This window comes from Onychostoma macrolepis, chromosome 07 (genome assembly GCF_012432095.1).
Source record: "Onychostoma macrolepis isolate SWU-2019 chromosome 07, ASM1243209v1, whole genome shotgun sequence".
NCBI classification, from domain to species: domain Eukaryota; kingdom Metazoa; phylum Chordata; class Actinopteri; order Cypriniformes; family Cyprinidae; genus Onychostoma; species Onychostoma macrolepis.
In genome coordinates this window covers 36585169-36691852 of record NC_081161.1, presented here as the reverse complement: position 1 = coordinate 36691852, position 106684 = coordinate 36585169, and the positions used below count along the sequence as shown (strand labels likewise).

The following is a 106684-nucleotide window of genomic DNA, read 5'->3' as shown; positions in this document are numbered from 1 at the left end:
TGGTGGTTTTAGCAGCATGTGTTTATCTGCAAAATATACTTTACCCACTGCTGCATGAATTAGCCTACAGAACAAAGGACTACAACCATATTTACAGTATTTCACTATTTGGATAATAATAATGATAATAATAAAAGGAATATTGAATTAGCATGTTGTGAGTTCGGCAATTAAACTTGATCAGTTCAGAGACAACAAACCAACCAATGAGAGAAGAAAAAATACCAGAAAAATGTCTGAATAATGACCGAAATCATAGATCTACACATATGGTAGTCATTGCTGTTGTCATAAACTGTTAAGAAGGAGGAAAAGAAGAACACAGTTTAAATATATATTTGCAGTGTTGGATTACAAATTTATAAAATGTTAAATCTAGGTTCCAATATAAACTGAAAAAGTTAGGTACATTGTATTTAGCATCTATGAAGATGATGACATCAGATGAACGATTCTGTTAAACAAAGTTTGTAGCAAGAGGTTCCTGCCAGTTCCTGTTCTCTTATTGTAAATCCAATGAGCCATTCTCGGAGACTCTCACCTTTTGTTTATAATGGCTCTTGGTACCCCTGCCCCAATCTTTGGGCAGTTATGCTGATTGGATTAGGAGTGGTTAAATGGGGCAGGTTGCTATACCTGAATACTTCATTTGCATGCTTTGTTTAAGGTCGTCACCCAGGTGCTTTGTCTCCATTCCTAAGAACTGCCCCCTGAATGAATATAAACTACAATGTATCACTGCTTTAGTTAGACTTGGATGATTGCAGCGACACACAGCGAGTTCTCAATAAAGAGTAACTTCTGTATGAAAGATATCCCAACGTCTCCTGGTCTCTGCTTCGATGAGGAAAAAGTTTCCTACAGCAGGCTATGATATTTGATGGCTTATATAAAATACACAGTAGAAAGCTGGAATAAAATCACTGTGAAACAAGTAAAGGAACAGCAATGTTAATATGTGCTAACCAAGCCATTCTGTCTGGATCAAATTGTTGCATTTTAAACATAGATTCATACATACATACATACATAATACTAATTTTCTTCTAATCATTCATTTCTTTCAGTCTTTAAGTTATTCACTCATTTTAGCCATTCATTTTTATTTGGTAGTTTGAGATAGAGCCTTTCCAGCTGTGCAATAAATCATTCATTTCAAATTAATTTAATAAATCTGACTAAAGGATTATTGAACCAATGTAATGGTGTATCTGTCCACAAGGTGGGAGCAAAGATATATAAAACTGCGCCAGGATACATTTGCGTTAGCGTCAACTGCTGAAATTACAGAATTTGACAATCCTAAAAGAAATATAGAGAGTGCCAAATGATTGATGTACTAAGCATGTAACATATGGAGACATGATACCAATAAATAAAAGCTAAATAGAGGCGTTGCTTGTACATGTTGTCATAATTACTTGCAATATATTTAATTAGGCTAACTGTAAAATGTCACAGAAACACTATAACATTTTTATTTCTTGCCACTGACTCAATAATAAAAAGACAGTAACAAGGTTGAACCATATAAAAATCCAAATGTAATTGAATTTGCATTACATCCAGGCCTGAGAGTGTGTGACTGTCACATATTCAGTGTCATCATGATAGGCTCACAGGAAATGCACCCAGCATGACAGACCTGCTCTGTGTGATCAGTCACATTTCTTTACTTTTCCCCTTCCATAAAGGGGAATAACAGAAATCACTAAGACAAGTCTTACATGATGACAATAAGGGGGTTTTAAGTGAGTTTCAGTTTTCGATCTATAAAAACAATGAAAGAGAGCTTGAGAATCGTACTGGCAGATTTCTATACAACAAATTCTATCCTAAAGTTCAAATGAGCTGCAAACCTGTGTTTTCCAAAAGGGGTGCTGACATCTGTTAAGTCTTTTCCTCCCATTTGATTCTTATTCTGCACTCAGCATGGCCTTCAGCACCAATCCACATATCACCATCCAAAAGATGAGAGGTGGAAAGGAAACAGAATAAAGAGAGAGAGAAATAAAATAAAATGGACCAAAACAATTCACTCAAGGACTGAACAGAAAGCATAAAGACAGCAGTGTTCAATATAATCAAATCTTTTGGCCTGAAACAAATGAATGAACTGACACAACCTGCACCACAGTCTTTAAAAGTGTTTAAAAAGCACAGTGTAGCTTTATACAGGAAGAGAACATAATGCTGTCTGCTAAACTGTCAGATAGGAAGTGAGGTCAGTTTTGAAATGTAACCATCTGATAACATACCACTTAAATGAACAGATGTAACACTATAAAACTGAGTAATTTCATTTTAGAATTTCATAGTTGAAACTATAAAACTAAAATATCAGAACCAAAGCTTTTGGTATCCATTTTAAAAACACAATTTTTATTTGAAACTATAAAAGTAGCATTTAGGAATGATGGTCCCCTTGTGAGAAAGAGGAAGAAACTATCACAAACTATAATGAGAAACAGTGATCTCATATCAAACTTATTTATTATATTCTGAGAAGTGACTAAAAGTGAAACAGTGACATCAGTACGTTGGTACAGCATTTGGTTTTACAGCAAAACAATTAATAAGATGACCGATTAAAACAGAAAGTACATAATGTGTTCTGGCCCAGAGTGTTTTTGCAGCTAGTAGACAATACACATTCCACTGGATCTCTTCTGGCAGTATATGGCTGCTATTGTGTTCACTTCCTGTTGTGGGCAACAGGGTGGTGTGACATAATTTTGCTTGATTTATGCAGTGAGTCATTTCTCTGTCTACTGCTGATTTCTTGTCAACTCGGAATTCACCAGCTACAGATTGTGTCCTTTTTGTGAAGCTGAATTTTATAGTAGGCCTATGTGTGATTGATTCATGTGCTATTGACCTTTTATGGTTATCATATGAAACCCTTAAAGAATATGAAACATAGAAATGTAGCCTACTGATGTGCAAGGCACCAATTTGTTGCACAGGCAGCATTAAAAGTGGGAGACAGATGATTATTTGAAATGAGAAAACTTTGAAGTCTGGTTTGATGGTTTTAGAATGGTTTCGGGGCACTTGTTAGCTGGCCAGGCTGGGAGACCACCAGACCAAACATCTAAACCCCAGCCTATAACCCCGTCTAAGACATCCAACCACACTTTCATAAGCATAATTTTGCATCATTTCTTCATTTAATCAGTTAACTTTGGTTACATAAGTGATGATCTGGCACTGTGGCTAAATGCAAATAATAACCTTGTTGCTAAATTACAGTGCCTGACAACATCGCTATTATATTTAGCAACATGAACACTGAATAATTCTTAGCTGCATGAATACAAAATGGCAGTGTATCATTTGGCTAGTTACAGATTTTGCCTCCTGGTCATAGCTCATAATTGATTAGATTTGATTCCTCAAATTTATCCTGTGATGTTGTGTTAACTGGTACTCTCCAAAAATACATCAAAGTATTATACACACAGGTGTTATGTGATATTTTTTCGTTTTTCGTTTAGAGCACAACACGCAGATGATCCCTTGTGCGCGACAGAAGCATCTGCACAATGATCAGCGCGAGAAATACCAAATAAGACCTCAAATCCGAAGCACCTAAAACCGAGGAGGAAAAACATTAGGATAAGAGACTATTGCATGTATTATTAATTTACCAAAAAAATTATACAATGCATTGCAGAGGGAAGACAAAGAAATGGATGTGGAAATAGGCGTGACAGTGTGCTTGCATTAATTTGCTCAATGTAAATGCACCTCATTTACAGCAAATTGGGTCGAGTGTCCATCAGTGTACGTGTAACCATGAGTTCTGGTGTAAGTATATGAAATGTCTTTTGATTGCATGCTTATTTATGCGCTTATGCCCAAATTTCCAGTTATTTCGGTAACTAATCGGTTAGATTTTGTTTGACAGCCATAAACGGTGTTGCAGAGGTCGTATCATGATGATGTGCTTGATGAAAACATTGATTGTAAATTCGCATATTAAATGCAAAGGCTTTTATTTTCTCAATACATCGCAGGCGATTACAGGCTTGGTTGCCGTTGCCTAGTAACGAAGCGACGAGCCCTTAGTAGTTGTGGGCTTCATCAAATCCTGTTCATTCAACATTAAAAGCAGTTGTTATATAAGTGTGTATTGAGTACATTATAAGAGCAACTAATTATATAAACTGTTTTGGCTTTGTGATATATGCAGGACCATGAACACAGGGCGAAACTTCAGCACTTCCTGTCGGAGCTTGCAATACTGGGTTCTTTACAGGTGGGCTTTTCCTGAAGCAATACTTTCATATTTAATTAAAACTGCACGACTTTCTGAAGTAATTAGAGCTTATGCCGCTGTTTTCACTATCTTTTATGTCTGTCTGTAGGGCTTCCATTATTTTCAGCCGTGGCTAAGAGGGAGAGAGGAACTTCTGCTGACTGTGGTCAATGATGACTTGGTGGGGTCTTTGTTTCTCTGTTTATCCCTTTTTATTTTCTCTCTCAGACTTTTCTATATATTCAATTTGTGTCTGAGAAGATGTTTGGAGATGCTAAATCATAAAGTGCAGCTTCAAACATCTTTAAACATACTAGTATGTGTCTGGAAACATTAAACTTGGTTAATCTCAAGCTCAAGTGCTGCTGCATCCAGTAGCCCCAAAGATCCAGGGGGCGGGGTTGGATCCACATCTAGGGGGTGGAGATGGGTAAGTTTAGGGCTGGGGATGGGTGGGTTTAGGGATCAGGGGGTGGAGACGGGTAGGTTTAGGTAAATGTAAGGTGGGAGGAGTTGGATCTAGATCCAGCCACACCCCCTGGATCTTGTGTTCTGCATCAGTGTCAGTTATAACTTATATTATTATATAACACGTGACTCTTTGCTCACAGAGATGGCGCTCTCCTGGGTTCGTCGTGTCTGTGGCCTCCACCTTTACCAGCTCAACCTGCAGTAGCAGTTACAGTCTGGACAGCGACTACGCCAGCTCGCCTTTAGCAGGAGAAGGGCCACTTCCACAGTACAAACCAGAGACACCAGACGCCACACAGCAACAAACTCCCAGCAGGTGGAGGAAAATATATCCTTGGACTGTAGCAATTATAAACTAAGTGCTGTTTATCAATTATTTTCATTACTCACTCACAGGAATGTTGATTCTCATCTTCTCCCAGCCTCACCCAGTGAGAGAGAGATCGCTGTTCCTGTGAGTGTTATTGCCAATGTCATGTCAACAGTAGTGCACATATCAATTAATGTGATTTAAGATTAAATACAATATAAGTTGCATAATGCACTCTTGCTATATAATAGAATGTCATATTTACAATTGTTTTCCTTTAACTTTGAGGTTTTCTGTAAGTTATCAAGACGAAATTTCTGATTGTCTTGCAGTGGTCAAGGTTCTCAAAATATTTTTTTTCATTGCAGGAAATGAACTGCACCCTGTTCCTGTTAGCCGGCTATGCCAAGTATGGGCAACCTTATGCATGGATTCGATCCAATCATGAGCGCCTAGTAAACGTCGGAGGAACTGATACGCTAGTCAAAGATACACCGATGAAGCTGAAGTCCATCACAGACTGGGTTTCAACATCCCAAGGTTTTAAGATCTTTAAATTTCTTTATTTCACCATCTTCATCTTTTATTGGCCATATTTTCACAATTTTATTATGTACAATATTTCTTTATGTTCCTGGATCAAAGTTTGGAAACTTTTACAATTTTTTAAAACAAGGTTAAAGATTATGAATACATACAACTTACTTTAGTGGCTTTTGGTGGTTGTATATCCATATGTGACCCTGGACCACAAAACCAGTCTTAAGTCGCTGGGGTATATTTGTAGTAATAGCCAAAAATACATTGTATGGGTCAAAATTATCTTATTAATTTATCTTATAAATTAATTTATTATTATACATTTTTCTTTTATGCCAAAAATCATTAGGATATTAAATAGAGATCATGTTCCATGAAGATATTTTGTCAATTTCTTACCATAAATATATCAAAACTTCATTTTTAATTAGTTATATGCATTGCTAAGAACTTCATTTGGACAACTTTAAAGGTGATTTTCTCAATATTTAGATTTTTTTGCACCCTCAGATTCCTGATTTTCAAATAGTTGTATCTCAGCCAAATATTGTCCTATCCTACGAAACCATACATCAATGGAAAGGTTATTTATTCAGCTTATAAAATCTCATATAAATCTCTGTATAAATCTCAATTTTGAAAAATTGACACTTAAGACTGGTTTTGTGGTCCAGGGTCACATATATTGCTGTATTACCATAAAGCATATCAACATCCAAGTGCAACAGAAGGATAGCAATCAAACATCTGTACTTTTCATTTTACAAGGGTCTTACGTAACACACAAACCTTTCATCTGCCCTGTAGAAACTCATGTATGGGATGTAGTGAGTGAGTTGGTGGGACTGTGCACCATGCCACCTCCTGACAACCCCTTCTCTTTGGACATGCGCTACCTCCAAACCCTGTCCCTCCCAGAGCGCTTCCTGGTCACTGGGGCCCTCCTGAATTTCCTGGAGATGATTGTGGTTCAGGGAAGCCGTGAGGAACCGTTCTATGATCTGGGTGAGCACAGAGCTCGAGTTACTTTGAAAGATAGGAGTCCGGGAAATCTAGGATCCAAATATTTGGAACGTTCTTTTGTCATTGTGCTCATACGGTAAGGGGTGTGAGCAAGAAAAACAATACAAAAATCTAAACATAGCGAAGTCTTAGACCAGTTTCATACATCCTGTGTCTGTTGCATATATTCATTTCGCTGTGGCACAAAAGCACTTATTTTTCTGCATAGAGCCGCAGTGGTTAGCGGTTTGTGTGAAACAGGCCTTTGGCTAGATTTTACCATCTTCCTCTAATACACGTTTCCTCTACCTTATTTCTTAGTTGTGGAAGAGTTGAAGCCACTGAGACGACTTCATTTCCAAAGCCTCTCTGAGGTCCAAAGGTTTCAAGGCAGTGACAGGACTCAAAGTCCTTTACCCACCAAATGAAGATGCATACTTTGAAAAACATAACATCCAAGGGTATTAAGCTCCAAAGGATCACCGTTTTTACTATTTGGCCTAAAACTCCTAGAATCTAAAGTTGTAACAATCTGAACCATGAACTAACATGTTTTGTTATTTATTTTTGATATCAAGGACCATTAATTTATGTACAAACAAAGAGGTTTAATAATGACAGCTTTAGCTCGGTGACTGTAAGCTTCTAAATGTAAGCCATGGCATGTTTTTGTGAACCACGTATGTCTTTGAAAAGTTACTAAATCAGACTAGGGTATTTTAATCCCTCGCATATTAAAGATTTGCGCCCCATGACTTAAACAGAAACTTCTCCCTCTTTAAAAACCTAATCTGTCCTGAAATTCAAGTAACAACTGGCTTTTTAAAAGTTCTTGGTGGTCTTTTGTGTGTTTAATAAATCAATAGAATACAAGACAAGTGTTTCATGTATAAAAAGTTTAATATTCCATAAAATACATTTAATATTTAAATAGGTCCACAAAAATAGGTTAAAAATAAGGTACAAGAACATTCACAGAACATTAAACACCTCATGAAGCAGACAGAACAGATCCAACAACAGATCTGAGGTCGTTGTAATGCGAGATACGGTTTAATACGACTTTAAATAAAATCCATAAGGATAAAATGAAAAAAGAAAACCTTTGATGTAATTGGCCTAACACATGAGGCAGAATTTCTAATACCGCGAGGCACCGACTGTATACTACTGTGATATAGGATGCCATTCTTAGTGAGCATATGTAACAGTGTTAGGGAAATAGCTACTTATGGTGCTGGACAATCTTTTGTACTAAGAAATGTTGATTGTTCCAGTCATGCGAAGCAGGGTGTCCTCCTTTAAAATACTTGGTTTATGCAACCAGACCACTTAAAAATGCTTCCTTGCGATTTATAACTACATATAACTGCAGTGCAAAGATGCTGCTTTTTCCAAGGACATGACTCTCTATGCAAGCATACCTTTGAATCAGTCAGCATTCTGGTGTCATAAGCTGTTGCCTGGAGACAGTGACTTATTGGGCTTTTTTCTTCTCAAAGAAAAATGGGCTGATGTAGTAAAACAACTAGCATTTACATAAAAAATGGGGAGGGGGGTGCATGAACCATTATGGCCTCAACAACTGCTGGAATGCAGGTGCACAGAAAGAATACTCTCATTTTAAGAGTGCACAGCAATACTGCCAACTCTATTCTTCATTATCTGTTTGGAATTAGAACCTACGCTTTAAGTTCAAAGCTGAATAAAAATGGCAAACTTGAGGTAGACCCAGGCAAAGCAGGATATGGCTATAGACTATAGACAACCAGAAACAAGAAAAGTACAAGAAGACATCTCAGTACCAAATGCCAAATTACAACCAGCCCTGATTGTCAAGCCAGTATACAATTATGCAGTACACAATACACCATGAATGATGGTCACATTGATGGTGTAATAATAATTCAATCATTGGTAATAATGTGTGGAGGTTTTGGCCATAAAAAAAAAAAAAAAAAAAAAAAAGAGCATGTTAAAGCATACAGTAGTTTAGAATAAAACGCCCATTTACAGCATAAAAAGCATTGCTTCCTTTGTGCATTTGGGATAGAAACACTTTTCCAAAGCGCTTACTTTTAGGTCCTGGTCCTGCAACTGTTTACCATGCATCCACCCACTTCCCACACAGATCCTCACCTGACACCTCTAACACAAACAAAGCCTGTCTGACTGCTCATCAGTCACATTAACAGACTGACTAGAAAAACTCAACTCTGTGATATATACATGGCTTTAAAACTAGATACCAGTTCAGCTCAGGTTAGCAGTTTTGGTTGTGTCTCATAGTCCTTAAGCAAACTGAGATGAAATTTAAACCTGCATGACTGAACCCATCAATTTCTTAAACCAAAAAAGTGATCTCTGGAAACCTACATTTTATCACTTTGGTAAATCCGTAAACTCAAATGCAGTGGCTGTTTAGAATACAGACTCTGAAATTGAGTTGCAAACGCAAAGCTCAATAGTTCCACCAGTTGTAGGTGTGGTGTCCGTTTCCTCACATTCCATGCTGGAAAATCCCAAGCATCACAAAATTAACATGGTCAATGTTCAGGGTGGGACGGGGACCATCAATGCCAGTTGTCACTGGCAGAACCTCTTCTGGAAATGGCACGGAGAGGACTGCGGGACACCGACCCCCTCTTCTTCCAACGGACTGTAACACAAAATCCAAAACAAGAGTTACAACTTTGAAACAGAAAAATATAACACTGAGCAAATGCAATTTTTTGGTTGCATTTATCACACTCTTGACATTAATGCATTTGGCAGATGCTTTTATCCAAAGTGACTTGCATTACATTCCAGCTACACATTTTCTCAGTTCATGCATTCCTTGGAAATCCAAAAAGTGTCTTTTGTTTAAGCTACAAGAGTACAGTTGCCATCTGTCTCCACTTTGTCCTGCTTTAACTCACCTTTTCCCAAACTAGCTGGCAACGTTGACCCTTTGGGTGCAGTGGGCGTACCAGAAATCTCTGGCTCTTTAGTGATCCCTTCGCCTTGCGGCAACGTGGCGCATCCACCTTGCCAGTCATTTAGCGCTCTCTGAAACGACATTGCCAAGCAGGCTGTCATGTCCTTTGCCCTTTCTGCCCGACTGCACCAGAACACTCTGCATTGCAGCTGCTGACCTGGCTGCCTGCAGATGTACAGAAACACATTGGGTCTGGCCGTGTGTGAGGCGCAGTACGCGATATCCTGCAAGTAGGTCTTGGTGAGCTGCCTTCCGGTGCTCAGTTCTTTAACTTCGACATATCGGGGTCGCACTACTAGGGCATGATCTTTAGAAAGCTTCCCAGGGGCTCCATCCAGGAGTCGATCGATGGCATCCTCCGCCTGCTCCAAGTCCAGGGAGAAGATTTTCTTGGTGCCGAGGTAGTGCACCTTGAAGAGGGGATCGCCGTGAGACAGGCTCTCCGTTCGGTCGCGACGGAATCGTCGACGCAGAGCCGCCGGAGAGTTCTTTAGAGTTTGCATCAGATGGAAGGAGGACAGGGCCATCGTGGGAGACGATAGAAGCGGAGACACTTTTTTGGAGTCACAGGGATGCTTCTCCTGCTTATCCAGTAAGCCTCCCAGTATGGCGCAACGCAGTATAGCCTTGAGATCTGAAACAAAGAACAAAGAGAAAGATGTTTTCATGCTCATGAGGTGAAAATCTCAACACAACATGCTATTTAGCCCAAAGAGATATTTACGCATGTGGTCAAGTGTTACTTTTCTTAACCTCATGTATTTGGCCACACGCACTACCTTAATGTTTAAGCATAAAATGACCCAGAACATTATGTTCTTATGTGGCAATCCAACTGCAACTGTCTGTCAGCTCTTCATGCAAAAATGGCTACAAATAAACCCACACCAAAGATCTCAGGATAGGATCGGTTTCAGTCAAGCATTAACACACGCTTATGCATTGTGTCCTCCTGCGTGCAGCACAGGAGCTTCAAATATTAAACAGGCCACATTTGCGTCTAGCAAGAGTGGAAGAACGTCTGTCTTCTGTGAGTCATCTGAGACACTGTTGGAAAAAGGACGATAACAAATGTGTGTGTGTGTACACTGCTAATTTGAAGTGGAAAAATTACTTCTCAATGTTTAACTTTACACCATTTTGAAGGCACTTATTCAGAAGACTTTGTTCATGTTTAAAAAAGGGATGGACTGACAAAAATGAGCATGCACAATATTCAATACTGATACTGAAAAATAAATATCTGATAATATCTGATATCGGCTATAAAGTATCTAAGTCAGTATGGTACTAATGTATCATGTATCCTGAGTTTCAAGCAACTGACCAAGAAACCGATGATCCTCATCTATAGCACATGACCTTGCCAAAAGTTCCTTTCTTACCCTGCTTCTCACAGCCCAGTTCAAGCATTTCCCTTAATTATATACTTAGTGTGTTGAAACATGCACATCACCCATTTCAAACATGCATTTGAACCAACCCGTGTTGACATGCCCTTGAGGGCCTCATTAGGTCAAGTCTAAATGCACAGAGGGGTGGTGTTGTAGTTCTGCCTTACAGAAGTTATGTAACACTGGCAGCTGGTTTTTCTTTTGTCTCGTGTTCCCAAAAACATCTCACTTTTATTCTCACATTGTGCTAGCCATGTGGCTGATACCATTGTGAGGCATTTTATTTTTTCCGCTCTCTTTTTTTCTGGCCCATTATTTCAGCATCCTCAGATGCTTCTGATGTTGGTCACCACTCAGACCTCCAACTGTTTTCAGCCCCAATGCCTATTGTTGAGGAGAAACTTTCTACAGGAAACAGCTTTAGACGACATCCCGCTACCTTCAAAATATTTCTTGTCCCAAAGACAATGGTGTGTAATAGCGGGTGTCATGTGAGAAATGCAAACATGAAATAACACAGACTAATTTGATCTACTGGCAACAAGTAGACACACATACACAAGCACATCTGTAAGGAAATGATCGTTCCTTTAGAATACCTTTGTGAACATCTGAACCACAATGTGCTTTGTGAACTATCTCAGAAGTGGCAATTTTTTTTAAACAGATAAACCCAAAATTTGTCCAATGTGTTTTATGTTGCCTCATTTGCTGTAGAAAGAGACACTTAGATATACTCACGACAAGAACATTGACATTCATAGTCAAATACAGCTGCGTAAATGTAAAGTAGGCTAATCCTGATGGTTATTTTTTAATGTTGGTTAATGTTTTTAATGTCGCAGTCAACAAAGCAAAAAACACCGCTTTAACCGAAAGTTCTTTACCTTTACTCAGAGGTCCTTACATGGTCATCCACAACTCTTCAAGAGTTAATTATTACAAACCAGTGCAATTACTTCATAGTGCTTGCTGATATTGCTTTTTGAGTAACTGATGCCAATATCATTACTGATTACTCAAATCAGTCTAAAACAAGCTTAAATCAGCCTAAAATTACCTGCTTTTCTTCTACCTTGGTTTTACTGGGGCTCTATAGTCAGGTAAAATTGTTAAATACAAATAGCAGTAAATGACATTAACATGAAATAAACACTTATTTTACACAATATTTCTTCAATTGACTAATGAACCTGGCAGGCATCCATAGCTCACAGTCCATTAAGAAAGTCATATACACATCTATAAAATATTCCAGCAAAAAATAAAAATAGGCTGAGACCAGTAGCCACTTTTCAGTTAGTCAGGCTGAAAGACAATCTTAAACTTGTACAACTTTAATTAAGAAGCACGACAGAACAAACAAATATTTTCGCGACTACTTCCATTCCAATTCCAAGATTTGTCAGTGAAAATCTCTCACCTTTCATGCAATCTTCGCTTTTGGTCCGGCACAGGTAAATCATGCGTTTTCCACAAACAGCTGAAGGGAAAGTAGACGTCCAAACCGTCGTAGCTTTTGTCACCTCCTAGAACTTTTCCCACCTAACTCCTAAAACTTTTCTCACCTAAATCGGCAACGGCGCTTCACGATACACTGAGACGAACGCGCTGTTTCTCAATGTGGGCAGTGGATATGGTTGGAGTCGATCGCATGTTCTCCTCAGCGTGGGTAGCGCGGCTCTGCTTACCTCACTGTACGCTCTGACAAACCCAATGAGTCAGGCGCGCGTCTGCAGAGCTGTATTTGAGCGGCAAGGGCACGCCTCCGCGGGGAGATGCGAGACAACCATGAGGACACGGCGTTAACGAGTGCTGGAAGTGTATGAGGAGGGTGTGGGCAAGGTTCAGCCCTCAAGAAAGCGTCAGTGATGTACCCAAAATAAGATTCACCAGGGACAAAGACAATGTATCTTTGAGCACGGTCGGCGGAGAGAGAAAGTAAATGGCACTGGTTGTCAAGTGGATATGTAAATGCACAAGTACAGATAACATCAAATGATGACGAGCTTGATGTAGGTACAGACTGATAAGGAAACAAAACACCTGCATGTGTTTGTTACTATATTTAGTATATATATATATATATATTTTTTTTTTGCACGTTCACTATGACTGATGCATGCTTACCTGCATGTACATTGGTATTATCAGTACAAGTTCTGTTGTTAATTAAATGTATAACATTAACACAAGCTTTTCATCCCCTATGTTTAAAAAAACATTAGATGTAGGCTATCATGGACCACTAACACTTTCTACTTCTACTGGACTTACAAAGATCGCACAAAATGTGACGGTATAAACAAATGATGCAACTGTGAGAGTGACTAACATGGGTTTATTAAATTAATTTAGCAAATTAACACCAATGCATAGTAAACAACCTTCAAAGAGTTAGTGGAGTGAGCAAACTAATGGTTAATGATCTGGGCTATTAATGCCAAAGTTGCTTGTTGACTCTCATATGGAGGTGATGCATCACTTTGAGAATTGAATACGGCATCCTATCTATTGCCATTGCCATAGCACTTAACCTCAGTAAGGGCTGAAGAGACCATCTGTTTCTTAATGAACTATACAGTATGTCCCGCATCTTTCCAGTTGCTGATGCCCCCTCAAACTGCTACTCACTAGTTATGATTTTTATTTTTATTTTTTTCTGCACACTCTTTCTATTCCACTACACATTGATAAGCACCATTTCCACCAGTCTGGTTTTGTGGCATTTTGTCAACTAAATAGTGAATCTCCGGTTTTTTGAAACTAGAGTCTCTAAAGGAAGAATATGGGATGTCTTTCTTATATTTTTGATGATTTTAACATTTTGATGTTTTGGTTTTCCTGGTTTTTCAGTAGAGGTAAAAGTGAGCTGAGTTAATTCATACCATGTGTGTGGACTGAGGAAGGAACACTGAGCCCCTGTGTAATCAGCAAATGGGAGGTTTGGGAGACACACCCACCAAGTTGCTCTGGTAGCACAGCAGTGCTATTATACAACTGCCAGTGACGCCACCAACCAAACCCCCCCCCCCAACAACACACACTCTCTAAATACATAATGAGTCCAATATATTCAGTACAAACACACTGTCTTTCACGTAAACCCAATATGAAACACACAGTGTGCCAGGTTCATTGCACAGTGCCAGCTTAGGAATAACTGAACAATTGTCACGGGCAAAGCATTTGACGTAAACCACTTCATGTTTTTGCCAGTAGGATGGCAATGAGCAAGTAAGGCATCGTGTGCAAAAATGATTAATTTAACACCAACTGCTGTATAAAAATAAATACAACCATTTCTGGATAAAACTTTTGTCGTATCTGTGATCTTTTTGGTGATACCTCTGATCTTAATCTAGTGGCCATTAAGGTTTGTTGTTGTTTTTAGGGGCGGGGTCGCTATTTGTGGAGCCTGAGAACTTCAGGGAAGCAAAGCATAAAAAGTGCTTTCTGCTCTCTTTCTTTAAATCAACATCTTAGTAATCAGAGTAACCACCCACTTCTCTCTAAAAGCCTCCATATCTTATCTCACAGGCCTAAACTAAAACTTTCCAACAAAAACAAGAAAAACCCAAAAAGCAGACAGTGCCAACTCTAAATAGGAGTTATTTTTAATGGACCAAAATGTGACTGACGTACCTGCATGGACATTTTCTTCAGTATGCAAGTAGCCATTTAAGTAGATGTTTGATCCAAAGTGCCACATATTATAAGGACAATCCTCTTGGAGCAACCTGACCGATGTTGCCTAAGGGTGTTATGATACTTCAGTTTGGTCTGCTTGAGTGAAAGTGGTCTAACTTGCTTTACACGAGCGTCTGTGTGAAACTTTGAGTTTCACAGTGAATATTCATTAACATGCACAAATACATTCTTCTAGTGCTAAGTCATCATGCTTAATTATAATGAGACCAATAACTAATATGATTAAAATGTAAGAGTGAGAGGTGCACAGTATGTCATTCACAAGTATATGGCATGTTTTACACTTGTGGTATTCGATTTGGAGAAGCTCCAAATTCTAACAGTTAATGCACATCATTTTAAAGTGATAATACATAATAACTATACTGTCTATTTAATAAACTTTACTTCTTCAAAGGGCAAAATAGTACAAGAAGACGGAGGGCCATTATAGGAGATTTTGTGATATAAATATATTTCTGTTTTAATTTGGAACAATAAGACATTTATTAGTACTGGACTTTGTCTGCTGTAGCAGATTCAAAGACAGCTGCGTGCTGGAATATTTATGTGTGACCTCTGACAAAGCACTGCTTCTAAATTTAGTAACAGGTGAGCGAGCCATAAACAGCAATATTAGATTACAAGTGATCATTTATGCAGCATATCCCACGTAATGTGCTTGGAGTTCACAACCTTACAGTAACCTGCAGGCATGGAGTATTATGATTAGGATAACTTCAATCTAATTAATTAGATGAGCTTCTATTAACTGGGTTGAAGTACTAGGTAGTAATCATCTATTGTTTTAGAACAGATACAATATATCTTCTTTTTAATCAAACAAGACAAATGGCATGATAGATTTAGCTGATAAAACAACACTTAACATGCAGAAACATAATTTTCTAAGCATCAGCTTCCTGTTTATCTTTTTTTAGATATTGGGATTGTGTATGCTTTATCAAACTTACTGTGTTTTATACTTACAATTTTTTTTTAAACCCATGCTTAGAAAACAATAACACAAGTTAAATTAATTTTAAGATTACAATGCCATGTTTTCCTGTAAGATGAATGTTTTGTTAAATGTTTATGTAACATAAAGTGTAACCTACAAATAGATTACTCAAAAACACGTTTGTAATAATGCCAAAAATAATGCCAGCACCAATGAATATAACAATCTGGGTCATTTTTAGTCATTCTGTTAAAATGTGGTCATTCCATCAAAAGACACTTCTTAAATTACAATGTGAAACAATCGGGCAAATAATAGACCTCAATTTTGTTCTTCTTTTTTCTTTTTCTTTTTTCATTAGAAGTTCTTAATTTACATAGCTAGCAATTTTAACACTACTACAGCACTCTCATTATCTAAAATAAATCCCTCAATGCTCTTTCTTGTTGGCATGAGTAAGTGTGTGCACACTATGTCCATGAGTGCCTCTACTCACGTTTGTCTGGATGTGTAAATGTACTAGAAATGTACTTGTTTGTTTTGGCTGCTAACACATCCTGAAGGGCAGTGATCATTTCTGGAGGTCAGTGTAATGTGGACAAGAGTTGTCCAGGTCCATAGGTTTTACCTATATGTACTAAATACAAATAGCAGATGTAGTTTAGGTCAGGAAAACTGAATTTCTTAATGGCGCACTCACTGACTGAAACACTTAATGTCTAACAAAATATTAAGTCTCATACTGGAAAGCCACAGCTTGACCAGCTCAATGCACTGTTAATGTCACATGACTAATGCTAACTGCGTCTGGACGCTGACGGCCAACATGTGCTCAGTCTATTTCCTCACTCAGATACGGCAATGATGACAAACAGTTATTCTTCTCCTAATATGGGAAAGAGGGACGTTAGTCCTGTACTGAATAAGAGATTTTTTTTTTCTTTTCCTCACTCTTGAATTTCTTGCGGCTCAGTTGCATCAGCTACATTATGAGCTCATTTCTTTTTTTATCTGAGCTATATATACAGTAAATATATGTAAAGCAGACAACAAACTGTCAGATAAGTTAATTAATTGAGCTTATTTGACAAAAAAATGTGATTCAACTGTAATACTGTCCAGATAATAGTGATTTTACACAAATGTGACCCTGGACCACAAAACCAGTCTTAAGTGTCAATTTTACGAAATTGAGATTTATGCATCATCTGAAAGTTGAATAAATAAGCTTTCCATTGATGCATGGTTTGTTAGGATCGGGTAATATTTGGCCGAGATACAACTATTTGAAAATCTGGAATCTGAGGGTGCAAAAAAATCTAAATATTGAGAAAATCGCCTTTAAATTTGTCCAAATGAATTCTTAGCAATACATATTACTAATCAAAAATGACGTTTTGATATATTTACAGTAGTAAATTTACAAAATATCTTCATGGAATATGATCTTTACTTAATATACTAATGATTTTTGGCATAAAAAAAAAATCTATAATTTTGACAGTGTATTTTTGGCTATTGCTACAAATATACCCCAGCGACTTAAGACTGGTTTTGTGGTCCAGGGTCACAAATGTCCTTATCCAAATCAGAACAGACTTTTTAAAAATTTGCTTTTCAGTTTCCACTATGATCACAACATTTTTAGGCTTTTCTTTTCTTTTCTTTTCTTTTTGTGTTAAGGGATATCTACATTAAAACCTTTATTCAGTTGGCTGAAGTTTCTTCATGTCAAATTTAAACTGATGAAAGCACCCCCAAAAAAGATACTATAGTAGCAGAAAAAGAATGTCACTACGTCATAGACTAAACAGGAAAGGAAGACGTTTCCTGCCCTGTACAAGATCAAGAGGAGAATGCATTATATAGTATGTAGGCTACGAGTGGACCTTCGGGTGATGTTATTTTGGGTGTAGACGTGTTATTTGTGCACTGTTTACATTTACAATTAGCATACATTTACGTTGTTTAACATTGACAGTTAAATACATGCTAAGAATGCTTATTTTTCACAAATATTTGGATCAATCAAATTCTGCATAAAGGGTCTATCAAAGGCTCTCGCATCCCATGTGCAGAGTGACTGTGCCTCTGTTCTTCCATCTGTTCTTTACGAGGTGTGTATAAAAGGGTCTTAGGCTACTGGTTGTGACGTCAGGGCCGCTATTTTTCCATGAATGCATGAGTTTTCTAAGCGCTGTAGTTAGAAGTGTTAATGTCAGTTATATAATGGTTCTTGGCACTGTCCTGGTACTAATGAGCCTATACCGGGGCACCATGTAGCGTAAAGAAAAAACTCCATTCCCTCCTTTCATGTTGCCACAGCTTCAACATTTTCATAAAATTGTTGATCACTCACAGGTCCTCTTTTGCGTCAGTGATGTGCTTGACATTTCAGGCACAAATACAGCTGTTTAGTTTGTAGTCCTAGAACCCAGAAGAGTATTAACGTTTTCCAGTCATGGGTTTGATTCTAAACCTAACTGTCTGAAATGTCAGCTTTGGATTTATGAGTAAATTCAACTTTGTCGTTAACATTACTTTAAGAGAGTTTTATCTTTTGTTTGTTAATTTCATATGCTTGTCCAAATTTTGAAACTGTTGTTTTTTTCACATTGGCCTACTTTTTCTTTTTACACAAGTTCAACAAGTACCACAAGAATGTGAGTTGACCAATCAGACAACAATTGTAGTCCTTGCAAAGCAAATAGCAAAGAAAAAATACCATGCCAGCATCTACAACTGAATTATAATTGTGTGCAGTTCAAACTGAAATACAGTGGTGAAGAAATAGCCTTCCGGGGTTGGTCTACAAATTGACGGCTCTGATAAAGGATTAGCGTAATGTAGTAATTGACCCTTTGCAAAGACCCGCCCCCTTTCGTTACTGTTGCTACGTCTGACAAGCAATGGCGCTCTCACACCGCACATAAAAGAAGTCTAAAACAAAGTCTCAGCTTTAAAATTTTATTTTTTTAAGAAATTTCAACAATAAATACAGTTTTGTGGCTCTTTGATGTGTCACTTTAGCGCCTCAGTTAAAAGCGCCAAGTGAATTGATCATCTCTTCCTCTTTACTAGTTATAGCATGAAATAAACATTAAAACATCTGGTTCAACCACGGAAAGACAATAAGATACACAACTTTTTTCACGTTCAAGTCCACTGATGTAAATCTATTCTTCTGTCTGTTTTTTTTGTTTGACAAAAATGGCAGATTCAGCGTTATGATTGGTCAGATTGCGTGTCAATCAAACTCCCTGTGAAGGGTCAATTGAGCCGCGCAGCTAGTGTTGTTAAACTCATCGCGGCGTTGAGCACAAAACTGGCCACTTCAAAGGGCCCTTCGGAATGAAGGATTTTGAAGGGTACAACTGATGGACACTTCGGCCCCCCATGATTCTTTGCGCTGATTCTTTTCATGATGACAACGCCTCCATATGGGCACGGGATGATGACGATGCAGAAGGCCACTTCAAGGTAAACCCTTTGAAGGGATTAGGGCACAGGGATGAGCCCTTCCGAATGGAACGCAGGGACTCTTTCATGAGATCTGAATTCTCCGCTGTAATACAACCTCATGCATAATACAGCACAGTGATTGGATCATCATTCTCATGAATAATACTGAGAAAAGCTCAGAAAACTGATCCATATACGTCACTTTTCATGATGTTGGTTCAACTTTGCTTTTTGAAACGGAAGAACGAAATAGATCCAAAAAATGAAAAAAATAATGAGTGCTATTATTGTTTTCACTGATGTGCAACCTGTACATATGTTAACGTCTCAAAAAATGTGTTTTAGGGTTTCATGACCTTATTAAGGTATTTTGTCTGAAGATGTAGTCTGAAGTTGCTATTGTATGGTCTTTCAAGATTTTCTCACACTCACATCTTTATTCAGCCTACTCAAGGCTATAGAACACAATTAGCTGTTTCTGTCTGAAACCCACCCGCGCTCATCCTGCTGAATGGACAGAAGCACGCTCGCTCACAGGCACTGTTTCACTACTTGCGGCTGGACCTTTTACACAGGGCCTACGTCATCTGAAGTTCATGCGTAGCTGATGGAAAACGGCAGCATTTTCCCCCTCGCTTACGTTAGTCAGTCTCAGACAACAGTTCAGTCAGCAGCGCCCGTTACTTCAACACTGGACCTATTTTGAGTGGCACGAGGCCAGTTTCTGAGAGCCAAATCTGAATATAACTGTTCAAATGAAAGCATCCCCACCCTGTCCGTCTAACTAGTGCCTGAGCCCACAAGTCTATATTTAGAAGCATACAAACTCTGAAAATACAGTTTACACCCCTGAGTTGAACAGCGACTTTGTGGTGTGGAATGTATGGCCCTTAAATTTAATGAGCTAATGTCATACTGACAAGTGAAGCTATAGGATCATATTATGAGCCGGTTACATATGCAGTCTAAACACTGAATTTAGATAAAAAAGAATAGGCACTGTATACATGTGTAAAACGCAATGATTCTAGATGTTTAAACACTTTTGGATTTATGATGTATCTAAACATGTTTATATCGTTACATAAAAACACCTCTTGTTCAACCATAATTCTTTAACCTGAGAATAAAAGGCCTTAGAGTTTACTGTATCATCAAATTTTAAAGGAACAGTATTATAGGCTACCAAATGGTTTAAAAGGTTAGTTCACCCAAAAATGAAAATCCTGTCATGAGAATTACCAACATTATTTAATACCTATTTTTTTCTCTCTCCCATATTATGGAAGTCAACAAATATTTGGTTACCAGCACTCTTCAAAATATATTTTGTGCTTAATCAAAAGAAACTCATACAAGTTGAATACTTGAATAAATAGTTGAATAAACGATGACAGAAGCTTCATTTTGGGTGAACTTCTTAAAGTTAATGTAAACTTCAAAATAATCAACTTATCTTAATAAATGTTGGCCAGCTGACCTCCATTTGTAAGACTTGAACTCTATAAAAACATGTTGTTTGTTCAAGGTTATTCAGCTTTTATATTAATAATAGTCAAATAGGCCTACGTCATTTTTGAATGATTCAGGAAAGAAGCCACAGAATGTGTGAGGGAGAAATAGTTTAGTCACTTGATCAACAAGTTAATATTAAACACCATAATGAATGTCATGTTACAAGTAATAATGAAAGTAACTGTAAAACCAGTGGTCATGAGTCAACCTTTGAATATCCCTGCTAAAAAAACCCAATAGAAGCCCAATAGAAACCATCAAAGAAATTCCAATGATTTCCATTAAAATACCATTATAAACCATTAGCTTTTTCCAGTAAACCATTACAAAATTACTTTTAGTAGTGTGTTTTGGGCATTTTTCCAATAGGATTTAACATCCCACCAAGAATCCATCACATACCAGTAGACACCATTATAGTTTCCATTAAAACCAATTCAATTCCCATTATAACCATTACATGTTCTACTGTGTTTTGGGCAGGGTTCTATTGTTTTTTCAGCAGGGATATGTTTCTGAAAAATAATAATTCAAACGATGACTTGCGTATACCCAGATATGGATATACATAATAACAAGCGTCTAACATTAAACACATTTTAATCTACTGTTTTAAAATGAAAGGTTAATATACAAAGGTTTCTTTACCATATACTTGTATAGATGTCTAGTGGTGATGACGGAACTGTGTTATCACACCACAACCTGCAGATGGCGCTGTTTTAGCAGTTTCTAAGTGCCGCGTGAGAGTCAGCGCAACATAAACACATCTCTTCTGTATTTTCGTTTAATAATATTCCACGTTGACAAACACTCCGATTTTGTTGCTCAGCTTGTTATTACTGTTGAACACAGGATGGATTTCACAATCCGGGCCGCCACGCTCGAGGACTGTAAGGACATCTCGCGCATGATACTGGTGAGTGGACGTGCCCGCGTGCGTCCATTTCTGAGCATTTTAGAATCTTATGAAAAATTGAAACACAGACAGCATGCGCAAGCTTTCATTATCTTCCAAATACTGCTGTTGTTTTAACGCGTAACGTACGTAATTGCATCAGTGTCGTTGATGGCAGAGTTACAGTAAACCGTATTCATTTGGCACACTGTAATCTGACACTTTCCTGTCATTGAGCCTAGTGGACGGCGTTTGGAATGCTGGGAAATGTGCAGCAGCCTTCACCTGTCAGCCGCGACTTCATTGCGCTTTGAATCGTGGATGCGCAATGATAATGAAGATAAAAGGATCAGAAAACCAGAGCTAGATTACGCAGGCCATTGTCACGTAATGAATTAGATGTACCTAATTACTAAAACCTTGTTGGTTATGGTGCGTGCGACAATGCAAAGAAATTAAACACTTTAATGATGACAGAACAGTGAAAACAAACATTTATGAATCAAATATATTGTATTTGTATGCAAATGTAATATTTGCTATTGTGCCTGCTTGAATTGCATCGATGCTTTCCTCTGTGCAGTAAATATTTTATACGACTTCATATGTACAATAGGTGGAAAATGTTTTTCTAGGAAAAGTTATCTCGAGCCAAAATGTGCTTCGTCCACGTGGTGCAATGCGAGTTCAAGATCAAATGACTGTCTTGATGTAGTGAGGATTAGAAACTTTTTATTGGCTTATTAGTCATTCTTTCACTTTTAACCATATTAATGTCATCATGTATGCATCACGTGCTTGCAAAGTGAAGAAAACTGGCTTGTCACTGAAACTATTTCTACTGTCAAATCATTCATACTAGGAACTGGCAGAGTATGAGAAAGTTCCTGACCAGGTCAAGATTACTCAAAGAGGTAGGCTTGATTGTCTCATCTCTCCTATACAAGTACAATGATTTGCTTGGAATAATTAATTCTGTGGATTGCTTTGGTAAGAATTTTAAACTGATACCAATCATGCTTCTCTACTGTAGATCTGGAGCAGGATGGATTCTCCAAAAACCCTTTTTTTCATGGAATTATTGCTGAAGTGCCAGAGCATCATAAGTCTAGAGAGGGTGAGAAAAAATACTAGTATTTATTAGTATAAATATTAGTATTTATCTTGGATCAACAATCCTATTACAACATCAAATCAAATCTGCTGTTCTTCTGCGTTGCCCTGCAGTAGGATACAAATTCATTATCTAATCTGGGCATGTGTGTCATGTCTAGCCTGAGTGCATAGTTGTTACATAAGCTTGTTTGCCCTTTTTTCCTCTTTGAATGTACTTCCTCACAGTTACATATATACATTTTCTACACCATTTTAAAGCAACATTGCCACAGCGTACATATATTGTTGTGGCATTTATCCATGCCTGACTAGTTTACCCAAAAAAGGAAAGATTTGACAATTTACTCACCCTGCAGGCCATCTAAGATGTAGATGAGTTTGTTTCTTCATCAGAGGAGATTTGGAGAAATTTAGCATTACATCGCTTGCTCACCAATGGATCCTCTCCAGTGAATGAATGGGTGCCATCAGAATGAGAGTCCAAACAGCTGATAAAAAACATCACAATAATCCACAAGTAATCCACTCCAATCCATCAATTAAAGTATTACGATGTGAAAAGCTGCATGTTTGTAAGAAACAAATCCAATAAGACTTTTTATCTTGAAACTGGCTTCCGGCCAAATAAAAGTCCATAATGCTTCCTCCAGTGGAAAAGTCCATCCCCTGTCCTCTCAAAGTAAAATCCACCAACATATTTATTTAGAACTGTTTTGGGCTGGTTTTGCTTGTGAACAGTGCTTGATCTGTGCATATTTTTCTCCTGATTCAGATTCAGAGATGTCTTTTTCACAGGAGAAAGCTAAATTATGGATAGAGGACATTAATTGATGGACTGGAGTCTTGTGGGTTACTTGTGTATTGTTGTGATGTTTTTATCAGCTGTTTGGACTCTCAGTCTTACGGCACCCATTCACTGCAGAGGATCCATTGAGCAAGAGATGCAATGCTACATTTCTCCAAGAAATAAACTCATCTCAATCTTGGATGGCCTGAGTGTAAAATTAATTTTTTTAGTGAACAATTCTTTTTAAGTGCCTGGCTAAATGTGCTAACTGTGGTAACTGTATGTTTGACAACTTGATATTGTTTGTCTGGAGTATGTTTGAGTTTTGTGTTTACCTTGGTGTTAACATTAATGTTATTTTTTTTATTTTAGCCATCAAGCTGACAGAGATGATTCATGTATGTATATCTCTTTACAGGTCATACCAAGGTTGGTTACTCTCTGTACTTCTACACATACAGTTCATGGAAGGGTCGGGCGGTGTACATGGAGGATCTGTATGTGATGCCAGAGTTCAGAGGTAAGGAAACCACACTGTGTGCTTTTGTTTATTTGAATTGAAAATAAATTGTAAGCCCTTTGACTGATTAATGATTTTCTGTGAGTATTTCCAGGGAAAGGCATTGGCAAGGCTCTGATGTCCAAAGTTTCCCAGGTGAGCGGTGTTTATTTATACTAGATAATAGCTGCATATGGCACATGATCATAATACATTAACAAGGAATCCGTTGTTAACAAATTGAAAATTCGATTATTGTTGATTGTGTATGATTTTACATGTTTGTGATTATGATCACCCTCAGCTTGGTCTGGCTGCTGGTTGCACCCAGCTGAATTTCACTGTGCTGGACTGGAACAAATCATCTCTTGACTTCTACCTAAAGCAGGGCTGCTGGGATGTGACCTCCGACCTCGGCTATCACTGCATGCGCTGTGAGGGCGATGCCCTTGAACACTTGGCCCAGGGGGACCTTTAAAATTTGAAGCACATAGATAACCCCTGTCAACCCCTGACCAGAGCCACAAGTAACAAGTTTGTTTGATAAGCACAGGAAGACAGTAAACTGCCAGTTAAAATGGGAAAAATGGAATAAGTACCATGCTCATATCCTACATACATTTTCTGCAACTTTATGAGGCTATATAAACGAGCGTTATTGCAGAGAACAACAGACAGAAGATGCTGCTTATTTATGTTGCCTCAAAAAGTGCATTACATATTCAATTGTGAAGTCTGGCCTAACCAAAGATTCAGAAGTGCACTGTTGTGGAAGTGAAATTGTTACAGTTGGTGTTGTTACAATTATTTGTATTTAGAACTCTTGTTCTTAGATATTCTATTTAAACAGCCATTTTAGTATTCAGCCATATATTATGCGTCATTTTATTTGTACATTTGAACATCTGTTTGATCACATCTAGTGGGTCTCGCTAACAAAACCACTTGATCAAAAATTATACACAAGTAGTGTTCCAAAACTGTTGTAATATATGAAGAACTGCTTGGTACACAAGAGTCATAGCCACCTAGAAGATGAAGATGTGTCTGTTTATGCTGTACGTGCACAGATATGAGCCACATACTTTTCTCAACTGACTTTTGGTAATTGTTACCAATCATAACAGAGAATAATCTCACTAAAAGTAGAAAAATGTACTACAATTGTAAATTAGCTAAATCCTCTCCTATGTGTTATTGGTTAGTGAAACCATGCTTGGAGTTTGCTTTTCTGAATTGTTTACTTTGCCTTGTAGATTATTTGTGTGCAATTTTTAGTAACCAGATATTTTATGTTTATTGCCAAAAGGTCTTTGGCAAGAAACTCTTGTGCTGTTACTGAATACATCATAAACGTGAACAACATACAACCCGTAAGTACCTCAGTCTCTAAATTTAGTTAGTAATTAGTAACATTTTATGACCCGTTAGGATGGAACTGTTATTTTGTAGCACTTTAGAGAAGGTCTGTGTAGCCTCATTGTAAAGATGATGGCAAAAAAGGATACATTGTTACTAGCTGCTGTATCCAATGTACTGTGGAGTCTGTTGTTCTATCGGCCATTGATAAAAGTACATTTGTCCATGGTTTCGCTACATGTGTTTTTACTCGACTAAAAGCTTTTTAAACATTGTGATCTAGATTAGTTTTTAACAAAACTATGCACAAGTAATCATAAAATAAACACAGTAAATGCCATCAAAGCTCACTTCTGAATCAATGACCATAAGATTAATCGTAACTGGAAGCAGGATTCACATTTGGCCTGCAGATCACCACATTTCCAAACTGCTGATGCGCCAAACATGTTGTACTTACCAAACCTTAGGCAACAGCGACATCAAGAGGTCACCCGGAGAAGAGATTAACGATATACCACATTTAGGACTTTTTCCAGCGCACTTCACTGAGGAATTTAAGTAGTATTTCAATGTTAAAAATAACAGTTGCGGGGTGCATATGTTGTTTCATTTAATCCTGTAAATGCTCAACCGATTGACAGGTCAACGTTTCGTAAAAAAAAAAACGCTGTGAATCAGACCCAGGCTCATTTTCTGACTCATAATAATCAAACTCACTGCCAGGAAACCATCCAGTTGTTTGGGATTTTTGGAAGGGAAAAGGCAGAGCAAAATTAGACACATCTTCACAATATTGACATTTATGTTAGGAAATGATTAAGCAATGATTAGACTGCGCTGTTTGTCATTTTAGAAACCATAGAGGAGATTTTAAAAAAAGACACCAGGAAAAAGCTTATACAAAATATTACATTAAGATTCAAAGATAAAAGCATGTCATTTGAAGGTAGTACAGGTTAATATTTGAATAATCCCTGCTAATAGCAGGCACATAAAGTGTATTTATAGGCCTACTATATAAAATAAGCACATGGTTTCATTCATTTTACAAAAAGAATATAAATGTGTATTGCTGTTTTTTTTGTTGTTGTTGTTGTTGTTGTTGTTGTTATGAAATAGTGCATGTGGTTGATTGCACTAGTGTTAAACTAGTGTTAGAAGTTAGTCATTTAATTTTTTCAAGACTGGTCATAAGTCTTAATAACTGGTCATTAAGTTGGTTACATAAAAACGTAGATTGGTCTAATTTGAATCGAAAAAGAGACTAATGGCTTCATGCAGCTATTTTGTTTCTTTCTTATAATACATTTTCTCTTAGCATTTCGGTGCGGTGATAATTTAATCAGCACCCTTTACTCTATTAATCTATGGTCAAACTTTGTAAAACCTTAGAGAACAACCAGTTCAACCAGCCTCCTAGAAAAAGACACGCGGACAAGCGCACTTGTTGATTTGAGGCAGGACAGAGCTAAATAGTATTTCGCTACAGAATAAGAATACTTGGCACCGCACGAGGGGGGAAGGAAATCTGTTTTCCACTGGTGTGCAGGACTCACTTCCCTGCAGTGCATACTTGAGCACATGGACGCAGAAGTGCTTTGAAATGACACCTCTTATGGACTAGACCATGGTCTATTTGTCTAAGAGAACACGAGGAAGTCATGTCACAGAATCAGGTCTCCGTGAGATGCGAGTAAAATCCAAACCCCACAGTGTTGCTGCGCTACTGTCAACTCTCTGCACAGGAATGAGAGGAATATTGCTATTCCATTCGGGCCAGTTCATGCAATAAACGCAGACAGTTCTCCATATACCAAAGCATTGCCAGCGGCGACTGATTTGCTGGATCAATCTCTCGCAACGATTTCAACCAGGTTTGCCTTGACCGCGCTGCAATAGCTGCATTTGCGCTCTGAGTTGGAGCAGTTCTCGCGCATGGGACCTACCAGAGAGGCTCAGAGATGTTCTCGTGGAATATGGACAGAATGATTGATGTGGAAGCTCCAGAACGGTAAACGACCCGTGTGCGCAACAATGCAGCGAATTCTTCAGAGGAGACGGATCCGCACACTGCGCTTGGTTTGGTCGCTCATGGCCGTGCTCGCGCTGTCCCTGGCTGTGTGCAGTGCCATATTTACAGTGTGGACAATGCGACAAACGCGGGACCTGTCGAGGTCTTTCCAAACTCTGCAGGAGCGCTTAGAGCAGGTAAACGCAATGTCTTTTAAGTGCACGTCAGATGCATGCATGCATTCCCAAGCACATTTGTCAAAACAGTTCTCACTAATCACGCAGTGATTTTGCAATTATGCCTTTTCTTTCTTTTAATCACAAGGTAGGTTATTGTGGTCCTGAGCTTGAAAGCCCTTTGCAAGTCCTTTTTGGGGAGGTATAGGCTATCATGAAGAATGTAATCGTATAATTTCGAGGCACTTGATTATACAAACATACAGCTGCGGCACCGCTGGGGGTCTGCGGGACGCGTTTTTATGACCCTTCCAGACTTTGCGCGCGGGGTGCTGTGAGTTATGGCCTATTTAGTTTCTAAAGTCGCTGCCAAGTGTGATGGTTCTGTTGCCAATTTTGCTCCATGTTTAGGGTAATTTACTGGAAATCTTAGACTACTTGGCACGAAGGCGTTTCGAAGCCAATTGACATTGCCTTTTAAGCATCGCGTCTCGTAAAAGCGTTTGTGTAATTATGGTTAAATGATTTGCAACTCGTAAGCTACCATTTAGAGTCTCAGCTTGCCCTCAGATACAGATGGGTAACTTTGTCATGAGTATGTTGTTGTCATTATGAGCATTGTTTTAATTACTGGAACAGGATTATTGTTAACGTTCGGTTCTGTTGAGTGCACTCGAACGTCAGTTCTTCCGATAATGTGGACGGAACAAACACCGTATTAACGTGTTCTGAGAGGGGTTCCTGCACAGCTGTCCAAGCGCTCTGCACCGCTACTGAATACAGCACAGCACCAAACATACAGCGAGCGACCAGTCTGCGAATCCAGAACGAATGACTCTTATGATCCGGTTCTTTTTAGGGAATCAAACTATTCAGCGTGACCGGTGTAGCGCGGTTGCCGAACGAATGACTCGTAAGATCCGGTTCTTTTTAGGGAATCAGATTATACAGCGTGACTCTTGTGAGTCGGTTATCTTTAGCTTGGTTGCACTGCACTGAGGGTCCTGTAAAAAGACCATTATAAAAAATTATTAAATGACTATAAAATCCATATATTCAACAAAATGCATATTTCTGAAGTTTTGATACTTTTTCAATTGTTTTAACAATATTTTATGTAAAAAAATAAAGAAAACATCAGAATATATATATATATATATATATATATATATATAGCCTATATATATATATATATATATATATATATATATATATATATATATATTTATTTTTTTACAGTGAATGTATTAGCAGCAAATCAGTATTTTTGGTAGATTTAATAAATGTAATAATCACCCCACTGTTTACCTTCAATTTCAGCATGAGCAATGTACAAAAAGTAAAAAAAATAAAAAAATAAAAAAAGTTTTCAAGTCCACCAGCAACTCCATGCACAAATTCAACGGCTGCACATCATGCTTCAAAAGATGTGCCAAATGCATTTCAAGCTGTCAGTTAAGAAAATAATTCTATTTAAACTTAATCAAGCTAACAACAAATTAATATTACACCATAAATTTACATAAATCCTAATTAAACATTGATGTCAATGTGATGTCAATATGACATCAATTGGACGTTTAAAACTTGATGCTGATTTTAAATAAACTTAACGTCAAACATATAGGCCTATATTAAAACAATTTCAGTGTGGGGTAACTTCCTATTTTTACCCAATTAACCACCATAAGAAATTACAGTCCAAGCTGAATTTAAAATGATGCTATACAGCATCTTGATCAGACCTTGACTAATATTTGACATCAAATGGACATCAAGGTGCCCACTGGGTAGTGATTCCAAAACAATTATGAATCGGTCTTACTTAACTTGTAGCTAACGAATCAAAATACTTAAGACTCCAGACACTTAAAAAGTGTAGTAACAGCTTGTTTGCGTGACAGCATGTAAGAACGAATGAAATATTTTTTAATGTAGGCTAATATATATGAGTGTTATTTTTTCCATCTGAAAGCGATTCGCTCAAAAGATTCGTTCACAAACTATACATAACTAGCAGGACAAATTTAAAAAAACAAGCCGAAATTGGAAAGGTGAAACAAAAACATTGGCACGTGTAGATTTACAAGTATGCTAATTTTCCTACCTTACTTAAAGACGAAATTTATTCTCCAATACTTCTTTGTGAATTGCTTAACCAGCGACATGGAACTAACGTTAGCTAGGTTGCTAGCATCTTTGTTGCCAAATAATAGCTACAATATGGTTAGGTATGTTAAAAATGTAGGGAAATGTTTTCCGTGGATTTTCAGAAACTGTTTTGTTTGAGAAAATCTTGGAAATATACAGTTATGGTTTGGCAACAGCTGCATTATGCGATATTCTGCAGTCAATATCTGGCAAGAGTTCACACATCTGGCAATATTTCACCCTTAAAAGGCACAAAAAAGTGATTACAACTCTGCATATTACTCTTTGTTTTTTTGCAACATAGTACAGTTTTTGCACACGCCACAACTGTATATGGTGAGTGTAGATCCAAATGCACTTTGCATGGAGTAGACTGAAAGTCCAGATGGACAGGTATTCACTTCACTTATAGGCACAACCACGGTTTCTGTTGCCAGACATATGTTAAACTGCTGACAAAGCTTGTCACATTGTTTGTCAGCTTTTTCTTTTCCACTTAAAGTTTCCTTTTAACAGAGAAGCATTCCCGGAATGTATTGCATTAAGGAGAAAAAAACAAAAACAAAAACGTACAAGGTGTTGTTACCGGTTTTCATTTAGGGGAAGTGGTTGACCTATTAAAATCTGAGTGTCAGTGCTTGCCAGTCTTCTGGTGACTGTTTGTTTGTGTCTTGCTCAGGAACGCCTCCAGCTTGGGTTTGATTATTTCAAAAGCTATGACTACTGCATGGGTTACCCGCAAAACGCCAGTTAATAGAAGCCAGCAGTGTTTCTCCCCAGTGGTCTGCTCATACTAACTTGACACACATATTTAGGTTTCATTCCTGGCCCAGTCACGCTGGTCGCGTCTGTCTCCCATATCTGTCTGCAAAAGCTGTTGAGCGCGATGAAAAATGTTATTCTCTTTTCTTCTCTCACTCGTTATTACTCTCTCTTGCAGGTGAATATGCAGCGCAAGGCCATCTTCCAGCTCATCCTGGAAAAACGCGAACTGCTGGAGAGTCAGAGGTTCCGCAGAGATGGTACTGAAGGACATCATATGTCATAATGTCAGGCATGAAGCCAGTTATTGAAAACCATTCAAAGCACTTGACTAGTAAACACTGCACAAATGATTTGTGACAGCTTCAAATGCAGACTATCCATTATAGCAATCACACGTTACTCTTTCAAGGAAATTGAATAAAACCATAGAGATTACAAAAATGCAGAAGATATATAAAAACACTATTAAACACATAGCTGTAAAACTGACACACAACAGCTGTTGTCAGAAAGCCTTGGATCACCTGCAGTCTTTGCAGCTGCAGAAGGATGATCTTTGGTCGTCGCACGCAATATTTACAGAGACCAAACCGTTTTGGACACCACAGCACCTTGGGTAAACCATTGGGCATATGTTTCCAAAAGCTGCAACAGGAAACAGTAGGCAGCAGGCTGAATGACAGCAGAAATTACAGGTTTGAGCTGGATGGACACACACCCGGCAAAAACCAACTGGCACAAGGACCGCAAGGGCATAGTGGTTTTAGCAACCTTCTAAAACAAGTGACCCCTTGCACTGAAGCCTGCAATAGCTTTAATTAGCAATAGACTTACTTTAGTTCTGCCTTGAATTCTCTTGCAATTATGCGATAAGGCATCTCGAGGTTGGTTGGTCTCCTGAGTATATGGTGGGGAAAAAAGTGCCAACAGGGTAAAATCAACAAAAGGTAAGAAACTACGACCAAAAAGATCAACAAAATAAACATTAGTGTAGAAACAGTTGGACCTTCAGAAGTCTAATGAGCAGCCGCAAGTCTTCAGCTGACACCTGACGGCTGTCTGATTTCAGAGCCAAAATGCTTATCCACAATCATTCCTCAAAATATATTGTTTTTCTAGCCCAGAATAGTGCCCCTTAGGGACAGTCACGGCTTCAAGTTGAAACGGTCAGCCAGGAATAACAGTCGCTTTAACCATTTCTATGAAGTTCCTTTTGAAGTCTGAGACTTAGGTGATCATTCAATGCACATTTTGATGGACTAGCGGGAGTTCAGGCAGCTCCCCTGAGGCGAGATTCGAGAGCCTCTGGAGAGGGGCAAAGAAAAAAAACAAAAAAAAAACATTTCTCAAGGTGGTTTGTTTAAATTATTGCATTAAGTTGTACGGTAGCCATAGCTGTTAATCTATCTCATTTCATAGGAAAATTATTTTCTGCATGAGAAAGGTTAAGAAAGAGCCAAAAAATTCATTTTTCTTGCTGTGTCTACTTTTTTTCTCCTAAGTTTTGCCTCTTTGTTGACTGGAACCAGCTGGTGGAGTGAAAGTAGAAAATACTGTGCATGGTGCCTGTTACTGAAAACAAAGGCTAGGAGAAGTGTAGAACAGAGCTGAAAGGAAATATTTCACCATCTGCTTTGACAATCAGGACTTCAGCTGGTGTATAAATTATTCTAGATTAATCCATGATGTTTGCATCTGCACAGCTGTTTAATGCTGGAAGTTGCAGGAGCTCCACATGGATGACTCTTATCTGCATCCCAGAGAGTTTTGTCTCTTTTTCCAAAACATGCCTTTCTTTTGTCTTTATCTTCCAAGCGGGTGGGAGGAAAGGAAATGGACGAAAAGTGGCCTCTCATTTTGAGAGTAAGTGGACAGTATTGCAAATAATTTTTTTAACAATAAAAAACCCAACTGCTGTTTTGTCCCCCAGACTAATATATATATCTCATTTTTAACAGTAACCAGCGATTCCTTCCAAAAAGGTGAGTTGTTTGGGAGTATATATATATATATATATATGTGGAATATTCTCTAACTGTATGTGTCTTCTGGAATATTATCTAATAACGTATGCGTCCTAGTGGGGAATGAGGGAGTCATTAAAGGATGGACTGAGGAGCAGCTGAATATGAGCAGGGCAGTGCATTATAATCCAGAGACTGGCACCTTCAAAGTAGAGCGCAGCGGTGTCTACTTCCTGTACTGTCAAGTGAGTTAAACCAGTTTTCTGCAAACTTTCCAGGCACAATGCCAGCAGTGTGAATGTGTGTGTGTTTATATATATATATATATATATATATATATATAAATCTAAAGTTAAATTACTGTACTTAAACAGAATTTGAATTGAGGTAGCAAACTGGAATTGCAATTTGAATTTGAATATAAATATATAAAACATATAGATATATATAATATATTTCAAAGCCTTCATGTTTGAATATAGATAGACAGACAGATAGATAGAAATTTTAAAATGCCACCTATGGAAAACTTTCAAATCAAATTCCAATTCAACTTTCTGTGGTTAAATCTAATCAAAAGGCTTCTGGTTTAGTCATAACTTTTTCTTTTTTTTTTTGTTCCCTGCTGAAAGCCTTTTACTACGTCCCCTGCTCTGAATTGGTCTCTCATAACATTCCTGATTCACTTGTTCTCTTTCTCCTGCCGTTTGGCACATCTGCATTTCCACCCCCCAGGTACATTTCAACGAGAACCAGAGTCAGTACGTGAAGCTCGAGGTGTCCGTTCCTAAGGGCCCTTTGCTCCAGTGCATCGAGGGGTACGGAACCACACCAGCGTCTGGCTCCCACAGGTTTCACTTCCTAAAGCCTTGCCAGGTCTCTGGCCTCCTACGCCTTAACAAGGGCGCCGAGCTGAAGGCCGTCACCGGAGGTTCCTTCAGTCTGCAGATGTCGGGCAAACACTACTTTGGCCTCTTCAAAGTCAACTAGAGGCACAGACGGTTTTCCAGACACCTCAGCTGTATGGACAAAATAGTTTTATAGTTTTCCACAGATCACTGGCCCAAAAGTACCTAACCTAAACCTGTCTCTTTGAACCTGGCGTTGCCTTAAAAGAGGAAATTTTGACTCAGCGAGGAACGTTTCTATAACCAGCTGACTGTGGTCACGGATGACCCCTTTATGAACGCAAGTGCCCTTCCATGGAGATGTCATCGGGATGTTAATGACTGCACATCTTGCCTTGCTGGACCAATTTATGGAGAATCATTTGGTACTCTGTCGGTTTGGCTGCAAATGCCTTATTAAACGCAAACCAGCACAATTTCTACTATATAAATATAGCATTTAATTACAGCATACCAGAGACATTGCTCCAGCAGCGTGGTTGGCTTATATACTGGCATAACCAGTTTGACCAGAAGGACGATGAATTTTCAGCAGCGTTGCAGGCCACTACAAGCATGAGAGGTTTCACCACTGGTTACTTGGCTGGACCAAAACAGAGTTGCCCTAGTTCCTGAACTGCCTTACCACTGGATGGGTTCAGCGCAGAAAAATGAAGGTTTTGGTTGGTCGTTATGAAAACTCAGAGTGACTAAATATTCATCAGATAACACAAGAAACTTTACTTTTGTTGTTGCATCGATTTGAAACAACAAGCCACATGTTTCTTTCCAAATACACTGTCACTGTGACATATGAAACATATATTAATATTTATCAATGAAAAGGCCGTGACTTCAAAGCAGATGATGTATCTTGTGTACTGTACTGTGTCACTGAAAGTGGACTATGTGTACATATGGCATGAAGGTTGATGGCATGGACGGCACAGACCTTTAAAAAAAGTCACAGTATGCCTTTAGTTTTTATATAATGTGCAATTTCATGTTATATTTTTTTAAAAGGTAAAGTTACAGATTTTTACACCATCGTAATTTCATTTAATCTCACTAATTAGAAATGTATGAAACCACTGGTGACTCGAATCTGTCAATGTCTACCTACCGCTCCTGAAGCCTTTCGTAAATCTTGTCAATACTGTCAATTAAATCTGAAATGGAAATTACAACCATGCACTTTGCTCCAAATGGGTTTCCTAATAATGCAGCTAGCTTCCTCTTTGTAGTTCCTGAACCCTCGTGTGGACCCCTGCAAACCTTCTCATTTCCACTTGCTTCTGGACTCTCACTTCCTGTATCTCAATCTGCAGCAAATAGTTGAAAACCTTTGAGGAAAAACATGTGCTTATTCCCCCCTGATCTCTAGCCTCATTCCTTCCCCCCTTGTCTACTCAAGATTTTTTTTTTTCATGTGTTTGGGTTCACTCCTCGCATAAAATCCACATTTGGCTAACGGCACCGTTTCTGCTTTTAAAACATCCAAGATAAACCTAACTGGGTCGAGATGAAGTACTGTCAGATTATGTGTGACTTTAAGGTGATGGAATCAGTTTCGATTGGAAAATATGCACAGGTGTTTCTTTTTAGATCACCTGAAAAATGTATTTTACCTGTAAATTGGGTTGTTGAAGATATGAGGTTCCTGCATTTATGGGTATTGAGAAGGTATCAAGAAATGTGATCTCTGTAGGTTTTCAAAGCCAAAAGACCTGTAAAACTGATAAGGAATTCACATCACAAGTCTGCAAAATGCAATTCAGCTGCCATAAATTGTAATATTAAATAATCGTAGTCAAATAGGACAAAATATTAAGACTTTAAAAGACGTTTGAACATTTGCTTGGCATGTTTTATTTAAACATTCAAGCCTAAATGTACCAAATCAAGAAGATTATTAACATTTTCTTTTCGGTGTACCGAAATGCACTTTTTTTGACCATACAAGGCTCCAGACAAAAACACGAACCTGAAGTAATCATCACAGTAATGCTTCCTGGACTCGTGGATTTGTGACTCGGGAATCATTCAGTTGTGAATTCATTAACGATCCTAAATGATTCACTGACTGAATGATTCAAACCTCTAGCGAGTTCGAGCAAAGACGTCGCACTCCTTATAAATGGGAGAAAGTGTAACGGCGGGCAATATGGCGGAATAGTCCCGCCTTCTCATTAAAACAGCCAATCGCCAATTGGTAAATTCATCGCGTTACCGTAGCTGCCGTCAGAAGCTCCGGTTTGCAGCAAATACATTCCTTGAAAGGGAGGTTGGTTGCAGTCAACGTTTTGACAAGAATTGGCTGCTCTAGCCTGAAAAGGTTTCCGGGGGGGCGCTACTGTAAAAATAACGTGGGTAAAACTTCCGGTGAGGCGGCGGAAGTAGTATACCAATGGTATTTTGCGTGGAAGAGGCTAAGCCTGCATCCCAGTGTGCATACTATCCATCCTAAATTCTATGTGACATTAGTAATTTTCAATACTATTTAGGGCAGATAGGGTGGATAGTATGCACATTGGGACGCAGGGTAAGTTTTTTTCAGGTCTTTTCCACTATAGGAGCCAGTGCTTTAAAAGGGCCGGGCGGGGCTAATAACCTCAGACCTGTTTTACAATAATAAGTGCTACATTGACTAATTAGTTTGCGTCAGGATTGATAACTAGTCACACAGAAATAAAGTGGTATTTACTGTTATTTCACAAAAGAAAGACACACACAGCCTATTATTCAGTCGCGTCTGTTTCTGTTTATTGTAGTCAAGACAGTTTAGGTCTACATCACATTTAGAAAGAATGATAATTTCTTATCATTTTCCATTAAAAATACGACCATGAATAGCTTTAGCACTCTCTCCAGTCTCAATACATTGTCATATTTTCAGTCAAAAAAACAGGGAGCTCCCGAACAAAAATTAGGTTAATGATTTATGACATACGCGGAGCTATATATGAACATCAGGTATAAAGAGAGGAGACTTATTGACAGATAAAATATGTAAATAAAGAAATACATCACTTGTCTGATTTTTCAGGCGGTCGTATTTACTGTGTTTACCATACTAATGCGTGCATAATCTTTTGCATCGCATATTTCTGCTTTGTTGATAATCTACAATGGATTTCAAACACTCGCTGCAGTCTGAAAGTGTGTTTTCAGCTAAAATTATTTTACAAGTCTTTAATGTTTATGTTAGCTGGTAACTATATAAAATGATCCGCGGCGCTGACGCTCTCCAGACACAGAGAAACTCAGACAGTCCCGCTTGTTTACTTCGAACCGGAAGACACGCCCACTTTTGACGCAAGGCCTCATGGGGCGTAGGAAACTTGTGGATACAAAACTAAAATTTTAACGCTATTTCAGCATAAGAAATAACTTTTCTTAGACAGTTGTTATTCTATAGTCTTTGGTAGAAGACACCTTAACATTTCTGACGAAACCAAAATGGACGCTCACAAAACATTCAATAGTGAATAGATTTTAAATGACTGTTGCAAATGTAATTTTGTTTATGTTTTTTTGTTTAGTAACAGTCTGGAGCCCTGCAATATTACATTCCAATGATTCTTCCAACCCTTTTTACTTCATAACAAGAACAGCAAAACAGAAATTGTTCATTTGAATTTTTATTTTATTACAAACAAAACAAAACAAAAGAGAGAAAGATGCATTATTAACATGTTCCGTTCGGTGAGCCGAATGTCGATCACAACAATGTCACTGACTGTCTGGAATCACAACGTACACAGTGACGCTTAGCAGGAAACAAACAAAACGACAACAAAAAATATTAAAAGACAGAATGAAAAATGGACAGAAAGTGCTTGATTTGACACGACTCTCCCAAATAATACCAAGCACTGAAACTAACGATATTTCAGTTTCAACAAAGGATCTATACTGGGGACCAGGGCAAATAAATTAACATTTCAACTCTGATCTGTCTGAGTTGAGGCCTAGCTAGGAATAGTACAACTGCAGCCATATACAAGAGTTCACATCTGCTGATTAACCCTTTACAGTTGTATTACCATTTAAGGCAATTACATTACAAGGCTTGTATTCGTAGGAGCCAAAGATCATAAAGAAACACTGCGGAAGGAATTTCATTTGCTGATTTGAATATATGCATTCATATGTTTTCAATTTCATGGTTACACGTGATCCACTGCATACAAGTTATTCGTTTGCAAGGCCCAAATCTAGATATAAGCGATGTCCGTTAGATAGCAATGATATCAATCATTCCGAAGTCCTTTTGACTTCTTTGTGGAATATTATTACAAGAGGTCCGGTATAGAGAAATGTCATGGACCAAACATATAATGCATCAATGTTTCGACTGTTTTTTTATTATTATTATTATTATTATTATTATTTTCATTTGGTAGAAGCTTCGCAATCGTAACATCAAGGACAACATCAAGAGCAACAACAATAATCTTAGTTGTAATAACAAGGATTAAAAACAGGAGAACACAATGAAACCGAGTTTAAATATGCAAACAATATCAAAGAGCTCGTAAAAACAAGTAGAAATGTGAAGAAAGGATAGGACTGAGATGTGAGCGATTTGTTTGAATGAAAGAATGTGAGGGTGAAGAGATGGGGGGATGACAGAGAAAGAGCAGTTTGGAAAGTGTAGGATTGCCAAACATGCTTCAGTAACAATCTTGAACACTATTAGGGAGGTTTGAAGATGCTTTTGAACCCTCTTCACCTCACCGTAACACAAGATTAAGGGTCAATACTTAAAAAGGCAGGGAACTCTACATATCAATGCTTGATGTCCCAATATAAGGCTAAATAAACTTCATAACAAACTTGTCTTTTTATCCCAAGACAATACTGCAGCCAATACTGTTTTAATCGAACATAATACATTACTTCCTTACTGTCGTGGTAGGATATAAACTTTACCTCGTGCTTTTTTTTTCTGAAAGATGAAGAAAATAGATCAGGGTACTGTTAATCATCTCCCTCTTTTTTACGTAAATATATGTGTACATGCTCCCAAACCAACCAAATCATCTTAAAGGGATAGTTCACTCCAAAATGAAATATCTGCCATCATTTACTCTCCCAAACCTGTTTGACCTTCTTTCTTCTATTCTGAAAAATGTGTTTTCTGACCATGCAATGAAACTCAAAGTGGTCCAGTGTTGTTTTGGACCCCATTGAGTTTCATTGTATGGACAAAAAAAAACAAAAAAACAGTTCTTCAAAATACCTTTTATGTTTCACGGAAGAAAGTACTTTGGAACGTAAATGTTGACAGGATTTTCAATCCCTTTAAAGCATTAAGATTAAAGATTGCTTTAATATTGAAGCTTGTTGATGGTACATGGCAGCTCCAAAACAGTCACGCTAGCTTACGATGAGGGTTTGCTTGAGAGATTGCACTATGCTTGAGTTGGCACAGCTCAATGCATGGATGTCTGTCTTGACTAAACCGTGGACTGTCAGGTGCATGCTGTCGGAAAACAAATCACTGCGGGTGATATGAAGCTATTCCACATACATGCAGCTTCATGTCTGTGTCGAGGGGTGCTAGCGAGAGGATGAACGTGAGCGTGTGGATTGGTCTGAAATGCGAGGCTGATTTGGAACAGATAGTTATGAAAGGAAAGGAAATAAAATATTTGTGTGTGTGTATATGCGCACATACGGTATGTGTACGGGAGGAAATAACCAAAGGCGAGCCTAAGCTCTGCTGAATTCTGAGTAGCTGTAACTCGAGGTGTTGTGAAAGTGCTGCCGTGATACTGAGGGTAGTCTGTTCATTCGTCAACTGCAGGTGCATGTGTGCGTGTGTGTGTTGAGGAGTAGTTGTGTTTACGTTTGCATGCAGATGTCCTTCGACTGAGTCAGCGTGTGTGTGTGGGGGTGTCAGGAGGAGCTGAATTCAGTCGTCGATGCAGATCACCTCCCCGCTGCGCTGTTCCCTCCGTGCCATAAGAAGCTCAACCTCCCTCTCTTTCTTTACCGACATGGGGGGTCCGTTCAACACTGTAGGGAAACACAAAGAAAGGGAAGTTAATGATCTGTACACTAATTATAATTAGCATTTTTTTGTTTATATCAAAACAGCAAAACAGTTGAAAGTTGAATCTGACCTTCTAATCTTTATTGTATCACATTTTCCATTTCTCACTGGCTGACTTCTCCTTCCTCTTTTCCCTTTCTGTCTCATTAGGTTTCATTCGCTAACCGTGAATATGCACATATTTGTGCGGAAAAAACCATGTGTGAATGTTTTCACACAGAAATCATGATTCATCCATAAGCTCTAATATTAGGATGAAGTTGTTCCTCAATTTTAAATTTGGTAAAAAATCATCATGATGATCAATGCTGTCATTGCAGGAAATTCTTCCCCATCATGTCTATTATATCAAGCATACACTATTCAGGGGCAAATATGTTTGTACATTATGTACCTGAAGACTAACATTGTTTAGAATTGTTTAGAAACAGTCATTTAGCTTCAATCCAAAGCGATATGATCAAGAGCACAATGGAGATGGCTCACTGATTACCAGACAGGATTGGAATAAGAAACCTTCCGGATTTCAGTCATTTAAAATGTTGTGAGTTTAAGGATCAACATTATAAATGAAATCGTTTTGAGATAAATATGATCTCAATTTGGCATGAAATGAAAATCATCCTATCAATTTTGTATATACATATTACTGATCTTATCTTGAACCATTCATCTATCAGCAACTAATGGAAAGAACCAAGTCCCATCCTACATTTTCTTAACTTTTTCAAAAAAAACAAATTCCCTTGGATGCAAGTAACAATATGGAAGAAAATATCTGTCACTACTTACATTTCATAACAACTTTTAAGACAAATCTTGAGTGTTTTTAAAGACCAAACTTGTAGTTGCCAGCATACTGTAGATGCATAGTTCACCCAAAAATGAAAATTCTGTTATTAATTACTCACCCTCATGTCGTTCCAAACCTCTAAGACCTTCGTTCATCTTTGGAACACAAAGATATTTTTGATGAAATCCCGACAGCTTGCATAGACAGCAACGCAACTGACATGTTCAAGGCCCAGAAACGTAGTAAGGACAATATTAAAATATGAGCCCCTTTCACACAGAGATTCCGGAAAATACATGGATAATGTGTTCCGTGATTTGTCCCAGGATCGTTTGATTTTGGTTCATTCACACTGCCAGTGATTTTCCGGAATATGTGTGTGCGTTCAGACAAAAAAAGACACGTGACATTACGATGTGTCGGGTAATGTGACGTGTACCGTTTCACTAAAGCTGGCGACGATCTCAGCTTCAGTGCGGATAGTGGGGAGCTCCTTAATCTCTGCTTCATTACAGTTTGCACATATTTTTCCGTTGCGAACGTTGATCTGCCTTCAAAACACCCGGTAAAACAGTCGCACGATAATGTGCGTCATCACTACGACACACCCTTTACGGCATTGATCCAGCTTTTGTTCACACAGCGTTCTTTCTGGGACTGAACCCGGCAATGTTACTAGGTCCCCAACCCGGGATCAATCCCGGAATCAATCCCGGGACGTGTTTGCGTTCACACAGAAGGTACTCCGACAATTTTACGGGACCAACGTGCAGTGTGAAAAGGGCTCATGTGACACTAGTGGTTCAACTGTAATGTTATGAAGCTGCGAGAATACTTTTTGTGTGCAAAGAAAACAGAAATAAGGACTTTATTAAACAATTTCTTCTCTTCTGTTTCAGTCTCCGTTGCGCATTAACGAGAGTACCATGACGCATCCGTGTGGTGCTGCTGACGCAGGCATTCTGACATAGAACCAGGATGCGCTGCGCCTTGTTTACAAGCAGAGGAATGCACACACATGCGTCATGGTACTGTCGTGAATGTGCATCAAAGACTGACACAAAAGAGAAGAAATTGTTGAATGAAGTTGTTATTTTTGTTTTCAAATGTATTCTTGTAGCTTCATAAAATTAAGATTAAACCACTAATGTCACATGGACTATTCTAACGATGACTTGAACGTGTCAGTTGTGTTGCTGTCTATGCAGGGTCAGAAAGCTCTCGGATTTCATCAAAAATATCTTAATTTGTGTTCCGAAGATGAACAAAGGTCTTACGGGTTTGGAACAACATGAGGGTGAGTAATTAATGACAGAATGGTTTTGGGTGAAATATCACTTTAAATGTAAAAATAGGGGAAATGAACATGCACAATTAAATATCTAAATTAACCAATAAACATTAATAACTGCTATTAACTGATACAGTACCAATATATTGTGCATCCCTACCTAGCCACAGACAAAAAAATATACAAAACCACATTGTGCTCCATTATGGACATCCTTTAATGGGTAAACTTGCATACAATCAGAGTATACTATATACCATACACAGTAATAATAATAATACAAAACATTGTCTTCTATAAAGAAATGTATGTGAGGACAACAGTACTGAGCATTTTAGTTCACCACACACAAGCACATAGTGAGTGTATAGTGTTTGAAATTCTTTAGCTTAATTTGCTGTACTTGTAGTTTTTTTTTTAACAAACTCACAGTATGACTCAGACAGACATGATAGCTGCCATCATTTGAGTCACATATAAACTTCTGAGTCACGTGTAACTGTCCTGCCGGGAACATCCTACAGTACCTGACTATAAATGACTATAAATGGCCTACAATATAAAGTTACGGTTACATTTAGCCTACCACTGCTCAGCAAAATTACATGGGCGAAATCCAGTAATTTCGACAGGAATCTGCACAATTGGGAGTTTTGCGTGAGATTTGCAAATTTGCTCACGTTCAAGATGGTCACGCGAATATGTTGCGTTGACCAACAGAAAGTTGCTTGGTTTGAAAGTGACTTCTATTTGAGCAGTGCTACATGCATCGCTAAACTATTGACAATGGACCATTTTTGTCCATGAAATTTTGCCAAAATTTTGCAAATGTGACTATTCTATTCTATTCTATTCTATTCTATTCTATTCTATTCTATTCTATTCTATAAATGGGGTTATAGCACTTAATTCCTTTGGTTTGAAGAACTGCATCTTTATTTCAAGCCATTTTTAAAAGTCCAAATGTAATTTTTGGTTGCACAATATCCTGAACAGGTGATTGACAGCCACCTTGACTGTGCACTCGGGGTACCTGTTTTGTCTCAGGCCTAAACATGCAGGGAACTGAGGAACAGTTCTTCAAAGGAACAATCCCTCTTGGCACGTGTTCCTCAAAATTACACAACCTAAGTTTTTCCAAGGACAAAAACGCTAGAGTCGTTTGTTGTGCTACAGGTTTTGGCTGAGATTAATGTTCTGGAGTATGCAAAAAAAGAAATGTGTCCACTGGAACAGGCTAATGGTAACGCTTGAGTTCAATTATCTGATTAAGACTGGCACCGTTTCGTAAACATGCAATAAGAGAAGAAGAATGCATGGCCTTCAGATGGGAACGCGTCTGGAGAGAGCTTGGAATGCATTGGGGCTCCTTTACAAGGGGGAAATGCTGAGCTAGAAACCCGCCGGGTGACTTTCATATCGCTGAACGTTGTACTGCATACTTCTGCAGCGCGAGCCAAGGAAAATAATTCATTACTCAGATTCAGATCTCGGAGTGTCTTGACTCTCTGCTTCTACAATCAACAATCTTGGAACTAACTGGCTTTCTCACTCAGACTGTCTCTCTCCCAGACTGTCTCACTGTCTTTCAGGCTTCTTCTTTTCCCCAGACTGTCTCTCTCAGATTACCACTTTTACTCAGACTTTTTCTCTATTCCAAAATGTCTCTCTCAGACCGTGTGTTTCTGTCAGACTGCCTTTCTTTCCCTCTCTGACTGATTCACTCTCAGATTGATTCTTTCTTTTAGATTTGTCTCTCTTCCCTGGCTATCTGTCTCTCATACTTTGAGCTGCAATGATTAATTAATCAAATAAATAATAATGAATGAATGATAATAATCAAAACAAATTAAATAACTATCATTATGTATTAATTGGGCCATGTTTTACTTAAAAGACTTAATTAACGCGATCAATGAAGGTCAATAATTCATTTTGATGAAATTTGTTGGATGTTAAATTCAGATTTTAAATGTCTCATTTAATAATTTAATTGAAATATATGCACCACCAGTAAAATTATTTTAAAAGAGCAGTAACTGTAATGAGATATAAACATAAGAAGTCCTTTACAGGAAAACTTATTCAGGAAAAATTATATTAACACATTAATACAGTACTGTTCACAAGTTAGGGGTCACTAAGAATTTTTAAAGAAATGAACACTGTTGTTACTCAGAAAATAACTTTTCAACTTTCTGTTCAGTCAAAGAATCCTGAAAAATGTATCATGGTTTACGCAAGAATATTAAGTGGCACAACTGTTTTCAACATTGATAATAATAAGAAATCTTTCTGGAGCACCAAATCAGTATTTTAGAATGACATATCAAATGAATGCAGTCTTGGTGAATATTAGAGACGTCTTTCTAAACATTAAACAATTCCTACCAACCCCAAACTCTATGTCTGGGAATGTTTGTGTTCCTGTAAACAACATTTCTCATTTATTTTATTTCATATTTATTGGCCATAGTGTTTAGTAAAGCCCACTTTTATACATCTATATTTGTTTTTACAGCCTTCAATTTGCACAGTGTTTGGAAGAGAACATTGGGCAACATGTTAATTAACTTGCTTTTATATAAAATACAGAAAATAAATTTGGCTTTTTCATCCTAATTCATTAAAGAAATAATCAAAACATTAATCACTTATCCGCTAGTCACCCATAAACCTGCTATTCTGATGTCTTTCTCAGACTGTCTCCCTTTCCACCATCTTTCTCTGACCAAACATTATCTGAGGGCACCAAGTTTTGCTTCTGCACACCAGCCTGCCTCTACGTCTCGGTAAACCAGAAAAACATGCAGAGATGGCATCTGGCCTCAGTGACCCAGCCTATTCAAACAACCAGCGCACTCACACAATTAATCACTCACACAGAAGAACCCACACACCAGAAGCCCTGAATCTTCACTCGTACAGTATCAACCCCAACCGAACACAAACATACGCACAATTAGCTTCAGTTCATTGATACTGCATGCACACACACGCACACTCAGCCACTTCAATAAAAGACACCATGTGGTGGAAAATACAGAGCTACTTAAGTGGCTCTCAAGCGTGCGTGAGTGTGCACACGTGGGTGTGTTTGTGCATTTTTGTAGAATGCAGGGTGTTCTCATACAACAGTCTTGTACTGTATAAATGTCCTGCTGGGGATTGAATCTGGCTCTAGCACAGCGCAGGAATTTGGTTGGACAGGTTGAATCGTGTGCATGCTCAGCATGAAGGTCTTCTGACCCAGGATTTCTTCAACAAGTTAGCTCTGGAAAATCATACAACTGATCTCAGATCAGGTGCAGATATATATCTGTCTGTGTCAGCCCGCTGGTCAGGTTGCTGTGATGAAAAGTCAGTCTTCATATATATGGAGCGATTTCATGCCATTTTAACATTTCACAGTCCTGGTTTAGGAACGCAGAGAGTCCGTGGCTGCAGAGTTTTTCAAAAGGTCCGCAGTTTCCAGGGGAAAAAAGATAGTTCCACTCCACTGTGCCTCAGTTCCAAAACAGTTTTGATTGGGTCAGGGGTTTTAATGACAGAAAACAAACTTGTGGTATTTTGGAAAAACTGCCGTCTTTGGAATCCTTCACTTCTGACACTGTGAGGCTGTATGTGCGTGAGAGAGAGAACGACAGAAGGAGAGTGGATAAATGATAAAAGAAAGAGAGATACTGTATAAAGGGATGCAGAGAAATAGTGATTTGTGGTGGAATTAGGGAGGGAAGGATTCGGGCACTTAAACGAGCGCTCTCGCTCCTTCGGCCAAATGAAAAATTAATCTGCTGGGACTTCTCTCGGACCGACAGATGAAAGAAAGGGAACGGAGGGGGCAAGGGGAGAGAGAGTGAGAGTGGAAGAGAGATAGAGAGAGAAAAAAAGTGCTGGAAAGGGCAGAAATGGAAGAAGAGGTCTGTGTTTTCGTCGTCCAAACGGCTCTCGTTTCAGCTCCCTTTTCCCTACTTCACTTCTCTCTTTTGCATTTGCTCGTTTTGTCTATCTGTTAATAACCATTTCGCCTGAAGAGTATCTTTTCTCAAGAAGTCCAGCAGCCTGCAACAATATTCTCTCGGCTACAGTATTTTCAGACATTCCCACCTCCAATCCTGTCTAATTTATTTATAGTTTTTTTCCTAGTCTTTCTGCCCCTCACATTCTACAGTCACTTCATCCCTCCCGTCCTCAATCCACCGCTCTTTCAGGTCATGGTTTTTTGGGCCGTCCGTTGCGTGGCAGGTTCTCCACCGTGTTGCTGAGGCGGTACTTGACGATGATGCTGTGCACGGTGGATTTAGGCATGCGAAGCTCCTGCCCAATTGACCCTTCCGACTTGCCATCCTTCCACAGGTCCACCACCCTCTGGCGCTGCAGCACGTCATGTTCCTTGGTCTTCAGGCAGGACGGAGCTTCTGTGGAGGCAGAAAGGGGGCAGACTGTAGACACTGGGGGGGTAGGGAGCGGTCAATCAGTGGCATAGTATCAGTCCTCAATATTGAGAAAACAGAGAAAAACCCATAACTGTAGTCAGGAGGCTGGAAGGAGGCCTTCTCTCGAACGAACAAAGAAAAAACATAAAAAAATCTCCCAGTTTGAGTCTCCCGCTCTTACAAATAATCCCGAGAGCCAGACTCAGGACATCCACTGGCTGCGAGAGCAGTGACGCACCGAACTTTCACAAGGTAAAAAAAATAGACGTTCGGGCATTTTTTGCCAAAGAAATCTGTGTTGACATAATGTGTCTAAAACCTTTTGCTCCATAAAGTTCATGACATGTAAAACGCTAAGAGTTTAAGTGGCAATGACTTAAAAAAGAAAACAAGACGTGCTCGCCAAAGTCTTTATTTCTGACAACTTTAAGAATGATTGAGCGAGATGTTACGGGGTCCGCTAGGATTTTTACAGAGGCAAAGCGTAGCTCACACTCCATTTTGTCTCTCTCCTCCCTCTCACTTCTTCCTCTGTCTTTTAGAGAGATGTCTGACCGGGTCCAAAAAATGTCCTATTATGGAGTACGTTAAAACAGATCAACACAGTCTGTCCTTCATTTTTCTCTTTTCTTTTATATCTCTTTCTCTCTCTCGTTGTTTTGTTTAGTCTGGCATGCTGTTCTCATCTCGCTCCCTGGCTCGGTTTAAACTGGGGTCACCGCAGTTGTCTTAATCAGGGACCAGTGGGTTCAAACGGGCCCCAAGTGGGGCATATTTTTAGCCAGGCGAGGGTTCAGCGTGTACAGCCTCAACAAACCCAATCAGCCTCTACACCCACCAGGATCTGAAGTCTGGGGCTATTTCAGTGACAGACAGAGAATGAAAGAGAGAGACAGACGAAGAGAGAGAGAGCGAGTGAGCGAGAGTCTAGTTCTGCCTCCAGGGGGTTTAAAAAACCGGCGTAAAGGCACAGGCACATTTGTGTTTCTTTATGGTTTTTTTCTCTCTCTTAAAAATATCTGAGTAGAAAAGCAAAAAAATGTTCCCTCGGCTGAGCGATTCCTGGCACGGCTAAGGTTCTGGATAACTGTAATGACATTTTCAGAAAAAGCACCATGGCAAGAAAATATGCCTCCCTTAGACGCTGTGGTAGAAAGATTGGTATCAGGACACTCAATCCACTCTGTACGGGTAAAAACAGTCAGGACGATGGATGGAGTTTGGCCTCTGATCAATAAACAGAAAATGGCAAACAAAAACAACTACATTTGTTCTTCTCAGTGCTTCCTGCACACATATGCTGTTACAGAGCTAATATTGAAACAATAAACTCACTGGCAGGGCTTATCTGTTCTCTTGGACCAAAGATGGAGACCGTGAAATAATTTTGCCAAAATTCCACGGGGGCCCTCTCAAATTAAAATGTAATTAAGTGTGCTAACCAGAATCATATTTTTGCAGAAATATGAATACATCAAGTGTGACTTGTGTCAGTGTAGTTTTTTTTTTCACTTAGGACAGTACATGTGCTCGCATTTCTGAACAGTGACATATTGAGCAAGGATTAAATCTGTAACCATGTTTTACAATTTAAGTATTAAATACCAAACTACTAAAAACTGAAATCCGTGGAACACAAGTCATTTCAGGTCCATCAAAAGTTTGATAACTGATGAAACCTTTTTCAAGAATCAGTGCTTTAGAGAAACTACATACCAAATGTCAAATCCAGCCTCTCATACACTGACCTCACAAATTATTGTGAAATAGAGCATTCGTACACCCACATGTACGCCCACATAAACACAAATAGACAGAGAGAGAAAGAGAAAGAAAAAAACAGAGAGAAGTTGAATCGTGTGGATTTTGCCACGTTAATCATGAGATGGTGAATTTATAGCCTAAAGCACTGTCCATTTCTCATCTAATAAATCACTGCTTGCTAAAAACTAAAACTATTAAAAACACATTTGTTAACTAAAATGAAGCTGAAATAAAGTAAAATATCAATATTAGATGATAAACTTAAACTGAAAAGTTATAAATATTAGAAATGCTGCCTTGGCAATTAAATGAAATAGGAAGAATCGCTAAGATTAGTAAATGGAAATCATTTAAAACTGAAATGAAAATAAATGAAACCTTAATAGTAATATTTAAAAACACTAATAAAATGACAAAAACATAAAATAACTAAAAATTATTCTAAAGTTAAAATGAAAATAAAAACTGAAAATATAAAAATAAAAACCATCTCAAAATATCTATAATAGTATATCACAAATTACTCTTTTGAACTGATTCTTTTAATGAATCAATTAAAAAGACACAGGATTGGTTTAAATCAGTTGAAGGACCAATACAATCTGTGAAATAATTGCTATATACACATTTCATTTGGTTACTGACTGGATGTTTGTAGGACAATGCGCAATGTGGTGTTCACTGGTGTTTTATATGTGTATGGCGTGTTTATTTACAAATCTGCTTACATTTTACTAATGCTACCAAGAATTCCTCAGCCCTTAAAGGTACAGTACATTCTACACCACGTCACCAAAAGGAACTGCAAAAATAATAATTGTATGCAAACAGGTTTTCAGAACACTCCCCTCTCCATCTGTCATTGGCCAGCCAAACAGGTGGCTCCGCCCCTAACTCATGCCATTGGATGCTCAAACTTGTAGAGCAATGTTTTGATAGCACCACAGAGCCACAGTGTTTACATTTTTAGGCAGAATCATCCTATGAATGGCCTACTTATAGCTGTCTCTGCATATTAAGCTGCGACAGGAGAATATAACATCCAAAAAAAATTTACTTCACCACTTCACCATCTAGCAGATGCTCTAATCCAGAGCTGCTTACAAGAAGCACTTTGTTTTCACATTTTGAGACTGCCATGATCAACAGATGGCAAGCAAATCTGCCTTTCAAATTGAAACCAACCAAACAAACACATCAGTATCTCCAGCTGGTCAAAACAGATTTCAATTAAACTTGTCATTTAAGAACTTTATGTTTAGAATTCCACATCACTTCCAGCATTTTTCTTTCTATTTCATATATCATATATACACATAGACAGCACAACATACACACACACACTGTTTCTAAAATCACAAAAATTCAAATTATCAGTTTTACAACCTTGACGTGCTTTTGCGTACAAATATCCCTCGTTTAATATGAGCAGTTAACAATCGCTGATCTGGTTTTTTATCAGTGTAAATGAAATGCCTTTAAAATGGTTCAGTGTAACCAGAGTATGAGATCACTCAAGGCTGTTTTGGGGTGCCTTTCTGGGAACGGATCAGAAAAACTGACCTGATATGAAAGCGCCAGGGGGCATCTGGGTGTAGTTGGCCCCAGCCAGAGTGAGAGCCGCTGAAGGTGCAGGTGTGAAAGGAGGGCCGTAGTTCTGTGGGGTGGCGTACGGGCCTGGAGGAATAGGCTAGATAAAGAGAGAAAGAGAAAGAGTGCGTGTTATAAACCTAGGATGCAAAGGGAGTTAGTTTTAAGCAGCTAAAAAAATACAAACTTAACTCAAGAGTTGTATAAGATTCATTTTGAAACTCTTAACAAATACTCTTTTATATTATTTATTAATTCCTTTCAGTGTCAGTCATTATGAATATATTTCAATTGCATGGAATATGTTTAGAACTGAAATATACAGATACAAATATATTAATAGTTAAATATTTACAAGCCTGAGCATTTACCACTTGTGAAGAGTGTATGTACACCATTGGCGGTCAGTAAGATTTTTAATGGGTTTTTATTTTCAACATGTTTCATATGCTCACCAAGGCCACATTTATTTGATCAAAAATACAGTAAAAATGTAAAATATTATTACAATTTCAAATTACCATTTTCTATTTTAGTCAAATTTAAAATGTAATTTATTCCTGTGATGACAAAGCTGAATTTACTGCAGTCTTCAGTGTCACATGATCCTTCAGAAATCAGTCTAATATGCTGATTAGCTGCTCAAGAAACATTTCTTATTATCAATGCTGAAAACAGTAATATTTTTGTGGAAACCATGATATTTGTATCCTTATAATGCATCCTTACTGAAAAAATTACTGCCCCCAACCTTTTGAGCGGTAGTGTACTTTGTAATAATTTAATACCTGTATGAATATGTATATCTAGTTGTGCTTGCGTGTTTACCGGCGGTGTGTGTGTCTCGTTGCCTTTGTTGGCCAGTCTGCTGAGGATGCTTCTCTCTGACATCTGCAGGCGGGCCGTGATTGGCGGGACTCTAGAGAGTGTGGCTGGGAGCCGCATTACGTCTGCCTTCATGTCACTCAGAAGCTCCTCCAGTTGGTTAAGAACTACAAAAATATCCATCATTACAACATACCAGGTTGTAGAAACTAACAGAAGCAGACAGGATTTGGTTGTAAAGTTAAATATGTAATTGTTAATAGAATCTTTGCTTCAAGCTGAAGACTTCAGGAGCAGGAACATGAATTCAGAATGTCGACTTTAACAACTAAAAGAGCTTGAAGCATTATTATATGTGACCCTGGACCACAAAACCAGTCTTAAGTGTAAATTTTTTGAAATTGAGATTTCTACATCATCTGAAAGCTGAATAAATAAGCTTCCCATTGATGTTTGGTTTGGTAGGATAGGTCAATATTTGGCTGAGATGCAACTATTTGAAAATCTGGAATCTGAGGGTGAAAAAAAAATCAAAATGTTGAGAAAATCACCTTTAAATTTGTCCAAATGAAGTTCTTAGCAATGCATATTACTGATCAAAAATTAAGTTTTGATATATTTACGGTAGGAAATTCACTAAATATCTTCATGGAACATGATCTTTACTTAATATCCTAATGATTTTTGGCATAAAAGAAAAATTGATCATTTTGACCCATACAATGTATTTTTGGCTATTGCTACAAATATACCCCAGCGACTTAAGACTGGTTTTGTGGTCCAGGGTCACATATTATATTCTTTACCAACTATTGTATATAATATACTAAATATTAAAAAGTGTATAAATAATACTAAATTAGCACTTGTTTTGAAGCATATCAAAGAGGCACCTTTTTTATCAATATCAGCTTTAAAAGCCAATCGTCAGTTCAGGAGGCTAACTAAATGTGACATAGTGAATTCTGATTGTCAAAAGTGAAATTTATTGGCAGTTCTCTCAGCAATTTCAGACAATAATAAGAGCGACAAGCCAAGTGAACTGGTATCCAATACATGGTTTATCGGCACAGATTAAACAACACGCTTGAGAAAACTCCAGGACGTTTAAAGTGCCTTGTGTTCTTGAACTGTTCCCATATCAGAGCTGGCAGGAGCACTGGTCCCACTGGATCTATCCAGAAGCCTTTTATCAGACCCTCAAGACGCCAGCAAACTTTGTCTGAGTTACACACAAACATATTCCCTCTCATTTTTCATTTAAAGATATTTATGAGACAAATCCCACACAAACACACACACAAACTTTCCTCACCCTTATGCAAGACGGCATTGGCAGGTTTGTTTCCAGCGAGCGATTCCTTGCTGAGATGTTGATGGGACTCAGCTAGACATTCAACCTCAGCAAAGCGAGCGTTCAGGGCCATGGCCGGGTGAGTCGGGTCCTGGGTCATGTTGAGGTACGCGGCCCGACGCAGCTGCTCCTCTATCACCAGGGCCTGCTCTAGCAACTGAGAGAGAAAGAGAGAGAGAGAGAGAGAGAGATCTTAGATCTAGAGATGTGTAAAACTAAATTAGTCAGCTAGTTGTTCAGGCAACCCACTAACTACTTGACGTGGCACTCCAGCTAAAAATTACCATCTAAATTTGTATGGCTAAAAAAACAATGGTGATTCAAAAGACATTCAATTCAAAAAGCGACCAGCATGCTAAATAAAGCACTATATATACAAACTAAAAGATTATTATCCTTATGATATTGTATATATTTTTTTTTTCATTCAAAAGAATAGTATTTTTTTAAATAGAAATCTTTTGTAACAAATTAACATCACTTTTAAATAATTTAATGCATCCTTGTTGAATAAAACATTTTAAAAAAATATATATAAATATATATATATATATATATATATATGTATCTTACTTGCCCTAAACTTTTGAACGGTAGTAATTTTTTCATTACATCATCTAAGCACAAGAGTAATCTCCAATTCCTGCTTTAAAAGAGTGAAGAAAAGAGAATGGAAAAAGTATCATGGGTGAGAGGTTGAGAGAACAAAGAAAACCGATTAAAAGAAAACAAAGACTGAGAACACAGATCTGGACTGAGGGAGAGTGAAACAGGGAGAAAGATAGGCTGCAAAATAATAGGGAATTAAGAAATTTATTGAACAGAATTGACAGAAAAATTACGTCTGGAACGATAAACCGTTCCAGTGATTTATGAGCATGAGAAAGCACCAGCTTCCAATTAAAAGAAGTTCCACTGGAATAACAGCGGTTCTCAGGTTGCTCAACGCATTCGGAATTATGTAAGAGAAGAAGAGAAAGACAGAGAGAGAGAGAGAGAGAGAGAGAGAGAGAAAGAAAGCGAGGAAGGCTGAGAAAAGAAAAAGGAGGATGTAGAGAAAAGGATATGAAACATGTGATGAAAAGAAAAACAGGAAAAACAATGAGACAAGGCAGTTTCACAAGAACGCATGTCAGCATATTGAGGTTTGGGTTTGCGATTGTGACGTGTCGACATGTAGAGATAAAATCTTCAGGCGGGAGTCACACAAACAGCAGAACAAAAGGTAAAGTAAAAAGCATGCCAAAACAAGACACACAACTATATAATTATGATACAAATGACAGAACAAAAGAAGCAGCTTTCAAACAATGACCTACCGCAACGCAAGACAAAAAGTGTAACGTAACTACAAAAGCCACAATGAAAACCAACCACCACGGATATCACAACAAACAAAAAGAAAAGAAACTAAACAGAAGACTTTATTTATATTCTTTATTTACAACATACCTTAAACCGCCTGGCCAGGAACTTGTTTTTCATCTCTAAGAAGTTTCCCTTGTTGGCTTGAGTTTTGAAAGGTTCGTTAACGATGGCGAACTGCGGGTCGTTCTGAATGTCCTGCCACCGTGCATAGCCGTGGCTTCAACGGGTCAAGGACCAAAAGTTCAAACCTGTCAACCTACGCTAGACCATGATACGCCTTCAAATCTAAAGATCTTTATTTTCAATAAAAGAATAACAATTTTGCTGTCTGTAGTATTCGCTAAAGAAAACTAATGTATTTGTAGGAACTCAGTTTTTTCCATCTCATTTTATTCCCTTGTTCTTCTTGGCTTTGAGCTCTAAACAAACTGTTCATTTAGCAAACGCAGTATAAATATACATTAATGGAACTGGATTGTTTCTACAGCGACAGCAGCCTATCTCCAAGGATACCACACGATGCCCGCCAGCAGCCAGAAGTCGTGTCGCCGGTGCCAGATCTCATTGATCTTTCCTGATGAAATTGCCGCCCGTTCCTCGTTCTGCCAAAGAGTGTGGAGCTCTGTGCATAAAAGAAACAGATATTACTTACAATCCGTTTATACCTGCTGACGAATAAATAAACAAAAGGTAACAATCCTCAGACAACAAAGCTAGCGAGCGTGTAAATCGAGTTATCGAGCTATAAACTACTTCAGAGTGTGGGCTGCATGCTTAGTGTTTGCTTGAAATGTTTTCTCAGTGCTGGTGAAATGTTTATGAACGATAAGTATAAACCGCTTGATGTTTAGCTGTTCTCTTTTAAAGTGGTTAATTTAACTTATATACAGTGATTGGCTTCTGGGAACTGAAACTATTTATAGTGACTGGGGCTGGAAACAAAAATCAAAGAAATAATAGACCAGACAAATGACCACCAGACTGTTAACAGAGGGCTGGTAAATATTAAGGGGTGAAAATGTTCAATCAGGGATGCACAGATAATAAAATTATGGCTGATACCGATAAGCCAATAAATTTTGTGTTACGGCTAAAACTAATAAATGAATGAGAATATTACATTTTGATGCTGCTTTGACTATATTAATAATAAAATAATAAATTGTTTTAAATGTAAAAAATACATTTTATAAATTGGAAATTATAATGTACAGCATTTGATAAGGATTACATTTAAGAATGCCAAAAATGTATTTAAATAAATTATTAAATTATTATTATTGTGTTTTTAAGTGAGCATTAGATGATGGCAAATGTAAAAATGAGAAATGAGCATGCACGATTAAATATGCAATATTGACTTTAAAATCTTCTAATATCTGCTCGATAACCAATGCGACATGCATCATTAATTCAAATATTTACAAGTGAGTTTTATGATTTAGTTAACCAATTGTGGCATATCTGAGTAGTTAACAGTTTGAAATGTAAGAAAACAAACTCAAATAATATTTTTTTCAAATGACCTGCGCCTTGAAGATATTTGTCAGGTGATGATTCATAGTAGATGAAAAATAATTTGGTGCTGGTCATTACAATCATCTTCAAATAATTTCCCAGAATTTGTGATGAGAAAATGGCACTCCTACTCTTGAACTCTCCCTTTATATTCCCAATACTCCCATTACAGTATCCACCCTTACCACATACCAGTTATTTATAGTATTAGTCTCGCAGAGAAATATTGATGTATGCACTTATCCAGTATCTGCACACAAAACATAAACACACAAGTGTGCGTTTACATACTGATTGCCCATGAATATAAGCAGAATGCATGAAATCATAGGTTTTCGTATTCCAGCATTTTAGGAAATAATCAATGGTGAACGATGGAAACTAATCTAAGGGAAGCCTTTGTAAACCACTGACAGATGAAATCACTGCTTGCCGTTCCTGGTAAAACCACTCAACAGAAGCTGAACTGCTCTTCAGAATGTGACCACACTGTCATGTTACCTCGACAACACACTGTTCCATTGCGTTTTATCATAACAGTACATGCTTCATTTTACATGAGCGAGCACCTTTACGTAATGTTGCCACAATTACTGTGCTTGTCAATACTTGGCAAACAATGAACTAGTGTGATGTTATAAGGATAAAAATGGATAAAGATCAAGATGTGGCAACAAGTAGGATGGCCAGCCACTTGTAAGCGACACAATTGTTGCTTTAAGTTAATTGTAATCTATTGAACTAGCAATACGATTATTGACACTGCATCCTTAAAGCTGCAGGGTGTCATTTCTGTGCATTTCTAGCACCAAACAAAATTGAAAAATAATGTTTCTAAACATGGTTCAGTTAGCCCCAACTGGCAGATGCCATAATTACACCATTCCTCCATTGACTGCCTTTCAAAAATTAGTTGTGTGACGTGCATTTTGCCTAAAGCACATGAAAGTGCTAAAGAAAGTCTTGCCAAACAGCAAAAAATATTTTTTTTATATATGTATTTCAAAATAGAAATGGTAATGGATATTGACAATGTAAGAAATATATGAAATATTGGTAATTTTTTTTCCGATGTGGTGCTATATATATATTAGGGATGTAATGATATCAAAATCTCACTATACAATAATATCTCGATTATATGAAGTCCAATATATATATATTTGCTGCTTGGTAGGGCTGTGCAAGTTCTTGCAGTGTTAACAGCCATCAGAACTGTCTTGATGTGATTGGTCAAATCTCAGCAGCTCAAGTGATTGACACAAACACTGAGCACCTCCCTGAGCAGATAAATGGGAATGCTTACAGACACCTTCAACATATTAAGTATTTCAACACAGACAAAATGGCACACAGCAGCTTTAAACATTTTTATTGAATTTACCTGTGAATCCACCGTCTGCGATGTTGAACATAAACCGTGGACGCTCTGTGGGTTTGCCGTTACCTTTGGGCACCTCCTCCCTCTGCCCTCTGACCTCCTTCACAGCATCCTTTTCACCCTTCACCTCCTCTGTGACACAAAAGGAAAAAGAAAAGCATGTTTACATCATGTTTAGTTCAGTTATTTATTCCCTACATTAAAACACAAAAATTAAGGCTTAAATTCAGTGGTACTGAAGATTGTGAATGTATGTAATAGATTGTATAAACAACTTTGGTCCAATAGTTTTTCATTCTTCACTATGCAACTATATATAATATATAAAATGCGAAGAAAGAATAGCATTGTAACGTTCACCTTTTTTGACATCTGAGGGTTGATCTAATTTCTCTTTCTTTTCTGTTGTTTCTGTGGGAGGAGACGTCAGTTCACTCTTCTCTTTTTCTTCTCCAGCCTTTTCTCTTTTCTCTCCCTTGTCCCCTTTCAAAGCCTCTGTAATGACAGACAACAATTAACCACAAATCACAATAAAATGACTGACTGGCACTACAGCCAATCAGTTTTCACCATTTGCTACCGCAGTTACCTCTGCTCTCATCTTTAACAGATGGAGAATCTGACGTTTTCTCTGGGGAGGCCTCTTTTTCAGTGCTCTCCTCCTCTTGTTTTTCTTTCTCACTCTTTTCTTTTGGAGAAGACTGAGAGATGGCAGGGCCTTCTTTTGTTTTTGAGTCATCAGAAGCTTTTGTTGGACTTTCGGATGTCTGAGCTTTTTCACTGGTTACAGGGTCTTTTTCACCCTCTTTCACTGTGGTGGAAGTCTGGAAGAAGAGAAAGAAACATTCTTTATTTGAGCGTCACATAGATGAAGTTACTGTTTACAAACAAATGCTTGCAGAGGCATTTCTAGCTTCTTCCGGCACTCCGGAATGGCCATTTAAGTTGTATCCAGCCCAAATCATTTTGTATCAAGCAACAAATAAATCAAATAAAAATTTCATTATTTTATAACAGATGTTCATTATATTACATTTTAGCAGATGTTTAGCTAAGTACAGTTGCTAATGAAGGGCTTGGGACTGTTTGCTTCCTGTTTTTTCAGGCATCCTGAAAGAGAGCTGGTTTGCATTAAATGACCAAAAGAAAGTTGAAGATTTGGGCCTTTAGATTTCCATCAGGATATGTTGACTGAACGAAAGAATGCCTTTTATTCACATGTATTATTATATCATACACATGTACAATGAAATTATAAATATGGCTTTTGACAATTTATTGTTTCATGTAATAAATTGAAGCGATATTTCACAAAATGTAAATTCTGTCATAATGTACTCATCCTCATGTCATTCCAAACTTGTATGAGTTTCTTTCTTCTGTGGAACACAAAAGATACTTTGAAGAATGTTGGTAACCAAACCATTTTGGTACCCATTAACGTCCACTGTATTGAAAAAACAACACTAGCACATTTTTCAAAATATCTTCTTTTATGTTCCACAAGAGGGTGAGCAGATGACGACCGAAGACAAAATCATTTTTGGGTCATCTATCCCTTTTAAGTACAATCAAAAGCAGTTGTTATTGTTTGATAAATGTCAAATGGCATTACTTAAGGGGTGTATATTTGAGCAACAAAAAATATTTTGCAATTGTTTTAAGTTTTATTTCAAATAAATGCCGTTCTTAACTATTAATCAAAAAAAAAAAAAAAAAAAAATGGAGTGTCTATTTACATAAAGTGCAAATAGCCCGCCTTGTTGGCAAAGGCTATTTACATGAACTCTGCCCACCAACGTGTGATTGGGATAGTCAACACTGCAAAAAGACGCTCATTCAACATCAGTTTCAGTGGCGTAGATGATAAGGCGCATGCATTTTGATGCGATCGACCCGAGTTCGAACCCGCCTTTTTGCCGAACATTTTTTCTCCCTTTTCAAATCTCATATCGCATCGGAAAGGCATTTATTTTCAATAAAAATTAAGGAAATAATCAAAAAGTTGAAAATAAAGTATCGGGTAGGTTTAGGGTAGGTGTAAGGAGGGCTTTATTGTCCCAATAAGGTGGCATCTATTTAATAGACTAATTTGAATTAAACCTATAATTTACACTCAATACGTTATTATTGCGTACTGTTTTATAATGTACTACAATACTGAGGAGCAGATAATTGCCACTATTTGCAATAAGTAGTATAAATAGCAGAAAATCTTGCTATTTTAATATAGTGTAAATAGAATCAATAGTGGGGAAAAAAATCGTTAAAATATCGTTAAAAAATATAGTTAAAAAATCTATATATTGTTATATCGTTAAAAATCGTATAATCGTTAAAAAATTCAGCTATTTTCACTTAGTGTAAATAGTATCTATCGTTAAGAAAATATGCTATTTGCACTTAGTGTAAATAGAACCGGTAACACTTTACAATAAGGTGCCATTTGTTAACATCAGTTAATGTATTAACTAACATGCACAAACAATGAACAATGCATTTATTACACTATTTATTGTTTATTCATGTTAGTTCACAGTGTATTAACTAATGTTAACAAACACAACTTGTGATTTTAATAATGCATTAGTAAATGCTGAAATTAACATGAACTAAGATTAATAAATGCTCTAGAAGTATTGTTCATTTTTAGTTCATGTTTACTAATGTTGTTAAGTAATGTTAACTAATGAACCTTATTGTAAAGTGTTACCATAGAATCTAATTGCTATTTACACTTAGTGCCAAAAAAAACAAAAACGGTTTCCATTATTTTATTCCAACATTTATAATAATAAGAAATGTTTCTTAAACACCAAATCAGCATATTAGAATGATTTCTAGGATCATGTGACACTGAAGACTGGAGTAATGGCCGCTGAAAATTCAGCATTGCCATCACAGGATTAAATTACATTTTAAAATATATTAAAATAGAAAAAGGTTATTTGAAATTGTAATAATATTTCATGATATTACTTTATTTCTGATCAAATAAATGCAGCCTTGGAGGGCACAAGAGATCACAAATACATAAATACATATTTTACCAATCCCAAACCTCTGAATAGTAGTCTATGCCACACTCTAGATTTATTATAACGTCATGATAAATTACATTATATAATGTTTAACAGATCATTAGAGCCATTACTAAAAGCAGCTTGTCAGAAGAACCTTGAAGCATGATTATTATGTGGTTTCAGAAATGTTATCTCCATGAAACATGCAAACAGACACACATGCTGCTCCACACTTTCTGAAACAACAGATTTAAACAGACAGGTTCACATAGTGTTTTGCTAAACCTACATAATAAAATAATCCCTGGCACACCCTGCCACACACACACACACTCACACACACATTTGTTTATTACGCTGGATATGTTTTTCTATTGTTCTTACTTCTTTTGTTGTTATATTAGGCATAATGCCCTTTTATATCCCCTAAACCTAACCACTGCACAAACCTTTCATTTATTTTCATTAAGACATAATTTAATATGCTTATTAAGCGGTTTTCCTTGTTGGATGTTCTCCACAATGCAGGTGATTTCAGGTTTTGCATTTGGTCCTCACAACACGCACACACTTACCTCTCCATGTTCTGTGCTTTCCACACTCTCCCCCTCCTTTCCTTCTTTTGCTTTTTCCTTCTCTCTCTCTCTTTCTGGTTCTGTCAGGGATTCACACTCATCTTTCTCCGCCTCTTTCAAGCTCTTTTCTATCTTGTCGGGTGGAGAGGGAGTGGCTGTGGGAACAGGTTACGGCAGGTAAGGTCTCAGTGTGTGAGAGATTCTCCCTTTGAGCTGCCTATGAGGGTTTTGGTTGGGTTTGTACCTGGTTTGGAGGTGCACGGTGTGTTGTTGCAGCTCATTTCAGGTGTGGGAGTGTCTGTCTTAATGGCAGGTGAAGAAGCTCTTGAAGATTTCTTGGAGTCCACAGTAATCTCTGGCTTCAGTTCAGGCATGCTCCATTTCCCGTTAATGTGCTCAAACTCTTGCACCTGCACACAATGTAAAGCATACCTGCCTCTTCAATACAGTAACTCAAGTGCTTGTGTGCATCAATCAATCTATCTATCTATCTATCTATCTATCTATCTATCTATCTATCTATCTATCTATCTATCTATCTATCTATCTATCTATCACAATTAGGTGGAGCACAACAAAAAAGAATGCAGGGTTTTCAACACACATTATACAACTGAACTCTTTTAACACTTAAAACAGGACAGGACACTTAAAAAACGGCATGAGACATGATGCCATGGTCCGTGATGTCTGTCTGAATGTGTATGGATGCATCAGTAGAGCTTAAAACGTAGCCAAGAAGACTTTATCAGCTGTATAAAAGATAAGGCATAGCATGACAAAGCATCATCAAAAGATTAATATTAAGAACTTATACTACCAGTTAAAAATTTGGGGTCAGTCAAATGTCAAAAATACAGTAAAAACAGTAAAATTGTGAAAAATTATTACAATTTGAAATAACTGTTTTCTACTTTAATGTATTTTAAAATGTAATTTATTCTTGAATTTTTTTCAGCAGCCATTACTCCAAACTGGAGTAACATTGAAAACAGTTATGCTGCTCTATATTTTTGTGAAAACCATAACACATTTTTTTTCAGCATTTGTTGATGAATAGAAGCGAACAGCATTTATTTGAAACAGATTTTTTTGAATGGTAGTGTATATAATTATATATTTGATTTTATTTCGTCCAAAAGCCCTGTTATATGCAGACCCACACTGACCTTCTTCTTTACCAGAGACATGACCCCTATCCGCGTGAGAACCGGCTGCCTGCAGAGCCCCTCGCGCGGGACACCATCAGCGAACGTCTCTGAACCATCAGCCACCGGTTCACAGAGGTGCCTCATGAAGAGCGACACGTACGCCCTGCCAGAGAAACAAAATAAATGGAAAAGAGAAAAGTTTCCTTAGCAGTGCCCAAGTCTAAAGTTTACACACTTCTGTATCAAATTACATTTTCCAAACACATTTACTGGTAAAGAAAGTCATACTTGAACTCTTTTTCACTCTTGCCGCGGAGATCTCGCACGAGCCACTGGGAGGAAAAGGCGTCCTGAGCTGGCATCCCCCATCTCATAATGGCATTCAGGAAGGCTTTTCTCTGGCGTGTATTAAAGCCCAATACCTGACCAACACACACAGACACACGATTAAGCAGAATATGACAGATTGCATTTTTATGTAAATTGTTTTAATCTAATCAGGCCTTATACGAAAAACAGACATGCTTTTTACTGACATTATGAAACGTTACTGGGCAATTCTCAAAACTGGAAAAATGCAGCCCTGTTATCTCCAGCTGTATGTCAGTCAATTTAATTATAAGAGGCACGCATCCAGAGACGCTGTATATACTGGACACGCAGGAGACCTCCAGATAAGCAAACACTTGGAAAATACACTATAAATCACATTAAACTGTGACCAATTGGCTTGTGTTGATTTTACACTAAGCATGCATCTTTTAATGGCCATTTACAATAGTTGTGCCAACACAAACGAACAAGTAAAGAATAGCTGCACGATACCTCAATGTTGCCGCCCACTCTGGCCAACAGGGGTGGCAGTGGTTTATCCTTCTCGTTTCGGAGCTGCCTGCGTGACTGTCTGCGACCTGGACGAGGGGAGAGGAGAGTCAGCCAAGAGATCAGTTCAACATGTCCATCTCACTGAGCCAGCATCAGGAAACAGGGTTACAGCACAGGAAGGATACATTATCCTGAACAGCTGCAATACATAAACTGTGAATGTGCCTCCAGAAGAATAGCAAAACCTGACAAAACCACAAGATGTCCCAAAAAGATGCCAAAAGGAGCAAATAAATGTCTTAATTAAAGTCTAAAAGGGGCCAAAATATGTGGGGCTTAGCAGTTATATTTGTACATTCATGAATGAAGCTTGCATGAGCAACACTCACTGTAAGTACAGTAATAGCATCTCTCCTAAATAAACTGCATGATTTAAGTCGCAATGTCCATAGCACAATCGTTTTTTATTGTAATTGTTTTATATTTTAATACTTAAACAATAGTATATTGATAATAATATATAGTATATGCAGAAATTGTTTTAAAGGGGTGATGCGATTTCAAGTTTTCCTTTCTCTTTGGAGTGTTAAAAGGTGTTCATGCATAGATAAGATCCCTAAAGTTGCAAAGACTAAAGTCTCAAACCCAAAGAGATATTCTTTATAAAAGTTAAGAGTCGTCCACGCCCTCCTAAAATGGCTCATTTAAACACGCCCCCACATGTCTACATCACTGTGTGGGAAGATCTGCATAACACCGCCCAAACATATACGCAAAGAAAGAGGGCGTGATTTTTATTCTCGCTGTAGTGTTGTTGCTGCCATGTCGTGGAGACACTGTGTTTTGTTGTGAAAGCGAAAGTACTTTGTTTGGGCTTCCAAAAGAGCACACGACTAGAAATCAGTGGTTAAGTTGTGATTACAACACTGTTCCAGAACAGTTCAACTCAAATATTAGAGTGTGTGCAGCACATTTTACAAAGAGGACTATTTCCTGAACCTGGGAGTAGCTGCCAGCTGTGCACAAAGGCTGTTTCTATATAGTGGGGCAATTCCAACTTTGCAAGTACAGTCTGGTGCTTCTGACTCACAGCCTGTAAGTACGTTTTCTTATTTAAAGAATTTGCCACTGACTATTCAAATGCGAGTTTTGAGCTGTGTAGAGTAGCGCTTGTTGTTTGTTGTTTCTCCGATCACATATGCAGTCATGGTAATGTTTACGCGGCGCGAAGCGTTTCAGAAAGGCGGAGCATAGAGGAGCAACAATAATGTACAATATGTGGAAAATAATGTGTTTTTTGAACCTTAAACCACATAAACACATTGCATTACACCAAATACACAAAACAATGTTCTTTTTAGCAACGTCATATGACCCCTTTAATAGTTTAATACTTTGGTTAAGGGGTTTATATATATATATATATATATATAGTCCATTCCAACACAACAATTTTTACAGCATTAACATTAATATTAATTTGTATATTATATTAAACAGTATTGTTTTATAAATGTTATATTGTATAAATATAATTTTATTCTTATTTATTCATAATACATTAACTAATGTCAATTTATACAGCTTAAAAAGTTAAAATTGTATCATGTATATGTAGAAATAACAATAACTTAAACTAATTAACGCTGTAAACATATTGTTTATTTTTAGTTCAGTTGAACATTATTCCAACCTAATTATAAATAACTTAGAATAAGTTTGTTGATTTATAATAATAATAATATTTAATTATAACATTGTATTATATTTACATTTATTTATATTAAGAACAACATGTGAATATTAATTGAGAGTGTGTCTGTTTGCTCCTCACCCTCAGGTCTCTCATCAAAGTCCTCATCTTCCTCCTCTGAGCCCACAGAGTATTCTGACTGGTTATCTGAAATGTCAGCATGCCACTCTGTAACAGCATATAGAAAAGAGCACTGTCAGTAATAAACAAACCACAGTACAGAATATGTTTAGCAGTGGTCAAACAATTTCCATTCACCAGATCCTTCAAATAAAGCCCAACCAAAATCTTATATATCAGTTTTGAAACCCTCTCCAACAGTGGAAAAAAGACAGATGTGATCGTTTCAAATTTGGCTCTTTTGTGACAAAATGTTCTGTATCTCCACTTATCTAACCCTGCACAAGCATTCTGTTCAAATTCAGCTGTCAGAGAGAATGATTTAGTCCTACAGGAAAACACAGGGCTGTTTAAACCAAAATGAAAACCCACAAATGTCAATTATTGAAGCACAGGCTGCTGTCAAATGTTTAAAAAGGCCAGCAGATTGTTTTCAGTGCATATGTAATATATTCTGCAGAGGAGATGCTACAACATTATGACCCTGCAAGTCAGGCTGCTTGGATACACAAAGAAAAGTATGTGTACCTAGAGTTTATCTCTCTACAGTTATCACTGTAATTATGCAGCCGTAAGCGCCATCACAAAACCAAAAATTCTATATTGTTCCTTTCTGGAGAAAACCTCCTTTTTCATTTCTGTTATTTGTCTTTTTCCTGACCATTTTGTTTTTCTCTTTTTTGACACATAAATGAAAAGCTGCCACACTTCAGCATCCCCTGGGTGTTGTGGATGTAGCCATTTTTGAGTCAACTGCATGTGGCGGTTCTAACCTGACCAAAACAGCAGCGTGTGGGTTATAGTCTTTCTGTCCCACTCAATCAAAAGTAACGTAGTAAACCACATGCCAAAAATGAAGCTGCTACAAGATGTAATTTTGGAGATTTATATGAGATAATACGCTGCATTTATACGACAAACACAAACATGGTTTATTGTAATAAAAGGCAAGAAAAATGGCCTAATTAAAATTCAGTGGGCTCCAAAAGTCTGAGACCACACTGAAAATCTGGGATTCAAAATTCAATTGAAACCTTGACAAACTTAAAACGAAGAAACATTTTGACATAAGATGGAGAAATATTTCAGATGACTGACTCTTTTTAAGTCACTAATCTAATGATGGGATTTGTTACATATATCATCCTTTGTACAGACAATCAGATGTTCTTCCGTTTAAGCACAAGATGCTCTTTGGATTGTTCTCAAATTATGCTGGAGAACATAATCATCAGATTTTACAAAAAAAATAAAACCTTGCAAAGTTCATGGAGTTCAAGTGCTGTTGTTACTGAAATAAAATGCAACATCCCAAAGAAAGTACTGAAATTCTTTCGTTTAACCTTTCACTCAAATTGTTATGCTGAAAAAACTGTACCTTGGTCCTCCTGAGCCGCGTCATTGTAGTTGACCTGTTTGCGGACTCGCTTTCCTTTGCCGAGATTGCGGGCCAGATCTTCCTGCTGCTGTTCATAGTGATGTCTCAAGAGTTTCTCCCAGTAATCAGGATCCACATTTTCTTCCTGCTTAATGATCTCTCTCTCAATCTCCTCTATCTGGACACACAACAACAAATGAGATCTCCTTAAAATCTCATCTGTTTCTCAAAGACACCAATAATATTCTATGGAGAGAAAATGGAGACCAAGTCTCTTGCTTTTAAGATGTTTCTCCTGAAAAAAGACCCCGGTAAACTTCAGTATATTCTAGAGTTTCAGAAAAGATCTATATGCAAATATAGCTCAAACATTTCTAATTACATTCTTGCAAGACTAAATTATCAGAGACATGCAATACACGTTACTTTTATAGCTCTATACTATTACTGTAGTAAACCAGTAGTATTGTGAAATATTATTACAATTTAAAACAACTGTTTTATATTTGAATGTTTTTGCAAATATACTGCAATTTATTTCTGTTATGGGAAATCTGTATTTTCTGCAGCCATTACTCCAGTCTTCAGTGTCACATGATCCTTACATTGACAAATTTTGTACTAATTTGGTACGCAAGAAACTTATTATTATCAATGCTAAAAACAGTTGTGCTGCTGAATAATTTTGTCTAAAGTTCAAAAGAACAGCATTTATTTGAATTATAAATATTTTGCAACATTATAAATGTATCTACTGTCACTTTTGATTTTAAAGCATCCTTGCTAATTATTTTTGGTGAAAGTTTTATTAATTATATCTTTGGCAGGGAAAGTTAGAGACATACGTGTTACGTAGTTCAGATAGATGTTAAATCACAACATGCTTTATGGCTCATTTTTCAGAATTATTGTTGAAATATTGGTGAGGCGATTAAATGTTGGTCATCTTTCAAATTCAAAATCCCACTCTTGGATACTCCACAAAAACATCTCCCACCTTGTCATCTTCTCTGACAGTGTACTGGGCCACCTTGAAGGAGCTCAGATACTCGTTCATGTTCTGCATGTCAGAGTCGTCTGTGGCGTCCTGGCTGCGGTCTAGCAAACGCTCAATGGCAGCGTTGTCGTAGTGAATCACGCTGCTGTCATCATCCTTATTGTCCCCTGCTGAAAACAAGAAACAAACTGGTGAACCTTTAGTATAACAAAGCACTGCAGAGACTTTGGGCACAATCATGCGTTACAGAGCAAGTTTTTTTTCATAACATTTAAACAAAGACTCATTAGTTGACTAAATTACCAAAGGATTTTCTGGTTCATTTATTTTTATACATCAATCAATTCAATTTATCAATCCCACCCTCAATCTCATCCTTGAAAAGCTCCTCCGTGCCAAACTTGAGGATGTCGTCCAGCTCTTGTTTAGACATGGATCCAGCTTTTGAGCCCAGACCGGGCCGCACCACCAGGTGTGTGAGCATCATCTTTCTTTTGGCCACCTGAGTGATTCGTTCCTCCACTGAGGCCCGAGTCACAAAACGATATATCATCACTTTATTGGCCTGACCAATACGGTGAGCTCGGCTGAAGGCCTGAGAGAAAGAGATAAGATTCAAAATATGTTTAGCTTTGAAACCTCACAGATTCAGGAGTCTGTACTCAAACTGTCCACTAGGTGGCACATGACAAAGAAAACACCAGAACAAACCAAGTAGAGTGAACGTCTGTGAGCACTGGTGTTGACTGTATAAGACACTCCTCTTTTTTATATTTATTTACCTGAATGTCATTGTGAGGATTCCAGTCAGAGTCAAAGATGACGACTGTGTCCGCAGTGGCCAAGTTGATTCCCAGACCGCCCGCTCGCGTAGAGAGAAGAAAACAAAACTGACACGCACCAGGAGCTGTGCGACCGACAGAGAGAAATTTGATTGAGATTTTTAATGAAAATATAATGTGGTAACAATGGGCTGTCCACCAGTAGAGATTTTGCTAAGCCGTTAATATTGTTTATCATAAATTGTAAATACCATTATGTAAATATATCTATGTGGCTATCAGTGAGCAAGATATACATATGACCCAAACAAGTCAAGATAAGGAAAAACTTGGTGTTAAAATGGGTTCGACCATTGTCGTTTGGATTTGAAAAATTCCTTAAAGTTAGATGAAATTGCTCACGGTGTGATATAAGATTTGCTCATACATTTTGGCCACCCACCACACCACACCACAAAACAGCAAAATAAACTCTCTCGCCAAAGCACAATGCAAAAGATATAATTATAGCACCACTGTTGTTCAAATGTTTATATATCTTTCAAAACTTTGTAACATTCAAATTCAACAATGATTCCAGACTTTATAAATGCTTTAAACAGAGATATGACGTACCAACCGTGTCTGTTCTCAAGTAATTTTGCCCTTGTAAATTGCAAGTTTTGCTTACCCAACAATAAAATAAATCAACTGCCATTTCAAGATAAGACATTCAGCATTTGGCGTAAACTTTCCTCCACATCTGAAAACAACTGACTCAACAGCTCCAAGAATGGATTGAGTCTTACAAACAAAGAAAAATAGTCTCTCTAAATTCACATTTATCATCAACATTTGGACTGGGAAGAGAGAGGAGACAGCGAAGATGACTTTGTGATGACATCTGAATAGCTATTAAAACCAAATCTCTAGCTGAGTGGTTCTCAAACATTTTAGACCACCTTTCTTCAAATCATGTTTGTTATGATAGGACAATATTTGGCCGAGATACAACTATTTGAAAATCTGGAATCTGAGGGTGCAAAAAAAATCAAAATATTGAGAAAATCGCCTTTAAAGTTGTCCAAATGAAATTCTTAGCAATGCACATAACTAATCAAAAATGAAGTTTTGATATATTTACAGTAAGAAATTTACAAAATATCTTCATGGAACATGATCTTTACTTAATGTCCTAATGATTTTTGCCATAAAAGAAAAATCTATAATTTTGACCCATACATTGTATTTTTAGCTATTGCTACAAATATACCCCAGCGACTTAAGACTGGTTTTGTGGCCCAGGGTCAACTGGAAGCACCACAGGATCACAACTTTAGCTAATTCTCTAGCTGTATCCAAAACACACTACAGTAATATTACTTAGATAATTTATGTACAAAATATGTAGATCTGGTGCACTGCTCTTACCGTTGAATCTGTCGATGGCTTCCTGTCGGAGAGCTCCAGTGATGCCTCCATCAATTCTCTCATATTTATAACCCTCATAATCCAGGAAATCCTCCAGCAAATCCAGCATCTTGGTCATCTGAGGGGGAAACAGAGCAAGTTCAAATAAGATATAGTAAGACGTGATGAAATCAAAATTAGTGCAAATTACCACATCTGATCAAATCAGACCATCCAAGTAACACCTAGCTTGCCATGAGCTCCAAATTAGATTGTAATTATAAGAAAAACAAAGCTATTCAAATTGAAAATAGAGTTGAAAATATGGTAAACTATTTTAAACCCTAGACTATAAATTTTGGGTTACACTTTATTTTAAGGTGTCCTTGTTACAGAGCAATTACATTTAAGTACTGAGTAATATGAATTAACTACATGTACTTACTATATGGTTAGGGTTAGGACTAGGGTTTGGCTTAGGGTTACTTGCATTTAATTATGCGTAATATATTGTTACTATCATAGTAAGTACATGTAACATTTGTAACAAGGACACCTTCAAATAAAGTGTTACTTTATTTTGTAATATTTTCATATTTCCAGAGATATGCTCTGCACCACCTGGGGGCACTAAACAACCACAGGGAGCCCATGTGCAGTCCAGCTTCTTATGTGTAAAATACAAGCTAAGTGAAAGTATTTACATGCGTGTTTGTACCTGAGAGAACACTAGCACTCGGTGGCCTTGCTCTTTCAGTTTTCTGAGCATTTTCTGCAGCAGCATTAGTTTCCCAGAAGACTTAGTGAGACCTGCACCTTCATACGCTCCACTTGGAGTTTTAGGAGCTTCCTGTAACACAAGACAGCCTATGATACCCATGTGCACAATAAAAAAACCTTGTCAAACACTAAACACGACTATTAACTATTACCATAAACATATTAACTATTATTTTAAACATTTTTACAGCATTCAAATCAGATTTTCTGACAGCAGGTGGCAGTATTTCACACTACATAAGTTAGTTCATACAAATTACAAGTTTTTTTGTTGCTGTCAGAAATAAAATGTGTGTTCTTACGGCAGAAGCGACGGGGAAGAGGTAGGGGTGGTTGCAGCACTTTTTTAGGTCCATCATAATGTTGAGCAGAGACACCTGGTTCCCTCCTCCCTTAGAATTCAGCGCCTCGAAATTACGCGTCAGAATGAACTTGTAGTATTTTCTGTTTATACACAGTGTGCACACAAAAACATATGAAAAAGGCTAGCACGCATAGTAAGAAATTTATTTAAACAAATGAAATATTTGTATTACTTCCTACTGCTGATTATCTTGAGATAATAAATACATGTCCAAACATTTTGTTTGAGAAATCAATATTGAGGACTTACTTCTGCATAGGGCTGAGCTCCACTCGGACAATCAGCTCAGTTTTGGCCGGCATGTTCTTAAACACGTCAGCTTTGAGTCTCCGGAGCATGTGTGGGCCGAGCAGGTCGTGCAGTTTCTTGATCTGGTCCTCTTTAGAGATGTCTGCAAACTCCTCTAGAAAACCCTCTAGATTACTGAGGGACAGAAATAAAGCGATGTAATAAAATTATTTTGAGTATTAAAACGTGTCTGTGTTGATGTGTACGTACAGTGGCCTCAAAAATCACCTCAGCCACACCAAAAATTTATATCATTGCATTATATAACATAATACATCTGAATACTTCTTGGGACACTTTTAAATTCTGTTTAAGCAAATAAATGTGCTTTTATGCGTATGGTCGTACTTGAAGCGGTTGGGCGTCAGGAAGTTCAGAAGGTGGAAAAGTTCTTCCAGATTGTTCTGGAGTGGAGTTCCTGTTAGCAGCAGCTTATGGTCTATCTTGTAGTCATTGAGTCTCCTGAAGAACTAACACACCACAACAACCATCTTCAGTTAATAAAAAACAACACACACACACACACACACACACACAAAATCTCAAAGTGAAAAAAATTTCACTTCATTGGAAATATACAAGGTGCTTACTATTGATTTATTATGAAACCATGATGAGCAGAACTTGCCAATCACAAACTATTTTATATCTTTTTGCATTTAGGAGTTAGTTGTGAATTTGTTATTTTGAAATGTAATTTCTGAATGTGTAGATTATTCTCAAAATAGATCATCCTACCACTTCAAAAGTTTGGGGTCAGTAAGTTTTTTTTTAATATAAAGTAATTAATATTGGTTTTAAGCAAGGAGTCTTGTATCACGGTTTTCAGTATTGATTTTAATAAAAAATGTTACTTGAGTAACAAATTAGCTTATTAGAATGACTTTTAAAAGATCATGTGACACTGAAGGCTGGAGTAATGGCTGTTGAAAATTCAGCTTTTTCATCAAAATATATTATAAAACATATTAAACAACAAAAGAGTTCATCATTCATATAATTATTATTTTATTACTTCGTTTGATCAAATAAATGCAGGTAAATGTGTGCATAAGTGTGTGTGTGTGTTTTTTTTTTAATAACCCCAAACTCTTTCTTAGAAAATAACTCATTGAATGAAAACATGTAATGCTTTATTATGGTGGTTTACTGTCATCCTCAAACTACTGTGTTGCAAAGAACCCAAGAAGTTATTTCCTGTGCTGTATTAAATTAGGATGAATCACCCAAACACACACACACACACAGACACACTCTCTCAAACCAAACAAAACTTGGACAAAAAACAGGAAAACCTAACTAAGTCGGTGTACCTTGGACTGGTTGTTTTTGAGGCGGTGGGCTTCGTCCACTACAAGACAGGCCCAGTCAATGGACTTGAGAACGTTCTGGTCTATGGTCACAAGCTCATAGGACGTCAACAACACGTGGAACTTAATGGGCGCTTCTCTCTGGAGGGATGATAGGTAGAAAATGAAAATAATGGTTAGAGTAAAATCACTTCTTCCTATAGCACCAAAATGACATCCTTTCCCTCTTCTCTCATACTACGGCTCCTCTCTTTCTGCCACACTTCACTTCATCTTCCTTCTCACATTGTCCATCTTTGCATTTCACCTCTCCAATCAGCAGTCATTCCTTCCCCTTCCAGTGCTCATCTCCTCTCCTTCTCACCCGTAATTTGAAGGCTTTCTTTCCTCCCTTCACCGCCGTGTCGTCAAAGGTGAATTCGTTCTCACGGATGATGGCTCGGCTGTCCTTGTCTCCGGTGTAAGTGACAACGTAGAAGTCAGGAGCCCACATCTCAAACTCCCTCTCCCAGTTAATGATTGTGGACAACGGTGCGCTCACCAGGAACGGCCCTTTAGTGTGTCCCTGGAGAGAGAAATGGACAGAGAGACATGGAAAGATGCACAGAGAGAAATTTAACATGAGGTTTAAAAGTTTACATGTCATTTAAAATACACTTTTGTAACCTGACCGTCACAGACCTCTTTAAATAACGAGTAGAGGAAAACAATAGTCTGGATGGTCTTGCCCAAGCCCATTTCATCAGCCAGGATGGTGTCTGTTCCCTGTGCCCAGGAGAACCGCAGCCAGTTCAGCCCCTCCAGCTGATAGAGATGCAGTGTCCCTCCTGTCTCTGTCACAAAGTCTGGCTGCTCCTCATACTTGATTGTGGGCTGAGAGAAGAGAGTTGTGTAGAGAACTTTTTAGAAACAAAAAGGGTGGTCCTACATGCCCTAAAAGCTTGAATGAACTGACTGAGGACTTTGTGCTAGAAAGCAGATGTGAAAAAAAGTACCATCAGAGGTATTTAAAATAGATTTTGCAGGCTATTGACAGGTAGATAGTATGAGAAAACAAATATAGTCAGATAAAGAATAAAAATGAATCAACATCATAAACAGCAGTGGCTCTCAAACTGTGGTATGCTACACAAAACAATAGTTTTAAAACGGGTGCTCAGTCCCGCTTCCAACTCTGATAAAACACAACTGAACCAGCTAATCAAAATCTTTGGAAACGTCCAGGCAGGTGTGTTGGATGATAGCCCTCCAGGACCAGGATTGGCCACCCCGTCTTAAAATGCAGACGAATATTAACATTGTGTTCCATTTGGAATTTTATATTCATTTTTTCCGATCTATTTATGATTTTAATATAGCTTTGTGTCTAAGCCTGTAATGAATAACCTACATGTTTCTGCAATACAGGACATGAATATTTGAGATGCTGAGCATTGTCTGTGTGCAGGCACAGCACTGCATGCCACAATTTATTATACAATTAACACTGAAAAGGAAGCAGCAGACAACTGAAGCGATCCACAAACGGCGAGTTATTGTTATGTCTGGCCTCAAATTATGTAAGCAACTAGATGTTTGTTTTCATGAGGGCAGGTTTGAACTGAACTGCAGAATTTGCATATTAATATGCTATATTGTGACAGTGTAATTCTTTCTAAATATGATCATTTTGTTGTATGTTTCTTTTTAGATGCTTCTATTTTCCTGCTAAAGTGCCAGGAACCTTTTTTATTAACAGAAAATGTGAGTAACGATATATTAAATGAATTAACCACAATTAATTTTGTGAGTACATAAGTTTTGAAAACTATGTTCTTCAATACAAGCAATAGTTATTGGGGGGTGGAAATGGATTTCCCTCATTCCCTGGCATTCCACTGGTCTAGCAGCAGCATGATTTATCTTAACTACAGGATATTACCAATATTATAAAAAAAAAAAAAAACATTATACATTACGTTTAAATAGATGACCAGCTGCTAAAAACTTAAGGGAACACCATTCTGACTAGGCTGTACTCGTTTGACTTAACCACAGATTTTAGTAAAAATGTTACTTGGCCTTAAAAATATTATTCCTGAACCACTGGAATTAAAGAAAAGGGTGAGACCAACATCATTAACAGGCGTGCTTGGAGCGTCATCATTCTCCTCTCTCCTCCTCATCTTCCTTGGCTTCTCTGGGTCCTCCTTCATCACTTCTTCCCTGTGAGAAAAAAATAACAAAACACTGCTTGTTCCATCATCCAAAATGCATTGCTAGAAAACAAAGATTCTGTGAGAAATCAAACTCTTGTGACAGTTTTCTGAAACATCTACGCATAACTGCACCTGTGTCTCCAGTACGCCGTTTTGTGCGCACCGAACTCAGGGATGTCCAGCTCATCTCTCTCCCAGGTGCACTGGTCATAGGTCAGATCTCTCCATTTAACCAGGTAGTGGTAGTTGCCCTTCTTATCCACGCTGTGCACACACATACAAATATATAAAATGTAATATTCTGACAGTGCAAATTATTAGTATATACAGTATGTAGTAGATTAACACACACCTGTGATTGATTATCCTGTGCACCATCATCCACTCAGGCTTGATGCCATATCGGTAGTACTTCTCCTCCAGAATGGCGTATTGTGGGTCTTTGGCCCTTCGCTTCTCACTCTTCCCAGAATCCTCCTCTCCCCCAGAGCCGTAGTCCAGACTGGGCGGCTCGTCCATGTCCGTTTTCCTCTGATAGTTCCGGAACATCACCGAGTGAAAGATCTCGAGCTGAGGAAGGACAGATATGGGTAAGGGAAAAGTCTGTATATCCTTTAACAGTTATGTCTGTCTCACACTGTCTTACACCCACACCTGTAGCTCTGTGATCCAGGTGCAGTGCCAGTAGGACTGTCCCGTGAGCTTCACAAAGAACTCTCTCTCTGGGCGACCCTTCATAGGTGGAGGGGGCGGTGCATCAGGGGGTGCGTCTGGGGGTGGTGGGACAGGAACAGGGGGTGGGGGATCACCCCATCGCCAGTGCAGAATTTTTTGCACTCGCCCTTTGATTGGTGGACACTGAAAAACAAACAACAGACAACAGAAATATTTCCACTACACTGATCATTGATGAATTTGTAATGCATTAATTACAAATTAAAATTCGCAAGTCTATTTTCCTTAAGTAACCCAATAAATCACTTAGTCCGATCAAAACAATCTCTCAAGCCAAAGGCAACTGCAATAATTTTGCATCAAACCAAAATCAGCACAAATAAACTCAACTCACTTACCTCAACTGAGCTCATCTCAAATCAACCTTTCTATTTATATATTTTATATATTATTTTATTGTGTGTATTAAGAATACATAAAATACTATGCACACACACACACACATATATATATAAATGTATATACAGACGTCATTTATTCCTAACATTTTATGTATTCTAAATACCCACAATAAAATAACATTTTCACACATTTTTGCATAATTTAACAAAATTCCAGCTTGACTAAAAATAAAATTACAAACATTGTTCACAACAAGTGATATTTACCTTGAATTTCTTTCTTTTCTTCACACATCACATGTCTCATATTTCATCTCAAGCATGCTCTTCACTGACAGTGTTGTCTCCACGGTAACCAAGTACACTAACTTTTGGAAAAACTTTATTAGGGCCAAAACTGTTCGTTGTGGTGACTCCACAACTATGGGTCATTAAGTCATTTATTTCACAATAAATATTGATATGGTTTATGTTTCAATTAGCATAGTTTTAATTTTTAGTTTAAAATGTTTGGGTCTAAAATATGGGAAAAACAATAAACCGCATAAAAGACACTGAAAATATCAGTGATGAATGCATTGTTTTTAAGAGACTTTCAATACAACAAAAAGAAATAAACATTAAGCCCTGCAACATTAAATGACTCACAGTGCAGCGTGGACAGAGCCACTCTCCGTTGGGGATCTCGGGCAGTGGGGGGTTCAGGCAGTGAATGTGATAGGATGACGGGCAGGAGTCACAGCACAGCAGCTCTCCTCCATCTTTACACACGCGACAGAACTCCATGTGGTCATCTTCTTCTTCCTCTCCTCCCAGCCCTGCCTCCACGTCCCGGACATCGTCACACTCTTCTTCAAAGTCCTCAAAGTCTTCTTCCTTTGCTTCCCACTGGATCCCTTCTTTCTCCTGAAAAAAAAAACATGCACTTTCATTACAATGCTATGAAGAAATACAGGAACAACAAACTGAAAAATTCAGTTTCATGTCATATTATATCCAAGGCAACCATTTTTGATGTTTTTGAAGACCTTCCCATATAAAAATGTGGAAAAAGTATCAGATGATGTCTGGTTTCTGTATAAAATCAGTCTGTAGTTCTGTAGGTTTGGGTGGATGTGACTCACGCAGTGAGGGCAGCTCCACTTGCCCTCGGGGGCTTTCTCAAGCTCAGGCTCAAGGCACACCAGGTGGTACGCTCGAGGACAGGTATCGCACAGAATGATCTCTCCTCCCTGCTGACACACCTCGCAGTAGTCCTGATGGTCAGTCTCATAGCCATCGCCATCCTCGTCACCCAGCACTGAGAGAGAAACAGAGAGTGATTCATTTAACAAAATTAATTTTAACCCTCTGATACATAATATCCACTACATTCAAAAGCGATTTTTAACCATTAAAAGTATGGAGGACCAAGAGTGCCACTTAAAAATAAAATGAAGAATCAATTTAATGATGTCATAATTCAAACATAAAAATGTGTATAAATAAATCACTTTTAAATGTGTAAATAAAAATAAAAATTTAAAACTGTTTATTTAATTCATGTTTTAAAATGTGGATTAATAAAATAATAAAAAGTACATTAATTAATCATTTTAAATGCAATTGGCAAACGCTTTTCTCTCTCTATTTGCCAATTGCTTTTCTTTATCAATTTGTCAATCGAGTTAAAAACTTTCGCCTCAATTTGAAGAGCCAACCCCTCTTTCGCTTGTATATGTAACACGCACTCTCATTGGACAGTTAGAAAAGCTATACATCATTACAGCGGTAGTTTGAAGACGGGTTCGAGGGATGCAAAATGTCAATCTGAAGGTGTTTGGCGAGGGATTGTTGATGATTTGTTAGCTTTAGCTGATTTCTGCGAAAAAAATTCTCCTCTCGATTATCATTTTATATACAGAAGAGTTTTAGAGTTGAGGGAAGATGTTGCAAATGCAGCGGATAATTGTGGTTGTACAGTAAATGGAAGGATTTTGGTTAAGTTTGATAAGACACAAAGTGTCATTCAACGAATCAGTCCCTCGGAATGCAGCAGTCGTCACTCAATGATTGTAGCTCCAAGCATTCTTGAACAACACCAGTCATTGGACGTACCAGCAGAAGAGACGGCAAGATTTATTGGTGTGTCGCTAAGGACAGTCCGACGAAAACTTGCATGTGATGGTTTAAGGTATGTAAAAGAAAATGTTTTAGATCGGCAGATATATCCTAAAATGTTTCTGGAAAGAATCGGTAAGCCTCGCCCCACCAACATACTTCAAACGAAATCTAAGAACAAACTGTCATTTCGAACAAAATCAGTCAAATCAGGTTTCTGGAGTTTGAAAAATTTGCTCTGGCTGGGAAACACCTTCACTCTACCATTGGTTAGTGGCAATTACATAACAGGTAGGTGTGCATTGGGGCTCCACCTTCTTTGACATGGACATCTTCTCACATCCATGAATAAAAACATGAACACTTGGGAGAGACGTTTTATAGCAGAAATTGTAGTAATTCTTATGGAAAGTTTTTTATGTTTCAAAACTGTAAAGCTGCTTGTTTAAAGCAATCAATTGTATGAAGTGCTATATAAATAAATGTAATTTGACTTGACTAGAGCGCTGAATTACAGAACTGGTGCAAACATCTGCACATTGCTATGATCAGATGCTTTCTTAACTGCTGTTTTCTCACCACTGTCATTTTTGTTGTGTGTTTATTTTGTTTTCGAGAGGAAAGTGCACAGCACATATTTACATATTCATCTAAACATCACTCTCAGCAACGTGGGCAGCTTCTTAACCCTAAGCAAAGAAAAAAAGAACTTCGTCATGGGTATATAGGGGCCAAACCACCACGGGCAATTATCTTTTGTACTTATAATTCTTATGGTGATGAACCAAGAAAATTAACTGCAATGAACAATTTTGAATAATTATGAATAAATTTTTCAGGGGAAAAGATCAGGTAAGATTACACTCTTGTTTTCATGCCAAAAGGAGTTTTTTTATTTAATTCATACACCAGATGGTTAAAAAGACATAGTTTTTAAAGACAGATCCAATAAAATAAGGAAAAGTAAACGTCTTACCCTTTTTCTTCTTCTTTGCTGGGCGACCCCTTTTGTTCTTCTTGACCCGTCCCGAGCTGTCAGAGCGGACTGAAGAACTGTGAACGCTGGAGTTCTCCTGCTCAGAATCGTCCTCATCCACCTCCTCACTCTGCATTACAATCAAGATCAAGATCAAACAAGATCAAACACAACCACTGCACCCAACACACATTTATGTGCATACATATTACACACAAACTCTCACCGAACTGCTCTTCTTCCTCTTGTTACCAAGTGCTCCCAGTTTAATGCGCAGAGGAGCCATTTTCTTGGGCTTTGCCTTCTTCTTATCTGAGACACGAGGACTCTTACTGCGTTTCTTGAAGCCAGGACCTGACAAAAACCAATACATAGGCAATATTAAAATGAAACAGTATTTTGTCTAGATGCATTAAAAATAAAACACTAAAAACTAAAATCAGTAGTTTAAAGCGCTTTTAGGTGAATTTAGGTATTATGAATATACATTTTGAGATTTATATAAAATTGCATTTAAAAATGTTATTATTCAGTGTCAAATATTAACTTTAAATGAGTGCAAAGGCAACCTTAATGTAAAAATATGGGATATGAGCATGCAGGGCTCTACTCTGCAGGTCTCTCTCTCTGATTTTTTATACTGGCCCGGGTTCAAATTTTAACTTTCCCTGACAAAATATTCACTTGCTACTTGATTTTCTCATCTCTTTTGGTTGGAGACATAGGGGTAAGGGGAAGGGCCAGATAGCCCTTCGGGACCACACTTCAAACGAAGGAGAATTATCAGCATAAACCAGCTACAGCGGCAACATGGCTGCCCGAGCAAACAAAAAGACACATAAATGTAAGCATTATTGGCATTAATAAAGATTTTAATGAAAAGTAATCATCTGTTTTATGTTACATTCAATCATGTGTTCATATTTACGGTCATGGTATTCAAAGAAATATTTGCCAAAAATTGCCAAAGTTCGCTAACGACATATCATTACTGACTGCACGATAGTGCCACAACATATTTCCATGTCTGATCAGGGCGATAACCACCATAGACATTGAGTAATTAGAAATTCGCTAAACTTTTTTTCTCAAATATTGCCAATTCGAGAGAGAGAGAGAGAGAGATGGATGAAAGTTGCATGTATGTGCATCTGTGCATCTCTCTTTACAATGAGTGAGTTTACTTCAGAAATAGCGATTTTATCCTCTCCTTGCTGGAAAATATAATGTAGCGATTCAGTATTTAAACTGGTATTAATAAAAGTCGCGGGGCAGCATTCGCAAGTTTCATTGCTCCTGTCAGTAAACTGCGCATTAATATAGAATGGTAACTAAAGGCTCTAATGCACACCAGTATAGGTGTGTTTATTGTAGGAGCTAGACGACGTATGATGACGTGTAACGGTATAGTAGTGGTGTCCCAATTCTTTGGGAATATTTTCACCCCACCCCTTGACACTCTGTTTCAAGGGACAAGGGGAAGAGGTAGGTGTAGGGGTAGGTGAAGAGCTATAAAATAGAATTGGTATTGGGCCTTAATGTATTGTGATTAATAAACTAATATCATATTTTTTTTAAATCACCATCAAATTTACCATCAGCTGCCATCAGTCCTACAAAACACACGTTTTTGATGCTAGTGAATTAACAAGTCATGTACTGAAACCCATTCAGCTGCCCAGGCTGTCTGACCTCTCACCTTTGCCCTCTTTGGTCTTGGCCTTGCGAAGTGGTGGTGGCTGAGGTGGTGGTTCAGGGGAGGCTGTTGCTGCGGAGACCTGCTCAGCAACGGCTGCTGCGGCGGCGGCTGCAGCAGCAGCGACGGCAGCTGCCGAACCTTTAAATGGATTATTGGAGCTGAACTCCCTCCATTTGGCCCCCAGAATGGTCATCATCTTGGACATGGGGATTTTAGGGTTCTTCTTAGCAATCATGGGTCTGCAGAGGATCATATGTTTACAGAAATGTTGCTGCAAAGGAACAAATGTATGAATTCTCTGGTTCAGGTAAGTACCTCATGAACTGGCTGAAGGCTTTGTAGTTGGTTAGTGTGCGGTAATCTTCTTCTGTGAATGTGTGATCGACATCCTCCAGTCCCCACTCCCTAGCCAGCTGGGCCGACGTTTTCATCTCCACCGGCTGAAAGAAAGGCTTCATCATATGGCTGTCACAGTGTGGATGAGTAATAAACATCTGGAAACATCTGTGCCCTAGACTCCACTACATGTTAACTGGATCAGTAATTATGTGTGTTGTACATTATCATGGACATGCAACAGCTAGAAACACCATGTCACAGTTTGTACTTGTCAATCTTTCATAATTTCTGGGTGCAAGTGCGAGAAGAACCTCTGATGATGTGTTTGGGTATGTGTGAGGTTTTTGTCTGCAAACACACTATACTGAGGGAAATTTCTTGCATATACAGTACTAACACCAGCTCAGCAGATAAAAGCGATTTATCTTTTAATACACTGTAAATAAATACTAACAGCTATTTTTAAATGTATTAAAGGGATTTCTGTCATCATTTAATTTCTCTCAAGTTGCTCCAAACCTGTATGTTTTCTCTCTTCTATTGAACATATAAGAAGCAATTTTGAAGAATGTGAGTGACCAAACAATTATTGATCCACACTGACTTTCACAGTATGAAAAACATAACGTCTAAGTCAATGAGGACCAGAATGGTTACATTCTTTAAAATATCTTCTTTTATGTTCACCAGAAGAGAGAAATCATACAGGTTTGAAACAACTTGAGGGTGAGAAAATGATGATAGAAATTTCATTTTTGGGGCGAATTATCCCTAATATTCTGTTATTCTTTCTAGTTGTAATCATGATACTGTTTCCATATAAATCCTACAGTTGCCATTAACAAAAAAAAAAAAAAGAAAAACACCCACTGGCCCTTGTACTTGAATAATTTAATTATGCATGCTTGGTCAAATCGAGGGAATTTATCATGGGTTTGAACACTTTTGAACTCTGTTGTTATGCTGTAGCTGGTATTCGTGTTTTGTAATAAGTCAGTATTAAGGTGATTACTTTTCCTCTGGTGAACTTGGACCCTGTTGAATTTAAGCAAGTTCTTTCCATACAAATATATATTTTTTAAATAATTCCATAAAAAATTAATACTTTAATCCTAGATCTGGGTTAATGTGGATTAGCTCATTAAAGGAATCGTTCACCCAAAAATGAAAACTTACTGGACATGTTCTAACCCTCAGTTCATCCAAGATGTAGATGAATTTGTTTCTTCTTTTTTGATTCAACTTTTTCACCGGACAAAAGCAATATTATGGATAGATAATAGATTTATTACAAACACAGATTTTCTCTTCACAAGATGTTAACTGATGGACTGGATTTATGTGTATTATTTGCGGATTATTGTGATGTTTGCTTTTTTTTTTAATGGCACACCAGTTTCTGTGGCTATTTTCATTGCAAGAAAATTTTAGAGTAAAACTATATCAGTCTTTTGCAATCTATTTTCGCTAAAAATATTTTGCTAAAAACTTCAGAAAAACTATATTTGGTTTAATTTAAATTTCTTCAAAAGTGTTAACTGAGTAATAAATGTTTTCGCAGAGCACAATCTAATAAAACATGCTTCATGGGTAAGGGGTTTTGAATATTATGATATTTTTATCAGTTGTTTGGACTCTCGTTCTGACGGCACCCATTCACTGCAGAGGATCCATTGGTGAGCAAGTGATGTAAAGCCAAATTTCAAGTCAATGTTTGGGTAAACTGTTTCTTTAATGAGTGAGTACACTTAATAAAATTACCTAGTACACATTAACTCAAGATTAACGTATCATTTTTATGTAGTTATTTAAAATACTGATTTGCATGGGAGAACTTGCTGAATTTCAACAGGGTCCAAGTTCACCAAAAACTAAACACATTCTTACAAAACACGAATAACAACTACTGCAAAAATCCTGCAGTTTTACCACTCTAAGTTAGGTAAACTAATTCAGTTTTACACTTTATAATGAGCAGATGGTGTTTGATTTGGATACAGAGGAGAATAAGGAGAAGCACACAACCTGTATCAGCAAAGTGGATGGGAAATAGCACGCAACTCTGCATGCAGAGCAAGAAAAGGCATAGAAAGTGCTAAAGAATAACCTTTGTGGTCTCTTCGTGTGTGCTGTCTTCATCCTCTTTCTTCTTTTTCTTGGTTTTCTTCTCTTTTTTGTCCTTGTGTTTCTTCTTCTTTTTCTTCTCTCCTCCATAATCGCTGGCAGCACTGTCAGAGTTTATGGCATAGTCCGGCTCTGAGTCTCTTTCTACATCACTGTCCTGCAAGAGACAGAGAAATAAAAGCGAAGCTTCAGAACAAATAATTCGAACTGTCACTATAATGCATTCATTTAAAAAACTAATTTAAATTAGTGCAATTATCTTAATAATTATCTCCATTCAAGGGGCTCTTTTTAGAAAATATAGACATAATATGACTAATTGCAATTAAATTTGTAGCTTGATTAATAATCATTTGACAGTTTGCAAATTACTATTAAATAAAGGTTTAATGTTAAAAAAAATGCACTTCAACATTAAGAGAGAAAAAAAACGCATCAACAACATACTATTTTTTTGCGCTTGCGTGCTTTGGCCATCTTCCCCTCCTTGTCCTTGTCTTTCTTTTTCGTCTCTTTCCTTTTTTTAGGGCCTCGTTTCTTTTTCCCCAGGTTGTCCCTGTCCGATGTCTCACCAATGTCGTCTCCATCATCTAAGTGAGAGAGATGCAGGAAAATGAGGGAACATGGGAGGACTGACGAAACGAAAGTGACCATAATTCTTTGCAAACCCTCTGAGGTACCCTTCAAATCATTTCATTTCAACACGAGCGGTGCGGAGACCGAGACCGTCACACACAGGAAATATAAGTCATTCCACTTCTGACTTGAACCAAGCTGTAGGACTTAATGAATTAATCTCACAAACATGATTATCTACATGACCTAATTACGACTCTCCGAAAGCTATTTACGGAGTGAATTTTAAGGCGATGATAAATATTGTATGCAGCGCTCCATAAGATGAGAATTTCAGGTCACAGCGCGAGTTGAAGAAATTACTTTAAGTAAAAATATTTAAGGAATAATTAAATGATGCAGCAACCCACTTTTCTTCTTTCACAAAATATTCAAAATATTTTTTCTTTAAACACACAGCCAGGTCACCTAAAAATGTGCTAAAAATGGTTAACATTACATATTCCAAATAAGGTACCTGTATTATGACAAGTTTGACATGCTTCCATAAAAGGCGCTTTGACACAGACATCATCTTTCAGAGGGGCAAAGTGGAGTTAAACAGCTCTAGTCATGTGACTATTTACAGCAGCCATGTAAAATTGTTCAGATGAAACCAAACCAGTCTGTTCTTTCATTTAAAGCAAACAGCTTTGTGTAGAACACGTGAACAGCTCTTTTTAGCCAGTTTAAATTCAAAAGTACATTTTGGTCATAATATTACCCAGCCCAGAATATAATTTAATAGGACTAAATCAACCTGACTACATTAGTTGACACCAAATAAGTTATATAATAAGATAGAAATACTTCCTCACGGTAACAAGTAGTACACCTTCTCACTTTTTACACTGTACCATTCACCCTGATACAGCTTGTTTGTATAAATGCAGATATCAGCATGTCATGTTTGACATCGCAGATTAGAACTATCGCCACTGCGCTGCGATAAACGAGTTAGATGTGATTGTGTCTTTGTTGCTGAGGCGCGCTGGCAGAGCCCTTTTTCCCCGCGCGCTGCAGCCAGGGGCGGCAGCAGCACGCACTCGGGGCTCGGTGATCGAGAGGCCGCGAGCCGAGCTGATGCTACCCTCGTCGTGAACTCCTGCACCTGGGGAGCAGACCACCAGATGAACCGCAACTGAAGGTCGCGGGGGCGAGACGGGACGCGCGTGCTTATTGATTCACGCTCACTGTGGGAATGCGCGAGACAGCGGTTACGCACCAAACGAGGCCCCAAATATGACCACAAACATCAGCACAGTTGCAGAGTGTGACATAAAAGTTAGAATTAACAAGTTGTTTTTAAAATTAAAATCTTACAAAACAATGCAATTGTATAAGGACTAAATAATATGACAAAGCAACATGTTATTAACTAAGCTTTGTGGCATTTCATGCTGTGTGGCGCATTAATCGACTGAATAGTGGAAACTTTTGACTCATCACTATCTGTTGATGTTATGCCATAGATATACATAATAATTTAGCGCTTTATTGACATATTCCTACACTCAAAACAGCCCGAGGGCTGGTGACAGCGCACAAACTGGCGTTTCGCAAAGTGAAAGCATCGCAGCACACAGATCTCTCTGCCCTGTACTGAACCAGGCGGCAGTGGGTCGGGTCAAGTTTATTTACATTGTCACAATCAAAGCGGTAGTCCTGACGCTCACGCCTCTTTAGATCAATGCATTGTCATATTATTCTTTATCTGTCAAGTTCCAAGTATGTAACCTTCAAGGCAAACAAAAAACGACATAGTGGCGACTTAATGATCCTTTGTCGGATCACAGCTGGAGATGAGAAAGCACCATCATATGACAGACCTGATGAATGACACAGACGGGACAGAGAGAGGGGGATCGGTCAACTTTAGCCAAACTCTATGCAACTCTCTGCCAAAATGCACGCGGATAAATAAAGCAAACGCCAATTTGGAGGAGCCAGAGTGAAGTGTGCATTAGCGCAGATGTCGCTGTGGCAGTTTTAGGAGCATTCGCGTTTGTTTCGATGTGTTTTTGCGCCCCACGCGCGCTCCGCGGACTGTACGGTACCTGGCGCGGCTCTTGCTGCAGTTTCTCTAGGCGCCGCCGGCGAGTTTATGTCGCTTGCGTTCTCGTCCAGGTCTCCGTCGTCTTCTTCTTCTTCATCAAAATCTCCTCCCTCGGAATTAACCGCCGTGCCCTCATCTTCCTCACAAGAACGGAGAAGAGAGGACATTATATTCCCGTCGGTGACCCCGTTCCGCGAGATCTAAAAGTGTATTCCTTCCGAATTATGATATTTATTTAATATTCAAATCGACACACAAAAAGTGGGGGGCGTTTTGGAATATTTTACACTACAAGGCAGAGAAACAAAGATGGCCGCCCTTATATTTATTTTTAACAACCCCCCCTCCCCACCCCCCCCAATAAGAAAAATCCCCTTACATAAAAATGGCTGACTATATTATTTCAGAACGCCCCCCCTCCTCCTCCTCCTTTTTCTATTTCTCTCTCTCCCTCTCTCTCCAGACTCCCCTCCCTGCTTAAAAATAATCACATTGTTACTGGAGGGGGGCGTATAGCTGATTGCAACTTGTATTTCAACTCGTTTTATTGTGTGAGCTTTTGCTCTCTCTCTGCTTCAGCCTTGCCTGGTTACTGTGTTTTTTCCGAAAGTGCACGTAGTAACGCCCGCGCGCACTGTACGCAGCGCAACACGAATCTAACAAACATGGCCACCTTAATATTCTTTTAAGGCCCCCACCTTTGTGAAAACAAATAAAAAAATAATAAAAACTGTGGAGCGAAGGAGCTGATGTGAGGTTGGCTAGAGGGGGGAGCGCTGCCGCAGCCATGCCCACACTTACATCATGTTGCATTGCTTAAAAATTAACTATTTGAGCTCAGGACAAAACAAAGAAAGTTATCAGAGCCGCCCAAAATAGAATTAATTATTATGAAAATGAAATGGAATGGATAATTTTATATTTTTAGCAGCAGAATTACAATAATATTTTGCAGATGCACATATTGCATTGTGAAGTCGTGTGCCCACAAGCAAACCGTTAAGTGCTACTGATGCAAAAAGGCTTTAGCAATTTCTTCCTACTTTAAAAACAGTTCTTCATATTTAGTCTAATTTAGATTTTTAATGTTTGGCTGGTATAATCTAAATCAGCGGTTCTCAACCTGTGACTCTAAAGCCCTCAATTGTCAATAACAATATTTGAAGTCACCTCAAGATATTCCTCAAGGTACTTCTGCTGTAGAAAAAAAAGCTGCTCAATTTATTTATTTTTTTACACACAAATTATGATTTCTCAGCCGTTTCTACCCAATATTATAGTTTTTGAGCTTGACAACTAGAAAAATGTATATTACATGACTTTTCCAGGTCTTGAAATCACACTTTTAAAATTCCACATAAATCCAGGTTTCTCGAGATCATAGAAACAGGTGAGAAATATGACATCAGCTTACATCTTGAGTTTTAGCTGTTTGGTGCATATTTTGTCTTATGTTAAATAATTTTAAGCAATCTCAAGACCACTGTTCTAGATGTTCTTTCCTGTGCACACAGAACAAAAAATCAAATCGATCCCAAAAAATTAATTAGACCAAGTACACAGTACACAAGTAATTGACACTGCTTATCAAAAAGATGCACGTTTGCAGACGTTAATGGCATGGTCTCATAATGCAGTGATTAAATTGAAATGTTGGCTGCATGAAATCATTTCTGTGTACATGCATACATACTGTATATATAATGTTACTTAATTAGGGTTGAGAGCCCGCTGTGGCCTACAATACAGTAGCTGCTGCATTTCCTCCAAGCAATTACCATGGCAACCACCAGACTTTATGGTTCAGGGGTTTATTATGTAGGCTGGCATTCATCTTTTTTATTCTGTTGCTCAGCATTTGATTGGATGAAGCCCAGAGAGCTGCAATAAGATAACCACAGACAGGAATCGATGAAACACTGAACACATGAATAGTTGATGTGGCGTTCATGCCTCTCGCTCAAATTGGCTCACAGTGGATGTGATATTCTAATGAATTATATGCCATTGTTCATATTAATAGCATGCGTTTTTAGAGTTCAGTGAGGTCGTCGTTGAAATACAGACATATGGATGGAGAGAAGAGGTCACAGTCTGGGCTTCCGCAGTAAAACTCGTCCTCTTCAGGGATGCCGTTTTCACTCAGGGTCTTGCTCATGTCCAAATTTACGCCATTGTGCTTCCAGGTGTAGCTTGCTGCATGGGAATTGTAGCGCAGGTATCGCTGGAGAATCTCATCCAGAGTCTCTTCAGAGCAAACCTGCTTAGAAAACAACAGCTTAGAACAATTTGATTGCTCCAAATACATGTTTATTTTATGAATGCACATAAACATTCCTATAGAAAGACACGGGCAGAATTTGTCTCCAACAGGCCCATAGAAAGAAGAGAAAGAAGCATCTGGGCTGAATGAAAACTGCCAGATGGTTATTCAGAGTTTAAGATGCAGCCTGGTGGCCGCTGAAGCAAGTGAATCAGCACGGTCAGTCTGAAAACGTTTGTAATGCCAGAGGCTCAACATTAGGTCCATTTCCTTCAAGCTGGAAAAGGATCAGATGCAAAGAGCGGGAGGGAGGGCGAAATCAAAAGATGGAGAGGAGCTACAAAGCGATGAAACAGTGCAACCCTGCCCTCTTCAGTATGCAGCAGTTCAATGCAAGCGTGCAATTTTAAACAAGGAATGTGCTCTGTGCAGGCATTTTATCTCAAGAACGCTTAAATAATTAATATGCGCTTTTTGGGGCACAATCCTGAAATCATTTTGCAGATGAGTCAGCATCGACATTTTTTGCTCTCTACAAATCTATGCCAGGTTAATATTGGCCTACCTCTAGCCTCTGCTCTTGGGAGGTTAGAGTGTTGATAATGCGGATCCAGCGTGTTTTGGCAGACAGCAGCCCAACCTCGTAGCGGTTATCCTTCCACCACGGTTTTCCAAAGTCATTGGCCCAGTCAGTGCGAGGGCAGGGAGGGGGTATGTGTAAAAAGCGCCCCCTAGGGGTGTAGTATTTAATGCAGCCAGTCAATGGGTCAACATGGGTGAGAATCTAAAAAGGGAAAACACAACACTGTGAATCGACAAAAAAACATTAGCTCCATAATCATGTAAAAAATGTTTGATCATTCAAAAGATTGTGCCCTTAAAGTCAGCATGAGATGAAAATGGTGATTTTCTTATCTTTCATTACTGTGAAGTATATCTGAGTGAAACACCTCTTCGAATGAGAAAATAATGTAGAGCTAGACTATTTTGTTTTGGGGAACTGACTGGAATGTTGTCATTTGTTAATTTCTGCATTATTAACATCTCATGTGAGTGACAGGTTGCTGGTCCACACCTTATATATATATATTACTCTTAGCTTTTGGTTTGTTATGTTTTCTGGTATTGATGTCTATTGTCTCCGTTCCTTAAGCCTGATTTGTAAAGTGACCTTGAGTGCTGGAAAGGCGCTATATAAATAAAAATTATTATTATTATTATTATCAGAGAAGAGATCATTGCAACGAGAGGGGAAATTATTATTTTTTTTATTAAAGATTACAAGGGCACATTAAATAAAAAAATAATGCGCATAAGACATTGTAAATAAATACTGCAATGTTCCATAAAAAGTATTGTCAATTTTAATTTCATGCTGACTTTAACAAAACAACCAGAGTTTGATTTTGCAGTAGCCTAGTTTGATTTTGGTTATATTCTCTGGGTGGGAAAAAAACATACTTTTCTGAAATGAAGAAATGTTTTCAAAAAGATGTAGATTTTACTTTAAGTTCTTATCTTTGAAATTATCATTAAAAAATAAAAAATAAAAGAAAACTTACTTGAAACAAATACTAAAAGCAAATATTTTATTTTAAAAAATTACCAAAAATAAAAAATAAAATGTGTGTGTGTGTGCCCTTGGTTTTGCCAAATTACATGAAAATATTACAAATATTTTCAAGTTGTGCAAATGGCTTACATCCTTTGTCTTTGGGTCAAACCAGTGACTGATGTCCTTTCCTGCACACTCTGCGATAGGTTTCAATAACACATCACCTATAAGAGAGAGTCTTTGTTATAATAAGCAGTTAATTACGTGCCACATTTCAAAAGTTTGGGGACAAAATCGTTTCTTCCTTTTCATTTTTTAATAATATGATTACTTGCCTTTACACTCCTCCAGCAGCGGTGTCAGATCGTACACTTTGCCCAGGTACGACACCCATATATCTTTGAGAGTGTTGTGAACGGACACCTCCTTCGGCGTGAAATACTTTGGGCGCCGCATTTTAACAATCTTCCTGTTTTAGAGAAATAAAACTGTTTACTCGCTTTATGAGTATTCAGTCGCCGTAGAAGACGATTGTTGTTACATTGGCCACGGAAGCGCGCACAAGCTCACTGGTTGCTGTGGTAACCGAAGCGGAGGGGAGCGCGCAACCTACGGAGGCCATGAAAAAAGTAACGCTAGTGTTTTTTCATAATTAGTTTTGGTAAAACTTCATAATGAGGCCACGTTTGTTAATGTATTAGTTAGCCCAGGTCCATTAAATTATATTAAGAGATACAATTTTTTTTATTTTAATAAGCTTTTAGTGAATGTTGAAATTAACATATTAATATTTAATGAAATTAATTAAACACTTTAAAGTAATTTCATTTTCATGATAACTAATAGATCCTTATCATAAAGTGCTACCATTATTTTTTATGCTTTGCTTAAAAGATTTCCCAAGTATACTATTGTGTAATTGTGAAGTTTTGGGCATTTTTTACATCATATTTTTTTACCCTTTGGGTAAAAATACAAAATAAAAAAAAAGAGAACCTCTAACCCTTAAATAAAAGTAATTGTGATGCTTGCCTTTACCTTTAAGTCCACACATTAATCCTAGAAAAAAAGACACTTGACAAATGAGTCTTCAATACTCTTTCTTAAATACAGTATATCTTGGAGATTTTCATGAATTTGTTAAGCTTAAAACAAATGAAAAACAAGCATAAAACATTAGGAAGACCCATGTCCTTAACACCAGTAAGGTCAAAGGAGACATTGCATTGGCATGTCGGCACAAACTAACAAGCATATACCCCCAAAAAAACCTGTAAACCTTTTAAATTACTTTTGCCACATTTCATAAATCTTCAAATATTACTTTTGTTTTTTCATTTATTTTCCAACAGCTAGTGATCTCTTAAATTGGTTGACCTTCAACTCGAAATTAAAACTCGAAAGTGCAGGGGTAACTCACATAGTCTCAAAGCTTTGTTGTGGGACATTGACCTGTTTATATATTAGACAAAAAAAAACTTCAACCAAATAAAGACTGCTTCATAGCCCGTCATCTGATTTATCATCTGCAACAGGTGTCGAAATGATCATAAACATTCTGTCATGTAAACTTTTAGCAAATATTTCAGTAAAAAAAAAAAAAAACTATTGTGCAAACTGGTATCAAATCAATGGTGTCAGGCTATGAAGCAATTTCTGGTGGTTTTATGCAGTTGGGTTAAAAAAAAAATGTAAATGAGACAAAGATATGAGAAAAGGTACCTCCTTTGCCAAAAAACATGCAATACTGTTTCACAGAGTTGAAGCTTTAAGAATGCAAATATGACATACTGGTGTCAGAAAGTACATGGCACAGTCTAAAAGAAACCACAACCCTAAATTCTGGAGTGTTATTCAAAGAAAACAAACATAAGCAGCAGAAAAAGAAAAAAGAAAAAAAAAGACAGTATGAGAAAGACAAAGTAATGTTAGAGATGGCACATGTGTCAAAGAAAGATCAAAAATTTTGAGCCAAAATGACTCAGCTGGGGTTAAGACTCCAAGTTCAACTAGACCCCATTTTTATGTATTGAAGGACAGGAAATCAAACACCAAACTAGTAGCGTTTGCCCGATCAAGTAAGTCCAAAACAGCCCGTGGATTCAAGTCTCAGCAACAAAAATCTCCCTGTTTTTTGTCTCCCTCCAAAGTTCAGTTTGGATAAAGCAGGTTCTCTAGCCAGGTTTCTTAGTCCAAATCATTGTCCGTTTACACTGCATCAGCCTCTCTGTTATCAGTTGTAGTGGAACTTGAAGTGAAAGTTTCCACCCTCAAAGGGGTTGAAGCCAAAGGGCCATTCTCTGCCTCCTCCACCTCCTCCACCCTGCTGATTCTCAGGGTCCAGAGGGTCCTCGCCGGAATCAAATTTCTGACGCATTTCTGTACAGAAAAAGACAAAGAATGCATCAATCTGAAGTTAATGCATCAAATTGAAGACACTTAATAATTAGGATTTTTAATGTTTTTGAGAGAAGCCTCTTATTCTTATAAAAAGCTGAATGTATTTGATCAAAATACACAAAAAATATAAACATTGTGAAATATTACAATTTAAAATGACTGTTTTTTGGAATAAATTTTAGAATGTAATTTATGCATGTGAAAGCAAAGCTGAATTTTCAGTATGGTTACTCCAGTCTTCAGTGTCACATGATCCTTCAGAAGTCAATCTAATATGCTGATTTGTTGCTCATTTTAATAGTAATGATTCTTATTGTTATCAATTTTGAAGACAGTTCTTGTTGCTTAATATTTTTGTGGAAATCAGGATTCTATGAAGAATTTAAAAATCAAAACACCACCATTTATTTATAATAGAAATCCTTTGTAATATTATAAATGTCTTTCCATTCGGCATCTTTAATGAATAGAAGTATTAATTAATTTCTCTTTTTTTTCTAATCATAATTACTCCAAACTTTTGAACGGTACTTCATCACAGTTTGCACAAACATGTTAAGCAGCCCAACTGGTTTCAGTATTGATAAGATTTTTTATACTAGAAAAATATAATACAAAAATGTTCTTTTAATATTTCACAACATTACTGTATTTTTTGATTAAATAAATCCAGCCTTGGTAAGCATAAGACACTTCAGACATTAAAAACATTAAAAAAATCCAAACTTTTGACCAGTAGTGTACATCCAGCGATAAAACACGCTGAAACAAAAAAAATCTGACTGACATTAGAAATTTTTAATAACAGACTAATAAGGACTGAAAATCATTTGTATTCATGTTAAATTTAGTTTTTGCTGTCATCTGACATTTTCCTACCTGGATCTGTGAGCACTTCCTTTGCTGATGCGATATCAATAAACTTTTTCTCTGCCTCTTTCTTGTCTGCTTCAGACTGGAAATTATCAGGATGCCACTGCTGAGCCAGCTTTCTATACGCTTTTATGACTTCCTGTTTGTTGGCACTCCTAAAAACAAGTGAAAAGAAACAATCATTTTAGTAAAACAAACTCCTTTCATTGTTACTACTGCAGGTGCCCTGGAAACAACCTTTGACCATATTTTCTGCATTATTATCACAAAACAGGACATAAGGAAGTAACACTGTGTGCAACATTTTAAGGCAGGATTTTGATCATCAGTCATTGCCTTACCTGCTGACCCCCAGGATCTTGTAATAGTCTCTCTTGCGAGACTGCTTGAGGAGCTTCTGTGCTCGGTCGAGACCTTCACGAATCTCCTGTTTGTCCTGATCAAACTCCCGTGCCTCCTGATAGTCTTCCACAGCTGAAAAGAGGAACAGAGGAAGAAATGTGAGTTTATGCAAACCAAATGAAAAGGTTTTATAGTAGCCAGTGAGTGTTGAACTACCTTTCTCATATTCCTGCAGTAAGATATAGGCCTCTGCTCGGTCCCGGAGGATGTGGATATTCTGAGGTTCTCTCTGGTGGGCTTCTGAACAAATGTCTACGGCCTCCTCAGCACTCTTCATCTGGAGGAGCCAAAAGAGGGAGCGAGAGAAAAACATAACCAGTGAGGCTAGACACCAGAACCAGACTCTTGACTCTTACTAGGACAGGTAGACTAGAAGGGTTTTCATCCCCTTAAAAAGCTGTAAAATAACTCAATTACATTTTGTAAAGGAACATACTTTGACTAAGCAGAAGCAGATCCTCTCCTTTGCTTTATTAGTGTAGAATGCCACGTTCGGCTCTGTTCGCGTCACAGATTCATACTTCTCAATGGCCTCCTGATACCTGTCATTCAAGAGCGGAAGTAAAAATAAAACAAAAGAATTAATAAATCATTAGAACCGAAAAACCTGAAATAATAAAAATGATGAAAAAATTGACATTGATGGAGAAATATAACCATTCAAAACCAAATATACATTATACTCATACACTAGCGCACAAAATATATATGTATATATATTTTTTTTTAATAAATACTTTTATTCAGCAAGTACGCATTAAATTGATCAAATGTGACAGTAAAGACATTTCTATTTCAAATAAATGCTGTTCTTTTTTAACTTTATATTCATCAAATGATCCTAAAAAAAATGTATGGCAGTTTCCACAAAAATATTAAGCAGGACAACTGGTTATAAACATTGTTTCTAAAGCAGCAAATCAGCATATTAGAATGATTTCTGAAGGATCATGTGACACTGAAGACTGAAGCAATGATGCTGAAAATTCAGCTTTACCATCACAGATATTAATTACATTTTCATAAATGTTAAGAAAAAAAAAAAAGTAATAATACTTTACAACATTACTGTTTTGACTGATATTTTGATAAAGGCTTTCAAGAGAATCCCAAACCTTTCAAGGGTAGTGTATGGAATATGTGATAAAATAGACAATACAATAACATAAGATATAGCTAAAAATAAAATATTATACATTTATAAAATAAATTATAATATAACAAATATCAAAGGTCAAAAATGAATTTGAATGAGGTAAGCTAAGCCTAGAATTAAAAAGACCTGAATTAAAAAGCAATTTTTCTAGAAGTGACAGGGAAGGGATGTTTTCAGCACCTCTGTTCTGAGATCAGCTCTTCTGCAGAGTCCAGCTGCTTGCTGAGCTTCTTGACCTGTTTGTAGTGAGCGAAACACTCCTTATCATCCTGATCCAGCTTTAGACACTCACGGACATGACTGAAAACAGAAACAAAGAGGGAAATACACAGTGAACAGCAGCAAAAAAGAGAGACAACTTTCCTTTTTAACATCACACAAGATTGTGTATTATTATTACTACTCTATAACTACTCTACATGCACACAGTCAGTGTGTGGGATTGACAGCTGTAAGGTATGACTCTAGAACTGTCCTTGAAGCAGCTTACAGGAGATGCATGAATATTGTCTGTATGACTTCATAACCAAAATGTGGCTGTCATTCATACTGAATGACATACTTGAGCGAGTCGTGATGATCGCCTAAACTGTAATGGAGTTGGCTGAGTTTGAGGAAGGCTGCTCGGTTGTCCGCACGGAGACGTGTTGCTGGTGTCAGGTCCATAATGGCCTTCCGTGGATCCCCGAGTCGGATGTAACACTCGGCTCTTAGTTCTCGAGACTCTGGGTCCCAAGGAGAGAGCTGGAAAACAAAGAGAATTTAGATGACAAAGCATAGACACTGAGTTTTTGAATCCCCAGAGACATGCTAAGCTTAAACTGCAACATTTGATTGTCCATTTCTTTTTGTATTTTATTTGTAGGGCCACTCATTTCAACAGCTCAAATTAGAGAGAGTGCAATAAAGAAAGTCATAAAAGGTTACTTCACCTAAACATAATCCAAAACTTTCGTATTGTCAGTGAATAATCACTTTATAATACATAAATACATGTAAAAACTTTATAATCTCAAAAAAGAAAATTCTGTCATTGTTTTTTTACTCTTCTGTTTTTGTCTATACAATGAAAGCCTATGCTATGCAATAGATTGGAGAAAAAAAGATACCAATTATGCAATGTATACAATTTAAATAAATATATGCACTGCGTGTTTTAGTGATGCGCAGCACTGCATTCTTTTATGCGCCTCAACCAAACTTAAAATGCTTTTATGTATTTGGAGTAATGGCTGCTGAAAATTCTGATTTACCACAACAGAAATAAATTACATTATAAAATATATATTAAATTAGAAAACAGTTTTAAATTCTAATACTATTTCACATATGTGACCCTGGACCACAAAACCAGTCTTAAGTGTCAATTTTTCATAATAAATAAGCTTTCCATTGATGTATGGTTTGTTAGGATCGAACAATATTTGGCCGAGATACAACTATTTGAAAATTTGGAATCTGAGGGTGCAAAAAAATCTAAATATTGAAAAAAAATCGCCTTTAAAGTTGTCCAAATGAAGTTCTTAGCAATGCATATTACTAATCAAAAATGAAGTTTTTATACATTTATGGTAAGAAATTTACAAAATATCTTCATGGAACATGATCTTTACTTAATATCTTAATAATATTCTTTTACTTAATAATATTACTTAAAAAAATGTTTTTGTCATTTTGACCCATACAATGTATTTTTGGCTATTGCTACAAATATACCCCAGCGACTTAAGACTGGTTTTGTGGTCCAGGGTCACATATTAGTGTATTTATTTGGGCCAAATTAATGCAGCCTTGGTGAACCTGGTGAAGAGACTTCTTTCAAAAACATTACAAAATTTCACCAACCCCAAACATTTGAACAATAGTGTAAATTTCAGTTTCTAACTCAAACAAAGCTACTGTGTGGATAGCACACAAGTTCTATAGATGACGTTTATGCTAATTTTTGGGGCTTTTTTTAAGCTTGACACAGTATTCATTTTTCATTTTTGGGGGGTGAACAATCCCTTTAATATTACTATTAACACATGTAGCAATATATAAACAACACCTGTTGCTGCATGTGCATTTGATCTCCAGACTAACTCACCTCTACGACCTTCTCCAGCACCTGGACAGTAGTGATGTAGTCTCCACGGTGATGGGCCTCATGTGCCTCTTCCTGGAGTAACTCCAGCTCCTCGGCCTTGCGGAGCTGATCATGTGCTTCCTCATGATTCGGGGAACGCTTCAGCTGCAAAGGAGAAACGTTAACAGAGCAGGAGGCAGAAAATAGAACAAAATGGAGCAATATGTGATCTGGTCTGAGAATGAAGTTGGCAGGTTTTAAAGGAATAAGGGAATCGTTTCACTCACTACTGCTTGGAAGTCTTCTCTAGCCTCTTGAGTACTTCCCTGTTTCAGTAGAATATTACCCCTCTGCAGTCTGGCCTGAAAACACATACACACCATAAACATGTACAGGTAGTGTCACCTATAACTTAGTTTGATATCACAACCACAAAAATAAACTCACAGCAAGGAAGTCTGGCTTGAGCTGTATGGCCTGGGTCAGGTCAGGAAGAGCTGACTTGGACTTTCCCATAGCCAGAAAAACGGCGGCCCGTTTGTAGTATGTCAGATAGTTCTTAGAGTCACCCTCTGTTTAAGACATTTGCATTGGTTAATGAACTGCATCTTTTCTTTATTTTAAATTACCTACATACACTGAACATAATTGCATTTTAATATTAATTAGCATCAAATAAAAACAAAATGAAACTGTTGTTTATCTGCCTGGTCTGTAAATGTTTTAATGCTTTTTTTAAAGTCTCTTATGTAAAGCTTTGAACAAAAATACAGTAAAAACTGTAATATTGTGAAATATTATTACTACTTAAAGTTTTATTGTAATATATTTAAACATTTAATTTTTTCCTGAGATGGCAAAGCTGACTTTTCAGTATCATTTCTCCAGTGTCACATGATCCTTCAGAAACCATTCTAATATGCTGATTTGGTGCTTAAGAAACTATTCTTATCATCAATAATGTTGCAAACAGTTGTGCTGCTAAATATTTTTGAGAATTCTTTGAGATGTTTGAAAGATTCATCTTTGATTAATAAAATGTTGAAAAGAACAGCATTTGCTTGCAAAAGAGATCTTGTGTAACAGTATAAATGTCTCTAAACATCAATGTTATGCATCATTCTTAGGTAAAAGTATTCATATGTTTAAAAACTCTTACTGACAGCAATGTTTTGAATGGTACTGTAGCCTCCATATGTCACTCTGTTTGTGTATATGTGTCTTACCCACAGCTGAATGATAGTGAGACAGGGCCTCAGCCAGCTGTCCGGCTGCCAGCAGCTTACGGCCCATTTCCAGATGATGCTCAATCTCAACAGGTGTTGCTCCTAACACACCTGAAATAAAGAGACAGGTGACTTACATGTGACAACTGCTGAATTTTATAATGAGGCAGCCTGATGGGGTTGAGTTTACATACCCTAAATTTACATACACAAAACAACAAGCGTTTCAATAACGTCACAAAATCTAAACTCGTTTAACATAGCATTCCACTGCATTTGTGTTTCGATTAACAATGACAGCACAAAAAGTGAAACCATGCAAACAGCACCCTGCCCTGTAGCAGTTATGGAAAACAAAACAAAGTAAAACTAAAATGACTACCACCTCTACTTACCCTAGTACGGATTCTGTTTCAATATTAACCAATAAAGCTTTAAAATGTATGATATTAACAACTCCAAAGTCAAAGTAGATGGCCATTATATGTTTAGTTGTCACAATAATGCATATATTCATTCAATTTTAAATATTAAATTAAATATTATTAAAATAACTATCACCTCTAGATCTCATTAAGTACATCGGATTTATGTTCAAAACATGGTGTTACCATATTAAATGTCCAAATAATAACATGGTAGTGCTATGGTGCTTTTCTGTTTGACCAAAATCAGATTCTAAAGCGAGAGAAAAAAACCCAAAACATCTGTTCTCTAAATTCTACTGAGCTGTCAACTTAGACAGTATACTTGGGTATCAGCAAGCATCAAAAAGCTCTCTAGATAGGCATTTTACTAAGTTTTAAAAGTCAATATGATTTTACACTGCTATTTGAAAGACTACTTCCTTGACATTTCCTGTTGAGCACCTGTGGAGGAGGTACCATGGTAGAATTACAGTGCCAGATTATGGAATCATGGTATTCTGATATATATTTCATTATTACCATATTCCTGTACCATGATTTTAAGTGATACTTTAAAGAATACCATATTATTACCATGGTCCTTGTCCAAAAACATGGTAATACTATGGTACTCCCCAGACAACTGAAAAAAAAAACCCGGAAAAAAATGATTTCCTTTAAAAAATAAGTAAGATGTCAGGTGTGAATGAAAAGTGAAGTCTCACCGTCCAGCTGTAGGTCCAAGACCACACAGAGCAGAGACAGGGAGGACAGGACACTCAAACCTCTCCGCCGTCCCGACTCCATGATGACATTTATCACAGCCACGATATACAACCGTGTGTCTTTCCACTGGGATTCACAACGCGCAACAGGGCAGAAAGAGTATTTACACTCCGATCATCCTAACAGCGACATATCCGGCATACTTGCCAAAAATGCGATGTTTCTGTTGTGCGGATTATAAATATGTCCGAGTGGAATAAAGGAATGCGAAACTCTAGTTCCGTGTGTCTCTCAATAATCAACACTCTGCCGACTGCTGAGGAAAAACGTGTTTTGTCATTTATAGGGAGGTGTTTCTTAGCCCAGTGTGACAGTGACCATGCTCAACAGCTGTCGGCCACGTACTTTTGGAAGTCTCCTCTTGGTGAACCACCTGGGTGTACAATTCAAATCGCCCTACATTTCAGCGCGGTGACTGGCTGCTCACATCCGTGTTCGCCGACAAACGTGGTCCCGTCCCATTGGCCGCATTATTTTAGCGCACTGGACGGACACGCCCACGTCCTGCAATGGACTGATATCTGATATATGCCCATCATTACTTGGGAGGAAAAGTCTATTCTCGCCTGGCCTTTAGTAAAGGAAACCGTCGTTACCATGGTAAATATTCTATTCTATTCTATTCTATTCTATTCTATTCTTACAGCATTATAAAACACAACAGAAAAGGACTTTATAAAATGTCCCATGTTAACCTTCCACCAAAATAACACACTGCACTTAAGTTCTGATATTATATTTTATAAAATACAAATAAATTAAATCAGTGTTGGAACAGTGTAAGAGATTTTCACATGTTAAACATTGGTTATTATTTGAGTTGTGGCTTTTCATGGTTTGTTTAATGCATTTGGTTTATATTATACTCTGTTCTGTTATGAATATATGCTGATTTACATTTACATTTACATTTAGTCATTTAGCAGACGCTTTTATCCAAAGCGACTTACAATTGGGGAATACATAGAGCGATTAATCTTGAAGAGGCAATCAGACATACGAAGTGCTTGCAACACCAAGTCTCAGGCATTGTTCAAATAAATACAAACTACCAAAGGAAGGAATAAGTAAAGATAATTTTTTTTTTTTTTTTTTTTAAGTTTAGGATGAAGTCAAGTGCTGTCGAAAGAGATGAGTTTTCAGTTGTTGCTTGAAGATTGACAGGGATCCAGCATTCTGGATAGAGGTGGGAAGATCGTTCCACCAGCCAGGAATGGTGAATGAGAATGATCTAGAGAGTGATTTTGCGCCTCTCTGTGATGGTATCACGAGGCGCTCACTAGCAGATCTCAGATTTCTGGAGGGATGTAGTTTGTTAATAGAGAGTGCAAGTAAACGGGTGCTGAGCCAGTGGTTGTTCTATATGCAAGCATCAGTGTCTTGAACTTGATGCGAGCCGTGATTGGTAGCCAGTGCAGGGAGATAAAGAGAGGTGTAACATGGGCTCTTTTGGGCTCGTTGAAGACCAGTCGTGCCGCTGCATTCTGAATCATTTGTAGAGGTTTGACTGTATTAGACGGAAGTCCAGCCAGAAGAGCATTGCAATAGTCCAGCCTAGAAATGACAAGGGCCTGGACAAGAAGTTGTGCAGCATGCTCTGTCAGAAAGGGCCTGATCTTTCTGATGTTATATAGTGCAAACCTGCAAGATCGAGCAGTTTTGTAATGTGGTCTTTGAAGGTCAGCTGATCATCAAAGATTACACCAAGATTTCTGACCGAAGTTGATGGGGTTATTGTTGATGAACCTAACTGGATCGTGAAGTCATGCTGTAGAGTCGGAGTGGCAGGGAGGACAAGAAGCTCAGTCTTTGCCAGGTTGAGCTGCAGGTGATGTTCTTTCATCCATGCCGAGATGTCCGCCAGGCAACCTGAGATCCTTGCAGCTACCGTTGGATCATCTGGTTGAAAAGAGAGGTAGAGCTGTGTGTCATCAGCGTAGCAATGGTATGAGAATCCATGTGCCTGTATGATGGGACCCAGTGATGTAGTGTATGTGGAGAAGAGGAGGGTCCAAGAACTGATCCCTGAGGAACCCCAGTGACCAGTGTATGTGCTTTGGATACCTCCCTCCCAGGCCACCCTGAAAGACCTACCAGTGAGATAGGATTCAAACCAGCGAAGTGGAATTCCAGCGATGCCCAGTGATGAGAGGGTGGACAGGAGTATCTGATGATTGACAGTGTCAAAAGCGGCAGATAGGTCCAGCAGAATGAGGACTGATGATTTGGAATGGGCTTTTGCACTGCAGGGCTTCAGTGACCGAGAGAAGCGCAGTCTCAGTTGAATGGCCCTCCTGAAACCTGACTGTTTAGCATCCAGTTTGTCGTTCTGTGAAAGAAACAGTGAGACTTGGTTGAAGACAACTCGTTCAAGTGTTTTCGCTATGAACGGAAGGAGAGAGACAGGTCTGTAGTTTTCTATAAGAGAAGTGTTTAATGTAGGTTTTTTGAGCAGTGGGGTTACCCGAGCCTGCTTGAACGCAATGGGGAAGTTACCTGTGAGTAGGGATGTGTTGATGATGTGTGTGAGTGCAGGTAAGAGTGTGGGTGAGATTGCTTGGAGAAGGTGTGAGGGGATTGGGTCAAGAGGACATGTTGTAGGATGGTTGGAGAGGAGAAGCTTGGATACTTCAGCTTCAGTGAGTGGACAGAAAGAAAAGATGGGAGTTTTAGCAGTGGATGTGGTAGGGTGAGGGTCCTGTGTGCGTGGAGGTGAAAACTGACCACTGATTGATCTAGTTTTGTCTGTAAAGAAAGTGGCAAAGTCATCAGCTGTAATAGAGGTGGAGGGAGGAGGTGGAGGGGGACAGAGGAGGGAATTGAATGTTCTGAAGAGATTACGCATGTCTGGAGCGCTGTCGATCTTGTTGCGGAAATGTGAGGATTTGGCAGTGTGGACTTTAGCAGAGAAGGATGTGAGCATAGACTGGTACCTACTGAGGTCCGACAGATCGTTTGATTTGCGCCATTTTCTCTCTGCCGCTCTGAGTGTAGTCCGATGTTCACGAAGAACCTCGGATAACCAGGGGTTGGAAGGAGCAGCCCGTGCGGGCCTAGAGGAGAGAGGACAAATGTCGTCTAGACAAGAGGTTAAGGTAGAGCATAAAGTCTCAGTAGCTGCGTTTACATCCAGAGATGAGAAATGGGTGGGTGAAGGAAGAGAGGAGGATACTACAGAGGAAAGATGGGAAGGAGAAAGGGAGCGCAGGTTTCGTCTAAAAGTAACTGGTAGGGGGGTTGGTGGCACAGGAGAAGCAAAGTGTAATGTAAATGTAATGAAGAAATGGTCCGAAGTATGTAGCGGTTGTACCAGAATGTTATCTGCAGTATCTGATTTATAGCATTATGGAACAGAATGCAGCTTAAAAGAACAGAACAGAAATGATAACAATGGTTTCAACCAAAATGCCATACTACACTTAAGTTATCATTATTACTGAAAAAAATAAAATAAAAATAATAATAATAATGTGACCTACTTCAAACTGAAAAGCTTGAATGAAATAGAATTTAATAGAATAGACCTTTCCAAATATTTACCGTGGTTTCTATTACTAAAATTAATTGCTATTGTTAATATGTATAATCAGAATAAATTAATATAGGATTTTTGATTTTATTAGTGTAAATTTGTTTAGTAAGAATAAAGAATAACATGAAATGTGATATATTGTATTGTTCTTATTGTATAAACTGTGTTGAACAATAAAACATCCCCAAATACATAATGGAATTTTTTAATGTCATGTTCTTACTTAATTTATAATTAATACTTTAGTGTAATTATACTAAAGTGTAAGTGTAAGAAGCTTTAGAATAGAATAGACCCTTTCAAATATTTACCATGGTAACCATGGCTTCCATGCTATTATTACTGATATGCAAAATTGTGTAAATGATAAAATTTTGTAAGAATACAATAAAATATGAAATGTTGTATTATTGTAATTAGTGTGAGTTGGATCAAACAATAAAATGTCTCCAATACATAACGCCCTTTTTAATGTCGTGTTTGTTTATTGTTTGTATAAAACATCATATAAAACAGGGTCATTTGTACAAATAAATGGAGACAAGATAATTAACATATTATAAATCTTTTTTTTTTCAAATCTTGATTCATGTAACGGCAACAAAATTCAAAATTCTACTCACAATTGCAGTAATTTCAACTCTTTCATTCTGTATAATGCTCTCTGAGGTGTTTTTGCACAGCAAAACCGACATGGTAACATTTTACTTGATTAATGACTTATCCTTAGGTGGCCACAAAACCACCTGTGCGTTTGGTACTGTATAAATATTTACATAATTGCACTGATGAAACATCACTACACAGAATATTAACAGTTAACTATTAATGTAATGTATAATATAATGTTGTTTGGCCATGAAATTGACCGGAGTTTCTTCATTCAGACATAGGCATTTCTTCCATAAGTGCTCTGAGCGTCTCTCCTGGATGCGGATGCTGAGTAAACTGTTTCACGTGTGGGCTGGTAGTAACTGCAAGAGAAGATGAAGAATGTAAGGAACATGCCCCTAAACGCATGCACAAATGCATAGAATAACAAGAAAGGGCAAAATACTTTATATGGAAAAAAGAGAAGTGAGAAAGTATGTGAAAGAGAAGTGTGTGAGTGAGTTTAAGAGATTGTGAGAAAGAAACTCACGCCTTCTCCTTTGTGCCTAATTTGCAGGAGAACATGAGACAAGCTCCACCACAGATGGCAAGAACACCAGAGGCCCAGCCAATGTATAAAGCCTCTCCAATCTCATACCTATAACACACCACAAAAATAACATGTTCAGTCTAACGTGCATATGTTTCACTCAAACTAAATTTAGTCCAGAGGCGGACAGTAGTGAAGTATTTTTACTTTACTCAAGTAAATTTAAAAAGTATCTGTAGTTTTTCTTTGGAAAACCTTTACTTCACTACATTTCAAAGCATAATATCATACTTTTTACTGCACTACATTTCATAAATAAAAGTTTTTGTTTGTTTTACCTTTAAAACTTTAATATTAAAAATGTAGTACTTTCTTGTACTCAAGTAAATCTTTGAATTACTTTTACTTGAGTAAAAGTAAGAAAGTAATAGATTTCTAATGTAATTAAGTATTAAATTATATTTAATATGAAACATAGTGCAGTAAAAAGTTCAATATTATGCTTTGGAATGTTATGAAGTAAAGTTTTCTAAAGAAAAACACTATGATAAAGTACTTTTACTACAGAGTAAAAATACTTCACTACTATCCGTGTAACATGTGACACAAACACAGGAGTTTCTATCATTCACTATCAGAAAAAAAGGTACAATAGCTGTCACTGGGATGGTACCCTTCCAGAAGGTACACATTTGTACCTTATTTCCGCCTAAATCATGCACATATTTGTACCTTTTGAAAAGGTACCGCCCCTGTGACAGCTTTTGTACCTTTTTTCAGTGTTCAAATACGTGCAGGCCTATAGTAAAGCACGGCAGAGGTAATTTAGGCTTACTTCAATACTTCATAGAACTGTGTGTGAGCACCACCGGCAGGTGTTCGATGAGAGCAGTAGTTGAGTATTAAATGATAAACAGCAGGAGGCAGCATTTCCCTTTTAATTTCCAGAAGAGCACTTACTTTTGGCCAGGGTAAAGCGGGTTGAAGAACTCTTGAGTGATGTTGGCCGCGTACCAGGACACTGATATCATGGTGCACAAACCTTTGGATGGGATTAAAAAACATAAAGATTAACTGATACAATAGCAATAAAGCTTTCGGAATGTGAATCTGATAAGAACTCTTTTAAAGATAGCCTGAAAAGCACATTCACCAATAGGAGATTTCAGCCATCGTTCAGTTTAATTAGTAATGTGCCTTACCCTGCAGCAGGAAAAATGCGCCTCCGGTTCCGGCGATTCTGCCTTTCAGTATGTGGTTGTCACCAGCGGCCTTCGAGCACTGCATGCCGATGAGTGTAGCCACCACGCCGAACGTGCCAGCCACCACTGCCGCGATCATAAGAGCGCGGGACGCCTGGATATAACCTGGGGGAACAGAATTTAGAAAACATTTAGGCTACTATTATATTACAATAAACCTAGTAAGAGATCTGAATACAGTATTGAAAAAAAATAAAATATAGCCTAATATATAGGATTATATATAAATCAGTTAGCCTACTACACGAAATAAACAGCATGAAGAAAGTCAAATTTATATAAAAATTATTATTTGTTAAATAAATAAATAAAAGAATGACAAAGAAAGTACATAAATAATAAATAGCAGTAAACAAATGAATAAACAAGAGCAAAATATTGAAAGGAAAGTCAAATGAATTTAAAAGTAGGCTTTAAAATAATTACTGGACGGAAAATAATAAGTAAATAAACATCGCAACATTGTAGCTATATTTTAAATAAATAAAATAAGACATAGCCTAAATAAATTTATAAGACAAATAAATCAGACTATAATAACAAAAATAAACTATTGAAAGAAAGAAATTTCTTCCAAAAGAATTATTCCAAAACACACAGCCTAAAGTTGTGCGAAAAAAAAAATATATAGAAATCAAATTTCCGCCAAAATTAAATTTATTTAAAGTGGTGGCTGATATCACATTGCTACAGTTGTATTAGTAAGTCTGGTGATTTCTGTCCTACCAGACAGGGCCAGCAGTGAGGGAAATTCGCGGCAGTTGTGCACTCCCGTCGAGTCCGTGGCGCAGGACATCCACAGATTCTCGTACAGGGTTGCGGTGGTGATCACTGTCCCGTCTAACGAGGATACCTTCCAGTAACGGTTCGGGATTGCGACGCCAACCATTACCCAACTCAAAAAGCCTAGAATTAAAGCAACGACTTCAATAACCGGATCCATGGCTGCTTTAGATTACACAGGCGCCAAAGTTATCCACAATTTCTTATGAGTTTCTCTGCTTTATGTAGTTGTTTTCAAATTGTGTTCAGCGTTGGCTGAAAAATTATGAGAAATATCCAGTTTTCATTAATTTCTCGAGCTGTTTCGTGAGCTGAGCCAGTTTTTCCATGGAGAGCGAGATTACAGCAGTGACATATAAAAATGTGTTGTTAAAGGGAGCGATGGGAGGTCATTTATAGGCTCTGTTTGCCCTCCCCTCTCGTGTGCATGTCTCGCTTTTGGATTTTACACCCCGAAACTCAACAGGTGGTTATCACTAAAGTCCAATGGTCGTTCCCTGACCTTCACTGGCAGTGCATCCGTTATGTTTCACATTGCACACTGTAAAATGTGATTAGTTGACTTCACCTAAACAAAATGAGAATATCCGGTGCCACAGAAAAAGTAGAGCTTTTCTCCAAATTAAAATTTGTGTTGGCTATCTCAAATAACTAGGCTATCCATAGACTAGTCTTCAAAAGTTTGGGGTTGTAAAAAGTTTATTCCTGTGATGGCAAAGCTGAATTTTCAGCAGCCGTTACACCATCCTTCAGAAATCATTCTAATTTGGTGCTCAAGAAACATTTATTATTATCACCATTGAGTCATCAGAAAAGTACAGAAAAACAGCATTTATTAAATTAAATGTCTTTACACTCCTTGTGATCAATTTAATGCATCCTTGTTGAATAAAAGTATTGTTAAATAAGATAAAATAAGATTTCTTTAGTTTTTTTTTTTTACTGACCTCACACTTCTTAATGGTAACCATGAATGAATATAAAGACCAAAACATCTGGTATTGGGACAAATAAGAGCCAGATATAACTGAATGCTTTTACATGTTACAATGGAACATATCGATTAAACAAGCAGTGACTAAACCAAATTTTTGAAACCCTTTCAAACGTTAATCTGGCCTATTAATAGATAGTTTTAGTGGATTTTACTCAGAAGTTTAGCTAAATGTTTTGGAATTGTCTTCAGAGGACACTATCAGAAGTGGGAAAAGGGGAACTACCGGGTGCAGTGATTAAATGAACAACTGAAGAAGCTGTTGACAGTGTTTACTGCCTTTATCCATTGTCTCATTATCTGTCTTACTACGTCACACATTCTCATATATTCATCAGGTGGCCTCTAGATGATCACGTTCACAGTCACCAAATCAAAATGTTTTATGGTTAAATTATGGTTATATTTGTTAAAATCATAGTTTATACAAGGTTCACTGATCACCGAAAAGCTTGTGAGGAGACTTAAACACAGTACAGACACATATAATTAAACATTTTGCATGTTAACACAAAGGTAAATAAAGATAAAGTGAAGGTAAATGGTGAACAAATCCTTCACTGCTCTGGTTGAAAAAAAAAGATAAACATTGTGTTCAACCTAATGCACATGATAGGCTATATTAAAACAATTGTGACCCAGGACGACAAAACCAGTCTTATGTCAATTTTTTGAAAGCTGAATAAATAAGCTTTCCATTGATGTATGGTTTGTTCGGATAGGACAATATTTGGCTGAGATTTGAAAATCTGGAATCTGAGGGTGCAAAAAAATCTAAATGTTGAGAAAATCGCCTTTAAAGTTGCCCAAATTAAGTTCTTAGCAATGCATATTACTAATCAAAAATTAAGTTTTGATACATTTACGGTAGGAAATTTACAAAATATCTTCATGGAACATGATCTTTACTTAATATCCTAATGAGTTTTGGCATAAAAGAAAAATCTATAATTTTGACCCATACAATGTATTTTTGGCTATTGCTACAAATATACCCCAGCGACTTAAGACTGGTTTTGTGGTCCAGGGTCACAATTTATTACAAAAAGATTACTATAACTGCAGACGATATTTTTTAACAAGTATTGCATTATTTTCCTGCTACACACCTAGCCAATGTCTCAGATTAAGAGTGTCAACATTAACAAGAAATAGGATTTAGTCAATGATGATATCACAGAAATGCCTACAAAGATCAAATATCTTCGACAAGTTTAAATAAAATGTGTCACATGACACGCAAATCTTTCATTAATGTTTAATGGTTTAATGAAAAACGATCTCTGATAAAAAGATGTTAACAAAATATGACACACCAAAGGCTGAAGTTCATGTGGCAATAACTAAAACTTCCAGATTTGACAATAAGTATCCAGATTATTGCGAAATCCCTCTAAACAGCACAGAGCCTATTGATTTTAAGCATTAACGCCATTAACAGCCAGATAACTATCACTTATCCTTACTGCAAAAAAGACCTATAAGTGATTAACTTATTTTATTGATGTGAGACTAAGATATTCTCAAATGGATTTCCAGTAAAAGGAAGCAAGTATGTTACAATACATGGCTTTGTAAATTCTGTAGAAAGGAAGGATCAAACGCAGTGAATTCATGTGTAGAGGCCATTAGGAAACACCTGGTATATGTGGTCTGCAATAATCTTTATGTTGGTGGTACATGTCAAAGTAAAAGCTTTCACAGGAGAATATTGCCCAGAGCAATCCACTGCATCCACCAATCTGCCATCTTCTCATCCTGCTGCCATCTCCTCCAGGTAAACAACACACACTCTTTCACACGTAATGTGAGCAATGAGAGGACAAAAGTTAGACTAGGGGCTGCCGCTGTGTTGAATCGTTTGCGTGTGATAAGCAGATGATTGTTCTCGGTTTTAAAGGTCAGGTTTATGACTAGCTTGCTTGACTATTGCTATAAGTCAACTTTAATTGTTCTTTAACAAACACAATAGTTTTCCCTCACGGTTATGCATCTCCTAAAACCTATCATGACACTTTCAATGATCTGATGTTTATGGGGACCATAAAAAGAGCTCATAAAATAGTTCTGTTAGAAAGCAGACTTTTTGCAGTGATGCTGAATCCCACACATGGAGATCTATCCTCAGTTCAAACCCTGCTCTAACACACACAGCAAACTCAGCAGGGTTAATTCAGCTCTCATTCTCAGTATAACAAGGAAAAAAGCTGTCACTGGGGCAGGACCTTTTCAAAAACTTACCTACTTTTGTACCTAGGTTCATATTGGTAACTTAAAGGTAGATATTAGTACCTAAAGTGTGCGTATTAGTACCTAAACAGAACAATAGGATACC

At 37.7% G+C, this 106684-nt stretch overlaps 8 protein-coding genes across 14 annotated transcripts; 3 read left to right on the top strand and 5 right to left on the bottom strand.

Moving 5' to 3' along the window:
• The first annotated feature begins 3456 nt into the window (after window positions 1–3456).
• si:dkey-19b23.7 (uncharacterized) lies at window positions 3457–7419 on the top strand. The gene is made up of 8 exons (XM_058782040.1): window positions 3457–3810; window positions 4196–4261; window positions 4371–4442; window positions 4873–5048; window positions 5129–5186; window positions 5411–5582; window positions 6390–6587; window positions 6906–7419. The coding sequence occupies exons 1-8, from the start codon at window positions 3745–3747 to the stop codon at window positions 7010–7012; spliced, it is 915 nt and encodes a 304-aa protein (XP_058638023.1). The 5' UTR covers window positions 3457–3744; the 3' UTR covers window positions 7013–7419.
• Window positions 7420–8553: 1134 nt separating this feature from the next.
• si:dkey-19b23.8 (uncharacterized) lies at window positions 8554–35499 on the bottom strand. 3 transcript variants are annotated; one of them, XM_058782042.1, is made up of 4 exons: window positions 35187–35499; window positions 34831–34937; window positions 9506–10198; window positions 8555–9243 (listed from the first exon to the last, which is right to left on the bottom strand). In XM_058782042.1, the coding sequence occupies exons 3-4, from the start codon at window positions 10089–10091 to the stop codon at window positions 9158–9160; spliced, it is 672 nt and encodes a 223-aa protein (XP_058638025.1). In that variant the 5' UTR covers window positions 10092–10198; window positions 34831–34937; window positions 35187–35499; the 3' UTR covers window positions 8555–9157. The 3 variants fall into 3 exon arrangements, with proteins under 3 accessions (XP_058638024.1, XP_058638025.1, XP_058638026.1); XM_058782043.1 differs by having other exon boundaries at window positions 35433–35447; XM_058782041.1 differs by lacking the exons at window positions 34831–34937; window positions 35187–35499 and adding an exon at window positions 12382–12910 and having other exon boundaries at window positions 8554–9243.
• Window positions 21282–26377, top strand: LOC131544078 (thialysine N-epsilon-acetyltransferase-like). The gene is made up of 6 exons (XM_058782045.1): window positions 21282–21505; window positions 22347–22398; window positions 22518–22601; window positions 23806–23907; window positions 24002–24042; window positions 24191–26377. Exons 1-6 carry the CDS (start codon window positions 21443–21445, stop codon window positions 24362–24364), a joined length of 516 nt encoding a protein of 171 aa, XP_058638028.1. The 5' UTR covers window positions 21282–21442; the 3' UTR covers window positions 24365–26377.
• Window positions 26679–34687, top strand: tnfsf12 (TNF superfamily member 12). The gene is made up of 6 exons (XM_058782044.1): window positions 26679–27456; window positions 30527–30608; window positions 32167–32214; window positions 32310–32333; window positions 32433–32560; window positions 33051–34687. Exons 1-6 carry the CDS (start codon window positions 27241–27243, stop codon window positions 33303–33305), a joined length of 753 nt encoding a protein of 250 aa, XP_058638027.1. The 5' UTR covers window positions 26679–27240; the 3' UTR covers window positions 33306–34687.
• Window positions 35500–35930: 431 nt separating the features above from the next.
• Window positions 35931–83828, bottom strand: chd3 (chromodomain helicase DNA binding protein 3). 5 transcript variants are annotated; one of them, XM_058781163.1, is made up of 40 exons: window positions 83503–83828; window positions 81278–81420; window positions 80814–80987; window positions 78683–78807; window positions 78368–78606; window positions 76895–77022; window positions 76669–76798; window positions 74717–74892; window positions 74241–74498; window positions 73171–73374; window positions 72869–73086; window positions 72649–72780; window positions 72433–72523; window positions 71000–71191; window positions 70683–70883; window positions 70322–70459; window positions 69357–69478; window positions 68970–69143; window positions 68659–68800; window positions 68295–68426; window positions 67598–67715; window positions 66188–66312; window positions 65769–66000; window positions 65406–65575; window positions 64409–64586; window positions 62992–63078; window positions 61158–61243; window positions 60621–60754; window positions 60351–60495; window positions 59426–59591; window positions 59182–59336; window positions 56173–56407; window positions 55944–56078; window positions 55587–55715; window positions 53198–53306; window positions 52769–52901; window positions 51278–51473; window positions 49966–50129; window positions 49111–49237; window positions 35931–39226 (listed from the first exon to the last, which is right to left on the bottom strand). In XM_058781163.1, exons 1-40 carry the CDS (start codon window positions 83666–83668, stop codon window positions 39123–39125), a joined length of 6213 nt encoding a protein of 2070 aa, XP_058637146.1. In that variant the 5' UTR covers window positions 83669–83828; the 3' UTR covers window positions 35931–39122. The 5 variants fall into 5 exon arrangements, with proteins under 5 accessions (XP_058637146.1, XP_058637145.1, XP_058637144.1 ...); XM_058781162.1 differs by lacking the exon at window positions 35931–39226 and adding an exon at window positions 41283–45765 and having other exon boundaries at window positions 65406–65572; XM_058781161.1 differs by lacking the exon at window positions 35931–39226 and adding an exon at window positions 41284–45765.
• A 657-nt stretch (window positions 83829–84485) lies between these two features.
• LOC131544504 (cytochrome b5 domain-containing protein 1) lies at window positions 84486–87892 on the bottom strand. Its single transcript, XM_058782780.1, has 4 exons — window positions 87655–87892; window positions 87467–87543; window positions 86330–86548; window positions 84486–85761 (listed from the first exon to the last, which is right to left on the bottom strand). Exons 1-4 carry the CDS (start codon window positions 87773–87775, stop codon window positions 85534–85536), a joined length of 645 nt encoding a protein of 214 aa, XP_058638763.1. The 5' UTR covers window positions 87776–87892; the 3' UTR covers window positions 84486–85533.
• A 510-nt stretch (window positions 87893–88402) lies between these two features.
• Window positions 88403–97072, bottom strand: dnajc3b (DnaJ (Hsp40) homolog, subfamily C, member 3b). The gene is made up of 12 exons (XM_058783610.1): window positions 96577–97072; window positions 95445–95555; window positions 94666–94790; window positions 94506–94580; window positions 94240–94383; window positions 92713–92894; window positions 92331–92450; window positions 91431–91536; window positions 91151–91271; window positions 90934–91066; window positions 90599–90747; window positions 88403–89698 (listed from the first exon to the last, which is right to left on the bottom strand). Exons 1-12 carry the CDS (start codon window positions 96656–96658, stop codon window positions 89553–89555), a joined length of 1494 nt encoding a protein of 497 aa, XP_058639593.1. The 5' UTR covers window positions 96659–97072; the 3' UTR covers window positions 88403–89552.
• Window positions 97073–100637: 3565 nt separating this feature from the next.
• Window positions 100638–103939, bottom strand: cldn15a (claudin 15a). Its single transcript, XM_058782572.1, has 5 exons — window positions 103299–103939; window positions 102513–102677; window positions 102271–102352; window positions 101311–101418; window positions 100638–101143 (listed from the first exon to the last, which is right to left on the bottom strand). The coding sequence occupies exons 1-5, from the start codon at window positions 103513–103515 to the stop codon at window positions 101053–101055; spliced, it is 663 nt and encodes a 220-aa protein (XP_058638555.1). The 5' UTR covers window positions 103516–103939; the 3' UTR covers window positions 100638–101052.
• Window positions 103940–106684: the final 2745 nt, after the last annotated feature.

Bases quoted from the DNA above. Each gene is read 5' to 3' on its own strand.
- chd3 (XM_058781161.1), bottom strand. From the start codon at position 83,668: ATGTCCTCTCTTCTCCGTTCTTGTGAGGAAGATGAGGGCACGGCGGTT. The intron at 78,808-80,813 runs GTTATTCTTTAG...CCTTTCTTTCAG, and splicing joins CACACGAAGAGACCACAAAG to CCGGTGGAGATGAAAACGTC. The intron at 53,307-55,586 runs GTAAATTCAATA...TTTTATGCACAG, and splicing joins CGCAGACGGTGGATTCACAG to AGCTCCACACTCTTTGGCAG.
- si:dkey-19b23.8 (XM_058782041.1), bottom strand. From the start codon at position 12,424: ATGATTTACCTGTGCCGGACCAAAAGCGAAGATTGCATGAAAG. The intron at 10,199-12,381 runs GTGAGAGATTTT...TCTTTGTTTCAG, and splicing joins AAGCGAAGATTGCATGAAAG to ATCTCAAGGCTATACTGCGT. The intron at 9,244-9,505 runs GTGAGTTAAAGC...TTTGTGTTACAG, and splicing joins GCCAGCTAGTTTGGGAAAAG to TCCGTTGGAAGAAGAGGGGG.
- cldn15a (XM_058782572.1), bottom strand. From the start codon at position 103,515: ATGGATCCGGTTATTGAAGTCGTTGCTTTAATTCTAGGCTTTTTGAGT. The intron at 102,678-103,298 runs GTAGGACAGAAA...CTGTTCCCCCAG, and splicing joins CTCACTGCTGGCCCTGTCTG to GTTATATCCAGGCGTCCCGC. The intron at 102,353-102,512 runs GTAAGGCACATT...TCCCATCCAAAG, and splicing joins CGCATTTTTCCTGCTGCAGG to GTTTGTGCACCATGATATCA.
- dnajc3b (XM_058783610.1), bottom strand. From the start codon at position 96,658: ATGGAGTCGGGACGGCGGAGAGGTTTGAGTGTCCTGTCCTCCCTGTCT. The intron at 94,384-94,505 runs GTGAGTGAAACG...TCTCCTTTGCAG, and splicing joins GAGAAGACTTCCAAGCAGTA to CTGAAGCGTTCCCCGAATCA. The intron at 89,699-90,598 runs GTAGGAAAATGT...TTTTCTGTACAG, and splicing joins GGAAGTGCTCACAGATCCAG to AAATGCGTCAGAAATTTGAT.
- LOC131544078 (XM_058782045.1), top strand. From the start codon at position 21,443: ATGGATTTCACAATCCGGGCCGCCACGCTCGAGGACTGTAAGGACATC. The intron at 22,602-23,805 runs GTGAGAAAAAAT...ATCTCTTTACAG, and splicing joins GCATCATAAGTCTAGAGAGG to GTCATACCAAGGTTGGTTAC. The intron at 23,908-24,001 runs GTAAGGAAACCA...GAGTATTTCCAG, and splicing joins TGTGATGCCAGAGTTCAGAG to GGAAAGGCATTGGCAAGGCT.
- LOC131544504 (XM_058782780.1), bottom strand. From the start codon at position 87,775: ATGCGGCGCCCAAAGTATTTCACGCCGAAGGAGGTGTCCGTTCACAAC. The intron at 87,544-87,654 runs GCAAGTAATCAT...TCTCTCTTATAG, and splicing joins GCTGCTGGAGGAGTGTAAAG to GTGATGTGTTATTGAAACCT. The intron at 85,762-86,329 runs GTAGGCCAATAT...TTTTCTAAGCAG, and splicing joins CCCAAGAGCAGAGGCTAGAG to GTTTGCTCTGAAGAGACTCT.
- tnfsf12 (XM_058782044.1), top strand. From the start codon at position 27,241: ATGTGGAAGCTCCAGAACGGTAAACGACCCGTGTGCGCAACAATGCAG. The intron at 27,457-30,526 runs GTAAACGCAATG...TCTCTCTTGCAG, and splicing joins TGCAGGAGCGCTTAGAGCAG to GTGAATATGCAGCGCAAGGC. The intron at 32,215-32,309 runs GTAAGTGGACAG...CATTTTTAACAG, and splicing joins AGTGGCCTCTCATTTTGAGA to TAACCAGCGATTCCTTCCAA.
- si:dkey-19b23.7 (XM_058782040.1), top strand. From the start codon at position 3,745: ATGCACCTCATTTACAGCAAATTGGGTCGAGTGTCCATCAGTGTACGT. The intron at 3,811-4,195 runs GTAAGTATATGA...TGATATATGCAG, and splicing joins GTGTAACCATGAGTTCTGGT to GACCATGAACACAGGGCGAA. The intron at 5,049-5,128 runs GTGGAGGAAAAT...ACTCACTCACAG, and splicing joins CAGCAACAAACTCCCAGCAG to GAATGTTGATTCTCATCTTC.